Genomic DNA, 144,179 nt, shown 5'->3' with positions numbered 1-144,179 from the left:
GATCCGTCAGAGGCAAAGTTATGCCCTACAGATGCTCGGGGGCCCTGCGGAGTTGTATCCTAATCCTGATACTAATCCTACTTTTCGCCACTATATTTTCGTGAATAGACAACAGCGTATCCAACCTCAACCTGGTCTAATGACTGGGCTGGATCACAATTGTTCTTTTCTTTCATAGACAGTATCTGGGGTCCCCATACAGTCGATAGGTTTGTAGACAATTATAGTGCCAATTTACCCCGTTTTAATTCAAAGTTTTGGTGTCCAAATTCCAGTCAGGTTGACACATTTTCTGTCTTGTAGGAATCTGATAATAATTGGATCGTTCCCCCATTCAAGGTCAAGCCATCAAAAATGTCTAGGCATGAAATACCCTATATAGCCACTCTGGTGGTTCCTCGTTGGCCATCTGCTCCTTTTTTGGCCTGCTCCTTTTTGGCCTTTGCTTTTTTTCAATATCCAGCTCTTTTTCATCTATAGTAATCCAGACAATATTTTGTTCAAGGTAGAAATTATCGTTGATAAATACAACAATCAGAATGTTAAAGATTGAAGAACATGCATGCACTATGTTTTACTTGCTTGTATGCAGGGTTTCATAGATGTGACAAATTGTTGAACATTAAGGTTAATAATTAATATCCATTTTTGTGTTTCTCACATCAAGAAGGATCTTGGGTGGTTGTGTCTGCAACAGGGAAAGCCACCTGCCCAGTAAATATGCTTTATAAATACTTGAATAGTGCAGGTATTGTTGATTTGTTGATGGATGAGTTCATTTTTCAAAGGTTGTCTTTCTGTAATTTCTTGAATTCATTCAAGCTTACAGGCGGTAGGCTATCATATACAAGATGCAGGGAAATTTTCAAGGACTCTCTAGAAGCGATTGGAGTGGATTCGGAGTTGTTTGGTCTTCACAGTCTCAGAGCAGGAGGTGTTAGTGTTACCGCAGCAGCAGCGATTCGTGACCCGGACAGATTATTAAAGAGAGATGGAAGATGGGTTTTTGATTCTTCCAAGAATAGGTATGTGAAATAAAGGAACACTTTTTAATAAGATGCTTGTTTCGCTTAATTTGGGAATTAAATTGTACCTGAATGGAACTAAACATATATGTGACATGTGGTAATTAATCTGGAAAAGATTTATTTACGCTTGAGTTTGGGAATTAGGTAATAATCACATACTGCCGGGCAGAGATATTGAAGTTTTTATTGATGTCTTGCACGACACTAGCAATTAACATAGATTATTCTAATTTTCTTTCCTATTATCAGTCATTACTTGGGTTGCCAATTTGTTACATTTTATTATCCCAACCAACCACTCCAGAGTATGACCGAAACGTTGAGAAGTGTTTAGTTGCTTCGTTGCTGGAAAACTTCCCTTTGTACCTCGTAGCCCATCTATTTCCCCTGATTACATGCCTGAACCGCCTGTTTTGTTTAAGCATCCATCATAACTACTGGAGGCAGCGCATAAAATTGTTTTGTTGAAGACCTCGCCGATGGTTCACATGTTTTTTTTCTTTCGCCATGTAGGCTTTGCTTGTTAACCCGTATAATACAGGTCTAGTAGTTATGTGGCTAGTCAGAATTGTTTAATGTTTAATTTTAATTTGGAGTTAATATTGTTGTTTTTTGTCGTGTTGTGATTTGAGCTAGAATAAATAAATAGGTAGGCATACATGGGGACCGGGTAGTCTTGATTAAGAATTAAGCCTGCAAGTGACAGAAGGAGAGTTAAAAGAATTTTTTGAAGAAGTAGGAAAGGTGGTGGTTACTAAGTTAGGGCGGAATTCAGTAACAGCAGAACTACAAGGTCAGCATACTGTGTCTTTCCCAATCGTGAGCAAACATGAGAGACTTCAAAGAAAAATGGACCCCAGCTAGTTGCTAAATAGTCCAGTAGAGGTGCGAGCAGTCATCTTCGCAGCCCTAAACTTGAAATTAGAAGAGGATGTGGTTGAACGAAAACCCCACCTATTGTCCTTTTTCAGTGGGGACCTAAGGCTAAAAGGGGACAAGGTAGGTTTTGAGGGGTGGAAGTATGAAGTCGACTGTTTGTCAAAAGATTATAGTCCTGCTCCTCGGATGCCCTAGATAGGATGGTACAGAGATCGCTGAGGGGGAGGCTGGGCAGATTGCTTTTAGCATGGGGCCAGAGGCCTCTATGAAGGATATCAGCCGTATAAACTAGAGGGTTCTACAAAACTGTGGAAAGCCGGGCCACACTATTACAGCAATTGCATTGCACCCAGCAGACAGTGGGGGAACCAATAGCAATGTACAGTACCCGGCTACAATTGCTGGTAGAATGGGTAGAGCGCAGTGGTGGACTTCCAGGGGGACGCAAAAGATGAGACATTTGATGGACAATAACGGTGAAGGGGCAATTAGGCATCGATACAAGAGTGTGCATGATTTTGATGGGGTGGTGCGGATTGCTAGAGCCCTGGAACAGGCGATAGAACATAAGATTTCCGTTGCCAACATCCAACATCCAAAGGCGCAAAATCTTACCACCACGACCGAACCAAATACTGCTGCCCCTTCCAAAACTACCCAGATACAAGTAGATGGCAAAGAACAGCAGGAATAAGAGTTGACCTACGTCAAAGGGGGGCCTTTGTTTGCCAAATAAAAATGTCAGAGTTAAAAATGTCAAAGGTTAAAATGTCAGAGGTAAAAATGTCAAAGGTAAAAATGCCAGAGGTTAAAATGCCAGAGGTAAAAATGTCAGAGGTAAAAATGTAATTTTAGGCCGTTTAAGGTGTGAGGGCGAGGGACATTTTGTGTGGAGTGTGCATTACTACCTCAACCATGCAGGCCCCCCTACCCAGAATCTACCCCCACATACACCCCCAGCCGATCCCGATCCTGCAAATTATGGCAAATCAGGGAGAGTAATGCCTCTAAAAGGGCAGGGGCCACCACACTTGGGCAAGCAGTAGGTTCCAACTCGGGTGTTCCTCCCCCCCAAAAACAAAAACCCCGGAGCTCCCCCAAAAGAGATTTTAAACCGGTTGGTAGGGAGAGCCAATGAAAGCAAAGCTATAACACAAGGTCGAAGGTGCCATATGCTTGTTAGATACCAGGTCCCGGGTGTCTACACTGTCAAAAAGCTTTTATATCCGTAGCTTATTCCCTGTCCCCCTATTGGAAATCTTTGTTTCCTTACTCCCCAATAAACTATAACGTAGTCGTAGTACCGAAGAACTTGATATTGAACCCAAAATTGTGACAGTAGATATAAGGCCCGACTAGATGGCCAGACCATACCTATTTTGATACAAAACCCCACGAAATCACCCTGTAGGTGTCTCACCATGCCAAATTTGGGGAAGTGTATTTATGCCAACCGTTAAAATCCGTCCAGATGCAAGAGACCACCACCACCATAAGGCCAACCAGGCAGAACAAGAAGATGCATGATGATTGAATGGCCGATCAACTAGATTTTTCAGGCTCTCCTGCCCCGGAAGGATTCATTGATAAGAGTTAAGTCGGTAGTCTCAGAATATCCACATGTATTCAGCGCTTTCTCTATTGAGAACATAATGAAATCATAGAGCACGTACCGCATTCCTGTCACAATCCCTAGCCAGTTAGGGAGCGATTTAGGCGTATCACCCCTTCCCAGTACGAAGAGGTACGCAACCATATACTGGAGATGTAAAAAGGTTAGGGAAGGTCATTAGTCGTCTAGCCATCCATGGTTTCAAGTTAAAGCCATCAACATGTTACAAGTGCCAAAAGTGCACTATCTAGGACATATCCTTTTGATAGCAACTGACCCCAGTAAGACTGCAGCTATTGCGAATTGACCCACACCGCAAACAAAGAAGTACGTGCATTTTTGGGGTTAACTAATTATTACAGGACGTAATTGTCCCCAATTTTGCCCGGTCGCTGTGCCCCTGCACGAGTTATTTGGAGGACCTCATGAGGGTAAAAGAAGGAAAGACCATCTATCCCTCTGCTCATTATCATGCCTGCTTGGTGCCAAATCTAAATATTTCCTTTCTAGGATCAACTGTACAGACTTCCAACAGCTACCACTGGTAATCAATGTTGTTTAACCCTGTCAGCTACTGACATCTACATATTTCCTTTCCGGCATCAACTGTACAGACTTCCAACAGCTACCACTGGTAATCAATGTTGTTTAACCCTGTCAGCTACTGACATCTACTATATCCTTTCCGGCAGCAACTGTACAGACTTCCAACAGCTACCACTGGTAACCAATGTTGTTTAACCCTGTCAGCTACTGACATCTACGTATATCCTTTCCGGCAGCAACTGTACAGACTTCAAACAGCTACAACTGCAAACCAATGTTGTTTAACCCTGTCAGCTACTGACATCTACATATTTACTTTCCGGCAGCAAGTGTACAGACTTCCAACAGCTACCACTGGTAACCAATGTTGTTTAACCCTGTCAGCTACTGACATCTACATATTTCCTTTCCGGCAGCAACTGTACAGAATTCCAACAGCTACCACTGGTAACCAATGATGTTTAACCCTGTCAGCTACTGACATCTACATATATCCTTTCCGGCAGCAACTGTACAGACTTCCAACAGCTACCACTGGTAACCAATGTTGTTTAACCCTGTCAGCTACTGACATCTACATATATCCTTTCCGGCATCAACTGTACAGACTTCCAACAGCTACCAACAGCTACCACTGCTAACCAATGTTGTTTAACCCTGTCAGCTACTGACATCTCAATATTTCCTTTCCGGCATCAACTGTACAGTCTTCCAACAGCTACCACTGCTAACCAATGTTGTTTAACCCTGTCAGCTACTGACATCTAGATATTTCCTTTCCGGCATCAACTGTACAGACTTCCAACAGCTACCACTGCTAACCAATGTTGTTTAACCCTGTCAGCTACTGACATCTCAATATTTCCTTTCCGGCATCAACTGTACAGTCTTCCAACAGCTACCACTGCTAACCAATGTTGTTTAACCCTGTCAGCTACTGACATCTCAATATTTCCTCTGTACACCATAGCCCATCTATTTCCCTCGATAACGTGCCTGAACCGCCTTTTTTGTTTAAGCATTCATCATATCTACTTGAGGCAGCGCATAAAATTGTTTTGTTAAAGACCTCGCCGACGGTTCACATGTTTTTTTTCTTTCGCCATGTAGGCTGTGCTAGTTAACCGTTATAATACGGGTCTAGTAGTTATGTGGCTAGTCAGAATTGGTTGATGTTTAATTTTGACTTGGAGTTAATATTGTTATTTTTTGTCGTGTTGTGATTTCAGCTAGAATAAATAAATAGGCAGGCATACATGGGGACCGGGTAGTCTTGATTAGGAATTAAGCATGCAAGTGACAGAAGGAGAGTTAGAAGAATTTGTTGAAGAAGTAGGAAAGCTGGTGGTTAATAAGTTTGGGCGGGATTCAGTAACAGCAGAACTACAAGGTAAGCATACTGTGTCTTTCCCAATCGAGAGCAAACTTGGGAAACTTCAAAGAAAAATGGACCCCAGCTAGTTGCTAGATAGTCCAGTAGAGGTGCAAGGAGTCCTCTTCGCAGCCCTAAACTTGAAATTAGAAGAGGATGTGGTTGAACGAAAACCCCACCTATTGTCCTTTTTCAGTGGGGACCTAAGGCTAAAAGGGGGCAAGGTAGGTTTTGAGGGGTGGAAGTATGAAGTCGACTGTTTGTCAAAAGATTATAGTCCTGCTCCTCGGATGCCCTAGATAGGATGGTACAGAGATCGCTGAGGGGGAGGCTGGGCAGATTGCTTTTAGCATGGGGCCAGAGGCCTCTACGAAGGATATCGGCCATATAAACTAGAGGGTTCTACGGAACTGTGGAAAGCCGGGCCGTACTATTACAGCAATTGCATTGCACCCGGCAGACAGCGGGGGAGCCAATAGCAATGTACAGTACCCGGCTACAATTGCTGGTAGAACGGGTAGAGCGCAGTGGTGGACTTCCAGGGGGATGCAAAAGATGAGACATTTGATGGACAATAACGGTGAAGGGGGCAATTAGGCATCGATACAAGAGTGTGCATGATTTTGATGGGGTGGTGTCGATTGCCCGGGCCATGGAACAGGCGATAGAACATAAGATTTCCGTGGCCAACATCCAACACGCACAAAGGCGCAAAATCTTACCACCACGACCGAACCAAATACTGCTGCCCCTTCCAAAACTACCCAGATACAAGTAGATGGCAAAGAACAGCAGGAATAAGAGTTGACCTACGTCAAAGGGGGGCCTTTGTTTGCCAAATAAAAATGTCAGAGTTAAAAATGTCAAAGGTTAAAATGTCAGAGGTAAAAATGTCAAAGGTAAAAATGCCAGAGGTAAAAATGCCAGAGGTTAAAATGCCAGAGGTAAAAATGTCAGAGGTAAAAATGTAATTTTAGGCCGTTTAAGGTGTGAGGGCGAGGGACATTTTGTGTGGAGTGTGCATTACTGCCTCAACCATGCAGGCCCCCCTACCCAGAATCTACCCCCACATACACCCCCAGCCGATCCCGATCCTGCAAATTATGGCAAATCAGGGAGAGTAATGCCTCTAAAAGGGCAGGGGCCACCACACTTGGGCAAGCAGTAGGTTCCAACTCGGGTGTTCCTCCCCCCCAAAAACAAAAACCCCGGAGCTCCCCCAAAAGAGATTTTAAACCGGTTGGTAGGGAGAGCCAATGAAAGCAAAGCTATAACACAAGGTCGAAGGTGCCATATGCTTGTTAGATACCAGGTCCCGGGTGTCTACACTGTCAAAAAGCTTTTATATCCGTAGCTTATTCCCTGTCCCCCTATTGGAAATCTTTGTTTCCTTACTCCCCAATAAACTATAACGTAGTCGTAGTACCGAAGAACTTGATATTGAACCCAAAATTGTGACAGTAGATATAAGGCCCGACTAGATGGCCAGACCATACCTATTTTGATACAAAACCCCACAAAATCACCCTGTAGGTGTCTCACCATGCCAAATTTGGGGAAGTGTATTTATGCCAACCGTTAAAATCTGTCCAGATGCAAGAGACCACCACCACCATAAGGCCAACCAGGCAGAACAAGAAGATGCATGGTGATTGAATGGCCGATCAACTAGATTTTTCAGGCTCTCCTGCCCCGGAAGGATTCATTGATAAGAGTTAAGTCGGTAGTCTCAGAATATCCACATGTATTCAGCGCCTTCTCTATTGAGAACATAATGAAATCATAGAGCACGTACCGCATTCCTGTCACAATCCCTAGCCAGTTAGGGAGCGATTTAGGCGTATCACCCCTTCCCAGTACAAAGAGGTATGCAACCATATACTGGCGATGTAAAAAGGTTAGGGAAGGTCATTAGTCGTCTAGCCATCCATGGTTTCAAGTTAAAGCCATCAACATGTTACAAGTGCCAAAAGTGCACTATCTAGGACATATCCTTTCGATAGCAACTGACCCCAGTAAGACTGCAGCTATTGCGAATTGACCCACACCGCAAACAAAGAAGTACGTGCATTTTTGGGGTTAACTAATTATTACAGGACGTTTGTCCCCAATTTTGCCCGGTCGCTGTGCCCCTGCACGAGTTATTTGGAGGACCTCATGAGGGTAAAAGAAGGAAAGACCATCTATCCCTCTGCTCATTATCATGCCTGCTTGGTGCCAAATCTAAATATTTCCTTTCTAGGATCAACTGTACAGACTTCCAACAGCTACCACTGGTAATCAATGTTGTTTAACCCTGTCAGCTACTGACATCTACATATATCCTTTCCGGCAGCAACTGTACAGACTTCCAACAGCTACCACTGGTAACCAATGTTGTTTAACCCTGTCAGCTACTGACATCTACGTATATCCTTTCCGGCAGCAACTGTACAGACTTCAAACAGCTACAACTGCAAACCAATGTTGTTTAACCCTGTCAGCTACTGACATCTACATATTTACTTTCCGGCAGCAAGTGTACAGACTTCCAACAGCTACCACTGGTAACCAATGTTGTTTAACCCTGTCAGCTACTGACATCTACATATTTCCTTTCCGGCAGCAACTGTACAGAATTCCAACAGCTACCACTGGTAACCAATGATGTTTAACCCTGTCAGCTACTGACATCTACATATATCCTTTCCGGCAGCAACTGTACAGACTTCCAACAGCTACCACTGGTAACCAATGTTGTTTAACCCTGTCAGCTACTGACATCTACATATATCCTTTCCGGCATCAACTGTACAGACTTCCAACAGCTACCACTGCTAACCAATGTTGTTTAACCCTGTCAGCTACTGACATCTCAATATTTCCTTTCCGGCATCAACTGTACAGTCTTCCAACAGCTACCACTGCTAACCAATGTTGTTTAACCCTGTCAGCTACTGACATCTAGATATTTCCTTTCCGGCATCAACTGTACAGACTTCCAACAGCTACCACTGCTAACCAATGTTGTTTAACCCTGTCAGCTACTGACATCTCAATATTTCCTTTCCGGCATCAACTGTACAGTCTTCCAACAGCTACCACTGCTAACCAATGTTGTTTAACCCTGTCAGCTACTGACATCTCAATATTTCCTCTGTACACCATAGCCCATCTATTTCCCTCGATAACGTGCCTGAACCGCCTTTTTTGTTTAAGCATTCATCATATCTACTTGAGGCAGCGCATAAAATTGTTTTGTTAAAGACCTCGCCGACGGTTCACATGTTTTTTTTCTTTCGCCATGTAGGCTGTGCTAGTTAACCGTTATAATACGGGTCTAGTAGTTATGTGGCTAGTCAGAATTGGTTGATGTTTAATTTTGACTTGGAGTTAATATTGTTATTTTTTGTCGTGTTGTGATTTCAGCTAGAATAAATAAATAGGCAGGCATACATGGGGACCGGGTAGTCTTGATTAGGAATTAAGCATGCAAGTGACAGAAGGAGAGTTAGAAGAATTTGTTGAAGAAGTAGGAAAGCTGGTGGTTAATAAGTTTGGGCGGGATTCAGTAACAGCAGAACTACAAGGTAAGCATACTGTGTCTTTCCCAATCGAGAGCAAACTTGGGAAACTTCAAAGAAAAATGGACCCCAGCTAGTTGCTAGATAGTCCAGTAGAGGTGCAAGGAGTCCTCTTCGCAGCCCTAAACTTGAAATTAGAAGAGGATGTGGTTGAACGAAAACCCCACCTATTGTCCTTTTTCAGTGGGGACCTAAGGCTAAAAGGGGGCAAGGTAGGTTTTGAGGGGTGGAAGTATGAAGTCGACTGTTTGTCAAAAGATTATAGTCCTGCTCCTCGGATGCCCTAGATAGGATGGTACAGAGATCGCTGAGGGGGAGGCTGGGCAGATTGCTTTTAGCATGGGGCCAGAGGCCTCTACGAAGGATATCGGCCATATAAACTAGAGGGTTCTACGGAACTGTGGAAAGCCGGGCCGTACTATTACAGCAATTGCATTGCACCCGGCAGACAGCGGGGGAGCCAATAGCAATGTACAGTACCCGGCTACAATTGCTGGTAGAACGGGTAGAGCGCAGTGGTGGACTTCCAGGGGGATGCAAAAGATGAGACATTTGATGGACAATAACGGTGAAGGGGGCAATTAGGCATCGATACAAGAGTGTGCATGATTTTGATGGGGTGGTGTCGATTGCCCGGGCCATGGAACAGGCGATAGAACTTAAGATTCCCGTGGCCAACATCCAACACGCACAAAGGCGCAAAATCTTACCACCACGACCGAACCAAATACTGCTGCCCCTTCCAAAACTACCCAGATACAAGTAGATGGCAAAGAACAGCAGGAATAAGAGTTGACCTACGTCAAAGGGGGGCCTTTGTTTGCCAAATAAAAATGTCAGAGTTAAAAATGTCAAAGGTTAAAATGTCAGAGGTAAAAATGTCAAAGGTAAAAATGCCAGAGGTTAAAATGCCAGAGGTAAAAATGTCAGAGGTAAAAATGTAATTTTAGGCCGTTTAAGGTGTGAGGGCGAGGGACATTTTGTGTGGAGTGTGCATTACTACCTCAACCATGCAGGCCCCCCTACCCAGAATCTACCCCCACATACACCCCCAGCCGATCCCGATCCTGCAAATTATGGCAAATCAGGGAGAGTAATGCCTCTAAAAGGGCAGGGGCCACCACACTTGGGCAAGCAGTAGGTTCCAACTCGGGTGTTCCTCCCCCCCAAAAACAAAAACCCCGGAGCTCCCCCAAAAGAGATTTTAAACCGGTTGGTAGGGAGAGCCAATGAAAGCAAAGCTATAACACAAGGTCGAAGGTGCCATATGCTTGTTAGATACCAGGTCCCGGGTGTCTACACTGTCAAAAAGCTTTTATATCCGTAGCTTATTCCCTGTCCCCCTATTGGAAATCTTTGTTTCCTTACTCCCCAATAAACTATAACGTAGTCGTAGTACCGAAGAACTTGATATTGAACCCAAAATTGTGACAGTAGATATAAGGCCCGACTAGATGGCCAGACCATACCTATTTTGATACAAAACCCCACGAAATCACCCTGTAGGTGTCTCACCATGCCAAATTTGGGGAAGTGTATTTATGCCAACTGTTAAAATCCGTCCAGATGCAAGAGACCACCACCACCATAAGGCCAACCAGGCAGAACAAGAAGATGCATGGTGATTGAATGGCCGATCAACTAGATTTTTCAGGCTCTCCTGCCCCGGAAGGATTCATTGATAAGAGTTAAGTCGGTAGTCTCAGAATATCCACATGTATTCAGCGCTTTCTCTATTGAGAACATAATGAAATCATAGAGCATGTACCGCATTCCTGTCACAATCCCTAGCCAGTTAGGGAGCGATTTAGGCGTATCACCCCTTCCCAGTACAAAGAGGTACGCAACCATATACTGGAGATGTAAAAAGGTTAGGGAAGGTCATTAGTCGTCTAGCCATCCATGGTTTCAAGTTAAAGCCATCAACATGTTACAAGTGCCAAAAGTGCACTATCTAGGACATATCCTTTTGATAGCAACTGACCCCAGTAAGACTGCAGCTATTGCGAATTGACCCACACCGCAAACAAAGAAGTACGTGCATTTTTGGGGTTAACTAATTATTACAGGACGTTTGTCCCCAATTTTGCCCGGTCGCTGTGCCCCTGCACGAGTTATTTGGAGGACCTCATGAGGGTAAAAGAAGGAAAGACCATCTATCCCTCTGCTCATTATCATGCCTGCTTGGTGCCAAATCTAAATATTTCCTTTTTAGGATCAACTGTACAGACTTCCAACAGCTACCACTGGTAATCAATGTTGTTTAACCCTGTCAGCTACTGACATCTACATATTTCCTTTCCGGCATCAACTGTACAGACTTCCAACAGCTACCACTGGTAATCAATGTTGTTTAACCCTGTCAGCTACTGACATCTACATATATCCTTTCCGGCAGCAACTGTACAGACTTCCAACAGCTACCACTGCTAACCAATGTTGTTTAACCCTGTCAGCTACTGACATCTACGTATATCCTTTCCGGCAGCAACTGTACAGACTTCAAACAGCTACCACTGCAAACCAATGTTGTTTAACCCTGTCAGCTACTGACATCTACATATTTACTTTCCGGCAGCAAGTGTACAGACTTCCAACAGCTACCACTGGTAACCAATGTTGTTTAACCCTGTCAGCTACTGACATCTACATATTTCCTTTCCGGCAGCAACTGTACAGAATTCCAACAGCTACCACTGGTAACCAATGATGTTTAACCCTGTCAGCTACTGACATCTACATATATCCTTTCCGGCAGCAACTGTACAGACTTCCAACAGCTACCACTGGTAACCAATGTTGTTTAACCCTGTCAGCTACTGACATCTACATATATCCTTTCCGGCATCAACTGTACAGACTTCCAACAGCTACCACTGCTAACCAATGTTGTTTAACCCTGTCAGCTACTGACATCTCAATATTTCCTTTCCGGCATCAACTGTACAGTCTTCCAACAGCTACCACTGCTAACCAATGTTGTTTAACCCTGTCAGCTACTGACATCTAGATATTTCCTTTCCGGCATCAACTGTACAGACTTCCAACAGCTACCACTGCTAACCAATGTTGTTTAACCCTGTCAGCTACTGACATCTCAATATTTCCTTTCCGGCATCAACTGTACAGTCTTCCAACAGCTACCACTGCTAACCAATGTTGTTTAACCCTGTCAGCTACTGACATCTAGATATTTCCTTTCCGGCATCAACTGTACAGACTTCCAACAGCTACCACTGCTAACCAATGTTGTTTAACCCTGTCAGCTACTGACATCTCAATATTTCCTCTGTACACCATAGCCCATCTATTTCCCTCGATAACGTGCCTGAACCGCCTTTTTTGTTTAAGCATTCATCATATCTACTTGAGGCAGCGCATAAAATTGTTTTGTTAAAGACCTCGCCGACGGTTCACATGTTTTTTTTCTTTCGCCATGTAGGCTGTGCTAGTTAACCATTATAATACGGGTCTAGTAGTTATGTGGCTAGTCAGAATTGGTTGATGTTTAATTTTGACTTGGAGTTAATATTGTTATTTTTTGTCGTGTTGTGATTTCAGCTAGAATAAATAAATAGGCAGGCATACATGGGGACCGGGTAGTCTTGATTAGGAATTAAGCATGCAAGTGACAGAAGGAGAGTTAGAAGAATTTGTTGAAGAAGTAGGAAAGCTGGTGGTTAATAAGTTTGGGCGGGATTCAGTAACAGCAGAACTACAAGGTAAGCATACTGTGTCTTTCCCAATCGAGAGCAAACTTGGGAAACTTCAAAGAAAAATGGACCCCAGCTAGTTGCTAGATAGTCCAGTAGAGGTGCAAGGAGTCCTCTTCGCAGCCCTAAACTTGAAATTAGAAGAGGATGTGGTTGAACGAAAACCCCACCTATTGTCCTTTTTCAGTGGGGACCTAAGGCTAAAAGGGGGCAAGGTAGGTTTTGAGGGGTGGAAGTATGAAGTCGACTGTTTGTCAAAAGATTATAGTCCTGCTCCTCGGATGCCCTAGATAGGATGGTACAGAGATCGCTGAGGGGGAGGCTGGGCAGATTGCTTTTAGCATGGGGCCAGAGGCCTCTACGAAGGATATCGGCCATATAAACTAGAGGGTTCTACGGAACTGTGGAAAGCCGGGCCGTACTATTACAGCAATTGCATTGCACCCGGCAGACAGCGGGGGAGCCAATAGCAATGTACAGTACCCGGCTACAATTGCTGGTAGAACGGGTAGAGCGCAGTGGTGGACTTCCAGGGGGATGCAAAAGATGAGACATTTGATGGACAATAACGGTGAAGGGGGCAATTAGGCATCGATACAAGAGTGTGCATGATTTTGATGGGGTGGTGTCGATTGCCCGGGCCATGGAACAGGCGATAGAACATAAGATTTTTCGTGGCCAACATCCAACACGCACAAAGGCGCAAAATCTTACCACCACGACCGAACCAAATACTGCTGCCCCTTCCAAAACTACCCAGATACAAGTAGATGGCAAAGAACAGCAGGAATAAGAGTTGACCTACGTCAAAGGGGGGCCTTTGTTTGCCAAATAAAAATGTCAGAGTTAAAAATGTCAAAGGTTAAAATGTCAGAGGTAAAAATGTCAAAGGTAAAAATGCCAGAGGTAAAAATGCCAGAGGTTAAAATGCCAGAGGTAAAAATGTCAGAGGTAAAAATGTAATTTTAGGCCGTTTAAGGTGTGAGGGCGAGGGACATTTTGTGTGGAGTGTGCATTACTACCTCAACCATGCAGGCCCCCCTACCCAGAATCTACCCCCACATACACCCCCAGCCGATCCCGATCCTGCAAATTATGGCAAATCAGGGAGAGTAATGCCTCTAAAAGGGCAGGGGCCACCACACTTGGGCAAGCAGTAGGTTCCAACTCGGGTGTTCCTCCCCCCCAAAAACAAAAACCCCGGAGCTCCCCCAAAAGAGATTTTAAACCGGTTGGTAGGGAGAGCCAATGAAAGCAAAGCTATAACACAAGGTCGAAGGTGCCATATGCTTGTTAGATACCAGGTCCCGGGTGTCTACACTGTCAAAAAGCTTTTATATCCGTAGCTTATTCCCTGTCCCCCTATTGGAAATCTTTGTTTCCTTACTCCCCAATAAACTATAACATAGTCGTAGTACCGAAGAACTTGATATTGAACCCAAAATTGTGACAGTAGATATAAGGCCCGACTAGATGGCCAGACCATACCTATTTTGATACAAAACCCCACGAAATCACCCTGTAGGTGTCTCACCATGCCAAATTTGGGGAAGTGTATTTATGCCAACCGTTAAAATCCGTCCAGATGCAAGAGACCACCACCACCATAAGGCCAACCAGGCAGAACAAGAAGATGCATGGTGATTGAATGGCCGATCAACTAGATTTTTCAGGCTCTCCTGCCCCGGAAGGATTCATTGATAAGAGTTAAGTCGGTAGTCTCAGAATATCCACATGTATTCAGCGCTTTCTCTATTGAGAACATAATGAAATCATAGAGCACGTACCGCATTCCTGTCACAATCCCTAGCCAGTTAGGGAGCGATTTAGGCGTATCACCCCTTCCCAGTACAAAGAGGTACGCAACCATATACTGGAGATGTAAAAAGGTTAGGGAAGGTCATTAGTCGTCTAGCCATCCATGGTTTCAAGTTAAAGCCATCAACATGTTACAAGTGCCAAAAGTGCACTATCTAGGACATATCCTTTTGATAGCAACTGACCCCAGTAAGACTGCAGCTATTGCGAATTGACCCACACCGCAAACAAAGAAGTACGTGCATTTTTGGGGTTAACTAATTATTACAGGACGTTTGTCCCCAATTTTGCCCGGTCGCTGTGCCCCTGCACGAGTTATTTGGAGGACCTCATGAGGGTAAAAGAAGGAAAGACCATCTATCCCTCTGCTCATTATCATGCCTGCTTGGTGCCAAATCTAAATATTTCCTTTCTGGCATCAACTGTACAGACTTCCAACAGCTACCACTGCTAACCAATGTTGTTTAACCCTGTCAGCTACTGACATCTCAATATTTCCTTTCTGGCAGCAACTGTACAGACTTCCAACAGCTACCACTACTAACCAATGTTGTTTAACCATGTCAGCTACTGACATCTCAATATTTCCTGTCCAGCATCAACTGTACAGACTTCCAACAGTTACCACTGCTAACCAATGTTGTTTAACCCTGTCAGCTACTGATATTTACATATTTCCTTTCCGGCAGCAACTGTACAGAATTCCAACAGCTACCACTGCTAACCAATGTTGTTTAACCCTGTCAGCTACTGACATCTCAATATTTCCCGTCCAGCATCAACTGTACAGACTTCCAACAGTTACCACTGCTAACCAATGTTGTTTAACCCTGTCAGCTACTGATATTTACATATTTCCTTTCCGGCATCAACTGTACAGTCTTCCAACAGTTACCACTGCTAACCAATGTTGTTTAACCCTGTCAGCTACTGATATCTACATATTTCCTTTCCGACATCAACTGTACAGACTTCCAATAGCTACCACTGCTTATCAATGTTGTTTAACCCTGTCAGCTACTGACATCTAGATGTGAAGGCTTTACGTGGCATTGTGTATTTTGAATTATAAGAAAGGATAGGGACAAAATGTAGAATATACAATAGCACATATCAATAAATTTCTTGCCCAAAGATATTATTGCTTTGTTGGGCCATGAACCAAAACACTTTACAACCCAAGGTCAATTCTTTTAGCTAAAGAATGACATATATATATACTTAGAGAATTAAAAAGGGATATAGTTTGAAGTTAAGTAAATAATGATATAGATTAATGTCTTGACAAAGGTCATGAATGCTTTGCTGGACCTTGAACCCAGACACTTTACAACCCAAGGTCAATTGTTGATACCAAATAATGGCATGTTTATGAGAACAAATTCTTAATCAAAGACTTAGAAAGGGATATAAATGAACATTTTGAAATTGACAATGTGAAATATATAGATAAATGTCTTGCCTAAGGACATAAATGCTTTGCTTGCCATGAACTCAGACACTTCACAACCCCAGGTCCATTCTTTTAGCTATAGAATGGTATGTTTATAAATCAGAGACTTAGGGATATAGATTAAAATTATGAAATTGACGATAGGAAATATATAGATTAATGTCTTGCCCAAGGACATAAATGCTTTGCTGGACCATGAACTCAGACACTTCACAACCCCAGGTCCATTCTTTTAGCTTTATAATGGCATGTTTATAAATCAGAGACTTAGGGATATAGATTAAAATTATGAAATTGACAATAGGAAATATATAGATTAATGTCTTGCCCAAGGACATAAATGCTTTGCTGGACCATGAACCCAGACATTTTACAACCCCGGTAACTTTTTGTAGCTATAGAATGGCATTTTTAATTTATAAATATACGTAATCAGAGACGTAGTAAGGGATATAAGTTTTCCGGGATAAATTAACATTTTAAAATTTGACAATGGGAAGTATATAGATTAATGTCTTGCCCAAGAACATAAATGCTTTGCTGGACCGTGAACCTAGACATTTCACAACCCTAAGTCCATTCTTTTAGCTTTAGAATGGCATGTTTATAAATCAGAGACTCAGAAAGCCATATAATTGACATTGGGAAATATATAGATTAATGTCTTGCCCAAGAACATAAATGCTTTGCTTGACCATGAACTCAGATACTTCACAACTCCAGGACAATTCTTTTAGCCATAGAATGGCATTTTTATATGAAAAAATATGTAATTATTCAGAGTCTTAAAAAGGGATATAATTGACAATAATGAAATTGACAATTGGAAATATATAGCTTAATGTCTTGCCCAAGGACATGAATGCTTTGCTGGACCATGAACCCTAACACTAAACCTGGGTCAATTGTTTATACCAAAGAATGGCATGTTTATACCTAATCAGAGACGTAAAAAGGGATATAAATTAACATTATGAAATTGACATTATGAAATTGACAATGGGAAATATAGAGCTTAATGTCTTGCGCAAGGACATAAATGCATTGCTGGACCATGAACCCAGATATATCACAACCCCGGGTCAATTCTTTTACCTATTGAATGGCATGTTTATTAATCAGAGACTTAGAAAGGGACTTAAAAAGGGATATAATTGACATTATGAAAATGACAATGGGAAATGTATAGATTAATGTCTTGCCTAGGGACATAAATGCTGTGCTGGACCATGAACTAGGACATTTCACAGCCCCAGGTTAATTTTTGAAACCAAAAAATGGAAAGTTTTTAAGAAAAAATCTATGCTTAATTAGAGACTTAGAAAGGGATATAAATTAACATTTTGAAATTGACAATGGGAAATATACAGATTAATGTCTTGCCCAAGGACATAACTGCTTTATTTGTACCATTTTCCCAGACACTTCACAACCCCAGGTCAATTGTTTATACCAAAGAATGGCATGTTTATGACAACAAATACTTAGAAAGGGATATACAGTGCGTCCCAGAAAAAACGAAACCGAGATTTATTGATGTTTTATTATAACTTAATCACAATTGTAATTGATAAATGACACATTTCTGGAAAGCTTAGATCCTCCTCTTTCATTTGATGCAACTCATATAATGCATATTTCATGGATAAGTGATTAAAATCAATTTGAAGAGAGGAAACCAAAAAGTCATTTGGCTGACGATATCTGAATTTCAAAGAGAAAATCAAATTTCTAGAAATTTGAGTTTCTGCCCTTTCATATGACACCTTAGTTAGGAAAAATGAGCTAGGAATAACAAAGTTCTCTTTGTTTAAAGTAGTGCTTGCATTTCCATAATTTCATTAAACAAATTCGTTTTCACTTGCTGCCTGCCGTAGCAACCAACAGAATTAACAACAGACTTAACTCAGTTTAGTTGACAATCAGCCATGTAGTGAAAACGAATTCGTTTGATAAAATTATGGAGATGCAAGCACTACTTTAAACACACAGAACTATGTCATTCCTTGCTCATTTTTCCAGGTTGAGGTGTCATATGAAAGGGCAAAAACTCAACTTTCTAGAAATGTGATTTTCTCTTTGAAATTCAGAAACCGTCCGCCAAATGACTTTATGGTTTCCTCTCTTCAAATTCATTTTAATCATTCATGCGTGAAATATGCATCATATGAGTTGCATTGAATGAAAGAGGAGGATCTAAGCTTTCCAAAAATGTTCATTTTTAATTATAAATATGACTAAGTTATGATAAAACATTGATAATTCTCAGTTTCGTTTTTTCTGGGACGCACTGTACATTAACATTTTGAAATTGACAATGGGAAATATATAGATTAATGTCTTGCACAAGGACATAAATGCTTTGCTGGACCATGAATCCAGACACTTCACAACCCCAGGTCAATTGTTTATACCAAAGAATGGAGTGTTTATTAGAACAAATTCTTATTCAGAGACTTAGAAAGGGATGTGAATTAACATTATGAAATTGAAAATGGGAAATATATAGCTTAATGTCTTGCACAAGGACATAACTGCTTTGCTGTACTATATACCCAGACATTTCTCAACTGAAGGTCCATTCTTGTAGCTATAGAATGGCATTTTTATAATATATGTATTTAGAGACTTAGAAAGGGATATAATTGACAATAATGAAATTGACAATGGGAAATGTATAGATTAATGTCTTGCCCAAGGACATAAATGCTTTGCTGGACCATGAACCCAGACATTTCACAACCCCAGTAACTTTTTGTAGCTATAGAATGGCATGTTTAATTAAAAAAATATACGTAATCAGAGACGTAGTAAGGGATATAAATTTTCCGGGATAAATTAACATTTTAAAATTGACAATGGGAAATAAATAGATTAATATCTTGCCCAAGGACATGAATGCTTTGCTGGACCATGAACTCAGACACCTCACAACCCCAGGTCAATTGTTTATACCAAAGAATGGAGTGTTTTAAAGAAAAAATATATATTTAACCAGAGACGTAGAAAGGGATAAAAAAAAAAAGGGAAATTGACAATGGGAAATACATAGATTAATGTCTTTCCCAAGGACATAAATGCTTTGCTGGACCATGAACCCAGACATTTCACAACCCAAGGTCCATTCTTTTAGGTATAAAATGGAATGAGTTAAAAATCAGAGACTTGGAAAGCCATATTATTGAAACAATGAAATTGACAATGGGAAATATAGAGCTTAATGTCTTGCGCAAGGACATAAATGCATTGCTGGACCATGAACCCAGATATATCACAACCCCGGGTCAATTCTTTTACCTATTGAATGGCATGTTTATTAATCAAAGACTTAGAAAGGGACTTAAAAAGGGATATAATTGACTTTATGAAAATGACAATGGAAAATGTATAGATTAATGTCTTGCCCAAGGACATAAATGCTTTGCTGGACCATGAACTAGGACATTTCACAACCCCAGGTTAATTTTTTATACCAAAAAATGAAAAGTATTAAAGAAAAAATCTATGCTTAATCAGAGACTTAGAAAGGGATATAAATTAACATTTTGAAATTGACAATGGGAAATATACAGATTAATGTCTTGCCCAAGGACATGAATGTTTTGCAGGACCATGAATCCAGACACTTCACAACCCCAGGTCAATTTTTTTGTAACACAGAATGGCATGTTTATTAGAACAAATTCTTATTCAGAGACTTAGAAAGGGATATGAATTAACATTATGAAATTGACAATGGGAAATATATAGATTAATGTCTTGCCCAAGGACATAACTGCTTTGCTGTACCATATACCCAGACATTTCTCAACTGAAGGTCCATTCTTGTAGCTATAGAATGGCATTTTTATTTGAAGAAATATATGTATTTGGAGACTTAGAATGGGAAATAATTGACAATAATGAAATTGACAATGGGAAATATATAGCTTAATGTATTGCCCAAGGACATAAATGCTTTGCTGGACCATGAACCCAGACACTTCACAACCCCAGGTCAATTGTTTATACCAAAGAATGGCATGTTTATGCCTAATCAGAGACGTAAAAAGGGATATAATTTGAAATAAAGTAACTGACGATGGGAAATATACAGATTAATGTCTTTCCCAAGGACATAAATGCTTTGCTGGACCATGAACCAAGACACTTCACAGCCCCAGGTCAATTGTTTATACCAAAGAATGGCATGGTTATGAGAACAAATTCTTATTCAGAGACTTAGAAAGGGATATGAATTAACATTATGAAATTGAAAATGGAAAATATATATACGTAAACTCAGACATTTCACAGCCCAAGGTCCATTCTTTTAGCTATAGAATGGCATGATTCTAAATCAGAGATGTAGAAAGGGATATAATTAACAATAATGAAATTGACAATGGAAAATATATAGATTAATGTCTTGCCCAAGAACATAAATGCTTTGCTGGACCATGAACCTAGACACTTCACAACCCCAGGTCAATTTTTTTAGCAATAGAATGGCATTCTTATATGAAAAAAATATATATATGTAAACTGAATTGAATACAAGGGAAGTGACATTCCGCGGCATTGTGGAACTAGGAAACCACATCATGTAAAACATTGGAATATGGACGTAATGTGATATGGAAGTAGGTAATGGGAAAGAGGCAAGAATGTGAATATAGGTCATAAGGACCATTTTAGGAAGACAAATGGAACATTTCTTGTTCAATGTTAACCATCCATACATAAAATTTTGTCAACAATGAACCTCTTGCCATGGGAAGCAACACTATAGAATCCACGTAAAATAAGAGCTATACAAGGACATCAAATAATAATGGTACAAATGATGGAAACTGATAAGTGAATAGACTGTCAAGAAACGGTACCTGTTGGGAAGGCAGACGAAGTGGTGAATCTGGTGTGAATGGGTCAGGAATGCTGGTGGTGAATCTGGTGTGAATGCGGCGGGAAAAGCAGGAAGGCAGGAATGCTGGTGGTGAATCTGGTGGTGGTTCTGGTGGTGTACCTGGTGTGAATGCAGCGGGAAAGGCAGGAAGGCAGGAATGCTGGCGGTGAATCTGGTGGTGAATCTGGTGTGAATGCGGCGGGAAAGGCAGGAATGCTGGTGGTGAATCTGGTGGTGAATCTGGTGTGAATGCGGCGGGAAAGGCAGGAATGCTGGTGGTGAATCTGGTGGTGTACCTGGTGTGAATGCGGCGGGAAAGGCAGGAAGGCAGGAATGCTGGCGGTGAATCTGGTGGTGAATCTGGTGTGAATGCGGCGGGAAAGGCAGGAATGCTGGTGGTGAATCTGGTGGTGAATCTGGTGTGAATGCGGCGGGAAAGGCAGGAATGCTGGTGGTGAATCTGGTGGTGAATCTGGTGTGAATGCGGCGGGAAAGGCAGGAAGGCAGGAATGCTGGTGGTGAATCTGGTGGTGAATCTGGTGGTGAATCTGGTGTGAATGCGGCGGGAAAGGCAGGAATGCTGGTGGTGAATCTGGTGGTGAATCTGGTGTGAATGCGGCGGGAAAGGCAGGAATGCTGGTGGTGAATCTGGTGGTGAATCTGGTGTGAATGCGGCGGGAAAGGCAGGAAGGCAGGAATGCTGGCGGTGAATATGGTGTGAATTAGGCAGGAAGGCAGGAATGCTGGTTTTACAGATGAATTTAGAATATGTTGTATACTGGGAGTCCTTGTATGATGGTAGCTCTTATTTCACGTCTGCCTGCTGGAGAATACCCAAAAATATATTGTATTCACAATTGTATTCTCTACGTTGCAGTTATGAACTTTTTAAACAAGTCATAGATTTTGTTTCTCCACTTCATATATTATTTAAAGGTAATACAAAGTTTTGGTATGGGGTTATGGTTATGGTGACTTCGGTTCAAATGAACATATTGGAATTAAGCATATGCGATCCTACAATATTCAGTGGTCATTGTCGTGGTTGAAATCAAGTCTAAAGTTATACAATTGTAAATAGTAAACTCTTTATGTTGTAAAGCTCCCTCTCAAGGTCAAGATATTATTTAAGCTATGAAACAATATTTCTGGACTAAAATCGACCGATTAGCTATTCCTGTTTGGAAATTATACATCACAACTACATATTCTAAGATTTTCATGGTCGCAGCTACCATTGTACGGCAATAGGCGCCATTTGAAACTTATCAAAATTTACCGGGAGCACCGGTAAATTTTTATATTCAATTTTTCTTGAAAGCAGAAGTGTTTTAGGGGCTTAATTTTCTAGTGCTTATAATACATCCACAGGGGCATCCAAATATATCAAAATTGTAAAGAATCACTAGCCACCCAATTTTCAAAATCTCCCAAAACTTTGTATTACCTTTAACATTCACCCATGATTATTGAAGGAAAGAAACTGTTTAGCAATAGGTCTAAAATGACTGAAAGTTTCTAGAATACTATCATTAATGTTTAGTATTCAAAATGTCAACATCAAAGTTCATCGATCTCATTATTATTTTTTAATTACATGAGATTAATTTAGGATCATGGTAAAATATCATGAAAGACTTCAATGGTGAACCAACCTATACCACTTGGTAAGGCAATTCCTTTTACAATTCAAAAGCTGCGATATACCTATCACACATATTGTTATTTTAGTTGTATAGCTTTCTTCATTAGATATGAACCAATACCCTTGGCAATCCATGATATTACCATCAGTATTGCAAATGCAGATATCTCATGAATCTATTTTCAGAATATTGATTGAGTTACTTACTGGGCCTCAGTCCGATTGAACGTCTGGCTCAGCAAAGATGAAAAGCTCACGATTCAGACGCTGTGAAAGATAAGACATAATTGGAATCAAATTTCAATTCAATACTTTTGACATACTGTACATTTTCTGTTTATACAGTGCGTCCCAGAAAAAACGAAACCGAGAAGTATCGATGTTCTATCATAAGTTAATCACAACTATAATTAATGAATGATACATATTTGGAAAGCTTAGGGTCTCCTCTCTCATGTAATGCTACTCAGATGATGCATATTTCACGCATGAGTGATTAAAAGCAATTTGAAGGAAGGAAACCAAAAAGACATTTGGCGGGCAGTATCTGAATTTCGAAGAAAAAAATCACATTTCTAGAAAGTTGAGCTTCTGCCCTTTCATATGACACCTCAATCAGGAAAAATGAGCCAGAAATGACAAAGTTCTGTTTGTTTAAAGTAGTGCTTGCATTTTCATAATTTTATTAAACGAATTCGTTTTCACTGGCTGCCTGCCGTATCAATAAACGAAATTAACAAAAAGTTAACAAATTAACAAACTCCGTTTCGTTGACAATCAGCCGTAGACGAGAGTCTTCATGCATGGATGATTGTCATCAAAACGGAGTTAAGTCTTTTGTCAAATCTGCTTTTTGCTACGGCAGGCAACCAGTGAAAACGAATTCGTTTGTTAAAATTATGAAAATGTAAGGGCTACTTTAAACAAACAGAACTTTGTTATTTTTCGCTAATTTTTCCTGATTGAGGTGTCATATGAAAGGGCAGAAACTCAACTTTCTAGAAATGTGAATTTTTCTTCGAAATTCAGATACCGCCCGCCAAATGTCTTTTTGGTTTCCTTCCTTCCTTCAAATTGCTTTTAATCACTCATGCGTGAAATATGCATCATCTGAGTAGCATCAACTGAAAGAGGAGACTCTAAGCTTTCCAAATATGTATCATTCATTAATTATGGTTGTGATTAAGTTATGATAAAACATCGATACTTCTCGGTTTCGTTTTTTCTGGGACGCACTGTATAAACAGAAAAAAGTCATAGTAAAGTTATACCAGTAGGTAGATTATATGATTATTAAATGAAATTTCATGAATCACAACCTTTCTATTACATGTACATGTAGTTTTTATAGAATATTGTACAAGCTTTGACCCCAAAACACCCACATTCTCTCAATATCTACATTAAAGATAAAGACTAGTTATGGTCATGCGATTGCATTGTGAAAGAAACGTTGTGGAATCGATCAGAAAAGGTTGATCATCTAGCATATATGTGTACTGCAAGGTTCTGGAATCATCAAACTGATAAGAAATTTGGCCCAGTCTTCGTAAAGTTACAAGCACTGTACACAGAAAGATGTATATGGGACTACGCACACGTGCACGACACGTGCGTTTATCTCTCACAGTCCAATAGATAAACTAATTTACCAAATATATCAATTAGTAGGCGGTTTCCCGGCAATTTTTTTATTATCATGTATTAGTCAAAACATATTCTTTCACATGATTGGTAATAAAGAGCTTCCATTTCATTTTTTGAAATTGGGGCATTTCCAATACTGGTCTTTACCTTTAACAGAATCCCTGACCCTGTCTAAAAGCTGCATTACAATGATTTCAAGTTAACAGTTGTTAATCAAGCCTTGTAAAATCAAGGATATTGAGCTATTTTAAGAGAAATTGTTCCACATTGGAATTAAAAGAATGAGAGAGCTCGTAAAACTTTTTTCACTTCTACCCCAATTCAGTCTTCTCTCATGTTCCTGAAGCTATCAATAAATTAAATTCAATCATCTTCAGACTATTATCCCTTTTACAATAAAATGACAAGTTGATTGTTTTAGTTGAAGCATGATGGAGAGATTTACTCACGTGACCACCGGATCATATGGCAGCCTGTTGTATGAGATCTGTATAAATAAAAAGAGATATAAGTAACATGTGATATTTGAATCTATATCAAACATATTTATGAAAAGTTAGTGTGCAATCAGTAGCATATGTAGCTAAGGCATCTTGGCATGAACCCCAAAATTGTATGTTGCCCCAGGTGCCCCCCCCCCATTTGAAATTTTGAAATTTTGTAAGATCGCAATATAACATAATTATCATAATGCGAAGGGAAACTTCAATTCAATTTGATAAATTTTAATTGAAAAAAAAACACATTTAATTAAGACATTAAACAGAAAGTAAATATAAAATGGACCGATCATATACAAAGTAGCTAGCATTTGATTAGATAACAAATAAAGTTTCAAGGTGTTTATTGTAATTATTATTCCATTGTTCTCCGAGTCAATGATGTTGTGTACCATACCATAACAAAAATCAAAGAGCATTGTACCGCTAGAAATCATGCACATGCAAGGAAGGACGGTATTAAATAAAACCAACATTTTTCATAAAATTTTGCAAAATGTAAATATTTATAATTTTCTTAATAAATATTTATCAGTTGTTCCTCAAAATTGTCAATTTCACTTGTCACTTTATAAATTCTCCTTTTATTTCTACTCATCAAAAATATCAGGGTGGATTTTCCCATTTTATTTCCGTAAGCTTCAATTAGTTTCTGATATTGATGACTGTTCCAAAGAGACTATGTCAGGCTCCACTGACTGCCTCTACACAGAGACTGAAGTCTTGATTGTACTGGTTAGTGAGGGGAGGTTACGCAATGCAGTTTCTGTGTGATTGCCGATATCATTGTGCGCAGTAGCTTCAAGAGAATTACATAATGTACTTGTAGGTTACCTGAAATTAAGTCCTTATATTTTGATGTTTTACAAATATTTTGGATGTAATTTTATAGAACAGTATTTGAAAATCAGATCTACTTTCTTTCCAATCATTATTTTTTTTCTAAATCAAGCTACATTTAAGTCTAGAAAAACATAAAGCAAACTTGTCACCGGATTCTGGCAAAAAGTGCGGCAAGGTTACCCTTTATGTATGGGGATCAGTTTTATTACACACTTCCGGATCGATCCCCATACCAGACAATCATTTCTGTCCACTTATATTTAGACTATAAATTTTTGTCTCTTTTTGTTCGTTAGCCTCTTATTCGGGTAAGGTCGGCTCCTCTCTTTAATTTTCGGTCTACTTTACATTGATCGAGTTCAGAATTTTCAGATCAAAACAAAATCAACACAGCTATTAATCACACATAGGTGCATTACTATCCTGGCTGTGTAGTAAAAGCTGTGCTTTTGATTCTCAACATTTTAAACACCACTGTACAAAACTCAACTGATTTCACTCAAAATTGGTACTTTAGTGACAATTGATGACATGACTGTGTAGAGTCTATGCAATAATGTGTGGTGTGTATATTTGTGTATAGGTATAATAATACCCGCCTCACAGCAAGCATGCAGTGCTAGAGGTCAATACACATTAGCATCGACTCTCTTAGACTGAAGTACGGCCTATGCCGTACTAGTGGAACAAATGGTTCGGTTCGGCAGGACCGCGATGAATGACATATGCAACGAGATTTTCACTCTTTACATCCTCATAAATGCACTTTTGCTGCAATATTACAATAGGCTAATAAAACTATAAAAAATAACAAACAAATATGGCTTTGACTTACGATAGCTTGCTCATTTATATCCTAAATTAAAGGTAATACAAAGTTTTGGTATGGGGTCATGAATTTGGTTCAAATGAACATATTAGAAGCATATGCAATCCTACAATATACAGTGATCATTGTCGCGGTCGAAATCAAGTCTAAAATAATAAAATTGTAAATAATAAACTCTTTATGTTGTATAGCTCCCTCTCAAGGTCAAGATATTAATAAAACTATAAAACGATGTTTCTTGACCAAAATCGACCGATTAGCTACTCCCGTTTGGAAATTATATATCACAACTACATATTCTGAGATTTTCATAGTCGCAGCTACCATTGTACGGCCGTAGGCGCTATTTGAAATTTATCACAATTTACCGGGAGCATCAGTAAATTTTTATATTTGATTTTTCTCGAAAGCAGAAGTGTTTTAGGGGCTAAATTTCTAGTGCTTATAATACATCCACATAGGCATCCAAATACATCAAAATTGTAAAGAATCACTATCCACCCAATTTTAAAAAATTCCCAAAACTTTGTATTACCTTTAATGATTAATCCGAGAAAGTCTCATAGTCGACATAATTCGTTGTCATCCATCTTTAACGGTTTTAATTAATGAATATTATTTTTTTCTTTTCGAACGTCCAATAGCTACGTACTAGTCAACCTAGTGATATATGAATATTCATAAACCCAATACGAAACGAGTGCTCTGATTGGCCATTCGCTTTGTTTTGGTAGGTACGACCAAAAAAAAAGTGTCCCCCCCCCCCCCCCCCCCAACCCCCACTGAGCGACTTTTTGGTCGGCGCGATTTTGTAATTTTCCTGAGCCGTTGCGAAATTTTGGACTCGATTTTAAAATCCCCCCCCCCCCCCCCTTGAAAAAACATTTCCATGTGTTGGTGCACTCCGCATTCAGTGCGCTTATTACTTTTGTTGTTATTGAATAATATTCAAAATACCCAGTGCATATTTTCTAGTTTGGTGTCTTCTGTATTAAATAATGCCATTATATTAAAAGTGTCTTATAAACGGCCTCCCGGCTAGCTGTTGGGAGAATTTTCGGCAAGGGGGTGGGATCGGACTACATATTTTCCAATCAACATTGCCGTTAAATACACTTCGAGCAAATTAAGCAAACACGAATAGTAGCTATATTATATAGGCCTAATTTTGTTATTATAAATTGAAAAATTTGGGGTCGTTTGCAGTTGGTTACATCTATTTACATAAAAGGTTGTTGATAAACAAGATAAACGGTGAAGAAGAAACAAAAATTGGTCATAAATCCCCGAGTTAACATCCAGGTTATTTGAAGAAAACTGATTTGCGTTCATCCCGCACTCCCCCCCCCCAAAAAAAAAACCCACCATAAACACAACTGTAATGAAATCGATGACATGTCCACCATTTAGATTAATGATTATACTTACAATGTTGCATGCAGTAATCATGCAATGCGTTGCCGAAAACGAAAATTCCATTACGTTTACATTGGGCGGCTCTTAAAGTCATCGCCAAACATCGACGGGGTCGGATATTGATGAAAGCTTCCATTCTGTTTAGAGAATAAATCAAACATTATAATTCGTATGTCATCATCATTTATAAAGTCGCTCTGAGAGAAAACATAATTAGCAAGAGATCAATGTAGGCCTTTATATACTCAGTGACATAATTATATTGTAAACATATCAAAATGAACAACAAAACATTTTCTTTAAAAGTTGAGCTGAATATATATAACGTATAATTTAGTAATTGACTAAAATAAATAATCTATCTAATTAATTTTTACTTATACACGGTACACTGCAAATTTGTTTTGTAACGACTTTACACAACATTGGGTGGTAACCCAGGGGTTGTCTTAAGTTGTGTATAAAAAAATACACAACTTTACACTGCAAATTCGTTATGTAAAGAAGTGTATTTTTTTTACACAACTTAACACTGAACCACGCAATAAAGTGGTTACACAACGAATTTGTAGTGTGGTCTTCCATGATGCCTCGTTTGGTAACAGCAAAATGCAATGACAATCATGAATATAAATCCATAATATCATAACAAAATAAAACACAGAATAAATAATAATGCATGAATACAATTTGTTGGTATCCTTGTAATAAATGTGGACTTTTTAAACAAAAAATACTGTTGCATATATTTGTAATATCGTATTACATGTATATATGGTAATCTGTTCTTAAATCAAGTGAAATATAATCTTAACTTTTTATACATTTTTTGAATAGCCTCATAAAGTTGTTTCTGAAGCTCATAATTTTTTATAAGCAAAGTAAAAAGACAATCTTGGCTCAACATATAGACTCACATGCACTTGAGATACCAAAACAGGGGTAACAGGACACTTTTTTTTTTGGGCCTCGAAATTTGAAAATTTGACATTTGGCTCCGTTGGGGGGGGGGGGGGGGGGTAAGGTCACCTTTTTAGGTCAGCCATGGGAATAATTTTTTTTTATAATTAAAAAAAAAAATCAAAGGGGGGGGGGTTTAGGGGGAGTGATGGGGGGGGGGGGGTTTACACACATAAAAATACCAAAGGGGGGGGGGTTAACCCCCCCCCCCCATGTGTACGCGCCTGGGTGTGATTAACACAAGATAAATGCTTTGAAATATAATGAGAAATAAAAGTAAGAGTTCAAGGAATAGAATCCTCTCGGCATTCAATTTCCCCCCGGTCCCCAACAGAAAAAATCTTCTGTGTGCCCATGTCTTGAGCCATAATGCATGCATGGTCGTACAGAGAATTTTGTTATGTTGGGGACCGGGGTAAAATTCAATGAATTATTGAAAATTGATTGCATTTTTCTTTGAGGTTTTTTATTTGTGGGAACTGCCCCCTACCCTAGCCCCCGCTGCGTACAGTCGTGGTTCAGTGGCAAAGCAATGGCATTGTAACTGTGAGGCCCCAGGATCAAATCCGTGTCGATGTGCCATATTAGTGCCCTTTTGTGGGGCATTAATCCTCATTACTGTCATTTATGACTTAAGGGCGTAGGTCCCCTAGTTGATAAGCATAGTAGCATACACATGCTTTAGCATTCACGCAAAATAAACACAAATTATTAGTCAATAAAATCTGAGAATGTGTACTATTATCTAGATCTATTAGGAATGATTCATTGTCAAAATAATTCCATAAATTGAGGTAAAAAAAAATATTCCAACTAGATGAGCGACAGTGTAGTATTCCCATTACAAAACAAATGTAGAGCTGCACTCCTATCATCGGTTTTCTTCCTTTAAAAATATGATACCTGATCTGCTCAAGAAAGTCAGCAGAGTCTCACATTTTGGCGGGACCTTCAACAGAACGGGATAATTGTTTTCATGTTTAAAGGGCATTTCAATGCTTGCAAAATCTATAATTATGCGTGTTTAGTAAAAACAATAAGAAAATCAGTGTTCTGATTAAAACAAAAGGATGGGACAAACAATAAGAAGATGTCTCTCGAAAACGCTTTTGAGAACAATTGGGGGTATAACTTTCCCAACCTAATGATGCTCTTGGTCTATTCAAATGTTTATAAACATTTCCAATCCTTTGATTAAAACTTTCACTACTGTACTTTAAAAAAAGATAGATAAAAACTGTTCTAAAACTTACGCGGCATCGTCGGCGAAGTTTCTCCGATGTTGGTGGCATATTCTTGTTGGGTGCCTTGTCTTCCTTTTGCATCGGTGCCCCTTCTGCGTGTTACAGAGACATCGAAATGCGGCTGGCATCACTCGTGGCATGATGATCTGGAGAAGGGGATGAAGAAACATTAACAACACATTATTAATACATAAATAAAGTATAGACCTCAAATAAGGTTGATGATTATGTTCGATGTGGTCTCTCATTCTATTATTCTAAAGAAACTAATTTGTTCATGTTGGTTTTGATGATTCAAGTTTACGCTTTTTTCATGTGTATCTAACTCCGTCTGAGGATATCATATTTTTTCAGTCAACGGTAATAGTTTGTTAGATTACAGTCACTTGCAGGAGAAGTACAATGGGTCCCTTGCTATTTACTATTTATCATTTTGTATAAATGATATCTCAAATGCTATACAGTTTAGTACCATTCCACTGTAATACTGATTTTAATTATTGAGTATGTTTACGTCTCTATGGAGATTTTAAACGGATTTCTAAGCGGATGACGCGCAATGAATTCTTGTCGAATCCTAAGAAATGTGAATTAATTTTCGCTGCAAGGCTTTATAATATAAAGCCTTCACTTTTCCAACCTCATCTTGATTACGGTTCTGTTGTGTGGTTAATGCATGAGCAAATTTAGTTCATGTGATGTGTGTTCCACAAAATCGAGCACTTTGCAATTTATTACGAGTTGAACGTAGGTATATTACTGTTTTATTTATTTTTTATGTTGCATGGATGCCTCCCATTACTAATTTGTTCTAAATTTTCTACTAAGACAAGTAAATATTCTCTTCGCAATTATGACTGTAAACATTTATCTTGAATAAAAAATAATGTGACCTTTTTAAGTATAAGAGTAGTTTTAGACATTTCAATCCATTACATTGTGATATTAACCGATGAATAGACAACCTTGTTCACGTCTTTGTTAACTTAATCAGCTCTATCTATTTTTTGTTCACTGGGGGGGGGGGGGGGGGGGCTGGGTTCAAATGGTAAGTCTCATAGTTTTCTCGATAATTTTCATTTGTTTTGTCAATTATATGTCATTAGTTGTTTGTTCAATAATGCACATGGGCTCCCTGAAAAGTGGTCTATTTTGCCGGGCTGATTGTGAGCCTGATTTTACAGTGTTTATATACATACATGACAAAATAATAGTTAACCGATTCTTTAAAGATATTACTCCTTGCTTCGACTGTGGGAGAATACAATGTTACTCACGAACTATAATTTTTGTTATTTTCAACTGATTTCACAGATTTTCAAATTCATAGCCTCACTCAGAATTTAAAAGGAATACTGGAATACAACAAAACAGTTGTCAGAGGGCCTTAGGTAGCATGTTTATATCCAACATTCAAGGGTTCTAAAAAGTATTCCCATTCTGAATCGTACGTAAACATTGTCTAAAAAGAAATACTATACAAATTGAAGATACATACCGAAGTAATGTGTACGAAAAAAGTCTGATATGGCGATGGCTGAAACAAATGAAAGAGAGAGTAATAAATGATCAAATAAAAAATTCATTCATAGGCCTATCACTTACATTATAGACGCTCTATAGTGCAAATGATGAAACCACATAAACGCGCTAACTCAAAGGTACAACATGATTAAGGATAGGGCATAACAAAGGGAAGATTACAGTTGATTGTAGTCCTAATTGAACAGATAGGTTTTAATATTCTTTGAGAATGCTTCTACGTATTACGGCAGAACCATTTATTTGACAATATTCCTGTTAGTTCACTAACCAGGTTTTCAAAAAAACTTCGGTATCGGATAGTCAATGTATTATAGCACAATGATGGAAAAGCTGATGGGGTCGATAAATAGAATTCCTTTCCTTCTAAATTTTAACCTACTACGGTATCTCCTAAACGGTTTGCTTTAGAAACCATATATACATGTTGTTTAGAATTTAATTGTATATATATATCCTTAACGAATCATTACAGTTGTTTTTTTCCTTAATTAACCTTGAAACTTGAAACAAATTAAGAGAACTTTCATAAAAAAAGAAAAGAAAAGGAACATTATCGTGGTTATATTCAAAGGGAAAACAAATTTGAATATACAAATAAATAACTATATTCTTTCATAACTTTCAAAACAACTTAAGAAAATGAAAACTTGATTTGCCCATAAATACACCATGATTGGCTAAAAAAATAAAAGTTACAATATTGTTTTTTACAATATTATTGATATCATGCCCCTCATCTTTGTAGAACTAAAATATCCATGAAAATTGGTTCAAGTAGTGTTTATTGAGCAATTGGGAAGTAAAAGTTCACTATCTAAGAATCAGGTTATCCATTATGAGTATTTGTATACATCGAAATTATAAAAAGTACAAAAGCAAGTCTGTAATATAATATGATAGACCATTACAATCATAGCATTATTTTACAACTTCTATTCCACTTTGGACCGATATCCACGTATTTGACGATTTAACTGCACATGACCGGTTTACGTTACTATTACGTTTTAGTTGTGAAGAAGAATAGTCTAGGTGTGGTCAACAGGCGCGTACGCAGGGGGGGGGGGGGGGTGGGTTGAACCCCACCCCCCCTTTGGTATTTGTTATGTGTGTATTTTGGAGGAAAACCCTTTGCATTTTTTTTTTTATTTAATTAAAAAAAAAAAATTATACCAATTGCTGACCTAAAAAAGTATCCTCTTACCCCCCCCCCCCCGCTTATTCAGCGGCTGGCTGAGTCGTTGCGAAATTTTCGGCCCGATTAAAAATGTTAAATCCCCCCCCCCCTTGAAAAAATCCCGCGCCTGGTGGTCAATATGTAATATGTTTACTGTAAAGAAAACGAAAATCTTCATCCTATTTATCAGTCAAGTTATAATAATTACATATATTCACTATTTTTTGCATGGAGATCCTTTTTTCTTATGGATAATAATAATTGAATTCATATACATATATTTACACGAATTAAATTAACATAATATGTCGGTGATTTGTTTGAATAAATAATGCGACCAAATAATGTATCTAGTTCTCTGTTTCCAAGTTACTTCCATGAAAGAGATATGCATTCAATTACAAAAGGACCTCGTATAAAATTAAATGTTTACATTGTCCGCTGAATCAATCGTAATTATCACAATGATAGAAACAAGAGCATGATAAAGCTTTTAGTCGTCTTGCTTCTATCAGAGCTTTAAAAATAATCAATAAGGAGTTACACATTCACATTCCGAAGATTACGTGACAAATCATTACGTATCGTTGCATGCACACGGACATCTCCAATCACGCATAATCATTCATTGAGAGACAGATAAACAACTTGATCATTATTTCTATTCATTACGATAAAACAACTGAATGAGGATATGTCTCATTATCTCGTAACGACATTCTTAAGAGTCTTGGTTGAAATAATATAAATCAAAGTTCATACACAAGCATATTGGCAATATGGCGATAAGCAGTTTTGTTAACATAATATATCACAATAGAGAACATCATTACAAGATCATATTTTGATCAAATACAAACATACATGCATAATGTTAAAATAAAAGTTCGTCTTTATACCAGCAATCTAGCAACAACCTGACAGTATTTTATGATAAAATAAGTTCTCGATTAATAATATATCTCTCCTACATAACACCAGTACTGTGATAGCATACACACGTGCATAATATTATGCTACTAGAAAAAGTAGAGAAGATAATAATATATGTACTTACCAAATACGAAGTGAAAAGGGAACTGAAGAAAACGCGCGAATTCGGGGGTCCAGCAGTATCTTGATCGCTCCATTGTCCCTATTCATACAATTAAATCTATTATCATGATTTCAAAGACTTTCACATACTTGGCGTTTAAACATGTTAATCGTTTCTAAGCTGTGAGACTGAACTCGTATATATCAATTAACGACACTCTTCTCATAATGTGCATCGTCACCAGTCTCGTCCATAGTTTGGAAGAACTATTCTATGGTTGTTAACCATCGGAGCATGTAGCCATGGTAATACAATTCGCTAACCATGTGACGACGAGAAGAGAAGATGGGTGAATTCCCTGTTCATAACTAAGCCAAAGTCAGAGCATCTATTGATAGACAACCAGCTATTGTGTATTGTGCAAGGTTGAAAAAGTAGAACGGGTGAATGTCGTTCATAAGTATGAACATTGCATAATGAAAGAATGGAAGCGCTTTAATACGTTCCTTAATAAAAATAAACTTTAAATTCGAGCGAGCGTAGAGAGCGAGTTTTAGATGAAATTTGAGAAAAAATTGCTTTCAGCCGCTTTAAATTGGGGGCTCTGAGGCTCTGAGGAATCCATTGTTTTGGGGATGATGATGAATTATAAAAACATCTTTTCATAGCATTAACGGTTATTGTGTCTCTTAATGTTTTAATGTGAATGAGATTTGGCAATGTTAATGCTGTTGCCGTCGAACACACCTTCATGGGTTACCTTGCCATTCTGTGAAGTTCAAAGGTCATGGGGTTTAAGGTATAATAGGTTCAAATATGCTTCTTTTATAGCAGATGAGTAGATTAGCCTACCCAGGCGCGCTGGAAGCACTTTGGGATTGGGAGGTGGGGGGGGGGGGGGCAAACATTACATTGGGCTCGCCTTTCAGAGGCAGTGGCGTAATGAGCAAAAGAGTTTGGGGGCAGAAAAATCTGTACCACCACTCTTACATATTAAATGCAGGCCCCGTGGCAGTGGAACGTTTTTAAAAGTAACGATCAGGAAGAGCATATATATTCGATGTTAGTGTCGTCAATCCCTGGCTGGGAGACGGTCACCTGTGAATGATGAACCTACCGGGCCCTGTCCCTTAAATTGTAGGTGAACGGAACGCCCAGTCAGATTTCTATTTTTTTAAAAATTTGTATTGAATTGTAATTTAAATTTGTTTTTATTTGTATTGCTTAGTCGATGTTAGTGTTGTTAATTCCTGGCTGGAAGATGGTGATCAGTGAATGATGAACCTACCGGGCCCTGCCCCTTAAATTGTAGGTGAACGGCACGCCCAGTCAGATTTCTAATTTGTTTTAAATTTGTATTGCTTAGTCGATGTTAGTGTTGTTAATTCCTGGCTATTTTTAGGCTAGGAGATGGTGACCTGTGAATGATTAACCTACCGGGCCCTAGTGAAAGGCACGCCCACTCAGATTTATATATTTTTTAATTATTTGTATAGCTTAGTCGATGATAGTGTTGTTAATCACTGGCTGTAAATAAAGAACTTACCGGGCCCTGCCCCTTGAACTGTAGGTGAACGGCATGCCCAGTCAGATTTTTTAAAAATAATTATTTGTATTGCTTAGTCGATGTAGCCTTTATGTTGTTAATTCCTGGCTGAGAAAATCTGTATTCCGTTAGATCACAGTGATACCAACGGAAAACAGATTTCCTACAATATTTACTTGTACATTTAGGAAGATATTATGCGAGGGAGCGTAGCAACCGAGCAAAAAGTTTTTTCGCATTTGTATTAGTCTAAACGCTGCACTCTTAGGCCCTCCAGAGCCTAAAAGTGTGTTAAAGTCTTTAGTCAGTATTTGCTATACATTTTTAGGGCACTTTTCAAATTTTCCGGTGGGGCGACGATCCCCCCTAAATCCCGCCCATACCCCCTAGGGAATAATTTGTTGGACATCAAATCTCTTTCACGTACACTCTCTCTCAAGGATAATTTTATGGAACAAAGGGTTGTCTTGGGAATTACTAAATCTATCTTAACGGATGTGGTCTAGGGGCCCGCATTAGGAGCCCTGATGGGTTGCCAGGGCAGAGCTTCCCATTTTTTTTTATTTTTTTTTTTTTTTTTGGGGGGGGGTCCATGGGTGGAACCCCCTCACGTTCTAGAGTTAAAAAAAAAATGAAAATCAAGATGGCCGTCACGAACGATAGAAATGGTAATTTCTCCTTGAAATTCACACGACCTCTATCATTTCATGTTGTTGAAATAAAATTTATTTCAAATTCATAGTACAAACTCAGTTGGCGGATCCAGGAATTTCTAACGGGGGGGGGGGGGGGGGGCACAAAATCGCATGGGGTGAAATATATGTAAAACGGCGGAGCGACCAAGCAGGGGTGGGTCTGGGAAAACCACATTAGGCGCATTTCAGGCACTTCCTGGAGTAATATGACGTTAAATTCCGCGCAAAGCGCAGAAGCTATGACGTTCATTTAATTATAAGAGAAAGAAGATGATTTCTTGTACCGTTCTCTACTCTTAATCCTTGTCTGAATTCAGTTTCACCCTTCCGTGCGATGCGCAAAAGCTTTGACGTTTCATTAAATTATTGCTCTCAATCCTTGTCTAAAATCAGTTTCTCCCCTCCCGCGCGAAGCAGCTTTTACGTTTCATTAAAGTATTAGAGAGAAAAGAGACGATTCGTTGCACCGTTCTCTACTCTTAATCTTCGTCTGAATTTAGTTTTTCCCCTCCCGCGCGAAGCGCGGAAGCAGTGACGTTTCATTAAATTATTAGAGGAAGAAGACGATTTGTTGTACTGTTTTCGTTTCTTAATCCTTGTCTGTATTCAGTTTACCCCCTCCCGCCCGAAGCGTGGAAGCTTTGACGTTTCATTGTCTGAATTCTCAAAAATGTTTCTTTGTCCGATAAAAAGTCACAGTTCGTAAGAAAAGATCGAGAGCGGACGATCGGTGCGGATTTCATCCGCGCAGAATGTCCGTGTCGGACATTCCGTGCGCGCCTCAAATGTCCGACGGACAATCTGTGCGGAAGAGGTCTCGCACCAATAGTCCGCCTGCCGCACCGAATGTCCGTACTCTAGTCCACACGTATACATATTCAATACAAGTATAAATATATGAAACGACTGGATAACCCATATTCAGCTTTGCCAGCTAGCTAGGGATGACACTACAGGTCTTCCCGGCGCGGATCAAGGGGGGGGGGGGGGGGGGGGAGGGCCTTGACCCCCAACCGCCAACAAAAAATGAAGAGAGAGAGAGGGAGAAGGTAAAGCGGAGAGTAAGGGAAAGGAAGAAGAGGAAGAAGAAAAGAAAAGGGGGGAACAAAGGAGATCGGGGGCGAAAGGCCTTCGCCACCCCCCCCCCTCAGCAAAAGAGAGAGAGAGAGAAGTAAGGAAAATAAGGGAAAGGGAAAGAAGAGACAAAGGGAAAGGAAAAAGAAGAAGAAAAAGGGGAAAGAAGAAGATCGGGGGAGGGGGCCTCCCAGGCTGTTGCCCCCCCCCCCCCCCAGCAAAAAGAAAGAGAGAAGGAAGAGAAGGGAAAGAAAAAAGGGAAAAGACGAGATAAAGGGAAGAAAAGAAAAGAAGGAAGATATCAGTTGCAGTTTACCCGCCAACAAGTTGGGGATTGGGGGGGGGGGGGCAAATGGCCCTTGTCCCCCCCTTCTACAGCAAACTTAAAAGAGAGAGAAAAGAAGAGAAGGGGAAGGGTAAAAAAAGAAAGGTACGGAGATCAATTGTGATTTTTCCCACCAACGCGGTGTGGATCGGGGGCGAAAGGCCTTCGCCTGCCCTCCCCTGGCCCCTCAGCAAACAAAAAGAGAGAGAGAGAGAGAAAGAAGGAAAAGAAGGGAAAGGGAAAGAAGAGAGAAGAGGAAAGGAAGAAGAAAAGAAAAAGGGGTCCGACAGGGCCTTGCCGCCCATGCTGTTGCCTCCCCCCGCAAAACAAGAGAGAAGGAAGGAAAGGGAAAGAAACAAAAGAAGAAAAGAAAAGAAGGGATATCAGTTGCAATTTTCCTGCAAACAAGATGTGGATCGCGGAGAAAGGCCTTTCCCTCTGCCCCCTACCCTCCCCGACCACCCCCACCCCCACCCCCTCCCCGCCAAAAAAAAAAAAGAGAGAAAGAATGGAAAGGGAAAGAGGAGAGCCAAAATGGAAAACAAAAGAGGAAGAAGAAAAGAAAAGGGTGAAAAGAGGCAGAGATCAGTTGCGATTAATCCCACTAACATCGTGTGGATCGGGGGGAGGGGGCGAAAGGCCCCTGCCTCCCTCAGCAAACTTAAATGAGAGAGAGAGAGAGAGAGAGAGAGCGAAGTAAGGGAAGGGAAAGGGGGGGGGGGGGAGAGGAAGAAGAAAGGTAGGGGAGATCAGTTGCAATTTGTCCCAATTTGTACCCCTACCCCCCCCCCCTCAGCAAAGAGAGAGAGAGAGAGAGAGAGAGAGAGAGAGAGAGAAGGAGAAGGGAGGTGAAAGGGAAAGAGGAGAGAAAGGGACAGGAAACAAAGAGGAAAAAAAAAAGGAATTAAGGAAGATCAGTTGCGATTTTCATTGGTTCTTCTATCATCATTGTACAACTATCATTGTACAAATGTATTTATAACATTTATTTATTCCTGTTTGATAACAAAAATATGAATATAAACTCACAACAGCAACAAAATTAAATGTAGAAGGAAACTATCTTGCTGGGAGCAAGAAGCGCAAAAATGATCATGCATTTGCATGTACATGTAAGTGTATCATTAATATCATTCATATTGTTTAATTACATCTTGTGAAATAGTATGCATTCAAGCTTTTGGGATTTTTTGTTGGTGTATTTGTATGAAATAAAGCATTTTGAGCTTGTAATGCACATGTTGCAATTTCAGGTGCAACTTAGCGTTCAAATATGGGTTACGCACGGCCAGGCATTAGTGTAGGAAATCTTCAAATGTTAATCAGGTATATGACTAAATTACTTGTCTGTTGCCTAACGAAAAAAATTATATCTAGTCAGGCCTGAATTGAGTCGCAAAACAATCATTTGGTTAAAAGGAAAAAAACATATTTGATGACATTCGAAATTCCCAAATAACCAATACGATTGGAGAGCGAGTACTCGTTTTGTTTTTCTTCAAAAATTACTCAACTATAAATAGCTGGCCCGGATACTTGAGCCTCTCACAAAACGCAAGTATAGGCCTGATGTGTCGTCAGGGGCGTCGCTAGACCTTTTTCAGTGGGGGGGGGGGGGGGGGTATAGAGGCCAACGATTACCGACAAAACAAGCCACCAATTACCGACAAAATTAAATGTCCCAATATCTACAAATGTAACCCTATAAACCCGAGGCCAAAGGCTAAATTGTTATGCGCAAATGGTCATTTTCGTCGACGACATAAATATACAAATTATTTCGTCAACTTAGTAAGCATCATAGCTATATATTTTAATGCAGGCGCGTAGGTAGGATCTTATTTAAGGGAGGGGCGGTATTGGGCAAGCGAATCACTTAAAGAGCACGCAAAGCGCTCCCTAGGTGGGGTAGGGGTGGGTGAAAGGCCTCCCGCGCGAAGCGCGGTAGCTTAGACGTTTCATTAAATTATTATGAAAAGAAGACGATTTGTTGTACCGTTCTCGACTCTTAATCCTTGTCTGAATTCAGTTTCCCCGTCCCACGCGAAGCGCGGAAGCATGGGTGTCGATCCCGGGGGGGGGGGGGGGGAGGGGGGGGGGATGGGGGGGGGATATATCCCCCCCAATATTCCAGGTGGGGGGGATGGCCTGTACAATCATCCCCCCCCCCCAATAATTCACCATCAAAAAAAAAAAATGAAGAGAAAAATTAAGGATGAGAGCCCGATGAGAGTAGTTAATGGTTATTACTCGCAAGATGATCATCAATATACACATTTTGCTATCTCATTTTCATAATACATACATATATACGAAGTAAATAAGACAACCGTATATGAGACAAGAATAAATTGAATTCTCGCTCATACGGCTTCATCAGGAATTGATGAATTTATTCAATTGTTCAATCAACAGCATCATAGAAATGCAGTGCGCCAAATGCAAAGACGCAGCGTGAAGGCAACGAGCTAAATGTTAAGCGCGAAGCGCAAAAGTAGCAATCTGCAATGCACATCAGACAATCCTGGACAGTGTTAACATAGATGAACTCTGTGACGATTTCGTGATGAGATCGGAGACAAGGAGAAAGATTTTCGGACATTAGTATGACTTATAAAATAGTTCTCTAGTTGTTGTGTTGTTTCCGTTCACCCTTTTTAAAATTCACGTCATTGTATCTTTATTTTTGTTTTTTTCACTCATTTTATTTCCTGATATTTCCTAAAACATTTTTCATTTTTGGAGAAAGATTATTATGTCACAACTTATTTGTAACACAAATTATTTTCAGTGGGGAAACTGAATTCAGACAAGGATTAATATAGAGAACAGTACAACGAAGCGTCTTCTTTTACAAATAATTTAATGAAACGTGAAAGCTTCCGCGCTAAGCGCGGAATGGGCGAAAATGAATACAGACAAGGATTAAGAGTAATAATTTATTGAAACGTTAAAGGTTCCGCGCTTCGCGCGGTAGGGGGGAAACTGCATTCATGAAGGACACGATACAACAAATCGTCTTCTTTCACTAATGTGAAAGCTTCCGCGCTTCGCGCAGGAATGGGCGAAAATGAATTCAGACAAGGATTAAGAGTCGAGAATGGTACATAGGATCTTCTTCTTTCTTTAATCATCTAATGAAACATCAGAGCTTCCGCGCTATGCGCGGGGAAGGGGGAATTTGATTCAAACATTAAGGATTAAGAGTCGAGAATGGTACATCGAATCGTCTTCTTTCTTTAATAATCTGATGAAACGTCAGAGCTTCCGCGCTACGCGCGGAGGAAGGGGAACTTGAATCAAACAAGGATTAAGAGTCGAGAACGGTCCAACGAATCGTCTTCTGTCTCTAATAATTTAGTGAAACGTCAAAGCTTCCGCGCTTCGCGCGGTAGGGGAGAAACTGAATTCATGAAGGACACGATACAACAAATCGTCTTCTTTCTCTAATGTGAAAGCTTCCGCGCTTCGCGCAGGAATGGTCGAAAATGAATTCAGACAAGGATTAAGAGTCGAAAATGGTACATAGGATCGTCTTCTTTCTTTAATAATCTAATGTAACGTCAGAGCTTCCGCGCTATGTGCGGAGGAAGGGGGAATTGATTCAAGCAAGGATTAAGAGTTGAGAATGGTACGTCGAATCGTCTTCTGTCTTTAATAATCTAATGAAACGTCAGAGCTTCCGCGCTACGCGCGGAGGAAGGGGAACTTGATTCAAACAAGGATTAAGAGTCGAGAACGGTCCAACGAATCGTCTTCTTTCTCTAATAATTTAGTGAAACGTCAAAGCTTCCGCGCTTCGGGGGGGGGGGGGACTCCCCCTCCCTGCACGCAACCCCCTAGGGACCGCGCTTCGCGTGCTCACTACCGCCCCCTAAAATGAAATCCTGGCTACGCGCTTGGGAGGGGTGCAACTTGCCACACGCTTCTACCTCTTGATTGCTTTGATCCATTGCCAAAAATATTTTGGCACCTATCATCCCCCCCAACCACGGATACAAATCGACACCCTTGCGCGGAAGCTTAGACGTTTCATTAAATTATTATAGAAAGAAGACGATTTGTTGTATACCGTTCTCTATACTCTTAACCCTAAGTGTCTGAATTCAGTTTTCCCCCTCTCGCGCGAAGCGCGGGAGCTTCGACGTTTCATTAAATTATTAGAAAAAGAAGACGATTCATTGTACCGACTCTAAATCATTGTGTGAATTTTCAAAAATGTTTCTTTGTCCGATAAAAAGTCACAGTTCGAAGGGGAAAAAATTGCTGGCCGACCGACATAAAAAAAATCCCACCGGCTTCAACCTCACACCCCCCCCCTTTTGCGACGCCCCTGAATGTAGGGTGGCCTGAGCGGGTAGGCGTGGTTCTAAACTTACAGAGACACTTCGATAAAGACACCCTTATTTCATGATTGCGTGTGTTGAATTGCCCTGGGCTTTACAACTTTAAACCTCCAGGGTTTATTTTGCATAAATAGGTATTTACATGTTCATTTATATAATAAAAGGAAATAATGAATATTCAAATATCATAGGTAGCAAATAAAGGATGACTAACAGAGGAATGACAACAAACAGATAGGAGAGGATGATCAAGCATAATGATGTGCACCAATCTATAAATGTGAATTACTAAGTAGCCTGTTCACACTACAGCTCTACAGTAACAAAGCATTTGTAGCCTTAATTTTAAGCAGTTGAAGAAATTAATAAAAGTAGGCCTACTTGAAGAAATCGTTAAATTGTAAGATATTCAGTTCATTTTTATTAAGTAAGACAAAGTACTAGGTGTTAAAATAACACACATTTAACACCTTTGGAAAAAATAATACCCCAGGAACGTGAAAAACAAAACTTTTATTGTAATGCCTATAAACGGACATATTTAAAAACTGAAATGTGGCACCACCCAAAAAATATACTTCTGAGATCCTCCTTTGTCTTTAATTTGCACCTGTAAATAAATTCTTTGTTCCTCGTCTATGTCATCGCGCCGAAAAATTTCAGACTTCTCTTCTTTTGAGGTGCACATGCAGCCTCAGACAAATGTGCCAAAGAAGTTTTGTCTTCTTGTGTTCCTGGAAACAAAGTTTTGGGCAATATTTTTCAAGTCCAGTTTATCTGTACGAGATTTATATATGAGTAATATTAAGCTTTGGTTGAGCTTTCTTTGGGTCATTGTACTTATCAGATAAGTTTTGATCCCTTTCAAGACAGAGAATGTTCTCTCGCAAGTTGCCGTTGTAACCGGGATGGTAAGGTAAATGAGAAGAAGAATGTGTACCTCTGAGAATGATCTCTTATAGATTGGACTGTTGTTGAAAATCTCACAGATTGTTTTAATGTATTTGATACGTTTCCTCTCATCGTTGTTGTTGTTGTTGGTAAATGTTTTGTGGCGTTCATTCATATTGAATATATACGCCATAAATATCTTCAATTTTATAAGAAAATCAGTTATAGTCTTTATTAGAAAAATGAGAATAAAGATTTGTAATGAAATAATTAATTAATAAGTAACGCAATTTATTGGGAGTCTCTGGATGGTTTTCAACTTCGTGTTTCTGCTTTTTTTAAAAGTTTAATCTGGTCAGCCCGGTTTCGGTTGCATGGAACCTAGCTTTGCTCGATTTGAAACAGGCTCTCATCGTCATACACGTCTTGGAGGTTTGTTAGCTGCCGAGTTAATGCTACAAAGTCAATATCTCCGGCATACACTTCCCTCAACTCATCAGCACGAACAAAATATTGGGGAGGGGGGGGGGGGGGGGAGGGCTCATGATAACCGAGCCCGGCCGAAATATTGGGGGGGGGGGGGGGCTCAATGATATCTGAGCCCCCCAATATATATATATTTTTTTTTTGGGGGGGGGGGGGCTGTGCCCCCAAGCACCCCCCGGTTCCTAAGCCTATGTACAGGTCAATGAAGTCTACTTTTTGAAACTTAAAGGGATTGGGTGACTTTGTCTCAGGTTCTGAAACAAAATCCTGGAATGATAGTTAGGGCTAGTTCTGATCGGAAAACGACCCAAATATCGGAGTATGGCTAGCTGCCCCAGGGCCTTGTCCTATATACGGATCAGGGAAAAAATACTTTAAAAATTTCGGGGGCTACTTGTATGACTTTCGGGGGCTCTTTTTGGCATTTCGGGGGCTGATTCACCCCAAACTCCGTGTATTTTCCCCTGATACGGATAAGTGAGCGCCTTGATCGGTCCATTTCTAACTCGTGTTTTTAGCCCTTCTTTCTTTTCTTTTTCCTTTCCTTTCTTTTTCTTTCCTTTCCTTTTTTTTCAAAGAGGGGGGGGGGGGGGGGTCCGTCGCCCCCCGTATGTCCGCGCCTGAGTGACACCCACATAAACTAACCTTATTTATTACCGAACAAAAATAAAGAAAGAGCCCCTCGACACCATAGGTCTAAGTAATCAGCCAGTTGCTACCCCCCCCCACCAAAATAAACTTTAAAAGTGATTTTTTTTGTTCTAATTTGATGCCAGTGATTTACAGATGCTGCTGAAACGGTCTAATTTTCCGGGATTTTTCCACACTTTTTAGTAAATTATACTTTTTATGCGTTTGTGGGAGAATGACAAATTTCAAAATTTACAGTCAGGCAAGAAATGTGCTTATTTACTATTTAGAGGCCTACTACGGCGGGCTTGGGGGCTCAAGCCCCCCCCCCCCACACACACTTTTGAAAAAGTATATTAAAGAGAATTAAATAAAAAGAAATAGAAAAGAAAGTATGCTCATGTGACCGTAATTAAATGCCCATACCCCTGTGCTTCCGGGGGCTCTGCCCCTGGACCCCACCTTGGGACCTAAGGCTGGCCCCTGGATGCTAATCTGACCTTAATTTTAAAGCCTAAAACCCCTGCGCTTCCGGGGACTCCGCCCCTTGGACTCACCACTAGTATATACTCGTGATACAGGCCCAGCTCCAATAGTCCGTGGGCCAGAGGGGGCTACCGTGCACCCCCCCTATGATCCTACTTTTTGGGTGTCATTTTGTTCATTGTGATCCATAATATCAGAAAAAAGACGTTCCCAAGAAAAAAAAATCATTTGGACACTGTTTTTTTGCTCCTTATTTGAAGATATGTAAAAATGTCAGTTTTTCGTGTTTTGCACACTTTCTTAGGGTTTGTGAATTATGTGCTATACATTTTACCCTGTTTCTCAGCAGATATAACTCTAATCTCCGCCAAATGTATAAACAATCTTCATAAACTATACAACAATAGGTAGACGAAATTATTTTATTTTATTTTATTGTCTTCGATTATTAATGACGTCATAAATTTGTATATATTTTGATATGCAAATTTCTGTCTCAAAACCTGTCAAAATCACCTGAAAGTTGTATTTTGTCTGCTATTATCATGAAATAAGTTTTCAAACCCCTAATTTGGTGTAAAATTATTCATTGATATGTTATCTGATGTTTCCTGCAAAAAAACTTAGTCAACTCATGTAGATAAATGTTTTTTCCCATTATTTTGTATGTCATCATATCAGTTTTCCGTGTATTGTACATTTTCTTAGGGTTTGTGAATTATGTGCTTACACTTTACCCTGTTTCTCAGCAGATATAAGTCTAACATCCATCAAATTAATAAACAATCTTTGTAAATTATACAACAACAGGTAGACAAAATAATTTTAATCTATTTTATTGTCTTCAATTATTAATGACGTCATCAATTTGCATATATTTAATATGCAAATTTCTGTCTCAAAACCTGTCAAAATCACCTAACAATAGTATTTTGTCTGCTTTTATCATGAAATAAGTTTTCTAGCCACCTAATTTGGTGTAATATTATTCATTGATATGTTATCTGATGTTTCCCGCAAAAAAATCAGTATCAGTCAACTCGTATGCGCATCCCCCCCCCCCCGCTTATTACAACTAGTACATTCTGTATATACAGTGCGTCCCAGAAAAAACGAAACCGAGAGTATCGATGTTTTATCATAACTTAATCACAACCATAATTAATGAATGATACATATTTGGAAAGCTTAGAGTCTCCTCTTTCAGTTGATGCTACTCATATTTCACGCATGAGTGATTAAAAGCAATTTGAAGGAAGGAAACCAAAAAGTAATTTGGCGGGCGGTATCTGAATTTCAAAGAAAAATTCAAATTTCTAGATAGTTGAGTTTCTGCCCTTTCATATGACACCTCAATCAGGAAAAATGAGCGAGGAATGACAAAGTTCTGTTTGTTTAAAGTAGTGCTTGCATTTCCATAATTTTAACAAACGAATTCGTTTTCACTGGGTCCCTGCCGTAGCAAAAAGCAGATTTGACAAAAGACTTAACTCCGTTTCGTTGACAATCAGCCATGCATGAAGACTCTCGTCTACGGCTGATTGTCAACGAAACGGAGTTAAGTCTTTTTTTAATTTCGTTTATTGATACGGCAGGCAGCCAGTGAAAACGAATTCGTTTAATAAAATTATGGAAATGCAAGCACTACTTTAAACAAACAGAACTTTGTCATTCCTGGCTCATTTTTCCTGATTGAGGTGTCATATGAAAGGGCAGAAACTCAACCTTCTAGAAATGTGAATTTTTCTTCGAAATTCAGATACCGCCCGCCAAATGTCTTTTTGGTTTCCTTCCTTCAAATTGCTTTTAATCACTCATGCGTGAAATATGCACCACGTGAGTACCATCAACTGAAAGAAGGGACTTTAAGCTTTCCAAATATGTATCATTCATTAATTATGGTTGTGATTAAGTTATGATAAAACATCGATACTTCTCGGTTTCGTTTTTTCTGGGACGCACTGTATATGGGACTACGTGATATCTATCCAGGCCGGATAGATATGGTAATTTACCAAATAGTAAGCGGTTTCCCGGCAAAATTTGTATCATCACGTATTAGTCAAAACATATTCTTTCACATGATTGGTAATAAGAGCTTCCATTCCATTTGTTGAGAGGGGTGCGTTTCTGAACTGGTCGATACCTTTAAATGTATGTTATGAATCGTGAAAGTCTTTAAGTTTTTAAAGAAATGTTCATATCAACCTTGCATGCTATCAGATGCATGCATCTAAACTTAGTTTAGTTTTTCCTTGAAAAGCACGTGAAATGCAGTATAATCTTTTACAAAACGAATCGTGTTTTTTTTAATTTGCAACTATGTTAGTCTTATTAAAGGGGATGTATGATCGAAATACAAAGAGAAAGAGAGAGATATATATATAGAGAGAGAGAGAGAGAGAGAGGGGGGGGGGGGGGGGGGAGAGAGAGAGGGGGGCCAGATCAGAGAAGGGAAGTTTTGGAATATTTTTTTTCTTCATTAATCTACCCTAAAATAGACTCGAAGCCAAAGCACACTCACACCCAGGCGCGGATCCAGGGGGGAGGCCGAGCGGGCCTTGCCCCCCCCCCCGCAAAAAAAAAAAAAAAAAAAAAAAAAAAGAGAGAGAGAGAGAAGGAAAAGAAGAGAAAGGGAAAGAGGAGAGGAAGGGAAAAAAAGAAGAGGAAGACGAAAAGAAAAGAGGGAAGAAGGAGATCGGGGGGGGGGGGGGAAAGGACTTGCCTCCCAGGCTGTTGCCTCCCCCTCCCCCCCCCCTAATCAAAAAATAAAAGAGAAGGAAGGAAAGGGAAAGAAAAAAGAAAAAAAAGGAGATAAAGGGAAAGACAAAAGAGGAAGAAGAAAAGAAGGGGGATATCAGTTGCAATTTTCCCGCCAACAAGTTGTGGATCGGGGGGGGGGGCAAAAGGCCCTAGCTCCCCCCCCCCCCCCCGTCCCCGCTAAAAAAAAGAGAGAAGGAAGGAAAAGGGAAAGAAGAGAGCTAAAAGGGAACAAAAAAGAGGAAGAAAAAAAGAAAAGGGAAAAGAAGCGGAGATCAGTTGCGGTTAATCCCGCCAACAATGTGTGGAGCGGGGTGGGGACCAAAATGACCTTGCCCCTCCCCCCCTCCCCCCAGCAAACCTAAAAGAGAGATAAGGAAGGGAAGGGAAAGGGAAAGAGGAGATAAAGGGAAAGAAAGAAAAAGAGAATGAAGAAAGGTAAGGGATATCAGTTGCAATTTTCCCGCCAACAAGGTGTAGATCGGAGGGGGGGGGGGGGGGGGGGGGGCACTGGCGTACTGATAGGGGGGGGGGGGCTTTGGAGAAATATAATTCAAACGTGGTTTATTTCTAATTCCAAAACGGTGGTTTACAAATAATGCTGAAATGAGATAATTTTCCGAGATATTTCCTCACTTCTTGCGTTTGTTGGAAAATGACAAATTCCTAAATTTACAGCCAGGCAAGAAAATGCTTCTTGAGATGCCTACATATCAGGGCCCGCGGAACGGCGGGGATCGGGATCCTCGAGCCCCCCCCCCCTCACACTTTCTCTGAAAAAGTATATTAAAGAGAAATAGAAAGAAAGAGAGCGAGAAAGAAAAAATAGTTAACTGCCAGTGTCACATTATAATGGGGTATCAAAATATGCTCATCTAACCATGATTAAATGCCTAAAACCCCAAGGGCTCTGCCCCCTGGATTCCACCTAGGGCCTTAAGGCGGGCCCTTAGATGCTCATCTGACGGTCATTTAATGCATAAAACCCCTGATTTCTGGGGGCTCTGCCCCCTGGACCCCACGCCAAATAGTGTCCTGCCAGTGTCACAAATAATAAGGTATCAAAAATGCTCATCTGACCGTAATTAAACGCCTAAAACCCCTGAGCTTCCGGGGGCTCTACCCCTGGACCCAACCAAGAGCCCTTGATACTCATCTGACCGTAATTGAGTGCCTAAAACCCTTGAGTTTTCGGGGCTCCGCCCCCTAAACCCCAAGCCAATTAGTGACCTGCCACTGTAACAATTAGGTATCAAAATAATGCTCATCTGACCGTAATTAAATGCCTAAAACTCCTGAACTTCCGGGGCTCTGCCCCTTGGACCCCGCCTAGGGCCCTAAGGCGGACCCCTTAATGCTAATCTGACCGTAAATTAAAACCTTAAACCCCTGAGCTTCCGGGCGGACAGGGTATCAACATATGTTCATCTGACCGCAGGCGCGTAGACAGGGGGCGGTAGGGGGGGGGGGGTCCCCCATAAACGCCGGCCTTAAAAAGAGAGGAGTGAAAAGGAAGAGGACGTAGGAAAGAAAAGGGAATAGACAAAGAACATTTTGAAATTTAGACAAGGATTAAGAGTCGAGAACGGTACGACGAATCGTCTTCTTTCTCTAATGATTTAATGAAACGTAAAAGCTTCCGCGCTTCGCGCGGGTGGGGGAAACTAAATTATTTTCGAGAGCGGAACAACGAATCGTCTTCGTTCTCTAAAAATTTAATGAAACTTCGAAGCGGGGGGGGGGGGGGGAACTGAATTTAGACAAGGATTAAGTCGAGAACGGTACAACGAATCGTCTTCTTTCTCTAATGATTTAATGAAACGTAAAAGCTTCCGCGCTTCGCGCGGGAGGGGGGGGGGGGGAAACTGAAATTAGACGAGGATTAAAAGTCATAACGGTACAACGAATCGTCTTCTTTCTCTAATATTTAAATGAAACGTCGAAGCTTCCGCGCTTTGCGCGGGAGTCAGGGGGTGGGGGGGGGGGGACTGAATTTAGACAAGGATTAAGAGTCGAGAGGAAGAAAAGGGAATAGACAAAGAACATTTTTGAAATTTAGACAAGGATTAAGAGTCGAGAACGGTACGACGAATCGTCTTCTTTCTCTAATGATTTAATGAAACGTAAAAGCTTCCGCGCTTCGCGCGGGTGGGGGAAACTAAATTATTTTCGAGAGCGGAACAACGAATCGTCTTCGTTCTCTAAAAATTTAATGAAACTTCGAAGCGGGGGGGGGGGGGAACTGAATTTAGACAAGGATTAAGAGTCGAGAACGGTACAACGAATCGTCTTCTTTCTCTAATGATTTAATGAAACGTAAAAGCTTCCGCGCTTCGCGCGGGAGGGGGGGGGGGAAACTGAAATTAGACGAGGATTAAAAGTCATAATGGTACAACGAATCGTCTTCTTTCTCTAATATTTAAATGAAACGTCGAAGCTTCCGCGCTTTGCGCGGGAGTCAGGGGGTGGGGGGGGGTGAGGGGTGGGGGGGGGGGGGGGGACTGAATTTAGACAAGGATTAAGAGTCGAGAACGGTACAACGAATCGTCTTCTTTCTCTAATGATTAAATGAAACGTAAAAGCTTGGGGGAAAACTGAATTTAGACGAAGATTAAGAGTCGATAACGACACAACGAATCGTCTTCTTTCTCTAATAATTTAATGAAACGTCGAAGCTTCCGCGCTTCGCGCGGTAGGGGGTGGGGAGGGGGAAACTGAATTTAGACAAGGATTAAGAGTCGAGAACGGTACAACGAATCGTCTTCTTTCTATAATGATTTAATGAAACGTAAAAGCATTCGCGCTTCTCGCGGGATAGGGAGAAACATAATTCAGACGAGGATTATTTTTGGGAATGGTACAACGAATCGTCTTCTTTCTCTAATAATTTATTGAAATGTCAAAGCCTCCGCGCTTCGCGGAGGAGGGAGGGGGAAAACTCGCCCCTCCCTGCACCCACCCACCCCTAATTACGTCACTGCTGGTCACCATTACGTACCAGTATTTGGCTCGCATAATTTCAAATTTGGGCCTCCCCCCCTAAGAAATCCTGGATTCGCGCCTGTATAGATCTGTCGACAAACCTCCTTTGTGAATTCGGGCCTATACATTCACATAGAAAGGTTGTAGGCGGTTGTAGGAGAAAGCGGTTGCGTACGAAAAAATTAGACGCAAGCGGCCTACCAGTGGATAATCGAATTTTCGCGCTGATGTTGTGTTGTTGTTGTTGTTGCAAGTTCTACTGCTGTTGTCGTTGTTGATGTTGAAATTGGTAGTAGAGGTAGGCAGCAGAGGACGGGTATATGTATAAGTAGGGTGGTAATAGATGTATAGGGTAAGCCTCGGAAAAGCTTTCAGGTTGTCAAAAACAACCTTTGTTTAAAAAATATGCATAAAGTTTGGTAAACCGGTCCATTGAGGCCCCCAACCCTCATGAAATTTTAGGAAGTATGCCCTCTAGTGTTCTAATATATGATATCCATTGAAATCCCAACCTACATGTATCTTCAGGATATTGTGATTTTTAATTAATCTATACTCAGTAGTTAAAATGTACCGACGAGATGACGAGATAATTCATGAAAAGAAGACGAGAAGCAAGTCAAGTCGACTTGGTTTGGACGAGAAGATGAGATGACGAATCATTGGAACTCGAAAAGTCAGCTTGTTGGGACGGGAAGTCGAGAGGACCAGTTAGGACGATGCCTCCCGGTCCACTGTCCTCCATCAATCACCTATGATTTGGCATGAAACTTCTCCGTTTTGTTGTCGTGTGTTTGTTTTTTTGTTTTTGTTTTGTTTTTTGTTTATTTATTTATTTATTTATGTATTATTTTATTTATTTATTTATTATTATTATTATTATTATTATTATTATTATTATTATTTTTTTTTTTTGGGGGGGGGGGGGGGGGAGAAGTTACCCCTGTATAATTTGGCTCAATCCCCCCCCCCCTTTCATAGCTTGTCAGCCGAAAGTTTAGTCATGTATGAGGTGACCCCTACCCCCAAATTTTGAGGCAACTTTGGCCGGGGAAAATAAATGACGTCAGAGTACCCATAGCCCCTACCCTTTTAACAATCTTTTTTAAGGGCTGTCGCCATCGCGGCATTTCGTTATCTAAATAAGCTGACTTCCCGAGTTCCAACAGCTCATATTCTCGTCTTTTAACTCATCAGCTTCTTGCCCCATATTATCTCGTCATCTCGTCGGCACTTTTCAGAGTCCGTATCTCTACCACAGTTTGTGATTTATGTGATGTCTGTTGCTCTGTATTTGCATCAACAACAGCGCCATCTACGACGAGGATGAAGCTTGCAAAACATCCGCAAGGGAAATTATACAATGTACAAATATAGGTGTTTTTGTTTCTTTTTATTATTTGTTATATTTTTTTAATTGTGTTTATTACATTATGTTTTAACAAATTCTCTCGAAATTACTTGTAGAACACAAATTCAACTAACCTAGTCAGTGACAGGCGAATTATTACAACACACTAGCATAATAATTGAAGCGGACACACATATTTTCTTTTCAAAAGCTTTTTTTAATAAGTTTCTTTTACATATTTACATGTTCATTATGTAATATGTACAAAATGTTACAAGAAAGAAAAAACATCAACAACCATACTTCCCCTTTTCTTGTTGAACGCATGGTGGAATGGAATGTTAAATGACAAAAGCGAAGGCAGAACAAATTTCGATTGTCATGTCATCAGATGTGGTTCAAAATTGAAAGATAATGCTGTTACTTGATTACTGTCAAATAAGACAAAGTTACTTGGAAAACCAACTGAACACAATATAAGACAATGATTAGGAAGTTGAAACATGTTTGTTGAATTAATCGCGCATTTTTATCTAAAGTTGTAGATCCCTTTCTGAGAGAAACAAAATGATGTATGAAACGTATGGAAAGGGTTTCTTCGAAACAGAAACAATCTGAAAATTTCGAATTTCCTTCAGTTGGAACGTTGATCTTTATCAATTTATAATATTCATTATTGACTAATCATAATTTTAAGTACAGATGCACAAAATCAACTCGTGCTTAGACATTGAAACATTTTTAAAGCATGTTTCTAACAGATGGCATTGTTATGCTTAGTCCGAGGACTTTACTTTAATTGTTTCAACTTTAAACTTCTGAAAAGTAATCACTGTTAGGCAAAGTTGCAACAAAGATCATGATCATGAAGAAATATTGATTTATTTCATTACAAAAATCCTGATAAATTCCAACAAACATGATCATCAAAACTGCTGTTTGAATACTTCTGTTCAAACGTGATACTTCTAAGTACTAAACAATAATACTGAGAAAAACAAGAGAAATGTGAATTAAAACGAATTCAGTGATGGATGAAGTGAAGACCATACTCACTCCATGTTACAATGTTGGTATCCACACAAACAAAAACGAGGAAAATTATTATTTCAAAACGAGTTTTATCAAACGGCCTATCAAGAATCAATGACAAAGTAGAAGCGATATCCCAGAACAGTCCGATAACAATGACATTCTAATATCCATATTCAATAATTACACTGCGCCATCTATCGCCGCTACAGACCCCGATATTTTGCTTTCAAATTTTACTTCAACCGAAAATAAAAAATGATGATTACAAATTGAAATATCGTACTTTGACATCTATGTTCTTTTTAGAAGGAGAAAAGGGTAGTTGTCAATCCATCCTACCTCATCTTCAAAAATGTGAGCTGTACTTTTAATGCTTTCGTTAATCCAACCAGTTTGAGGATACTCGGGAAGATAATTTTCCAAGAAATCGATGGGCATGGATCGTTTTTAAACCAATGTCGTTAGTGACGGAATAGGGTTACTCTCATGGCAATGCGACATGTATAATACACAGTTTGCGACAGATAGTTTGAGAAGTACAAATCAAAGTATCGCATCTTCGTCATACAAATATGAAATTTTCGAGTATAGTGGTTCGAATAAGCTTCCTCTTGACACCCAACCATTCTGAGCTAATGACAAGAGTTTCTCACTAACAGGACCCACTTCATTCAGCAGGGATAACAAAGGATAATGGAGAAAAATCACCAAACTTGATTAATGTTTAGTTGCAACAGGATTACGCAACATTGTTGAAACAAAAGATTTAGTAAAAACGGTCAAAAATTAAGTAAACAAAATAATTTTCAAGGTGAAAAGAGATTTGAAACATTTGAAAGAAAAGAATAACAGGAACATGTGCAAGGTTAACAACAATGAAAAGCAGCAACATTGGTAACATTTACATATTATAGAACAGTCCCACTCATTTCTATTGGTGTCCTGTTATTCCGGTACAGGTCTCACCCATGCAACAACATAGGGAGCAACATAGTTCAGATTGAAACCATACGGTCTCTGGTTGGAGGTGGACGCCGAGACACACGGGATCAAACACCCATTGGCTGATATGACCGACTGGTACTGCTGCGGTTGAACCTGGTGTTGGGATGTAACCGTGGTGTGCCTGGAATACACCGCGGGCGCGGTGGCGGTTAAAGGATGACCGCTGACCGAAGAGATAGCCGCAGCGGTCATTGCTGGAACGGTGTGGGTTGGTCGGGTTGAAGCAACGGCTAGGAGCGGTTCCGATGGCTTCATGGCGCAAGCCAACGCGGTACGATTCAGAGGGGATGGCAAGGCATAGTACTGGTTCGTATCAACAGTCAAGGGTGTCATTAAGTGTGCAGGGGGCAATCCACGAGTTACAGACCCACCCGGTAATGTTCTACTAGTAGTTGGCAAAGATGGCAGATTGGAGGAATCTGCAGACAGGGCAAGGGACAATGTATTGGTTTCTTGAGGCGATGTTTGCGTGCTCATCGTTGCTTCGCATTCCGTTGGTCCGTCTCCGTCAGACGAACGTCCTGATGACCAGGGCGTGGCCGCTGTCGTGTCGTTATTAATGTCCAGTTTGGCACGAATCTGTAGGAGATGGGCAGTGAGTCCGACAACCACCTCGTCTTCAGGAGAGAAACCTTCGACATCAACCAGGTAACGGATTGTCTCCTCCATGCAGTCCTGGAAACCGGCCAGGATAGCATCAGTAGGAGACACATCTTGAATTTGATCCGATTCACCAGTCGATGGTTCTAAAGCAAGATTTACATCTGAAGGAAAAGATAAGAGAGGGAGAAAGTGAGATGAGAATATATTAATGACCACGTTGAATTATTGGAGGCATAATTACCCCTCTGTATTTGCATTCATTATCATTCACATTTACTTATAAATGTTTAAAACTTATATGTACGCATCTGCAACTTAACTAGAATCGGGTGGTGATGATGAAAGGTGACGAAAAACATCAAAGGCAAGTCATGACCCATAGTCACATCATTAAATGAGTTCATTTCATCCCTACCCGCTACTGTTACTCCCACACCATACCAGGTACCAAGTAAAACATATAACAACGTTGAGGAATGGTTGATGGATCTGGGAGTTATACACTTATCTAAAAAAGAAATTCCCCCCCCCCCCAAAAAAAAAAAAAATATCACTACTAAAAAAACAAATCATCATTAAAGCTATGCATGGTCTGGAAGATTGTCAAGAAAGGGGGACAACATCTGGGTGGATGGGCATGCACAAAACGTATCGGCTGTTTTGGTATCATTATGTCCAATGATATGAGTAGAGTAAGGTATATGATGGTTCTCTGTTGAAAAGCTTTTCTCCTTGTTTAATAAAGATCGGGAGCTTTAGTCGCCAGTGACATCATCGGCATCGGGTGCCTGAGGGTACAGTTGATCGATCAATGCATGTCTCTTACGGCTCCACTTAACCATGTTGTCAAACAAGTCTCGCTCAAAGACCACTACATCGAGAGAAAGGGCTGTACAAACACTGTACCACACATCCACTATGAGGTGGTGTTTACCTAGACCGGGGAATCGTCGTGCATGCTCACAGCACACAGAGCTAAGACGGGGGTCGATGGGGGAGATGAAGGGTGTGCCCATTTTGTTGATTAAAATTTAGACATAAAGAGGGGGCACATATTGAACAAACATTTCTTTTCCTGGGGATTGGATGGGGCTGGATCATGTTCCGCTGACGGGTTTTATTATAACAATCACGCATCTAGATAATCAATATTCAAAATCATGCTCATAATGTTAGTGAGCGGTGAGGGACAAAAATAAATCACCTCTGAATCCTAAAGTGAAACTAAAAAGTCCACTACGAAATTTTTGAAAAAAAATCTTCTGAATAACAGATAAATAACGAAATATCTCAGAATGGTCGCCACAATGGTGGAAGGGGAGACAGACGAAACACTGACAGACCATGGACAGACCAAGTCAACAGTTAAAGTTAAAAGTTAAAAATAAAGATTTCTTGATAATTTATTTGAAGAAAAAAAGGTTTTGCTTATGAATTCAAGTTCAAATGACAAAATAAAAAAGGATGTTATAATACAAATACAAATGGCATTATCGTCATTTTGCATGAGCTGATGGCTGTTGCCTTTACATACCTGTATGTCGCCCTCCACGGCGATGTGTGTCGGGTGTTGTCGACGAGCTGGAAAACGATCTGCAAAACGCCACCGTGGTCTCGAGCAGACTGGCCTCATCAACGCCAACCGTCTATAGTATAGAAATAGAGAGAGAGAGAGAGAGAGAGAAAGAGAGAAAGAGAGAGAAAGAGAGCGAGAGAGAGAGAGAGAGAGTGAGAGAGAGAGAGAGAGAGAGAGAGAGATGCGAATTGATTAGTATTGAGCCGTATTTATATCATATTTAGATTCTGATTCATTAATCGAGATTTAATCATTATCTCATGCATGTTTACGTAGCATCTCCATTATCCCGTAAAAATCGAAATAAATTATTCCCGAATATTCGAAACTTAAATCATAATCTCAACCGAAAGACTGAAAATGTGCGATCAATAATTGTTAAACCGTGTGATTCTTCATTTGGTTTCGAGCGTGCTCATGTTTATACGTATAACAGTGTCTAATACGAATATATAAAATGCATGCATGACTTTATTTGCATGTATTTCGCTTGTATGCGGATTCTAATCACGGGATTGGAGATCAATTAAGAGAACGTTTGCACGCCATTTTATTGGTGGTACTACTCGTACTAGACATATAGTGCTCTTCTGGAATCTAACCTGCCCACCAAACTCCATCACGATAGAGTACTTCAGATGTATGCATAACATGAGCAAGACATTTCGTTACATCCTTCATTTTATTATTAAAGACTATCATTTTATGCAACAGTAGTTATCGATCTTTATATAAACAAGTGAAATAATTTGATATTTCACCTTTCCCCGACGACTGCATACGCAATCCTTTCTCGACGAAGTGTCGTGAAGGGCACTTAATATACGCCGTCTACGTCATAATGACGTCGAAACTCTTCTTTCTAGCATACACTCAATGACTTGGATTACTGAACATTTCAAACCGCAGGGTGTTTAGATATATATATATATATATATATATATTTAGAGTATAGAAAAACATAACTCATCATATTATAAAAACGAATATTCTCTAAGGTATTGAACGTATAACGTATAAGCTTCCACAAGAAAGTGAATTTGAAAGAGATTTATTCTTCGGATTATCGAGAAAAACTGTTATACATTAAGATGTTGTTTCCGCCTCTTCCATGGTTCGCTTACATGGGCTATATACATATTCATCTCTCTCTCTCCCTCTCTCTCTCTCTCTCTCTCTATCTCTCTCTCTCTTCACCTTCTCTTCCCTTCTCTTTCCCTTCTCTACCCCTATATTTTCTTCCAGATTTATATCTCATTCTTTTAATTTAGTACTACTACTAATCATAACATGAAACAGATTAGAGGAAACAGCTCAAGGAATTAACATGATCGCAAAGGCTTTCAAGAAATCCACCTGAGGTAATTTTAATTTTCTTGGGAGCCATCGATTGAAATGCGCGAACATATAACGTAATTCTAACGTGATTAATGTAGGCTAAATCATCGTGTATATAAATTGCTCTAAATCGATTTTGTTGTTGTCAAAAGTCTTTAAAGCTTATCTGCCATAGTTTACAGGAGGGATTAGACCGCCCTGCAAGGTCACTGGACAGGTGGTTATCTCATCAACTCAGCTCTCAGTTAACATAAGAAAAAGAGGATCATGGGGGACCAATGGTCACCGATTAGGCATTGTTTGTTATATAGAGGGCGCAAGTAGCTACAAGTAGTGCAGTGGGCCTTAAGATCGAGTTTGAAATGACATGACAGCAGTTATTGGAGGGGTTATGAATGAATTTGAAATGCAATTCATGAATTCCACACAATATTAATACAAGCCACCGGGGAAGGCACGCGAAGGCATAGTGGAGCGTTTCATCTGATTAGCTATTCACAATGGCGTTCCGGAAGCCTTGAACGAGAAAATAGCAAATGAAAATAATACGCCGTTCCGCTCTCATTCGAAGTCCATGTTTCTATAGTTGTACGAAAAGAAAGACGTTAAAGGTTATTTCTTCTTCTTTTCAATACCTCTTTCACAAATCGATTTGATTATTCAGGAGTGGGTGTGTGGACTGAACTTGAATGCGTTGGTTCTCTAATGATAACACAGGTCTATGGATCACTAACAATACATCATGGCGCTTTGCTTCACTCATTGTATCCACCTTACGGAGCGTAGCCTCAAGAATAACATAAGAATCGCTCGCCCATGCCCTCTCTAATTCTCTTCCAGTTTCAGCTAGCTCTCTGTATCTTTCCCTCTTTTCATCTACCCTCCATTTCTGTCTTTTAATATAGTATTCCGTCCGCCCTTCTCTTTTTCATTTTTGTGCACTTTGATTTCATCATACTCCTTTCTCATCCGTTCATCTTGTTATACTTAAAAATCAATCCTCATTTCGTTATATTATCCATTCTCTCTGACCTGCCTACTCTTCTTCTATATCGATTTTCCATCTTCCTATCATACTAAAATGTAGTATCTATATATCTCATCCATATAACTCTTCTAACTGGGTACTGTATGCACATCAAGCTCCGGATTTGCGCTGCAACCCTTCTGAATCTATTCAATGTTTACAATTATAATGATGGACATATTCATATGCTTTGTATCAAATGAATGGTCATGGAAATGTATGATCGAAATAAATATAACCAATGTCAACAAATCTAATCGAATCACATCCAATTTGTCCACTATGTCACTGTACAATATTACTATTTTAAAACAGTTTTGTTAATCTCTGGATCGAAGAAAAAAATATTGCACGCTTCAAAAGCACCAGGTTCCTTTGTCTGCATCGCCAGCAAGGTTGGAGCATGGATGGTTTGAGTAATCACTGGCCGTTTCTTGTGTGTGAAGTTCGCCATGTTCAGGGCGCTGATGCTCGCTAACAAATTGATCTGAGTCATACAATACGCGTCGGAATGGTAATATGAAGACTTCACATCTAGACCTGTTCATATGTGAAAGTTAATCACACAGTAGGTGAATGGGTCCATGTTTTTACACAGGCTATTCCGAATAGCAAGACCCGTTAATACATATGTTCACACGGGTCCAACTGCAAGCCAAGCAAATAATCTTTAGTTATAACTACAGGTTGGTGAAACATCGAAGTTAGTGCGTCTGCACGGCTCATAACTTTGAGGGAGGACCAAGCCTGTAGCTGGAAGTTTACCCGTTGATCCTATCACATAGCTCGTGGTTTTAAAAACTGCGAATAACTAAAACAATCGAAACCACGAGTGCGTCCGCACAGTTTTTCCCTACAAGAAAATCTTAGTTTTAAACCAGGAGCTAAACGTTAAGTTTATAGACCCTCGTATGAACCTAGCTGATGTAATGCCCCAGATAAGCACACTGTGACCGTTTCACATCGAAATGGTAATTAGAGTCTTGTAAGAGGATTGCACATGCATGACACGTTAGGAATGACAGATGCTATACGCAGTCTGAGAGACAGATCGCTAGATGTGAAAACGATCTGAATTATACACGAGATGAGTAACATGGTACGAACGGCAGCGGAGTGAAACAGAACCCGTTTCCGAGCGAGGCTGATGATCATGATAATGGCCTTGAACGTGTAATCATCGAGTAACTCTCGGTGAAGTTGAAGACATCTTCTTTGCTTTCTCTCATCTCATCATTCCAACCTTGAGGGTGAAGTTTCTCTGATGTATCTTTAAATCAATTTCTTGATACGTAAGATGATAATTATACATTCACATATTTTTCAGTACAACAATACACAATGAGATTTGCAGACAGCTAGCGCATCTCCTTCTTACCACGCCCACATTCATCAAACATCTCCAGACACCATGTAATCCCGATATGGACATTTAGATTTTACACAGGAATTCTGATGACTATCAAATTATCATGGTCAACTTACCAGACCTAATATAATAATTGGCCATTTGGGAATTGCAAAATAACTATAAGATATTATTTCGGATGTAAATGATAACTATTGGAAATAATTGAATAAAATCCAATAACACAAAATGTTTTGTTCATAGATTAATGAGAACATGTTGCATCTTCTAAAGTTGGCTATGGCGATATGATCATGCAATGAGATACAATTAAGATTAGTTTTTCCCATTTATAAGGTAATCATATATCACTAGGGATAGTAGGAGAAACATAATGTGTCAGTCTTCCATAGACTGAAATCCAGTTAGTCAATGCAACGTTCATTTCACAAGGTACCATAGTCGAAACTGTATTTGAATGGAATCAATACCTACGTGCAAGCACCAAGTAACATTGTGGGAATAGCAAAAGTAGATTTTAAAGTCCTATTTAAAATATCCTTTGATACAAGCCCAGGATTTTCCCTCTTGTTTTTGAGAAAGAGTAATAGTCATAAAGGTAGATGTGCATGAGAGAATGATATTACAGATGTAAAGATAAAACCAAAAACCAACAAATAATTTGGATAAAAACACACAATGACTAAATAAAGGCATGAACCAAATGAAGTGTTCATGAAAGAAGAAAAAAAAGGAAAATATCAATCAAGTCTATGGACTTTCAAAAGTCAATATGTTCAACGCAATCACAACGCAAACAAATCTTTAATAGGATTTCTATCTAAACATCTGTTATCAAGTGTGTCTTTCTCTCCATTTCGATATCACATATTCTCAGTCTCGTGGGGCTGGCTAATAATCTCATATATCATGCGAGACGTGCTTGTAACAATAGAGTATGGCCGTCTTCTTGTCACAATTTTCGCGCCTCCATTCCAATTGCGACGCCATTCGGTGAAGTTGGTCTTCACTGTTTGCCGAAAAAAACAAAGACAGGTTTGAATCTTCGCTTTTATTATTATACAGGTCAGACAATATTGATGGCGTTCAACGAGATTGTCATTTGTTAATACATCTCTTTATCTCAGGCCACGATTGAAATCCTCCATTATCTGTGATATCACATAGTATAAAAGAGCTTCCTATCCTATTCACGTATGTACAAAAAAATAGTCATAAATCGTTGAAGAGCCGTCATAATGGGATGAGCCCGGGGAAATCCCTTGGAGTTCTTTTCAAGAGAAACTAACATTATTACCTTTGTCACACCGCCAAACCGACTACAGACCGACTTTAAAGCCCCTCTGAAGTGTTGGGATCGAGCCCCACTTGATGGTAAACTTTCTCTTAAATTGTATCATAATGTAAAAGAGGATGTCATTTAAAACACACTTCTGCAAAGATTTCCCCCAGAAATATCTATTTGAAGACAGATATTGATAACAGAATACATAATTTGGGTTTTCTGTCGCCGCAGAAAACCTAGATTTTGTATTCTTTAATAAATATTCGACTTCAAACACATTTGTTTTGAATATCTTTGCAGAAATGTGTCTCGAGACATCCTCTTTCACAATATGATACAATTAAGTGAAATTTTGTCATCAAATTGTTGGCGAATGTGGGGCTCCCAACACTTATAGAGGGGCTTTAAACCCGACAGATTCTTTTTCACTGACGAAAGTGTACTGTTTTGTTCGTTCCGTTGGTCTGGTATCGGTGTCGTGTGGATGATATTGGATGGTGTAATGTTAGTAAGAACATAATTACCCCCATCATCTTTGTTCCATTTGTTGGCATATTCGCTTGAGCTCTTTCATCATTTTGGCTAAATGTGCAATATTAATTGTTTAAATTTGTAGGCATAATTCAGAAGATACGTTGTAGAGTTTCGAGGTCTGCAGTTATAACAAATAACAAACCAGTCACTTCTCTCAGCTGATTGGAAAGGACTTTTTCTTCATTTGTCAAATCAAGTCGGCTATAAAATCAATATCTGTCAAAATCAGAGTTCCAATCACAAAGTCTGAATGCTTGCATGATTGATGAAGCCAAGCAACAAAAAATACATCTTTTGTAGGAAACTTTAACAAAACGTTTGGCAAACAGCAGCATCGCGCTATTTCAAACACTTCGCGTGCTTATCTACCACAATCTTGCATTATTCACAAAGTATTGATTTTCATTTAAAGCACAGTGCTTCGACGAAGCGGGAATATGAACTCATAAATAAATGTTGAAAGTACAATGTATACTCAATAAAATTCCCACCTTTTTGTGAAACTTTATCAGTGATATAAATCTAGTCTGGTTACCTAGTGGTGAATTTCCTTCCTTTTCATGAAAAATCAGTTTTTAGTGTTGCATGGATGGAAAGATCGTTGATTCCCTTCATCGTTCAAGCAATGAATCGTTACCACAAACCCGCAATGTAACAGACTCTACCACAGCCTCTGTCGGGGTATACGTAGGTAATGGGATGCATGGTAATGACCGCAAGTAACCTCCTAGATATTATTCTGCTCCAGAAGTTTTGCCGGAGACAGAATGAGACGTATTCGTTGCTATGGACATGATGAGTGTGATGAGAAATTATGTGGAATTGTATCATGTTATGAAGATTGCCTCATCTAGCGATTTTTCTTGAGTAGAAATGTACACGTCTTTGCAGCTCCTCATTCGTTTCTACAGCTCCCTCCCTCTCTCTCTATTTCTCCTCTTCAACAAACAATGCATGTCAAGACTAGTGTGTAATCTCATAATAATCTGATATATATATAATTATGCAGGTGATTATTTTTTTTTACTGATCTTGAACTGTTGCGTAAACCATTGTTGTATCTTCATTTGGCAGGAATACCATACTTTCTGATTTATGCAATCTCCATGACGACGACCCTGCAACACCCAGAGGTACTATATGAAACCTGAGGAAGCTTCCATCCTCTGCAACAGGTGCCATCCGGTCAAATCAATAATCTTGGGACAATATTCAGATACCTCAGGAAAAGACGAAATTTCGATTATCATTTTGTCCCACTATTTTCCTCTTCACTTCTCTTCCGAAGCTGGCCTTTCTCCCACACATTTTATGAACTGTATAAGGAGAGAGAATTCACAGTGGCACTTTGTTTAAAAGCCCTTTCAGAGCAGAGCAAATAAAGTTGGCCTGGTAGTCACGAATCGAGAGAAAGATGAATGGCAAAGAAGCCACACCATCCTGATCACGTATGCTGGAATATGGAGCGTGACTATATAAACTTGGGAGGCCACCTTGCTAACAGGAATATACTTTTTTATTTGATAAACGAGTCAAAACGACAATACTAATTTTACAATGTATTCAGGCTATTGTGATAAATCCTATTTGGTTTTGTCTCAAATGAGAAATACTGCAATTTTCACTCGTGACATCTTTATACATTTCAAGCAGTTATGCATTATTTACGACAATTACTAGCAAGATTATGGGAGGGTATATCGCCTTCTCTATACATAAATGATATTCCCGTGTCATGACAAAGCGTATGATTGTTGCTAGGTCAATTCAACTACACACAAGCTTTGTCAATCGATGTGAATGATACAAGACTAAAGCATTTGCATGTTTTACAATTCGTGGACGAAATTGAAGCAAGAATATAATGGAATGGAAAACGTAATTGTAAAAATGAAGTGGAATACCTATTATCAAATAATAGAGAGTTGCGTTTCGGTTGGCCGGTTGCGGGAGAGGGTGGGGTTAGAACTTAGAAGACCTAAATACTTCTAAATCGATAAGGGAATCCTTCCTAAGTATGTTAACATGGATCAGCTTGAGATTGAAATCAATACATGCCGTGTAGTTGTGTTAGGCAAAACGTGTAAAGCAACAATCAATTTCCCTGTACTCATTGAGCTAGCACATCGATTTACAAGAACGTTTAAAAAGTACGAGGTATTATAATGATTATTGGTCTCGAGTTTGGAAACAAGTTGCTTTCACTTTCAACTTAAGCTGCTTTCAGTTTGACAACAAACTTTCAAGGACATACTTATCTCCGATACTTTTGAACACTCCGATCAATAGGGATTATTATGTATAATTTCATGTCCTGTTGGTTATCAATTCACAAGTTCCATGCACTGTGTTAATGATTACCTCTCTGTCTCTGTCTCTCTCTCTCTCTCTTTACTTTCGCTCTCTCTCTCTCTCTCTCTCCTTCTTCTTCTTCTTCTCTTCTTCTTCCCTTTCTTCTTTTTCTTCTTCTTCTTTTTCTTCTTCTTCTTTTTCCTTCTTCTTCTTCTTCTTCTCCTCCTCCTTCCTCATCTTCTTCTTTTCTTCTTCTTCTCCTCCTCCTCCTTCTGCTTCATCTTCTTCCCCTTTTCCTCTCATTTGATGTCCTTTTTTCCTGTCTTGTGAATTCTCTCTCCCTCATCATGCTCACACGTCAACTCAAAGCAAACATGAGAGAAGTGCGTAAAAGGACGTTCTAAACCATCTTCCCTTTTCTCCTCTTCTTCTCCAAATGTCAACAGCGTGGTCATGTTAAATATTTGCTCGCTTTGAGGGCGGTTTATAAGCACTTATTGCCTAACGTATGCTGTACATAATACATGCAGATAAATTGCACTTACAATATTACATGTATAATTATGTACATGCCCTTATGTAATATGACAGAGTTAACAACTAATTTTCAAAATGTTGATTCGTGCGCGAAGATAACATATGTAAAATGCCATGTGTCATTAAAGTTGACAGCCTGTAATGAATATCCAGATATGCACTTATCTAATGTCCCTCGCTAAATTTCATAATCCAACCATTTGCAAGTTATGCTACCGAAACCGTTATGATAGCGGACGGATATGCGTGGGTTGAGCAAGTAAACCCTGAGTACATTGGTCAACAGGTTGGAATTACATGTAGTTAGAATTGGACTTTAGGATCTATCTCGATCAATACACGCGTGCATAATTATGATGGCATTGTATTGCTGAACATACACAGACATAATGCACTACACGTTTCTTAAGAGGCGGGATCAATAGGCACGATCTACTATCTTTGTCAGTTCAGTTGCAGTTTCGAAGTCATTTTATTATTAAAGCGGGAAGTTACAGAAAGCGTAACACGACAAAACAACAAAGTCCGGTATTTAATGTGAAATAAAATGCTAAAAGGTCTGCATGAATCATGTGTCCGCCCTCAGGATTTCGCTTTCTCAGCTCGACTCATAATTTTGCATTTTCTAATCCCATTATGTGTTTCTCATTCCATTCAATTTTGTAATGTTTTCTCAAACTTGCTCTTGTCTCCCTTCTATACTCACTTTGAATAAAGATAAGCAAAATTAATATTACCATGAGTCACTCGTGCATGATTTGATTGAATTGGATTGGATTAGATTCAATGCAACGGTGTCAATATAAATGTTAACAAACCTTGTCTCTATATGTTAAAGGAAATGAAACGGAAATGAAACGAAACTAAAATAAGAGCTGAAAATAGGACCAGAAACATAATTGATCGGGTTATTTTGCCATCTATTCCCCAGAAGAGGACCAATAAGATACACTTCATTTCGCTACTCATACAGGCTTATGAATTATTCATGTTGCTTGTGATTCTTCCGTCCTCTTGGGGCCTAACATTGATTTGTGATACATAATGTTGCAGGTGAGGCCCTTGCGAAGAGGAAATCGCAAAGCAACATGCCATTTTCTTCCCCAAACTACATGTATCCTCATTTCACCCTCTCTCTCTCTCTCTGTCAGACTTTCTCTCCCATTCCCCCTCGCTCCCCGTTTCTACTATCAATCCCACTTTTTGCAACGCTTTTCTACCATCATGTACTCCTACTAGTAGAATGCTATTTCTCTCTTTCTGAACTCATAAATCGACACATAAAAATAGCTAAGGACATGTTACGTGCAAAGTCGCATTACTATGCGAAGTGTGCATTTTGGGTCTCAAAAATTCATAGAAATTGAGAGGACCGGTTGCCAAGTCTGCTGCCAGCTCATTGAGGTGTAGGCACACAGGGCGCGGGTCACACGTGCCTCCCTCGCGCTCCATACACACGCCAGCCTTCAAACACAATCAAGAAGCATTCCAACATAAGGCAGATATCATCCATGAATAATCTACCCCCCTTCTTTACCCTCTCTCTCTCTCTCTCTCTCTCTTTGTTTCCCCCTTTCTCCGTCTGTCTCCCCTCTCCCATCCTGTACCCCTGTTTCATCTCTCTCGCCCCACTCCTCCGTTGAACCACATCTTTCTGCCTTTCTAGGTATATTTTCTATCTCCCTCTTTCTATTTTGATATTTTATCTCTTCCTCCCTTCTCACTATTTGTCGGGCTCTGTTTTCCAACTTTCATTCCCCCTTCACACTGTCCTTCTTCACATCACCCTCCTCTCATGAATTTCCTCTTCTCTACTATACCTGTCTGTCTGTGTGCCCCATCTCCCCTATACCTCTCTTTCTCCCCACCCCTCCCTCCCTCTTCTCTCTCCATCGGAATCAATCTTCCAATATCTCTCCCTCCGACACACTTCACCCTCTTTCAGCTTATCTCTTTATCCTGTTATCAAGACAGTCACGTTCACTCACGTTCACTTATCTCCTCATTATCTATTTTGTCATCTCTAAGCATAAAGATGTCCGTATTCACATCAGGTACTGAGTGAAATAATGATGAGATATCATGCAGGATCGCAATGCCTTCAAGGTGAAAGTTTGAATAATCACGAACATCTTGTCTTTTCAACCTTCTTTAATTCAGCGAAAAGATGAATCTAATTTTTCATTACAGGTACAGGTAGGCCTAGTTTATTTGAATTTATGTTTTTTTTCGTCGAAATGTTGCTTTGCATTATTGTGTCGTTTCATCAGTCCATAATAAGATACCAAATCCCAACACAAAAAGTATGACAATGTGACTCAGATATTAAATTAATGCGAATCGAGAGTTATATTGTGTTTAGGTGTATGTGTAAAATTCCTTTCCAACAATGGGCTTACAAAAACTTAGAGCATTGCTAATGATCATTGCATAAGACATCGGTGTGTCTTTGGTGCTTCTAATGACCCTAACGCCATTTACCATTGCAAGAAGTGCTGTTCCGCGAATAGCTCAATGAATCACATTTCTTTCTTCTTGCCCTCTAGCCAGTCAGTACCCTGGCTCCTAGCTAATCCATCATTATATTAGCATAGTGATCTGTCATTTCTAATACAGGGATTCAACTTTCTCTTCACGTTTACACCTGATCAAACGTCATCTTGGCCAAGAAATAAACCAAGCGGAGGAGAATGTCTGCTCTCTGCGCGGACCACTGGTTGGGAGTAGAGGGAGCAGGTGTGTGGTGGGATGGATAGGTTCGGGGATGAATGGACGACCATCAACACAGTGTCATGCAGGCAAGCGACAATAGCCTGTTAGCTTGCCTGACGGAGCTCCCGAGCTACTTGTATGCAGCACCCCCGATGAGCTCAGGCGATGGACCCTTAGATATAGGATGGTGTATCTTGTCACAAAGACAATTTAGTCCCGGGAATTACCTCCCATTGTCTTCTCCTCCCTACCTCGCAACAATGATGCATCCATTAGCTCGCACTGATCTGATGATAACGGTAATTAGTTTGGGGTTCATCTGCCTTTCAGAAATGAGGGATGATTACATTGTACATTTGCCAGAGCTGCGATGATTTGGATGATTTATTCATGCATTGCTGCTCTTGATGATGATGATAACGAATGTGATGGTGATGATGGTGGTGGTTGTTTAGGTGGTGGTAGGAGTAAAGATGTTGTTGGTGGTGGCGGTGACAAATTGATGGCATGGTGGTGGTGGTATTTGTTGTGGTGGTGGAGATGATGTTTGGGGCGATAGTGGTGGTGGTGGTGGTGGTAGTAGTAGGGACTTTTATATTTGCGTGGACTGATACGTGTGACATCCATACAAGGCAGTGCATTAAAAGGACGTCGATCGTAGCAATCCACGTTGTCGTTGGGCAAATCTAAAAATTCCTAGTATTGGTCGTGGTGTTGATGTGGGTAGTGGTGATAGTGGTGTTGGTTGATGGTTTGACTGGTGTTGGTGATGACGGTAATGGTAATCATGATAATGGTGATGGTAATTTCGTTTATAGTTCACCTATACGACACAAGAATATATCATCATCAATCAATTATTACAACTACGTAGATATCAAGAAGGGTTACTAGATGAGACCACTTAGCAAGCAAAAATAAACCACAATACCAAATACTATCAGGCAGACGGACACTGGTCAGACTTCCCTTCCATGAACAAAAACACACCCGATCCTCTGCAAGCTGGCGAAGGAATTAATCCGGTAGATCAAGGGTTAAAGGACGTGACGTCAAGAGCTACTTGGTTTTATTTCTTCCCCTAATCAGTAGACAAACATCCTCTGAAGCATTATTGATATTCTTGAGGTGATCCGAAACAATGATATCAAATACAATACGTTTACCCATACAGCAGGAGATAAAGAAACCTCCCTCACTTTATGTAACGATTACGACAGGTTTATCGAGTTTTATCAGGTTGATGTCCAAAAGCCGAGCATATTATCGAGTAGTGATTAGTAAGCTTGGATGATCAGCTGGTAGGCTGTCTAGTGGCAGAGGCTGGGCTAATGCTATTAACTGTGTGTAATTTTACATTAATTAGATTGCTTTATTCCATGGCTTTGTACGGGTAAAGGGTAGAACTACTGGGAGGAGGAGAGCAACATGGAGGGCATAAGAGGATTGGAGGGTCGGATGATGAGGAAGAGGAGGGATTGGAACAATATTAAGATCAGCACTGGGCCTATACTGACACTGATGAGAATAATCATTAAAATTTAAACAGCAACTGAAAAATGGGTCTAACACTGGACTGTGCAAGGAATTTAATACACCGGCTAGCCACTCCTAGTTTGCTCTACGCTTGGTCATCCCATTTACCCATTCTGTGTTCCGTGGGATATCCTGGGTCATGTTGCACAATATTAACATGACAAAATTATCATGATTTCTATTCCAAACATCCTTATCCCATTCATCCCTCTCATCATTGATCGCCTGTACCTCAAGGCACTGCATCAGTCATAATTTACATGTACATCATTAGTGTCAGTTTTGTATGTAGACATCGTTAGTGGTATGTACAATAGAGGTCTAATGAATGACTTGGTGCTTGAGCCTTGAGGCGATTATCAAATTCGTGAATGCGGTGTTTTTTCAGAAATGTTGCTCCTTACAATGTGATCATGTTGATCAAGGACATTCACTTGATATTACTAAGACCCCCTTCTCTCTCAACACACGCACACAGAAGCTCACTTCAAGACACCATGGTAACGGGAAACAAAGAATTGAATTGGATGTCCATATTACTCAATCTGGGCAGGCTTTCCCCCTCGGACTACACAAGCTAGGAGAGCAACCGTGAAGCACGACTTGGTAATATGCATGACATATCTCATCTCATCTCCGCTCATATCTATTATTCTTCTCTCAAATCCATTCCTCCTTATCTCTACCGATCACGCGGAAATTTCATGCATGTTGCGGGTATGAAAAACACCACAATCTGACCCGCACTATACAACACTCTAGGCTCTAGCCGAATGGGGGTACAAGTACATGTTCAGCAAATACTGAAGGAGGGTATACCAGGGTTACCCACGAGCCAAACGCGAGCTTTTTAACAGGTTGCGCTCCTTATATGGTCATAGAGCAGTCCCACGGTGCGTGCCTAGCAGACAAAACTCTGCTCCATTATGAATTCTCGTTGCATCGTGAAAAATGACTTGAATTTGTATGCCATAGCTTATCGCTACCCCCCAGCCGCAAGATTTGTTCAAAGATTGAATTGCAAACAAATGAAATGCGCATAAGAATGATCGAATAACAAATAACTTCGTTGAACCATAGCATCTCAGAGATTTAGGAATTGCTGTAACATGACTTGTCAAAATCATTAATGTTTAAGGAAAGAGTGAACACCATCAAATCAGTGATTTATTGCAAATCTTATGCCGTGATTTCCTTCAATTATATCTGCGAAGTGTATATTACATATTATAATGATACGCTAAAATAGTTAATGGAATTAGTGGCAAAATAATGAAAAACATACCGGCAGAATTACGGTTTTCAAAGCGGAAATGCGCTGAACTATCACAAGCCTTATCAAACCACTCCTACACATTTTCAGCACAATTTCAATTTGCACAATTTCAGGCTTTTGTAATTCTTCTCCTGACTTTCACTCACAACCACTTCATACACATACAGAGCGCTTCAGGTACACTAGAAACATGCAGTAAATGCGTTGTGTTGTTAAATTAACGTAATTATTGATCTGGAAATCTTACCTGTAAGCCAAGAAGTTGAGCTAGCTCCTTGAGGCTCCTATCTACCCTCTCCATCTTACCAGACTGACTGGTATCAGCTCCAATGGGCGTGGCTCCGTGGTGGTGATGCTGATGCGCTCTCAGAGTCTGTCAAGATGGAGAATATGAGTTATCATTAGGTATCAATGAAATTTGATATAATGTTATGAAATGGAAGATGAGGATGATTGAGAGTGGTAAATACCAACTCCACTGGGTGTGGTCGTGTCGTGGTGATGCGATCTCAGGAATGTATTTATCATCAGTTATGATTACTAGGAATCAATGAGATTGGTATGAGGTTATGGAATGGAAGATGACAGGTTGTGGTATCAGCTCCGATGGGCGTGGCTGGTTGGTTGTTATCAGCTCTCCAGAATCTGCAGAAATAGGCAGTACTTACGCCTTATGATTTATGGATGTGGTCAGATGTTCGTAAATCAATCGTTGAATGTTTCTTTCAAGATAAATCCGAGGCAGGGTGTAGGAAAATGTCCCTGGTTACTTCAAGATTATGATATGTCATAATATAGTTGTATCGATGGCTTTCAGTGAAAATGAAATAAAACAGTTGGTAAGGTTATCATTAAAACTCATTTCTTTCAAAATGTTAAGAAAACAAGAATAACATCTGTATGATCTGGACCCAATTGAAAATGCAGTTGTAATTTAGAGCATTTTTCTACGCTGACATGGCTGGTGTATGTATGTAAATAAGAAAACAATCATTGGAAAATAATTTTCACAATACCTCGCTACATGCAGGACACGTGTTGAATGTTTCGTTCACAGACTTGTCTAGCTAGCGTGCCTCGAGCAACAAACCTCACTTTTTGGTACGACTGGTTATCACTCCACAGGCGGACACGCGCCTGCGGTTAACGCCACATAATATAGTTTTGAGGAGGAAGAAACTTATAAAAGTAATTATAATAAAAAGGTGTATCACTTTCAATCTGTCTTCATCATTTAATGGGGTTCTTAACTGTAATAAAAAAAATATGGAAAACTGTGAATAATGCTCAATCTGAAATCATTTAATCAACTATATGCCGCTCCCCTTTTTCTCTCTCTCGATCTTTCTGTCTACGTGTTCAAACTGATATAAATAGGTTGTTTTTTCCTACTTGCTAATCGTAAGAGCCTGTGTGCAGTTCAAGATTGCGTCAATGATCTGAAGCTCCATTACCATGAAGATGCTTGAAAAATACTTCGCAGGCAGGCAGGTTCACAACCAAGACTAAAGATTTGTCTGACCTTCTATATGTATTTTTAGATGACCATGAGGTCAAGAGGTCATTGTCTGGTGACCCGAGATGACCAAGGGACCACTCGCTAGTCTGCTATCTCATGATAGTCTCCATGAATCTCAGAAATGCATCCGATCGGCAAGTTTGGCAAAGTAATTTGGTAAAGGTTGGAGAAGATCAACATTAACAAGACTGCTGAACTGTGATGAACCATGGACATTGGGCCTACATCAATATAGGATTGGATATACATGTAATAATGATAATATTCGGTTCCTGTATAGCTCATATTAAGCGCTTCCAAAGAGCTTCGGAAATTATTACCCTAGCTTTAGCTCCGGCAGCCGTCATCAACGCACAATGCATTTCAAAGAATAATACTACCAAGTACCCATTTACCTCACCTGGGACTGGGTCGAGTGTGGCAAATGTAGATTAATATCTTGCCAAAGGACATAAGTGCCTCGGCGAGACTCAGAACCGCGGACCTCGTGATCCACAGTCCGATGTAGCTCAACTTCAACTGTCTTTCAAGTTTCAATAAAATCTTCACTTAGTAAACTTTGAACATATTTTGTATCGGATGACAGATTTTTATCCCATACAATATGACTATTATACCACGCGCAGGGTAACGTAGAAATGAAAATGGAGAAGTCTTTGCACCTTACAATCATTACAGTTACAATCAATGCTGAATGCTCATGAATGAAACCAAGAAGGATTGGGTTCGTATAGTCTGCAAGGTTCAAAGATTACAGATCTCAAGTCGAACCAAATTTTAAAAATGAAGTTCTGGATAGCATAATCCTACAGAGTACAGAGTGCAGGTGCAATGAAATCAAGGAGTTGCTTGATGAGACCTACCTTTTCTTTTCTCAGCAGATGCCTGGTATTTCCTATGTAGTATTTACTAAGAAATACAGAAACCGACTACAGAGTATCTTCGACATGGAATCCTTGCTCCATCCAAACCAAACCACATCCTTGCTGTCTCAAGCTCTCACTAAAACTGAAACTCGTCCTCACAAACATACTTGGATCACGTGACAAACAACCACGTGTTCTTGGACGTTGAATTTCCCAAACAAAATAACAAACATTCCATGTCCACAAACTTGCCAGGACTTGTCGACCCAGGCCACCACCCCTCCCAAACTTTAAACCCCCTTTTCTGACCCTCTCGCGACCCCCGCTAACGATTTCTTCTCACTCTTAAGCTCCCTTCACATACAGCTCGAAAATTCTCACAATGCACACCTGTGCTGTTGACATTGTAAGCTTGTATGTTAGTTCAAAGAGTGTGAACGCTCCGAGTTCCTTGCAGTATCGGAATGGATGTGTTGTGGAAGAGAGGTGCGCGTGTGTGAGCGCACCCCAAGACGGCGCATGTATTTACTGTGTAATGAAGTTCACACCTGTTACGTGAATGGAACCCTTGTATGCTCCCAGGGGACCTCCATGAACTTGCTTTATCATCCACGCCAAAACATTCTCACTCTCTCTTACCGTCAACCTCCCAGTTCCCAACCCATCATCCTGTATTCTCCATGGATAACGATCATCTCCATCCGCCTCTTCCCATCTGCATTCTCTTTCCTTTATTTCCTGCCTAATTTTCAGACATGTACAAAAGTTATACTGCCATTTTCATGTTCAAGTCGAATGATTTTTGTCCCACACCTACCTGACTAATTATAATGATGTTACATTACCCCAATACAGGAGAGTGATTTGAATGAAGTAAAATATTCCATGTGCAACTTGTAATATGGTTGCACAACTAAATGTCAGCGGCATTCATATCAGCAAATGGAAATGAATCCTTAAACATACAATGTAAAATGTACTTTAAAAGCTCAACAGGGATAATGTTACACAAATAAAGATCAAATCAAGCACTGTTCATCAACTCCATGAACTAAACTAATAATAATGACATACATAATAACGTTCAATATAACTACGATGCAAAGTTACACGCACCTCCTGCTTCACAAATCAAGCTTGTTTGGTTGGAACTTGTAATTGTGCTATTTTTAATCATTTCACCAATTTCATAACTGGTTAAGGGGTGAGGGTAATGATATAATTAATTAATAAAGCGTTTGACGTCGGTATTACGTGCATGCACGATGGAGGTATTGAACTGTTTCTTGACAGAATTCTAGTACAAGAGCTGTATGACGGCATGTACTTGTTGCGCCCGCACCTGTAATAATTTGCACAGTATCACCCGTAAGCTTGAGTTACACTGGGAACAGAAGCTCTAGATTTCACTAATAACACGACCATTACTCAGCTGCAAATGTTCAAGGTGTATTATATATGAAGCCTTACAAAATGAACTAATTTGCTCAAGACCTTAGGAGTAAAATCTCCAGTTACCACGAGAGGAGAGGCGGCCATTTCGTTCACAGTCAAATTTCAAAACTTGCATGTACATGTGCTAAAAATATAGATAATGAGCGACTGAAATCTTTCTCTTTCTATATAATCGGCGTCCTTTTCAAAATATATTTCAAAAGCTAGATATCGGCCCAGAGAATATCTCATTGTGCTTCAGACTGTTTCATTTTGAGTACTTATTAGAATATGGTTTATTCTTGATAACAAATCTCAGAATTGTACTGATCAATCTCAAGAGTTACAGAGATTGATCAATAGAGTTCTAAAAAGATTTGTAAAGAAACCATATTGCCACAATCAATATCACGAAAAGAGGTAAGGAAAAATGATTCCAACTTCAAGGGCATGTGATGGACAACAGTGTATTTATTTGTATAGCGAAATATCTTGTAATTCAAAGCAGGTTAGTCTCATTCTGATTCTACTTTACAAGCATAAATATACATAATGATATACGATACTATATTCACATTTATTTCCTACATAATTATGAGATCTTGTGAGGGGATGGTTATAAAATATACCGATAATGCTCCCTTCCAGGAAAGCGTCTCATTAATGTTTTCGTACCTTTGCTTTCCTGGTGCTCCGTCCTGAGGTTCGTCTTGGTTCAGACTTGGTCTGCATCTCCTTAGTTACGTTACCATGGTTACTGGTAGAGGTGAAAGGATTCCTGCAAAAGATGACGACCGTAAAAAATATTTGTAATACTTTGATCAAACATCCTCTATAATAAATAAATGTTTGTGATTTAATTGCATCTACAAAACCATGGAATATACGGACATGCTGATAGGAGGGTGATCATCGATGTATGCACGATGCAAGAGGGGGGGGGGGGATTGATGAAAGAAGAAAAGAGAGAAATAAATATGAGAAATCAGAATAAATAAGACGACTTCGATGAAGAAGAAGAAGAAGTATAACAAGAATTGGTACCACAAATATTGTACTAAAGGTTAGAATTATGATAGGGATAAGAGAAGAAACAATTAATGCCTTCTTATTTATCGCTAATCATCCGTCTACCATGACGATTACGATAATTACCGTACAGTAAATTAAATGTTAAGTAGGCGTTTTTGACCCTTTTCCTCCCATCTTCTCACTTTATCTCTTTAATCTTTTCCCTCGGAAACCCATTTTGTATTTTTGCTATATAAGATCTCCAAGTACAACGAAACTGTCCTAGCTCAGAACCATGTAATGTTTTCACATGACACCATAATAACGTGGGTACCAGACAACCATGACTATACAAGAAGCAGTAGCATCATTAACACTCCCCCACAGTAATTCATGGTAAGTATATTGACATAATTATTAGCAACCCCCTTTCCGGTAAATTAATTTCTTTCCCGTCATACACGATGCGTTTCTTGTTAGCACCGCGGTATCAGAGCTAGTTTGAATTATCATGCAGGGTGAAAATCTAATTAATCACTAATCAAATTTGACAGTGAAAGGGTAAGATGTCTATAAGGTAAGTGCTAGAGGAGGCACCGTGCCCCTTGCCATGGGATATGTGTGTGTGTGTTGGGGGGGGGGGGGGGACGTGCCTCCAACCCAATCGAATAGTCCGCTAAACATGAAACAGTGATAAGAGAGAGGGAGAAACGTTATTCATGCCGACATGACCCCCTCCATCCAACACGCTCCACCGACTGATAAATAATAAATAGATGAGTCAGAGTCTCAGAGAACTAATGCATAAGCTTTAAACCAACAAGGCCAGCCTGGTGAATTTGTGGGCCCAATATACATATTTATTTCATCCAGTAAATAGTTTGAATACAAAAAATGCTGTGCCGTAAACCATGCACCAAACCCACTTCAGACCGACTCCATAGATGTAATGTAATATTTTCGTCTGGTCTGTTGTCGGTCCGGTGTCGGTCTGTTGTCGGTATGACTTGGGTATAAAATCCGGCTGAATTATTTCACATGCGTTCAAGCCACGGTCACCTGCACAAGACAGTACATATATTGTTGACATCTTAATGCTATACACGGTTCGTGGCCGTGTATGGAACTTGATTACAACACCACTTGCGGTATGTAATTATAGGTGGAAGAACCCAATTAATATGCTGAAATAACCGGACGTCGTGCCATGAATAAAACTACCAGACAGCTAATAAGAGGTTAACACGATAACCTACACAGCTTCCTATCCTTTAACCCTGCACCCCTCCTTTCATCTGATAATCTTGCTTCTGCTTGTAATGTTTCCTCGTTTTTTCCCCCATAGAATATTCTTCCTCCGATGCGAATCCTGATTATGGCACTTTGTTGTCATTGGTCTGCTTATAGATTCTTCGTTTCCGTTATTTGACATTATTGCATATTATGCGGTGTATTGATATTAACTCTTCTTTCAGAAATGCCAGTTCTGAATGCATTCCTCTTTGACAGTTCATCTTCTTGTAAGACAAGTTTGCATAGGAGAACTGAATCAACTCAATCAAGTAACATTCGACGTCACATGTGATTAATAAAGAAGATATTTTCGAAAATATTAATGTATCATATTTTATTAAATTATAAATCATTATGTCGATCGCTTGCGGCACAGATTGAATTACGCCAAATTGTTCACCCGTAGTGTCCATTTCGATTTTTACGTCTGTACGTTCACCGTTCACTGTAGTCATGGCAACCATCGTAAGAAGTAACCTAACCCAGAAAATACTTCTACAAATGGGAAATACACGCACGTACCAGTCATCTTATCGCAGTAAACACTAGAGCAACTGTATTTATTTTATAACGTTGCGTATCACTTGTACTTGATGAATGCATGCATTTGTCATTAGCACCTCCCTAATCCTTAGTGGGATAATGATTTCAGTTCTCACTTCATATAAAGGTTAGTACGTGGGTGGAACTTAAGGGTAGTTCAGTAGTTAGGTCGTCTACGAATATTTACACTAGTTCTGATTTTACCTTCCTGCTTACCATACAATAATCCTCAACTTCTCTGCTGCCCGCATTTTAGGCTAGAGGTGTTTAAAAATCTATAAATAAACACGTAGATGTGCGAGACAGAGAGGAAGGGGGTATAGGTCAACTAATACCTTGAGAAAAATAGAATTAACTGGTAATTATTGCATCGATGCTGTAACGGCAGGTGATGTAGTTCCATTTCCTTTAACCCGTCTTTGTCGCCCCCATTGCCGTATATCCTCGATAAACTCATGTCCAGTGTACCATACAATGTGGTAAGCCTCAAAGCATGGCGATTACACATGAATGAGAGCGCTTTCACGCATGAAGCAAAGCACTTGCCACATAAGACCCTCGACTATAACACACCTGAGTACGGGTGTCAATGGGTATTCCAACAGAAACGGAGTTCATGGACGCTTAGGAGTTATATCTTGCAAGTTCGAAGGATATTTCCATCACAATCACATCATTATATGAAATGAAAGACGTAATTTCTGAAAGGATGTCACTTCTACAGCGTGCTGTGATTAGCTTGACGATATGAGACTATCATAATTATTGAGAAGGGGGGGGGGGGTTTCTATACCTTGAATCACATCGAGAAATCTGCCTACTTCAAACTATTATACTCTCCTAATAATTTTATCAAGAAGCAAATGAGTTAATATTCCACCCTGTAGTCTATATAGGAATGGGAGGAATGACAGTGTAGCATATACTGCCTCATAATCATATTTAATCATAATCATAATTAATCCACAAAGTATAGTTAATATTAATAATATAGCCAGCAACATGTTGCATGTGTCAACAGAATTTGATTATCAATGTGCCGAAAAAATATTTTAAAAACCTTGGAGGTTGCCCCCCCCCCCAACCCAACCCAAATCCACCCCATCCCTTTGGCAACTATTAATTAGAACATCACCATGTTGTTACTTCATGTGAGCCAATTACAGTCGAAACAAATACTATAGGATAGTATGTGTGTAAAGGATTGACTGGATTCATTCAATTTTATTAATCGAAATCGCAAGCGGAAACCAAAGTAAGCGTTATAAAATGTAATTATATTTGATATTAATCATCGAGACAGCGTGAAAGAAAGGGGACTTACACAAATAATGTGCATTCCCGAAGTACATGTATAGCATCACAAGAAGTGAGTAATGAGCCTAACAAAAGAGAGAACCAACATCAAACTTACACGACTAGATAAGATCAGCATGTGAAATAAAAAAATGATAGGCTATACCATTGATAACGAAAGCCAAAGCAAGAACCGGGTTGAACAAAAGATCTGAAATTTGTATGGAGTTCGATCATCACTTTGTTAGCATTGTTGGATATCTTTGTTTGATAAACTGGGAGATAGAAAGCGGAAGGGGTCCGTGGGTAAGTGGAGTTGCTGGTGGGTTGGTTGGAGCACAAGTCTGGGAACCATATTGAACAGATTTTCGTTTTGTTCAGCCTACAGTCTTTGTTCTTTCGACATGAGCTTCTGAAAGGAACATAATGTTTAATGACGAGAAGGAGATTGAGGAAGATTAAAAAAACATTAAAAAACATGCATATATTATATGTGAATCCAAAACAGGAAAATAGGCTCGAGAATCAAACTAAATGTAAGGAAAAGGGGGGGGGGATTATGAAATGGTAGCCATTATTATTTAATAGAGAGGGCCAGAAAAGAAACAATATTTCGAATATTTCATTCATCACAAAGTGCATGTCAGGCACAAATAATATCTGGGAAGCATCAGAAAAATAAACGAGATATGAGCCAAATGCAATAGTATAGATTTAAACTATAATAAAAAATTATAACCGACCGACGGTAGTAGGATCAAAAGGAACCATGCACGAAAATATATATATTTAATGTTTTTTTAAAACGATCATCAAAATTTAGCTTATTTAAAATATGACATGTGATTATGGACATTCTTATGTCCATGCTTTAATAAAGCGAGCGCAAGGCAGAGGGCAGTGAGTTGTCGGGAGGGACATGAGAAAGAGAATAAAAGCGCCAAGAATAATTCATAGTAACGGAGGTAATCAACCTAAAATGGTTTGAAGGACAAAAGATTGAAAGCTCTGTCATGCGTGTATACCATCCATCCATACATAGTCGATGACTTTCATCATCAAGATAATATACGTCATATTCGTACGTACTGGAAAGCAGGTGGTTTCGATAACGCATTTACAATTACTCTTTGTCAGTCTCTTACACAAAAACGCAAGCAATACAGCTCTTGAAATGCTAATTTCATCATCACTGAAGCGGATAGCATTCGTAATTTTGCTCGTACATAATATTAGAGTAGGTACTTTATCATTTATTAAATTAATCATTAATTCACTCCCTCCATCGCTAGATTAATGGCAAATGTTGTATCATGGCATTGCCTTAAAAATGTATATCCTTGTCTTTGTATGTAATGCAAATAGCGATACTTGATGATAGTTATACCAGACACACACCTACAGGCACAACATTTAATTTGTTATCTTTGAAATGAACAAATTAAATGGAGGCATGTAGTATTAGACCAGTATTCTATGACTAATGTACCCAATCATGAAATTTGACAAATCGATTACTATGTAATCATGATAATATGCACATTACAAGATGAAGGTCAGAACATTTTAACGATAATCACGAGACGTGATCTAGAACTGATTGACAGGTCTATATTCTTACCTGAGTCTCCTGCTGCTCAGATGTCTTTCGTAGGTTGCCATGGTAATATGACAATCCAGAGGTTTACAACAAACCACAAATGGTAAAACAATCAATGAACAATCGATGATAAGCTGAAAATCCCCGCGAATGAAAGAAAAATGGAAAAGGTCCTCGAAAACAAAAGCCGCAGCAGTGTAAAATATAAGATGAAAAGTCTTTAAGTTTTATCGCAAGATTTTCAAAGACTCCTTAAAATATTTCTCCCTTCATGTGGATGGGGTGTGATGAACAAAGTATGAGGTTAAGCGTCTTCCTAAACTAATGATGCTCGGCAGTACTCAGAGTCAGTGGTCTAAAATAATCCAAGAATTCCAGAGTTGATCAGATGGATATATTTCTATCCATACAACCTGCTTGTCCCTGTAACTTGTAAAACGCTGCCCCCACAAAGACCTGTAAGACCGTAGAGTGATTGCTCGGTAGGCTGACAGTAAACCAAGTAGGCTCTCGATCCAAGCGGAAATTATGCGCTGTCTGCTTGCTGCCTGCTCTGATCTTCGCCTTTTGCTCGACCGCTGAAGTGCTACCGATTGAAGCGAGTAGTAGCGAGCTTAGCTTAGCCACCCCCTCTTCAAAACCGCCTTTGTGTCGTACAGACGGCGTGTGCCTCTGCTCTGTGCAGAATAATGAAAAGAACCACCTTTTTCGCTTTTCTTTCTTTATCTTCTCTCGGCCTTTCAATATTTTTTCCTCTTTCTCCAAGCATCACTCGACAGCCGCTCAGTGTGTGCTCTGCTCAGCTCTTTTTTTCTTCCCCCTCTGTCGCTTAATTCCCAAGCGATCGATACTCGTCATAATGCCTGACGCTGTAGTACACACAATGATACAGTAGTCTCTGTTTGCGAACTAAATTATAGTTTCTCGAAAGTTTAGGCACCCATTAAAGAAAAGAATATAACCGTGAATAGAGAAAGTTAAAAGAATGACTCAAATAGGTATTTTCACCGATGTACATATGATAAATGATGACATATCTTCACACACTTGTTCATTTCCTTTTCCCATGTGTTTGTAGGTTTTTTCTCATACATTCCCCCTTTCTTAGTTTTGGACGATGATGATGATGCTACAAAAACTACTACATGTACAACAAGAACAAAAACAATAACAATAACAATAGCTTCTAGTACAACAGCTACTACTACTACTCCTACAGCTACTACTACTACTACTACTACTACTACTACTTCTACTACTACTACTACTACTATTACTACTACTACTACTTCTACTACTACTACTACTACTACTACTACTACTACTACCCTACTACTTATTTTACTACTACTACTACTACTACTTCGACTACCCTACTACTTCTACTACTACTACTACTACTACTACTACAACTACTACCCTACTACTTATTTTACTACTACTACTACTACTACTACTACTTCGACTACCCTACTACTTCTACTACTACTACTACTACTACTACTACTACTACTGATCCAGTAATCATTGCCATCAATCCATCATCTAAATCATAAACATCATCATCATACATTTACCACTTTCATTTTAACGTGAATAATTTGCAATGGTTTATGATGATTTTAAAAGGAGCGATCTCAAACTCAGGCATGTTACTTGTTAGGAAGTTTTGCCATTTGTGCCTCCACCGTGCACCATATGATGCTGCGTGTAGTAGACATGCTCAAGTGTCTAACGGAGAATACTTCATTGTCTACCACGGTCTGAAGTAAGCGACTAGTCTCAGGCGAGTGCTCAAGCATACGCGTGCCTGGCTCGCTTTCTCAATAGGCGAGTTTACACTACAGAGATGATAAATGATGGCTTTTACGATATCTACTTCCAAACCGTTTACATTAGGGATTATGAGGTAACTCAAATGATGTAATTATCTTCTCTTTATCAAGTCTTTTCGTCCCTTAAAAAAATATGTTTAATTTTTGGTATCGTCCTGTAGTGTTGCTGCCCCTAACTAAACTGCCCTGCCCTCTTCCTCTTACCGCTCTTAAAAATACTTCCACACAACTCCCTCTCTCCTCCTCCTCCTCCTCCTCCTCTACTCCCCTCCCCTCCCAGGGCCTCCCATCCCATACCCCCACCTCTTCCATATTCTACTTACAGCACACATTGTCATCCAAATGTCTACGAGGGTCATTCCAAACATCAAGTTAGACAATCAATCCTCATTTTATGGCTTTAATTGATTGACAAAGACTAACTTCGTCTTCGGTGATGCAAACACAATCACGAGTATCGGTGGATTTAGAAGGGGCGCACACCACTTCGTTAGTAGTAGGATCAATCCGGGATCCGCGACAGGAGAAGCCGCAATTATCAGGGACATTTAATCATATATAACATCACTTTCATTTCAGTTCATGTACAGCTGATTAAGGTTGATAAAAGTCAAAGACAAGGTAACTGTAGTTTGCATCTAAGCAGCAACAATTTGAATTATTCCTCCAATAAGATGTACCCCTACATCGCCATAAGTATGGGCTTCTAGACAGAATGCATTGGAAGGGTCTGGGGCATGGGGTTCAGCTAAGTAAAGAACATAAATTCGTCCCGGACACTAGGCAAATATTTACCACGAGTCCTGTTTACATGAGCATGGTGAGAGAGAGAGAGAGAGAGAGAGAGAGAGAGAGAAGGGGACGTGAGATGAGTAGCAGCATACATGGTAAGGCGTCAAGGTGGTTTTACAAGAACTTTATACAGCGGCGTATCCAGACATTGATGAACGGGAGGGGCGGGGGGGGGGGGGGGGGGGGGATCCACCCCACCTAAGAGGGAGTATATTGGCTAATAATTGATCACTAATAAATTATGAAAGTTCTACTGATTTTTCAAACAGAGGCCTTAAAACAGAGGGGGTGGGGTAGAATTTTTTTTTTTTTTTTTTTTTTTTTGGGGGGGGGGGGGGGGGAGGGTGCTACACCGGTTTTACCCCATGCTGGGGGGGGGGGGGTAGGCCATTGTTTTCTCAATATAGAGTTAACTATTGAGAGGATGATTGCATGTATGGAGAGTGGAATCGAAGAGCAGAGTGAGGTAGTGAACATATTAATATAGTATTATAAGCAAGAAGACAAGGAGAATACCGAGAAAAAGAAATTCGAAAGATGGCCATGCAGTCGCAGCTCCTTCTATATTTATTCAGGGATACGATCCAAAAATGCCAGTGGGGTGTATTTCCAACAAATTTGCAATATTATCTTGCACCTGTTGAAAGGGTGCCTAATAATGGGTTTCTATTTTGCACCCTAAAGTGTACTGTTATTGAAACATTTAAATGGTTCGTAGGTTAAATAAACTTGAATTACCTTATGATATGATTTGATTTAAAGTAAGAATTGGAAAGGAGGGTAAATACATTTTAAAGAGAGGGAAAATGCAGTCTATAAGAATTATGCTGCTTCTATTCAATGCCTGCCATTGAGCATGAAAGAATAACGAAATCATGTAATGTTTTTCGACATAGATGGCGCTAGTGTATATGCTCGAATCTCTCTGATTGTGAAAAGGAAATCTCTCTCAAGGATAGATGTGATCGTACAAAAAACAATAACTGTAAACTTATACTGCACTATACTGACATGGACGTACTAAGAATTCCATGCTTTAATTCATTATAGAAAAAAGTAGAATCAGTTTTGATTTCGACTCTTCGCGTAATGTATAAATACGTCCACCTTCTCCTTCTCCTTATCTTCTTGCTACTCGCTTAGTTACGAATATCAAATGTCTTATTTCAATGTTCTTATGTAATGGAATATGAATTTTTCAAGTAAGAAAATAATTTTAATAGGCACTTTCCTAGCCATGCTAGCCGGGTCTCAAATTTACCTGCAAAAAGGAGTTTATTCATAGGAAAAGAAATGTCCCGTCGGGGGAATTATTTAATATCCCCAATCATTTCAGAATATCAAACTCATCTTTTGGGTTATGACAATCGATTAGGACCCAAATGCAGGCCTACCCAAATGCACCAGCCTTTCATTGGTACACCAAAATAAATTTTATAAAACATGAAAAGAGACACACAAAAAAACATGTCAAATTATCGATGATCTTCTTCATCATATAATTATACGGAACCTATTCTTTACAAGCTTTTGATTAGGTTTCTTTATATTTCACCATCAAATAAAAATGTTCGTCTTCTTATGAAAGCTGTTAAATAACTTGATCAATATCTAAATTTGTAACATGAATCGTATTTCCTTTTGTGTGATATATAATTTACAAATAATTGTTTTATATTTTGTTATATTTGTATCATGTCTAATATTGAAAACAATAAACTGAAACTGAAACTGAAACTTGTTTCCCACTAAGAAAAAGGAAACAATTGTTTTTCATGCAATTGGTACTAAAAGTCGTATAGCATGAATTTCTTGTTGGAATTTTTTTCCCTCTCTTTCAGGAATCGCAAAAAAAAGGCATTCTCCTTCCCAACATTACCAATCACGCAATGTGATTTTACTAATTTGTTTTGTGAGAAATCATAGAAAGAAATGCGAAGAAAGTTATGTGTAATATTATACAAATAATGAATGGTTATGAGTTCCATAGTGCGAATGTTTTCATGAGTTGAAAGATTAACATTCTATTCAACGAGGCTGACGCCTCGTTGAATAGAATTAACGTTAATCTTTCAACGAATGAAAATATTCGCACCATTAAACGAATGAAAAACATTCAGTATTTGTTTTATACAACATCGAAGAAGATCTAATAGAACGTTAATCAACAAATTATGCTTTACTCCTTATATTAAAGATAAATTAAAGTTGGAGTCAAGCCTTCTCGATTACATTCAGATTGCCTTCGCGTCAGATACACGCAGGGATACGCGCGCACACGACAAAGAGGTACGCAGTCTGCATATAACCAAAAATGCACGGCGCATATAACCAAAAATGCACGACCGTGCAATATAACATCTATTGAATATCATGTGACCAACAATCCTCCAATCAAATGACAAGGATCCACGTAGGTGTTGTATAAATCATTCTATATAGGCATGGTCACACGATGTGACCCCTTTCAATATAGGCCCATGGATTTCTTATAGTAACTATTTATGTTATTCAACTTCAGTAGTAGCAATGTTTAAACGTAAAGTTGAGCTCTGGACATGCCATTGCATTTTGAAAGAAACGGTTTGGAATCGATCAGAAAAGGTTGATCATGTATATTGCATAAAAATATTGGTGTCTACTGGAGCCATCAAAATGATACGAAATTTGGCCCAGTCTTGGTAAAGTAACATTAATAGGTATATGGGACTACACAAACATGTGGCATGAAAATCGGGCCTCATTTTTAAGCTGTTACTTGTCATATTTGTATGAAGGCATTTGAAGAGCCATGCTTTGCAGGGAACATATTTTCTCTGATGTTCTTCCACACTTGCATAACACCAATGATAACGCTCACAATCTTTTTTCTCCCCTCTCCCCAGAACTCAACCTTCTCTTTAAAGGTACTATGTCCCATTTGCAGGCCAAAAAAAATGAAAAGGTTAAATTCCAATGGCATTTGAAAGAAAATCCTAATTTAGAACTTCCCTAAAAAAAAAAAAAAAAAAAAGGGGGGGGGGGGGGCTTACAAATGTTTTTAAGTGGGAAAATAACGACTATTAGTTGTCGAATCAACCTAGGAGCTATAGAGCCAATAAGTAATAGTCTGATTTTTCAGACCATTGTACCGAATTTTCTCAGACCTGCTAAGCTCCACCCTAAAACAATTGCTAAAAACTATGTGCCTGACCCCAGTGAGAATGGGATTTAAAGGCACACTGCCATACTTGTAGCTACTTGCTCCCTCTATAGAAAACTTCCCCAATCGGTGCCTGTTGGTCCCCCATGATCCTCTTTTTCTTATGTTAAATGAGAGCTGAGTTAATGAGATAGCCACCTGTCACAGTGACCTCGATGGCTCGCTGTGTGGTCTAATCCCTTCTTGCCCAGTAGTGGTGACAGTCTTTAAGTTGGAAATTACCTATGCCTTGCTACATGAAAAGGTCGGCTCTAGAAGAGTCAGATAACAAATGAGGGCGAACACTACACGCTCTCCCGTATGCTTCCCATTAAAGGCCCACTGCACTACTGGTAGCTACTTGCGCCCTCTATATAACAAACAATTCCTAATCGGTGACCAGTGGTCCCCCATGATCCTCTTTTTCTTATGTTAACTGAGAGCTGAGTTAATGAGATAACCACCTGCCCAGTGACCTTGTAGAGCGGTTTAATCCCTCCTGTAAACTACGGCAGATAAGCTTTAAGAGCCCGATGACCTTTGGGTGTTCATTGTTCGGTAGGAACTATACCTGCACCTAGTCTGCAAGCACAAACCCTGGTCAGTCGTAAAAGTGAGTCTGCACTATAAGACTACCACAGGCCATGTACTGTAGCTGCTCCTGACACATATATTGACACAACCAGTAGGTAGCTGGGCTAGACTTCTCTCAAGGCACAATGATTTTTGATTAAGTGTCAAATTAGGGTCTGTGCCTGCAGACTAACCTGCACCTAACACTGTAAGGTCAGAATTAGTGTGGGTAAAGTGGTTTAGTTTCCGTGTGGCCTCGCATGACCGTGACCGGAAATTCCTCGCTTAAAAAGACATATGGACATGTGTGTATATTATAACTGGGAGTATACACATTCCCTATTTGCCGTTGACATTGTTAGCTTCATAATTCACAAACTGACCACTATAAAGTTGCTGATAAAAAACCTGTTCCGATCAAAGGGCGCGCTTGCGTCTGTAACAATTAACTCGTCTACACGTATGCTAGCTTGCCCGTACGACTACAGTTGAAAAATGTCTGCTGCTATTTCTAATATAAAACCTTTGACAAAAGACCATGGACGCTACGAAGATGCTTTTAACAATGCTTTCTATAAGGTGGTGAAGAAAGATGTCGCTCTCGAAAAGGTGATTCAATATTTTGATGCCACAGTGATGAAGAGGCTTACTGATGTCTTTGGGTGTGGTGAAGAGTTCAGTCTACTTGGTGTAGGAGTCGGAGAAGGTAAAGAGCTATTTCTTTTTATAAAATCAGTTATATTGATTGTAGTCATGACTTAAAGGGATAGTTGAGTCCTTTTTTCAGACCGCAAATGCCTTCAAAGTGCATGGTTATTACTCTTATTCTTATCTATTTATAGTGCCCTTTTAGAATCTTAAATTGCTATGAAAGTAATTTTAGACCCCTTAAATGTGTGAAATTTAGCCAATACGATCGTACTTCTACTTCTACGTCGGTACTTGACAGGATCCATCAGTCAGGATATAACGTCAAGGTTGAAATTCAGCTCCACTTTTAAAAAAACACGGTGACCGTTAATTATTGATTTAATTAAAAATAACCAATAACAATACATGAGCCGGCTAATCGTGGGTAACACGAAAATGCCAACAATAAAGTATTAAAAATCGTTATATTTCAGCCGTCTCTGAACCGATTTTGATTAAACAAAGATGATTTTGTCATTTAAATATTATGTTCTTTCAAATTTGACACTCAGTTTTTCATTATCTCACAAAAAAAATTATTTTGTGAAGCGCCCTCTGCAACAGAATTCGACTATCCCTTTAATATTTTTCGCGACTGTTGCGTACTATACTGTCTGTGCTTGAGGGCGTTTCCGACATGGCGTGGACAGTGCACTGGGAGTGGGTTTGGTCGGCAGATGCCCCAACACAAGTGTGTTTTTTATCCCCCAAAAGTGTGTATAATATATATATATGTATATATAACTCTTTTGAAAGCAGTAGGCCTTCAGAGATAAGTTTTATGTACATCTTTTAGCTCAATATAAACAATGTAAGTATATTTATATTAAATGTTTATATAAAGTTAGATATATAGATAAACGTTTTAGAAACAGAATATAATTATAGGTCTTCTGTGGTATATGCGCAATCTCCGTCTGTCTAGATCCGTGTATACCACTTTATAAAGTACGTCAATAGGTGGTCGATGATTGTTTAATTTTAGTGTCTCAACCTCCATCTTAGTATAGGCCTATACATGTTACTCTATTTGTTACCCTATATAATTTGTGCTTATGTATATTGACTTTTATACATTGGCCCCAACATGGCATAATTAAAAACAATTGTTTGTTCCACAGGCCCGCAGGAATTTCACTTTCTGAAGAGTCTTCAATCTCACTACTCATCCATATGTAATGTTGCAGTAGACCCTAATGAAGGCATGCTACAAACATTCAAGGGTAGAGTTGCTACATTGAATTTTGATGACAAATCGTCTTGTCATTGGTTCACTGGTCCGTTGTCACAATTCGTTGCTGAAAGCCCCTTGGCGGGAAACAAGTACAACCTCATCAGCTCTATTCATTCGCTCTACTACACGGGTGACTTTGAGACGACCTTCACCCAACTAGCATCCATGATGAAAGATAAGGGTCTCATGATCATCATTTGTAAAAACGGTAGGTAGCGTATAGACATTATCATTCGCTCCATTGGCTCTTGCAAGTGTCTCAACTAAAATATTTAAAAATGTCGTAATAAAACACTTTGAACGAGTGTAAAATCAAGTCGAAAATATCTTCAAAAATACTTTTCAACATAATTATAGGGGGAGGATGGAGTGAAATCGGACACGAATCGGGATACGATTGTTTAAACTTATGACTTTGTAAATATTCATTGTAGCCTCTAAACTTTTATGATGCTAAATAATCTTAATCCTGGGAGTAGGCTACATATATACACCGTCCTTATTTTTTGTTTTTTAGGTTATATACATTTTTTTAATAAGAAGTCTTGAACGGGATGAAGTAGGCTACTTGGGGTGAACTCGGACTGTCAAGGAGATACAACGGATAAAACTTTATAAACAATCTTTAAATCATTTTTTTAAAAGGTGATTTCGCCAAAACTAAAGCAATTGCTGGAGATATTAAGACTAATATATAATTTTAGAATGAGACTTAGTGGTCGCTCGTTATATTGAACGATAAACATCCGTTGTACAATGTAGATAATGAGATGCAAGTTTTAAAGGTACTATGCAGCCAACCTCAAATGCTGTAGAACTTTGCAGGAATTATGAATATGTCATGTATGTCCTATCTGTGAAATTTAAACGTTAGCAGTGTCCTCATATTCAAATTATGCAAGGAAACCCGTTAACTTGCTAGACTTCACTGTCAGACACTATTGAGTGACTGACTGGCTTTTCTTCTTCTTTGGTAATAAAATACATGAAAAGGGTTGTAAAGGGTACAAGAGCATTTGTCTACATCAATAACCCACTTCTTGTGATGGCCAAGATTAAACTGATTGAATCTTTGTGCAGCATAAAACGTATGACCATTCGGTACAATTGTCTGAAAATCAAGACTATTACTTTTAGGCTCTATAGCCCTAAAGTCGATTTGACAAATACTAGTCGTTATTTTCCCACTTGAAGACATTTTCAAGCCCCACCTTTTTTAGGGAAGTTCTAAATTAGTATTATCTTTCAAATGCAGTTGGAATTTAACTTTTTCATTTTCTTTGGCCTGCAAATGGGACATAGTACCTTTAAGCAAAATTTCAGGATTTTTAAAATCATATGATATGTATTGTTTTTACTCAAGTTTGTCCGAATTAACTTTTTATTACAGTTTATTTCAGTCTCGATTGTTTGTTCATTCGTTGTTGCTTTATACAGATATTAACCTGATCTCACAAACATTCCACAAGTTACCCTGGCTGGCAGAAAGCACTCTATCAAATGAACGACTTTCCTCGAAGAATGTTCGAGAATTTGCACAAAGCCAAGGATATGATGTCACCACTGTCGACATACCTGTACATTGGGACATCACCGAAGTGTTTGATGACCAGTCAGACTTTGGAAATAAACTCCTTGACTTCTTCACCCAGGCGGCGTACTTTCGGGAGACGGCACCGTCTGAGGTGGTCGATGATTTGATGAGCTTTTGGCGTTCCATTTCGACCGAAGATGAGAATGGACGTATTTTAGCACCAGCCCATGACGAAATACTTCTCATCTCCAAATAATTCACTGTAATCGTTCTTCAGAGCACTTAAAAGTATGTTGTTTACAATATCAATAGAGTTTATCACAATTGCCCTTTTTCATGCGCTTACTATATAGTTATCTATCTACCACGTATTGGTGCTCAAGCAGCTCTAATAGTGCCTTGGATACGATACAGGATGCGACATATATATAGTTCCATTTCAAATATTTTATGAACGATTTAGATGAGCGAGTTTAAGGTAAAGGGAGACCAAATATGAGGGGGGAGGGTATTTTGAAGAAAAAACTCCGATACTATTGTTATCATTATTATTGAATTGAATTGATTTGAATTGAATTCAATTCGATCATTCTATTTTTCCATTACTGCAATAGTTTTACGCACAAAATGTGATATTTAAGGAGCAAAATCTTGTAACATTTGAAACATTGAAACACAATTTTTGTAGTTAAAAAAGGTGAACTCTGGCCCGTGAAGGTACTGCGTCCCATTTGCAGGCCAATAAATGAAAAGGTTAACTTCCAATGGCATTTGAAAGACAATAATAATTTAGAACTTCCCTCAAAATGTAAGGGCTTGAAAATGGCTATATGGGAAAATAACGACCATTAGTTGTCGAGTCGACTTAAGTGATTGCAATTAACCAAGTAATAGTCTGATTTTCAGACCCTTTTACCCAATAACCGTACGTTTTCGTGCTGCACAAAGACTCAATCAGTTTAATTTTGGCCAAAGAAGTGGGTTATTGATGTAAACAAAAGCTTATGAACCTGTTACAGTTCATTTTTTGTATATTACGGGTTTCCTTGCATAATTTGAATAATTTGAATTTTAATTTGGTTCGACTGGAAATATGCCCACGGAACAGTTTTCAACTGTTGAAACTCGACATATGCCAACAGTCAGTTATCAACTGGCCAACTGGAAATATGCAAATATACCAGTTATCAACCGGTGCAACTGAATATATGCCCACAGACCAGTTATGAACTGCTTCAAATGGAAATATGCCCACAGACCAGTTCTCAACTGGTGTAACTGGTCTTGAAGGACTGGTTCCAGTTAAATGAAATGCAGTCGCACCAAGTATCCCATTGATGTGCATCATATGGACCAGTTAGAATCATTTCACTGGAACCATTTGCCGTCAACTGGGATCCAGTTTAATTTAACTGGTTCCAGTTGAGGTTAACTGGAACCAATTGTAAATTCCAACTGGTGGTAACTGGTTTGTCCTTCTTTGGCCATATGAAGACATGTACAGGTATAGCTGTATGAGATTCTGTGGCAATTGTGTGATTAAGTAATTTAGGAATATCACTCTGTGGAAATTTCCATGTGAACACACAATTTTTTTTACATATTCTAAAATGTTAAGGGGAACCGAACTATGACAAAGATATAAGCACACAGTTTACTTTTATGACACACACTGTTATAAACATGTGGCACTTTGTGAATAATATATACGCCTGTGGTAAACCACAATCTGAAACATCACACTGCGACAATACTCTGAACACAGAGTTTGCACATAGTGCAATACATATACCACTGTGGTAAATAATATGTGGTGCTCTGTGTTAAATATGTCAGTTTACGTGCATATTATGTAGTAAACCACATGGTTTGAAACTCCACACTGTTACAATAATGTGAACACATAATGTCCACACATTTTATACATAGTTGACTTTGTGAACATAAGGGTTAGGAACATAGTGTAAACGTAGCATTAGTTATTTAGCATAGAAACTAAAATGACAGACCGCGTCTGAATGTGGCCCTGTTCACACGCATATGTATGCTTGTGTGTACTGTTTAATAGTTTACTGCATAGTTTTAAAGCAGGGTGTGTTCACATAGAGATGTAAACCAGTTTAACTTTAATCTTGTGTCCTATCATAAATAATCTATATCAACGTGTAGTACTGCTTTAGCGAAAGGGTTTGTACATGCTTACATGCTGAAGCATTTGTTTGTTTGTTTATTATCATTAACTGTTGAGGATCTGAAAGTTGTGTATTGTTCGTACGTGCGCCCGAAAGTCGAATACTGCGCACCTGTTTGGCATTCAGGTTTGACTAGGGCAGACAAGAAACTGATAGAGAGAATTCAGAAACGAGCGTGTCGCGTCATGCTTGGCCAAAGATACACGAGTTATGATGATGCCCTCAATGTTCTTGACCTTCCCACACTGGAGGAGAGGAGGGAAAGGTTAACAAAGAAATTTGCGAGTAACCTCACAAAGGAAACGTCCCCCTCCTATCACTGGCTCCCCCCTACGCGAGCTTCCCGTACTTCCCGCAACCTGCGCAACGCTAATGACTATTCCGAAATCAAATGCAAAAATGAGCGCCACAGAAAGAGCGCACTCCCCTTCATTGTGAGGTTACTCAATTCAAAACTGGATTAATGTAAAGACTGATCGTTTGTTCATAAATGCTGAGCGTATACGTAAATCAAATTGTTATCTTATAGATGTGCTTGAATGAAAAATTATATTGTTTACTGAAGATTTACTGTTTTGTTTATACGGATTATATTAATTTCAATATTGCATTACCAAACATATTCTCTATTAGCCAATAATAGGAAGTGAAACTATAATTTCACTCTCCTTTTGTCTTAGGTGAATTATACGTCCATTTTGTTCTCCATATACATGTACCTTGCACCCACATGACAATAGGCTTACTTTGAAGCATGCAAAACAGATAATTTTTCTTAGCACTGATCATAATTTATTCAACTGTTATATTCCTCCTATGAATTTGCTTAAGACATATCATAAAGCACTTATTTTTCCACATCCATTACCCACTTCCGTTATCCCACCATCAATATTCTTTGATCTAAGGTGTACCTATAATTGTTTGTTATGAATGTACTATTTTTAATGACTTTGTAATACTATTGTATTTTGTGCAGTATCCTTGTGTTATTACATATGTAAATTGCACTCAATTCAGCCGAAAGGCAGCCATGTACAATTTTTTTTTTTATACCACAATAAATAAGTAAATAAATAAATTACAGATTGTTATCTGAAGATTTTACCGAAGATATTAAGGTGAAGTTTACACCATTGTTGATATTGCTGAATAAAACGGAAGTTTGTTGAACTTTAGCAAACTGTTTCCAATTGTTGATTTTCATCGGTGTGCCATTTTGAATAACAACAGTCGGACATTTGTTGTTAGACGAAAGTCCTTCATATAAAGATTTATGAAAGCTGCCTAATTACTCTATAAATGACATCAAACTATAATAAACAATTGCTAAAAACTATGTGCCTGACCCCAGTGAGAATGGGATTTAAGTTTGAAATTACCTATGCCTTGCTACATGAAAAGGTCGGCTCTAGAAGAGTCAGATAACAAATGAGGGCGAACACTACACGCTCTCCCGTATGCTTCCCATTATGAGCCCGATGACCTTTGGGTGTTCATTGTTCGGTAGGAACTATGCACCTAACACTGTAAGGTCAGAATTATTGTGGGTAAAATGGTTTAGTTTCCGTGTGCCCTTGCATGACCGTGACCGGAAATTCCTCGCTTAAAAAGACATATGGACATGTGTGTATATTATAACTGGGAGTATACACACTCCCTATTTGCCGTTGACATTGTTATCTTCATAATTCATAAACTGACCACTATATTGCTGATAAAAATCCTGTTACGATCGAAGAGCGCACTTGCATCTGTAACAACTCGTCTACACGTATGCTTGCCCGTACGACTACAGTTGAAAAAATGTCTGCTGCTAATTCTAATATAAAGCCTTTGACAGAAGATCATGAACGCTACGAAGATGTTTATTACAATGCTTTCTACAAGGTGGCTCAGAAAGATGTCGTTCTCGAAAAGGTGATTCAGTATTTTGATGCCACAGTGATGAAGAGGCTTACTGATGTCTTTGGGGGTGGTGAAGAGCTCAGTCTACTGGGTGTAGGAGTCGGAGAAGGTGAGTTATTTCTTTTATAAAATCAGTATATTTTGAATAAGGAGTCATGACAGAATATAGATTGTTTGCGACTTTTGCGTACTCTGTCTGTGCTTATATAGTTGTCAAGGAGGGCATATCAGACATTGAGTGGATCGAGTCGGCAGATGCCCCAACATCAGCGGTTTTTATCCCAATAAAAAGTATATATACAAACTCTTTCGAAAGCAGTAGGCCTTCATGGATGCATTTTACTTGTTTTATGTCAATATATTAACAATTTAAGTATATATTTATAAAGATATATATATATATATATATTTAATATTAAGGCATGAAGAAAATGGTCTAGGAACGTTAGACGTAGCTGTACTTTACAAGTTTATTACGAGCTTTCGGCTTGTGAGGCCTTCTTTAGGTTCTGAAGTACAAACATATACAAAAACAATATTAATACTAGAATTTAAATCGTCACGAGGACGATTAAGGTGGTCTGTCTTCAAGTCTTATGATAGATTATAATATTTACTTTATTGAGAAAGGGAGAAGTTATATAGACATGTAAACAATGATGATCATGATGATGATGATGATGATGATCTTGATAGTAATGGTGATGACGATGATGATGATGATGATGATCATGATGATGTTGATGATTATCATCAACAGACCATGATGACATCAGACTGACAAAAATGAGAGAACATTTAGATAGTATATAGTCACAGCTACAACATACTCAAAAATCAACAAAAATCAAGCCGAAATAACGGCGATATTGCTCGCAAAAGACAAGATTTTGTAGAATCCAGATTTGAGAAAAAGTCATCTCCCATAAGGATTGCACGCAAAAAATATTGGATCAAGTGATAATAGGGTAATAATAAAGTAAATATGGTTGTATATTACATTATTTACGATTGTACGTGTTTTAATATTGAAAGGAGATGGTACAGTGAAGGGTGAAAGAGAAAAAAAAGTGAAGAAAACAAATTGTTGGAGACGCCCGGACTCGAACCAGGGACCTCGAGGTCGGAAGTCAAGTGCGTTACGGATATACCAAAACATTTCCCATAGAGATTACAGGTAAACGGGAAATGGAATTCTCAAATCCCACTTTGGAAGTGAAATATGAGCATGATCCCGGCATCTGAATGAAAAATAAAGGGCACACTTATGATAGCTTATTGTCTCAGCTACAACATACTCAAAGCTCAGCGTAAATAAAGATAAAACGACGGAGATATTGCTCGCGAAAGACGAGAATGTAGAATCCAGTTTTGAGAAAAAGTCATGTCCCATAGAGAATACACGCAAAATGTGAAAAATTGACATGCCACCTTTAATCGCAAAAATACGCCATGATACCTTTGTCAAAATGAAATATTGTGTTGACTGCATTTGTAGAGAATTGTCTAAGCTAGATCATATTAAAATTTGGAAGAAAATTGATCATTGTTTACAGAGATACAGTCAATTTTCCAGAAATATGCTGACGTCATAATATGCAAATTGAAATTTTGAGTTTGGAGGCCATTATGATGACGTCGTGAGTTAATTGAGGGTCAAATGAGACATGAAATCATACCTCCAACTCATAATCTATTTAAATATGAAAGAAATTGGGGGTTATCTATCAATTCTGAAGAGTTAAAATGAATTTTGTATAGGCATGTTTTTGCCCATGTATTGTGGATACAGATAGCGCAGGTCGGCGCGTGCGTTCAACTTTGACAGCCGCTAATTGCGTTATTACTGGTCGGAAAAAGGTAAACAAGGTATCAAAATGCTTGGAAAAATGTAATAAATATGATAACAGAGAAAATTTGGCGATTCTATGTTGCAAAATGCCAGGACGCGCGGGTACGCATGGAAACGCGCGCGCATAATTACGCGCGCGCAAATTTTAAAAATGCTTACAATGGCCTGAAACGTGTGCAAAAAAAATTTGAAACGAATTAGAGCATTTTAAAAATTTGATGCGTGCGTACGTGCGCGTCGAGGTGCGCGCGCGGAAATTGTTGGCATTTTTAGTTGACCTTTGACCTGAAATTGATGTATACCAAATATGGTTCATTTTTGATGACTCATGATTGTGATACGATAATGACCTGATTTTTACAAAATGGCGCCTGGATGACGTCACGATGACCTAATGACCTTGAAAAAGTAAATTAGACTTGAAATCATAGGGCTTGATGACTGACAAAAATTTGAAGGAAATTGACTATGTCGATTTCGAGTAAACGTGTGCACAAAAAAGTGTACGGAAGAAATAAAAATAAAGAAAGAAAGAAAGAAAGAAAGAAATAAAGAAAGAAAATTCTAGCGAAATCAATAGGTGATCTGTCGTTGACAGACCACCTAATTACACCTTACAGCGTCATTAGAAGGACATTATGTAATGAAAAACTGAGTCATTAAGTAAACATGTTCACGAGCAGGTCATTTTCGTGTCCTGTAAACGATTGAACCTAGTGTAAAGTATGGTGGCCCTGAAGGGACATCGCGAATAGACTAAATCGTGAAAAATATGCGATAAAATTCACGATATCGTCAATTTTATCGCATATTTTTCACGAAGAAATTCACGAAATTGACGATATCGTGAACTTTATCGTGAACTTTTCACGATGAAATTGACGATATCGTGAATTTTATCGTGAAAAGTTCACGATATAAAGTTCACGATATCGTCAATTTTATCGTGTACTCTATCGTGTACTCTCCTGACGGGCGCTTCGTAAACAAAACCAGCCCTAGCTGGGGGAGACAGAGAGAAGGAAAAAAGGGAAAGGGAAAGAGAAGATAAAAGGAAAGAAAGAATGATAAGAAGAAAAGAGAGAAACGGGGGGGGGGGCGAAGGGCTCTTGCCTCCTCCTCACTCCCCCCCCCCCTCCCCGCCAAAAAATAAATCAGAGAGAGAGAGAGAAGGGAAAGGGAAAGGGAAAGAGAAGATAAAAGGAAAGAAAGAAGAGGAAGAAGAAGAAAAGAGGAAAACGGTGGAAGGGCGAAGGACTCTTGCCCCCCCCCTCCCCCCCCCGCCAAAAAATAAATCAGAGAGAGAGAGAGAAGGGAAAGGGAAAGGGAAAGAGAAGATAAAAGGAAAGAAAGAAGAGGAAGAAGAAGAAAAGAGGGAAACGGGGGCAAAGGGCTTTTGCCTCGTCCCCCCGCCCCCCGCCAAAAAATAAATAAGAGAGAGAGAAGGAAAGGGAAAGAGAAGAAAGAAAGAGAAAAACGAAAAAGAGGGAGAATAGGAAAGAAAGGAAAAGAAAGAAAAGAAAGGAGGCAAGAGCCCTTCGCCCCTGTTTCCCTCTTTTCTTATTCTTTTTCCTCTTCCTTTCTTTCCTTTTATATTTTCTTTCCCTCTCCCTTCTCTTTCCCTTTATGGCGGGAGGGGGGAGGGGGAGGTAAGAGCCTTTCGCCCTTCCCCCGTTTCCCTCTTATTCCTCTTCTTTCTTTCCATTTCCCTTCTCTCTCTCTCTCTCTCTCTCTTATTTATTTTTTTGGCGGGGGGGGGGGGGGGAGGTAAGAGCCTTTCGCCCTTCCCCCGTTTCCCTCTTTCCTTCTTCTTCCTCTTCTTTCTTTCCTTTTATATTTTCTTTCCCTTTCCCTTTCCCTTCTCTCTCTCCTTATTTATTTTTTGGCGGGGGGGGGGGGGGAGTGAGGAGGAGGCAAGAGCCCTTCGCCCCCCCCCCCCGTTTCCCTCTTTTCTTCTTATTATTCTTTCTTTCCTTTTATCTTCTCTTTCCCTTTCCCCTTTTTCCTTCTCTCTGTCTCCCCCAGCTAGGGCTGGTTTTGTTTACGAAGCGCCCGTCAGGAGAGTACACGATAGAGTACACGATAAAATTGACGATATCGTGAACTTTATATCGTGAACTTTTCACGATAAAATTCACGATATCGTCAATTTCATCGTGAAAAGTTCACGATAAAGTTCACGATATCGTCAATTTCGTGAATTTCTTCGTGAAAAATATGCGATAAAATTGACGATATCGTGAATTTTATCGCATATTTTTCACGATTTAGTCTATTCGCGATGTCCCTTCAGGGCCACCATAGTAAAGGGAGGGACACTATAGGTTAGTACTGTCCCTTTACAATGGGACACTAATTGAACCAAATGAGTAAATACCATCTGTGTACCTTTGTAGGCAGAGGAAACGTAAAGGGCTCCCGAGAAACAATAGGTTTAATCATTAGTCAATAGTCATTGTAGTTTAATTAGTCTAATTAGTTATATTATTTTGAATTTAGGGTTAGGGTTAGCGTAATATACCAGTTTTTATCCTGTTAATGTATCTATCTATCTATCTATCTATCAGGCTATAGTTCATCCAGACGTTGGACAAAGCCCTCCTCATGAAATTTCCATTCTCTTCTGTCTCTAGCTGTCCTGGTCCAAGCGGCCGTTCCTATGTATGATGTTAGGTCGTCTCTCCATCTTCTCTTCTGCCTTCCTCTTCTTCTCTTTCCCACCCTTGGTTGCCATTCTGTTAAACGATTTGTCCATCTATTGTCCTGCAGTCTTGCTACATGCCCAGCCCATCTCCACTTTGATTCTCTTACTTTCTCCATGATGTCTTTAACCTTTGTTTTCTGGCGTATGACTTTGTGGTTGATTTTGTCTCGCAGAGATAAATGCGACATCTTTCTCTCCATAGCTCTTTGAGTAGTCACAAGCTTCTGTTCTAGATCCTTTGTCAATGACCATGTTTCTGATCCATATGTCATAGTTGTTAGAATGCATTGGTTGAACATTCTTCTTCTTAGTGACATGGGTATGTTTTTATCGGTCAACATGTCTTTGTATCTTCCAAAGTTCATCCATCCTGCTTTTACTCTCATCATAACTTCTTCTTTTGTGGTGTCCTCCATTTTCAAAGTTTGTCCCAGATACTTGTAACTGCTCACTCTCTCTAACGTTCGACCTTCTATCTCGATGTTTTCATCTGTGTCATAATTAGTCATATATTTAGTTTTCTCTTTGTGCATAGTTAGGCCAATACGTTTGCTCTCCCTATTGAGACCTGTCAGCTGGTCTTCCAAGTCTTTGGTTGATGTTGAGATCAAGGCCACATCATCAGCAAATCTTAGATCAGTAAGCGTTTCCCCATCAATGTTTATTCCTCCATTTAAATGCGACTTTTTAAATACTTCCTCTATAGTGGCTGTGAATATCTTTGGAGATAATGTGTCTCCCTGTCGGACTCCCCTCTGGATCTTGACCTCCTTTGATACATCATTATCAATGTGAATTCTGGCTACTGCGTTGGTGTAAATATCTTCCAGGATGCGCACATACCCTTCTTCAATGTTAATCTTTCGTAGGGCATCAAACATGTCTGTGTGTTCGATGGAATCAAACGCCTTCTGGTAGTCTACGAATCCGAGGCATAGTTGAAGTTGGTACTCATTTGCTTTCTCAATTAGTTGATTTATAGCTTGTAGGTGGTCTGTTGTTGAGAATCCAGCTCTAAACCCTGCTTGTTCTCTGGGTTGATTTGAGTCCAATCTATCTTTGATTCTATTTTGGATTACTTTGGTGAAGATCTTGTACAGATGAGATAGAAGGCTGATAGGGCGATAGTTTTTGACATCAGCTTTGTCACCTTTCTTGTATAAAAGAATTATTTTTGCCTCTTTCCAAGTGGTTGGAATCTGTTGCTTTTCCAATATCTGGTTGAATAGTTTCATTAACTGTGTGATTGTCTCCTCCCCTCCTTGTTTGATAATATCACTTGTTATTTCGTCATTTCCCGGTGCCTTGTTGTCCTTCATACTGTTTACAGCTTCCTCAACTTCTCTCTGTAGTATTGGCGGTATGTCTGATTTTCTGGATGAGATATCTATATGATCCTTCGGTTGTTTTTTCGTTGAACCATAAAGTTCCTGGTAGAAATCGGCGCATATTTCTAGCAGTTCCGATCTGTCAGAAGTTATATTTCCATCTTTTTTCTTCAGTTTGCTCATTCTGGACTTTTTGCTTGCCATCTTTTGTATTGTTTTTGGTCCCCTTCCGCTTTCTAGAGTTTCCAAAATGAGTTTAGAAGTTTTTCGTCTGTTTCTTTGACGTCGTTTCTTTTTCACCAATTTGACTATTTCTGCATACTCCACTTTTTCTGTTGTTGTCTTGGATTCTTTCATTCGTATTTCCTTTCTTCTTTGATCTAGTTCCTCTATTTCTTTGTCTTCTTCCGATCTTACTATCTTTCTTTTCTCAGTTGGGGCTACAGATTTGGCTTCTTCTAGCATTGCTGATGTCATCATATCGCATCGCTCATCAATGTCCATATCCTCTAACTCTAATCCATCAAAGCGGTTGTGAAGCTTTAGTTGGAATTCTTCTTTCTTTCCCTTCAGCTTCATGATGTTAATCCGTGTTTTCCTCTTATTTTGAATGAATCTAAGCCTAGCTAGTTTCTTGTTGATGCTTATATTGACTCTTACCATTCTATGATCACTTGCAATATCTACATTGGTGATGACTTCACAGTTTTTGATTATCCCTCGCTGGTTACTAAGTATGAAATCTATCTGGTTTTTAGTAACTCCATTTGGACTCTCCCAGGTCCAGTAACGACTCTTGTGTTTCTTAAAGTATGTATTGGTCACTTTAAGTTTATGTTCCATTGCAAATTCTATCATCCTTTCACCTCTCCTGTTTCTTTCTCCGTAGCTGAATGATCCCATGATATTTTCTTCCCCTTTTTCACGTTGTCCGATTTTCGCGTTGAAGTCACCCATAAGTACTGTGTAGGTACCCGAATTGTCTGTAATGGCCTTATTGATATCTTCATAGAATTCCTCCACTGTTATATCATCATAATCACTTGTGGGTGCATAAACTTGTATGATGCACATTTCATCCTTTCCCGTCAATTGTATTTTCATGGCTGCTACCCTGTTTGAATAGCTTTTAACTTCTTTCACATAGTCCTTAAATTTGTTATGGATTAAAAATCCAATTCCTTTTGCATTTTTGTCATCCTCTGTTTTTCCCCTGTTGTAGAGCCATGTGCCTCCTTTCAGATCTGTCAATCCTTCTCCTCGTCTCTTCGTTTCAGCAAGCCCGATGACGTCCCATTTGAATCCCTCTAGTTCATCCAACAAACTTTCTAAACTTTCCTCGGTTCTCAAGGTTCTAACATTGTATGTACAAATATTTAGTTCAGATTTTTGGCCAGTTTTATTGCATCCCTCCATCTTACAGCTTCCATTTGGCTTTGACTGCAAAACTTCATCAAAAGAATCCTCTTCGATGCGTTTACTGGTCAATTTGCAACTCTGAGTGTTGCGCCCGTTACGGCCATGGGCTTTACGGCCTCCTTTAAGTTGTCTTTCCATAATTGTCATGAGGGTTTTTTGCCATATACTGACGCGCTGGCAAGGCGTGTTGTCAGTAGGGGAAGCAACTGTTGAATGTAGTGAACATATCTGCAGTCCTCCCACCCATGCACGTCGCTGGCTGTACTCGTCTACGGCACTACGGTAGCAGTTTGTTAGATCTTCAACAAACCGGCCAGACACAATGTATCATTTGGGATTATATATAGATGTCGTGCTAATGTACCATGTAATATTATATATATACTGTATAAACATGTAATGTATATACAAACGTTTTAGAAACGATATATATAGGGACGGAACTTCTGTGGTATATGCGCGATATACCACTTTATACCGTACGTCGATAGGTGGTCGATGACTGTTTGATTTTATTGTCTCAACCTGAATCTCAGTACATGCTTATATATGTGTTACCCTATATATTTTGTGATTATGTATGTTGACTTTTATACAGGGCCCCTAGAATGAACGAAATTTGTATACTGATGGAGCCACCCTATTAAACATGATCAAATAATTAATCCTTTTTGTTTGCTCCACAGGCCCGCACGAATTCCAGTTTCTGAAGAGTCTTCAATCTCACTACTCATCCATATGCAATGTTGCAGTAGACCCTAATGAAGGCATGCTACAAACATTCAAGGGTAGAGTTGCTACATTGAATTTTGATGACAAATCGTCTTGTCATTGGTTCACTGGTCCGTTGTCACAATTCGTTGCTGAAAGCCCCTTGGCGGGAAACAAGTACAACCTCATCAGCTCTATTCATTCGCTCTACTACACGGGTGACTTTGAGACGACCTTCACCCAACTAGCATCCATGATGAAAGATAAGGGTCTCATGATCATCGTTTGTAAAAACGGTAGGTAGCGAATTGACATCATCATTTGCTCGATCAGCTCTGCAAGTTTCTCAAATAAAATATTATAAATGCCGTAATAAAACTCTTTGAATGAGTGTAAAATCAACTCGGAAATACTCTTTAACATACTATTCTTAGAAGAACGTAGTTAAAACAGACATAAATCGGGATGCAATTTTGTTTAACCTCATAACTTTGTAAACATTTGTTGTATCCTCTCAATTATTATGATGAAAAATAATCTTAATCCTAATAGTAGATTACATATAAACCCTTCCTATCTGTTTAGTTATTTGTACAATTATTTAATAAGAAATCTTGAACGGGAAGGCGGCTACTCCCGAGTGAACTGGGACAGTCATGGAGAAAAAGAGGACAAAACTTTCGAAAATCTTCAAATAAAAACTGTAACAGGTTATTGTCCCAAAACTGAACTAAGTGCTAGAGATATTAAGGATCATTTTAAAAGGAGACCTAGCAGAAAGATGCTTTTTATCACTGTTTATTTCAGTCTCGTTTTGTTCGTTGAATCGTTGTTGCTTACAGATAGCCTGAACACAAAAACATTCCACAAGTTAACATGGCTGACAGAAAGCACTCAGTCAAATGAACGACTTTCTTCAAAGAATGTTCGAGAGTTTGCACAAAGTCAAGGATATGATGTCACCACTGTCGACATACCTGTACATTGGGACATTACCGACGTGTTTGATGACCAGTCAGACTTTGGAAATAAACTCCTCGACTTCTTCACCCAGGCGGCGTACTTTCGGCAGACGGCACCGGCTGAGTTGGTCGATGATTTGATGAGCTTTTGGCGTTCTATTTCGACCGAAGATAAAAATGGACGTATCGTAGCACCAGCCCACGACGAAATACTTCTCATCTCAAAATAATTCCCTGTCATCGTCTTTCTGAGCCTTATGTTGTTTCAAATATCAAGTAGGGTCTAGCTTTATTCATGCGCTTGCTAGCTACAAACAGATCCAATAGCACTTCTGGATAAGGGCCAGGGCTGCATACAACTCATATTTTTTTTGCTAAATATATTACATATTGCGGATAAAGTATCGAAAATAATATCGCTAGTGACATTCGTTTGTCTCGCAATGTATGGTAAACAAGGGGATCAAAAGATCACGACGTTTCGTGCGCCGCTGCAACACTTCGTCAGGTGATGAAATATATTGTGAGCAAGCGTCTTTTATACTCTACGGGTGGACCGTCAGTCAAATAATTCGATCAATTGATCCTCACTGGCAACAAACTGTAAAACGAACTTAAAATTCAAAGATTATCCAGGACAATTTGTTTTTAAAGTAAACAGTTCCTTAAATTTTGTTCTTGTTACCAGTGAAGAAGTTATAAAATGCATTAAAGAAGCTCTTCACAATACGGCTACTCATGGTTTTGATACTATACCATCGAGTATTATGAAAGATTCGTCACTTATTATTGTAGAATCTATGAAGGCGTTGTGCCAAATGAATGGAAGTGTGTCGGAATAACATCCTTTATAAAGGAGGCGATGGCACAAACCCTTCGCATCAAAGACCTATATCTCATAATATTTGTGTTGTCAGTACTTTCCAACATTTTAGAAAAACTTGTTTTTCGGCCATCTTATTCGAGTGATAACAATATAATGGTACAAAATCATTTTGGTTTTTCAACCACGCTTTTCAACAGAGTTGAATTGATTGAATTCAACAGGAAATGTGAGTAAAGCGATAAATACTTGCCATGTTATTGGATTGGTAACGTTGGATCAGGGAGATGTGAGTTTTAATACTCACACCTCCCTAGTTGGATCTCGGAAAAGCGTTTTATCATAAGGTGCTTGTGATTTGACTTAATATTTTTTTCTTCATAATTTCTGATGTTTAGAATACTAAGTGTGATGTTTATTAAGAGTTATTTACATATTTTTATTCTTATTATTTCAATTTGTATAATGAGCTACCTTTTTGTTGTTAAATGTATCTTGTGTTAATATTTGTAATGGATTTGCTGAAAAACAGCCATATGGCTGATGGCATGTGTTCTAACCGTGGTTAAATAAATGAAACAAACACACAGATAAACCATGGAACTGTATCTATAAAGATTCATTTAAACACATTGTGTTTTTGTACTAAAATCTGTCAGCCCTCACCTCGTCCTTGAACTATCAGAAACTCAGAGTAACCTATTTATTGCTACAAAACCTTTTTTTTTTTTTTTAATATTTTCTTATTTTTTTAAATATATTTTCCTAATATACACTACTTTGATAAACTCAATTAACTCTCAAACTCACTTCTGAGCTTTTTTAAACTGACTTGACTTTCCTTTAAACAGATTACTGCCAATTTCCATAAACCAAAATAACTGTAAATATCTCTATCTTGCATCCATACACAAGCTTGATTATTCACATCTATCTGCAAAGTATAAATTCGTTCCAAAACCTCAATATTGGATTGTCACTCTCACTGTTTCGAATGACCTTCCACTGACTTTGACAGGCGCTTAAAGTACTTATTTCTCGTTCGTTCGTTCGTACAAAGAATACCAAGGAGCAAGGGTGTCGATTTGTATCCGTGGTTGGAGGGGGGGGGGGGGGTGATAGGTGCCAAAATATTTTCGGCAATGGATCAAAGCAATCAAGAGGTAGAAGCTTGTGGCAGGTTGCACCCCTCCCCTAGGGCGTAGTCAGGAGAGTTACGGAGCGCGCGTAGCGCGCTCCCTTGGGTGTTGGGTCCAGGGAGGGCCCTCACCCATTAACGTATTAGAGAAAGAAGACGATTCGTTGGACCGTTCTCGACTCTTAATCCTTGTTTGAATCAAGTTCCCCTTCCTCCGCCCGTAGCGCGGAAGCTCTGACGGTTCATTAGATTATTAAAGAAAGAAGGTGATTCGATGTACCATCAAATGTTTGAATCAAATTCCCCTTCCCCCGCGCGTAGCGCGGAAGCTCCGACGTTTCATTTGATTATTAAAGAAAGAAGACGATTCGATGTACCATTCTCGACTGTTAATCCTTGTCTGAATTCAATTTCCCCCCCTCCGCGCGAAAGCTTTGACGTTTCATTAAATGATTAGAGAAAGAAGACGATTCGTTGTACCGTGTCCTTGTCTTAGTCCAGTTTTTCCCCTCCCGCGGACGATTAGTTGTATCGTGTCCTTGTCTGATTTCAGTTTTTCCCCTCCCGCGCAAAGCGCGGAAGCTTTGACGTTTCATTTGTTTATTACTCTTACCCCAGGTCTGAAATCACTTTCGCCCATCCCGCGCGTAGCGCGGAAGCTTTCACGTTTCATTAAATTATTAGAAAAAGAAAATGATTCGTTGTATCGTGTTCTTTGACGTTTCATTTAATTATAACTTTTATTCATAGTCTGAATTCAGTTGCCCCCCTCCCGCGCGAAGCGCGGAAGCTTTGCCGTTTCACTAAATTATTAGAGAAAGAAGACGGTTCATTGTACTGTTCTCTATATTAATCCTTGTCTGATTTCAGTTTCCCCACATGATGTACGTATGGAACATTCGTTCGCAAATCTTTGCATGCACAGCCCGAGTGGTGGGTAGCATGTTATCTCCCGGTAGTGCTTGTCGCAATATCTTCTGGAAAGGAATTGTATACTACTGTTAGGGTTAACGGCCACTATTTAGGCCCATTAGTGACTATACAAAATATATGCTCTTCCTGGCTATTTGGTAATGTGTCAGTTTGCAACAGAAATGGAGAAACGCGAATTTGTTGAAAATCATGTGATATCACGAACATTTATAAATCACTTGTATGAAATATGCCAGTGACATAGGCCTACATCAGCTTTTCAATAAAACAAAAATAAGTTGTGACATCATAATATTTCTCCAAAAATGAATTTTTTAAAGGAAATATCAGGAAATAAAATGAGTGAAAAAAATAAAAATAAAGATACAATGACGTGAATTTTAAAAAGGGTGAACGGAAACAACATAACAACTAGTGAACTATCTTATAAGTCATACTAATTTCCGAAAATCTTTCTCCTTGTCTCCGATCTCATCACAAATTTGTCACAGAGTTCATTTATGTTTACATTGTCCAGGATTGTCTGATGTTGCAGATTGCTACTTTTGCGCTTCGCGCTTAACATTTAGCTTGTTGCTTTTTAACGCTGCGTCTTTGCATCTGGTACACTGCATTTCTATGATGCTGTTGATTGAACAAAGTGAATAAATTCATCAATTCCTGATGAAGCCGTATGAACGAGAATTCAATTTATTCTTGTCTCATATACGGTTGTCTCATTTACTTCGTATATATGTATGTATTATGAAAATGAGATAACAAAATGTGTATATTGACGGTCATCTTGCGAGTAATAACCATTAACTACTCTCATCGGGCTCTCATCATTAATTTATCTCTTTTTTTTTTTTTTTTTGAGGGTGAATTATTGGGGGGGGGGGGGGGATGATTGTACAGGCCATCCCCCCACCTGAAATATTGGGGGGGATATATCTCCCCCCCCCCGGGATCGACACCCATGCCAAGGAGTACATCATCTAAATAGGAAGGTCCTCATTTAGCCAACTGATTGTCTCATCATGGAGCTCTCGAAGTCCAGAAGCATCGCGAGGGGATTTGTAGATAGGACATGCATCGATGACGTGATCCATAGTTTGGATCTCTCCACAGGCACAGTTTGGCGATGGATCAGCTCCAATTTTATGCCGGAAATATTGTGTACGGCCAACTCCAGTTTTGATACAGTTGAGGTTGACCCAGGCTTTTCTTGAGAGGTCGCTGTCACTTGGTTTTGCACAGGGCTCTAGGATGAACTCCTTCAGGTTGGTATTAGATGAATACCACTGGTCTGACCAGCGTTGTGCTATCCAAGTGGGTAAGGTGGAGGGGGCTTCTCAAGCGGCAGCTCAGCAGCCTGTGTTGCAAAGTGTCTTCTATAGGGAAACGCTGTCCTTCAAAAGCAGAGGGGGCAGGAACAAGGCATTTATCTTTGTTATGATCTCGTCTGAGCTGAGGTGGTATGCCAGACAGTATAGGCAGGTTGCTGACAGGTGTTGCAGTGAGTTTTTCCTTTGAATAGTCTCTTGTGTATATGGGTGTGTTGGGACGAAGCTGACTTTTCTAAATTATGGGAGTGAAAGTATTTATATTTTTTTAAAAGGCCCACTGCACTACTTGTAGCTAGTTGCGCCCTCTATATAACAAACAATGCCTAATCGGTGACCATTGGTCCCCCATGATCCTCTTTTTCTTATGTTAACTGAGAGCTGAGTTGATGAGATAACCACCTGTCCAGTGACCTTGCAGGGCAGTCAAATCCCTCCTGCAAACTACGGCAGATAAGCTTTAAGCAATAACAAATTCAAACACACCAATCAATCTAACACGGCGACCCATCAGCCCAACCTTTTAACTTCGTGATCTCTCAAAATAAATAAGCACTTGGAAACAAAGTAATTACAGTACAGTGAGTTCAATTTATCATGAACTGGTTACACATTTGACTAAGTAAAGATGTCTGTAATTCAGGGGCGGCAATCCCGGGGGGATGGGGGAAGGGTGGAAAATTTGAAGAAGTGCACACAAAAAATATGTAGCAAATAATACTGACTAAAGACTGCAACACACTTTTAGGTTCTGGAGGGTCCAAGAGTGCGCGTTCAGACAAATACATATGCACAAATATTCTCCCTTGGTAGCTACGCTCCCTCGCATAATATCCCTCAAAAAGTACAAGTGAATATTGTAGAAAAATGAAGTGTGAAAAAAGTATATCGCTTATTTTTATATTATAGTTTTGCTAAGGAATGTATTTTTTTAATAAAACAAAACTTTAAAAACCTGAGACGGGGTAGGCACTTCCGTCACCTTCACCCCTTTCATTCACTATGCTCCCTCACACTAGCGTACTGATGGGGAGGGGATGGAGGGCAGTTGCCCCTCCCATGAAATTCGAACGTGGTTTATTTCTAATTCGATACCAGGGATTTACAAATGTTGCTGAAATGACATGATTTTTCCCTAAGCATCCAAGGGCTCTGCCTCCAGGACCCTAACAAGGGCCCTAAGGTGGCCCCTGGATGCTCATCTAATCGTAATTTAATGCCTAACAACCCCTGAGCTTCTGGGGGCTGTGGCCCTGGACCCCACGCCAATTTACGCTCCACTTGCTTCGCTCTACCTGATCGTAAATACTTTAGCCCCTCCTCCTCCCCCCCCCCCCCCACTTAAAAAAAAAACGTTCCGCGGAGCCAGCAAGTAACATGTTGTAAGAGTGGTGGTAACGCGGATTTGTTTTCGGTTGCTCGCTGTCAAACGTTTTTTTGCTATGCTCCCTCGTTTATCGCATATCGTCCCCCCCCCCCGGTCATGAAAAGAAATCGCCGCCCCTGCTGTAATTATAAACGAAGAAGAACATGGTCAACAAATTGACCCAGTACCAAAGTACCAAAGTATATATTCCTTACACTTATTAGTTCAAACAAACAAATATATTCCATTTTGCTAGAATACAAATAGAATAAAATTTGAATTTTAGAATGTATGAGATATAAATAGTAAGTTATCAAACTTCGATGTTTTTCAAAAATGCTGCGAAGACTTGTCGACGGAAGACACGTGGCGACGTTGATTTGGACTACCTTCGATGTTCTGCTAAGCTGAAATGTTCGGCGTCCTGAACTACCAGTATTGCTAGATTTAGAGATGAGTTATTAGCAAGTGATTGGAGAGAAGTATTACGTGATTGTGATGTTGATAGCTCATATGATAAATTCTTAAATACATTCTTTTTGCTGTATGATAAAAATTTACCTTTACGTAAATGTAATAGTAGAAATCGTAGAACAACCCATCGATTGCCATGGATTACTAATTCTATATTGAGGTCAATAAACAGGAAAAATAAGTTGTACTATAAGTATAAGATTAGTAAATCTCAGTCTTCTCATAGGAAATATACTATTTATCGGAATACTCTTACTTCAATCCTACGTGCTGCTAAGAAGCAGTATTACTGTGCTCAATTTCAGGCGACTCATAATGATATAAAAGGGACATGGAAAGTGATTAGGAATGTTTTTAAGCCAAAGCAGAAAGCGTCTGATGTAAGTAAATTAAACATTAATGGGAATGTAGTTGATGATCCAGAAGTTATTGTAGATAAATTCAATGAATATTTTTGTAATATTGGCCATAATTTGTCGCGTGTCATTCCAGAGTCTCAAAAAACATTTCAATCTTTTTTTGAAAACCCTAATCATAATAGTTTATTTTTATTGCCAACGACTGTAGAAGAATTATTTGATATTGTACATTCTTTAAAGAATAAGAAAAGTCCAGGTTGTGACTATATAACAAATGAGTTGATAAAAAGTGTAATTATTGGTATTGTAGAACCCCTCGTACATATTTTTAATCTATCAATGACCACTGGTGTTGTACCCATGAAAATGAAGATTGCAAAAGTTGTACCCATTTTTAAAAAGGGTGATGCCCTTATCTTGAATAATTATCGTCCTATTTCTTTGTTGAATTCCTTTTCTAAAATTCTTGAGAAGCTAATGTATACTCGGACGATAAATTTTTTGATGAATGCTAACATTTTGTCAAATTTTCAGTTTGGTTTCCGTGAAAAACACACTACAACTCATGCTATTCTACATTTGGTGGATAAGATATCCAGTGCCTTAGAAGCACGCATGCATACAGTTGGTGTCTTCTTAGACTACTCTAAAGCGTTTGATACTGTAAATCATTATATTTTAATAGATAAACTGTGTCATTATGGCGTAAGGGGAATAGCATTAGATTGGTTTAGAAGCTACTTAACAAATAGGAAACAGTTTGTTTCTTTAAATGGAATTGAATCAGATATGCGGGACGTCACTTGTGGGGTCCCACAGGGATCACTTCTAGGCCCGCTTTTGTTTATTGTGTATATTAACGATTTTCAACTTTCCGCAAAGATGTTATCATTCATTTTATTTGCAGATGACTCGAGTGTATTTTTCTCTCACAGAAATCCACAAACTCTTTTGCAGACTGTAAACTCCGAGTTGACTAATGCGACTTTGTGGATTCAAGCAAACAAGTTGTCTTTAAATCTTAAAAAAACTAATTATATGCTCTTTAGTAATTCCCTGAGTATATTGCCTGGCAATGTAATGTTTAATGGTGTTGAGATTGAAAGGGTATCTACATTTAAATTTCTTGGCTTGCATATTGATGAACATTTAAATTGGAAGTACCATATTAGTAAACTTTGTAAATTATTGTCAAGAAATACTGGTGTAATTTATAAATTGAAATCTGTGTTCCCACTGAATATTTTACATATGTTGTACGCAACTTTGATTTTGCCATATTTGCACTATGGTGTGCTAGCTTGGGGCAACTCATTCAAATCTCAAATGGATAAATTACTACTGGTACAGAAAAGAGTAATACGAATTGTTTGTAATACTCACTATCTTGCGCATACAGATGTTCTTTTTTTTAATAGTGGTGTTTTGAAAGTTGAAGATATTTATCATGTACAACTAGGAGCTCTAATGTATGAATTGAATGCAGGTCTACTGCCAGTAGCCTTGGCTGGAATATTTAAGAAAAATAACCAAGTTCATAGTTATTCCACACGACAGGCGCAAGCATATCACTTACCTCTTGTTAGAACGCAATTTGCCCTTACTACTTTGGGGTCCACTGGACCTAGGTTTTGGAATTCCCTTGAACCAAGAATAGCGCAATCGGTCAGTATTTATGTATTTAAGCGCAAACTGAAGTTTCTGTATTTGAGTCGATATCGTCTAGATTTATAGTTGTGATCAATATTTAAGAAAACTATTTGCTATATAGGTCAGCATTATTCTACTCCCGTTTCTCACATCTATTCATCTGTCTGTTTTGTTTAGTTTTTGTCTGTGTTTCAGTCCTGTTGCTCGTAGTATATTTCTGTTCCTGTTGTTTATAGCCATTATTTAGTAGTCAGTAGATTTTATTGTACTTATTTATGTTTAATATTTTCTCAGTTGTTTAGTTAGTTTAGTTTTGTAAGCATTTAAATGTACGCAATTTTTTTTTATTTGACGAGTTTGTTCTTTTAGGACATACCCTTAAACTACTCATGAGGGACCTTAAATCCACAAGCCTTGCTTTCAACCAAGGTCACCTCATCTTTCTATTGTAACGCCATATTCTGTTCACTCCTTTATATTCATGTCATATTTATAATGTGTGTTATGAAAGAAAGATAAATAAACTTGAAACTTGAAACTTGAACTAAGATGAACCACATGTAGTCTAGGAGCGAAGACCCATGGTAGAAATTGACGAAACCGATAAAAGAAATTCGGCGCGATGAAAATCTCGGCCAGTTGAACCCGATAAGTACCAGGAAAAAAAACTTAGGGATGGGTTACAAAGCAGCTTTCAGAAAACAAGGTACAGGGGGGGGGGGGGCGACGGGCCCTTTTTCACTAATTAAGCACACAAAAAAGAAGAACGAAGCTCTTCCCCCCCCCCCGCTTATACACGGAGGGGGGGGGGGCTGAGTCTTTCCATTCACTCCACATCGATTGATTGCTCAACAATGTTGCACATTGCTTCCCATTATTAGGCATATGTTTGCTCATCTATTCTGAAGCTCCATGACTTTAAAAAAAAACAACAATTGTTCCGTTGGTACTATACCTGCAACTTCTGTGGCAATTGTGTGATTAAGTAATTTAGGAATATCACTCTGTGGAAATTTCCATGTGAACACACAATTTTTTTTACATATTCTAAAATGTTAAGGGAAACCGAACTATGACAAAAATATGAGCACACAGTTTACTTTTATGACACACACTGTTATAAACATGTGGCACTTTGTGAATAATATATACGCCTGTGGTAAACCACATGATCTGAAACATCACACTGCGACAATACTCTGAACACAGAGTTTGCACATAGTGCAATACATATACCACTGTGGTAAATAATATGTGGTGCTCTGTGTTAAATATGTCAGTTTACGTGCATATTATGTAGTAAACCACATGGTTTGAAACTCCACACTGTTACAACAATGTGAACACATAATGTCCACACATTTTATACATAGTTGACTTTGTGAACATAAGGGTTAGGAACATAGTGTAAACGTAGCATTAGTTATTTAGCATAGAAACTAAAATGACAGACCGCGTCTGAATGTGGCCCTGTTCACACGCATATGTATGCTTGTGTGTACTGTTTAATAGTTTACTGCATAGTTTTAAAGCAGGGTGTGTTCACATAGAGATGTAAACCAGTTTAACTTTAATCTTGTGTCCTATCATAAATAATCTATATCAACGTGTAGTACTGCTTTAGCGAAAGGGTTTGTACATGCTTACATGCTGAAGCATTTGTTTGTTTGTTTATTATCATTAACTGTTGAGGATCTGAAAGTTGTGTATTGTTCGTACGTGCGCCCGAAAGTCGAATACTGCGCACCTGTTTGGCATTCAGGTTTGACTAGGGCAGACAAGAAACTGATAGAGAGAATTCAGAAACGAGCGTGTCGCCTCATGCTTGGCCAAAGATACACGAGTTATGATGATGCCCTCAATGTTCTTGACCTTCCCACACTGGAGGAGAGGAGGGAAAGGTTAACAAAGAAATTTGCGAGTAACCTCACAAAGGAAACGTCCCCCTTCTATTACTGGCTCCCCCCTACGCGAGCTTCCCGTACTTCCCGCAACCTGCGCGACGCTAATGACTATTCCGAAATCAAATGCAAAAATGAGCGCCCTAGAAAGAGCGCACTCCCCTTCATTGTGAGGTTACTCAATTCAAAACTGGATTAATGTAAAGACTGATCGTTTGTTCATAAATGCCGAGCATATACGTAAATCAAATTGTTATCTTATAGATGTGCTTGAATGAAAAATTATATTGTTTACTGAAGATTTACTGTTTTGTTTATACGGATTATATTAATTTCAATATTGCATTACCAAACATATTCTCTATTAGCCAATAATAGGAAGTGAAACTATAATTTCACTCTCCTTTTGTCTTAGGTGAATTATACGTCCATTTTGTTCTCCATATACATGTACCTTGCACCCACATGACAATAGGCTTACTTTGAAGCATGCAAAACAGATAATTTTTCTTAGCACTGATCATAATTTATTCAACTGTTATATTCCTCCTATGAATTTGCTTAAGACATATCATAAAACACTTATTTTTCCACATCCATTGCCCACTTCCGTTATCCCACCATCAATATTCTTTGATCTAAGGTGTACCTATAATTGTTTGTTATGAATGTACTATTTTTAATGACTTTGTAATACTATTGTATTTTGTGCAGTATCCTTGTGTTAATACTTATGTAAATTGCACTCAATTCAGCCGATAGGCTGCCATGTACAATGTTTTTTTTAATACCACAATAAATAAATAAATAAATAAATTACAGATTGTTATCTGAAGATTTTACCGAAGATATTAAGGTGAAGTTTACACCATTGTTGATATTGCTGAATAAAACGGAAGTTTGTTGGATTTGAGTGAGCAAGTGCTTTCCAGTGTTGATTTCAATCGGTGTGCCATTTTGAATAACAACAGTCGGACATTTATTGTTAGACGAAACTCCTTCATATAAAGATTTATGAAAGCTGCCTAATTAATCTATAAATGACATCAAACTATAATAAACAATTGCTAAAAACTATGTGCCTGACCCCAGTGAGAATGGGATTTAAGTTGGAAATTACCTATGCCTTGCTACATGAAAAGGTCGGCTCTAGAAGAGTCAGGGCGCGTTCATGCTTGATTTTGAAGGCAGAATGAGCGATTTGTAACGCTCATCGTAAACGCTCATCGTAATCGCAGTTCCACGGTGCACTGTTCATGCTCACTTCTCCAGGCAATTCTCCTTGGGTGGCCTTCAGCTGGATTCGCAAACCTGAGTGCGCATGCTACGTAGACCCACGAGAGGTCAGTGCATTGACCCCATTTAAACGCGTTTACAAATTGTAAACGCATCTTTTTGTGACTTTACGATCGGCGATCGTGATCGCCGTTTTTCGGTGATTCTACAAAAGTGAGCATGAACGCAATCGTGTTTTAAACTAAACGCGTAACAGATGCCTGATTCTGGCCGTCAAAATCAAGCATGAACGCGCCCTCAGATAACAAATGAGGGCGAACACTACACGCTCTCCCGTATGCTTCCCATTATGAGCCCGATGACCTTTGGGTGTTCATTGTTCGGTAGGAACTATGCACCTTACACCGTAAGGTCAGAATTATTGTGGGTAAAATGGTTTAGTTTCCGTGTGCCCTTGCATGACCGTGACCGGAAATTCCTCGGATAAAAAAAGACATATGGACATGTGTGTATGTTATAACTGGGAGTATACACAATCCCTATTTGCCGTTGACATTGTTAGCTTCATAATTCATAAACTGACCACTATATTGCTGATAAAAATCCTGTTACGATCGAAGAGCGCACTTGCATCTGTAACAACTCGTCTACACGTATGCTTGCCCGTACGACTACAGTTGAAAAAAAATGTCTGCTGCTATTTCTAATATAAAGCCTTTGACAGAAGATCATGAACGCTAAGAAGATGTTTATTACAATGCTTTCTACAAGGTGGCTCAGAAAGATGTCGGTGATGAAAAGGTGATTCAATATTTTGATGCCACAGTGATGAAGAGGCTTACTGATGTCTTTGGATGTGGTGAAGAGCTCAGTCTACTGGGTGTAGGAGTCGGAGAAGGTGAGTTATTTCTTTTATAAAATCAGTATATTTTGAATAAGGAGTCATGACAGAATATAGATTGTTTGCGACTTTTGCGTACTCTGTCTGTGTCAAGGAGGGCATATCAGACATTGAGTGGATCGAGTCGGCAGATGCCCCATCATCGGCGGTTTTTATCCCAATACAAAGTATATATACAAACTCTTTCGAAAGCAGTAGGCCTTCATGGATGCATTTTACTTGTTTTATGTCAATATATTAACAATTTAAGTTTATATTTATAAAGATATATATAATATATTTAATATTAAGGCATGAAGAAAATGGTCTAGGAACGTTAGACGTAGCTGTACTTTACAAGTTTATTACGAGCTTTCGGCTTGTGAGGCCTTCTTCAGGTTCTGAAGTACAAACATATACAAAAACACTATTAATATTTAATATACACCTTACAGCGTCATTAGAAGGATATTATGTAGTGAAAAACTGAGTCATTAAGTAAACATGGTCACGAGCAGGTCATTTTCGTGTCCTGTAAACGATTGAACCTAGTGTAAAGGGACACTAATTGAACCAAATGAGTAAATGCCATCTGTGTACCTATAGGCAGAGGAAACGTAAAGGGCTCCCGAGAAACATTAGGTTTAATCATTAGTCAATAGTCATTGTAGTTTAATTAGTCTAATCAGTTATATTGTTTTGAATTTAGGGTTAGGCCTGGTTAGCGTAATATACCAGTTTTTATGATGTCCTGTTAATGTATCATTTAGGATTGTATATAAATGTCGTGCTAATGTACCATATAATATTATATATATATACTGTATAAACATGTAATGTATATACAAACGTTTTAGAAACGGAATATATAGGGACGGAACTTCTGTGGTATATGCCCGATATACCACTTTATACCGTACGTCGATAGGTGGTCGATGACTGTTTGATTTTATTGTCGCAACCTGAATCTCAGTACATGCTTATATATGTGTTACCCTATATATATTGTGATTATGTATGTTGACTTTTATACAGGGCCCCAAGAATGAACAAAATTTGTATACTGATGGAGCCACCCTATTAAACATGATCAAATAATTAATCCTTTTTGTTTGCCCCACAGGCCCGCACGAATTCCAGATTCTGAAGAGTCTTCAATCTCACTACTCATCCATATGTAATGTTGCAGTGGACCCTAATGAAGGCATGCTACAAACATTCAAGGGTAGAGTTGCTACATTGAATTTTGATGACAAATCGTCTTGTCATTGGTTCACTGGTCCGTTGTCACAATTCGTTGCTGAAAGCCCCTTGGCGGGAAACAAGTTCAACCTCATCAGCTCCATACATTCGCTCTACTACACGGGTGACTTTGAGACGACCTTCACCCAACTAGCATCCATGATGAAAGATAAGGGTCTCATGATCATCGTTTGTAAAAACGGTAGGTAGCGAATTGACATCATCATTTGCTCGATCAGCTCTGCAAGTTTCTCAAATAAAATATTATAAATGCCGTAATAAAACTCTTTGAATGAGTGTAAAATCAACTCGGAAATACTCTTTAACATACTATTCTTAGAAGAACGTAGTTAAAACAGACATAAATCGGGATGCAATTTTGTTTAACCTCATAACTTTGCAAACATTTGTTCGTTGTATCCTCTCAATTATTATGATAATAAATAGTCTTAATCCTAATAGTAGATTACATATAAACCCTTCCTATCTGTTTAGTTATGTGTACAATTATTTAATAAGAAATCTTGAACGGGAAGGCGTAGGCTACTCCCGAGTGAACTGGGACAGTCATGGAGAAAAAGAGGACAAAACTTTCGAAAATCTTAAAATAAAAACTGTAACAGGTTATTGTCCCAAAACTGAAGTAAGTGCTAGAGATATTAAGGATCATTTTAAAAGGAGACCTAGCAGAAAGATGATTTTTATCACTGTTTATTTCAGTCTCGTTTTGTTCGTTCATTCGTTGTTGCTTACAGCTAGCCTGAACACAAAAACATTCCACAAGTTAACATGGCTGACAGAAAGCACTCAGTCAAATGAACGACTTTCTTCAAAGAATGTTCGAGAGTTTGCACAAAGTCAAGGGTATGATGTCACCACTGTCGATATACCTGTACATTGGGACATCACCGAAGTGTTTGATGACCAGTCAGACTTTGGAAATAAACTCCTTGACTTCTTCACCCAGGCGGCGTACTTTCGGGAGACGGCACCGTCTGAGGTGGTCGATGGTTTGATGAGCTTTTGGCGTTCTATTTCGACAGAAGATAAAAATGGACGTATCGTAGCACCAGCCCACGACGAAATACTTCTCATCTCAAAATAATTCCCTGTCATCGTCTTTCAGAGCCGTATGTTGTTTCAAATATCAAGTAGGGTCTAGCTTTATTCATGCGCTTGCTAGTTACCTATCTACCACGCATTCGTGATCAAACAGCTCCAATAGCACTTCTGGATAAGGGCCAGGGCTGCATACAACTCATATTTTTTTGGCTAAATATATTACTCATTGCGGATAAAGGATCGAAAATAATATCGCTAGTGACATTCGTTTGTCTCGCAATGTATGGTAAACAAGGGCATCAAAAGATCACGACGTTTCGTGCGCCGCTGCAAACGCAAGGTTGCGTTTATCTAGCAAATTTTTGGCTAGAATCAGGTTTCTCAAACGTCTTTCAGGCAAATTTAGAAGTAGATAAACGCAAATCCTTTTTCAAACGTCTTTAGATATGGGCATATCTAAATACGCAAAAAGGTGCGTTTTGAATGTGACATACAGCCAGAATCACGTTTCTGAGAGATCGATAAACGCAAAGCTGTTTTGAACCTCACATACAAATAGGACCCCCCAGGTGTTGTGTACAAGCATGTGTGTGAAGATGACCTCCGAGAAACTGTCTGCTTCCCGGGTCAAAACAGCTGGGCAGACACAAGGCCTTTATTTTGAATCGTGAAGGGACGATAAACGCGACATCCCGCAAATCACGATCGTATAGTGAGGTTCGATAGTGGGGTTTGATAGTGGGGTACGATATGTACATATCTACTGTAGTGGCAAGCCTTGATAAACGCGCATTCGTCAGGTGATAAAATATATTGTGAGCAAGCGTCTTTTATACTCTACGGGTGGACCGTCAGTCAAATAATTCGATCAATTGATCCTCACTGGCAACAAACTGTAAAACGAACTTAAAATTCAAAGATTATCCAGGACAATTTGTTTCTAAAGTAAACAGTTCCTTAAATTTTGTTCTTGTTACCAGTGAAGAAGTTATAAAATGCATTAAAGAAGCTCTTCACAATACGGCTACTCATGGTTTTGATACTATACCATCGAGTATTTCGAAAGATTCGTCACTTATTATTGTTGAATCTCTGAAGCGTTGTGCCAAATGAATGGAAGTGTGTCAGAATAACACCCTTTATAAAGGAGGCGATGGCACCAACCTGTCGCTTCATAGACCTATATCTCATAATATTTGTGTTGTCAGTACTTCCCAACATTTTAGAAAAACTTGTTTTTTCGGCAAACTTATAAATATTTGAGTGATAACAATATATTGGTACAAAATCAGTTTGGTTTTCCAACCACGCTTTTCAACAGAGTAAAGCGATAAATACTTGCCATGTTATTGGATTGGTAACGTTGGATCAGGGAGATGTGAGTTTTAATACTCACACCTCCCTGGTTTGATCTCGAAAAAGCGTTTGATCATAAGGTGCTTGTGATTTGACTTAATTTTTTTTTCTTCATAATTTCTGATGTTTAGAATGATGGTTATTAAGAGTTATTTACATATTTTTGTTCTTATTATTTCAATTTGTATAATGAACTATCTTTTTGTTGTTAAATGTATCTTGTATTAATATTTGTAATGGATTTGCTGAAAAACAGCCATATGGCTGATGGCATGAGTTCTAACCGTGGTTAAATAAATGAAACAAACACACAGACAAACCATAGAACTGTATCTATAAAGATTCATTTAAACACATTGTGTTTTTGTACTAAAATCTGTCAGCCCTCACCTCGTCCTTGAACTATCAGAAACTCAGAGTAACCTATTTATTGCTACAAAACCTTTTTCTTCTTTTTTTTTCTTCATTTTTTTATTTTTTAAAATACATTTTCCTAATATACACTACTTTGATAAACTCAATTAACTCTCAAACTCACTTCTGAGCTTTCTTAAACTGACTTGACTTTCCTTTAAACAGATTACTGCCAATTTCCATAAACCAAAATAACTGTAAATATCTCTATCTTGCATCCACACACAAGCTTGATTATTCACATCTATCTGCAAAGTATAAATTCGTTCCAAAACCTCAATATTGGATTGTCACTCTCACTGTTTCGAATGACCTTCCACTGACTTTGACAGGCGCTTAAAGTACTTATTTCTCGTTCGTTCGTTCGTACAAAGAATACCAAGGAGTACATCATCTAAATAGGAAGGTCCTCATTTAGCCAACTGATTGTCTCATCATCGAGCTCTCGAAGTCCAGAAGCACCGCGAGTGGATTTGTAGATAGGACATGCATCGATGACGTGATCCATAGTGTGGATCTCTCCACAGGCACAGTTTGGCGATGGATCAGCTCCAATTTTATGCCGGAAATATTGTGTACGGCCAACTCCAGTTTTGATACGGTTGAGGTTGACCCAGGCTTTTCTTGAGAGGTCGCTGCCACTTGGTTTTGCACAGGGCTCTAGGATGAACTCCTTCAGGTTGGTATTAGATGAATACCACTGGTCTGACAAGCGTTGTGCTATCCAATTGGGTAAGGTGGAGGGGGCTTCTCAAGCGGCAGCTCAGCAGCCTGTGTTGCAAAGTGTCTTCCAAATGGAGACGCTGTCCTTCAAAAGCAGAGGGGGCAGAAACAAGGCATTTATCTTATGATCTCGTCTGAGCTGAGGTGGTATGCCAGACAGTATAGGCAGGTTGCTGACAGGTGTTGCAGTGAGTTTTTCCTTTGAATAGTCTCTTGTGTATATGGGTGTGTTGGGACGAAGCTGACTTTTCTAAATTATGGGAGTGAAAGTATTTATATATTTTTTTAAGCAATAACAAATTCAAACACACCAATCAATCTAACACGGCGACCCATCAGCCCAACCTTTTAACTTCGTGATCTCTCAAAATAAATAAGCACTTGGAAACAAAGTAATTACAGTACAGTGAGTTCAATTTATCATGAACTGGTTACACATTTGACTAAGTAAAGATGTCTGTAATTCAGGGGCGGCAATCCCGGGGGGATGGGGGAAGGGTGGAAAATTTGAAGAAGTGCACACAAAAAATATGTAGCAAATAATACTGACTAAAGACTGCAACACACTTTTAGGTTCTGGAGGGTCCAAGAGTGCGCGTTCAGACAAATACAAATGCACAAATATTCTCCCTCGGTAGCTACGCTCCCTCGCATAATATCCCTCAAAAAGTACAAGTGAATATTGTAGAAAAATGAAGTGTGAAAAAAGTATATCGCTTATTTTTATATTATAGTTTTGCTAAGGAATGTATTTTGTTAATACAACAAAACTTAAAAAACCTGAGACGGGGTAGGCACTTCCGTCACCTTCACCCCTTTCATTCACTATGCTCCCTCACACTAGCGTACTGATGGGGAGGGGATGGAGGGCAGTTGCCCCTCCCATGAAATTCGAACGTGGTTTATTTCTAATTCGATACCAGAGATTTAGAAATGTTGCTGAAATGACATGATTTTTCCCTTAGCATCCAAGGGCTCTGCCTCCAGGACCCTAACAAGGGCCCTAAGGTGGCCCCTGGATGCTCATCTAATCGTAATTTGATGCCTAACAACCCCTGAGCTTCTGGACCCCACGCCAATTTACGCTCCACTTGCTTCGCTCTACCTGATCGTAAATACTTTAGCCCCTCCTCTCCCCCCCCCCCCCACTTAAAAAAAAAAAACGTTCCGCGGAGCCAGCATGTAACATGTAAGAGTGGTGGTAACGCGGATTTGCTCCCTCGTTTATCGCATATCGTCCCCCCCCCCGATCATGAAAATAAATCGCCGCCCCTGCTGTAATTATAAACGAAGAAGAACAGGTCAACAAATTGACCGAATACCAAAGTACCAATGTATATATTCCTTACACTTATTAGTTCAAACAAACAAATATATTCTATTTTGCTAGATTACAAATAGAATAAAATTTTAATTTTAGAATATATGAGATATGGCGACCCATCCAAAGGTGGAAGCGGCTTGGTCGATTGATGGAAGAGTCAAGACCAACGAAGAGGGGGTTCAAGTCAAAAAACTTTTCTCATCTTTGCAGCAAGCTGCGACTTTGTAACTCTTTATTTTTCTTTTTACTTCCAAGTGCCTCTCCTAGAGGTTTGCATTTTTACCCGTGCGTTATCTAACGTTCTTTACACCTTTTGTTTTCCCTCTTACATTTATATATATATATATATATATATATATATATATATATTCTCTCTGTTTATTACGTCTTGTTTTCTTTATACATCTTTGTTTTTCCCTTTTTATGCCTTATTTCTCTTTCACTTTTTACTATGTGCACTTGCACTTTTTTTTATCAATATACTCTGTACATCTCTATATATTTTTATGTTCATGTCGTTCTGAGTGTGTCTGTATGTGTGTTCTTGTATGTGAATGAATGTGATGGCTATCCGCAAACTGCTTTGTTTTATCTCTCTGTTTTGGTATTTGATATTTTTTATGACCGCTTCAGATCTGTTGTTTTTATATACTGTTTACATCTAATCTTTCCTCATGGATGATGATTTTGAAGATATTAATGATGGTGTTGTTAATGAGTGTAGCTATATCAACTGCAGCGATTTCCAGTTTAATGGCGATAAAAAACTTTCTCTGATGCATATTAACTCCAGAAGTCTTTTTAAAAACTTTGATGATCTGGTAGTATTACTATCCTGTATAGAACATAATTTCTCTGTTATTGGTATTTCAGAAACCTGGTTCAAACCATCTACAGATGTAGCTATGTTTGATATTCCAGGATATTCATTTGTTCAAGTCTGTCGATCAAATAAGAAAGGTGGTGGAGTAGCATGTTATGTCCGAGACGGGCTTGATTACAAGATACGTAATGATCTATCTATGGCTAATGCTTATTATGAATGTGTATTTTTAGAAATTAGTATTGCAAACAAAAAGTCGATTGTCGGATGCATTTATAGAGCACCTGGTAATGACATTAGATCATTTATTGATGGCTTTGATCATGAAATGCAAATACTGAGTAAAGAAAGGAATGACATTTATATTATGGGTGACTTTAATATCAATTTGTTAAATGTTGATGTAGATGAAAAGGTAAAAGATTTTGTTGACTTTATGTTTTCGTTTGGGTTGCTTTCCCTAATCACTAAACCGACTCGTATCACGTCATCTTCAGCAACCTTAATCGATAATATATTTACAAACTGTGTTCAAGACCATTTCTATTCTGGAATATTCTGTTCTGATTTCTCTGATCACATGCCAATTTGTAGCATTAACAAAGGCAATGCAGTCACTACAGGAAAGGTACACAATAAATTATTTAGACGTGTGATTACTGATGAAAGAATGAATAATTTCCAACGCGATCTTCTTCAAGTTGATTGGTCTAGTTTATATAGCTTGTTTGATGCAAATGTTTCTTATGACTATTTTAGTGATATTTTTTCCAACTTATATAATTTACATTTCCCTTTAGTTGAATTGAGTGTGAAGAAGAAATGCAGGAAACCATGGATTACTCCAAGTCTTCTGAAATCTATTAATCAGAAACATAAGCTTTATCATACATATATTAAGAACCAAAATGAGATTAATCGGAAAAGTTATGTTGACTATAAAAACTTGTTGACAAACCTTGTTCGTCAAAGTAAGAAGGATTATTATGATAATGTTTTTCGAACTACTCAGAATGATATTAGAAAGACTTGGTCTCATATTAATGGTTTGCTTGGGAGGGGGAAGAAGACGCCACTTCCAAATGATATGTATCATAATGATTTACTGTTAAAATCAGACTTACAAAAAGCAAAATATTTTAATGAATATTTCATTGATTTGCCCTCTAAAATAAAGCTACAGTCCCATATACGTCCCGGACCGTCCCGGACCATCCCGGACCCCATCCGGGGTGATCCGGGAGTCGGTCCGTGTTGACACCGTGTTGGCACCGGGGTGGTCCTGGATGGTCCTGGATGGTCCTGGGCGGTCCGGGAGTCGACCCCGGATGTTTTTGACGGTCAAAAACTGCCGGGGTGGTCCGGGACGGTCCGGGACAATAGTTTGATCCGGGGTGATCCGTGTAGCCACCGTGCTGGGTCCGGGGTCATCCGTAGTGGCGCCGGGGCGGTCCGTGTTGATCCGTGGCAGTCCGGGAGTGAGTTATTGACCGCCCAGGACCAACCAGGACCATCCAGGACCATCCAGGACCACCCCGGTGCCAACACGGTGTCAACACGGACCGAATCCCGGATCACCCCGGATGGGGTCCGGGATGGTCCGGGATGGTCCGGGACGGTCCGGGACGTATATGGGACTGTAGCTTAAAAGCATCACACTTTTTTGAACAAAACATCCCGGACCATCCCGGATCACCCCAGACCATGGTCCGGGATGGTCCGGAGTGGTCCGTGCTCGTCCGTGCTGGTCCGGCTTTATATGGGACTGGGGCTTTAACAAGGAAATTCCTCCTGTCCATACATCATACAAATATTTTTTGTCAGTGCAGAATCACTCCTCGTCCTTGTACTTTAGACCAACGTCTGTTCATGAAATTTCTAACTTTGTTTTAACTCTAAAACCATCCAAGGCATGCGGTTCTGACGACATTTCCCCAAAAGTCATTAAAACTTGTATTCAATGCATTGTTGAACCCTTGTGTGATATTTTTAATAAGTCCTTGTTTCAGGGTATTGTCCCAAACAAATTGAAAATAGCTAAAGTAATCCCTGTATTCAAGAAGAATGATCGTAAGAACATTGAGAATTATAGACCAATTGCTTTGTTACCCATATTTTCAAAAATTCTAGAGAAAATAGTGTATAAAAGGTTGGATGACTTCCTTCGACTTTATGATATTCTGATCCCACAACAATTTGGCTTTCGAAAGAATTGCTCTACAAGTATGGGTGTCTTGAATTTGGTAAACACTATTATAAATGCAATTGATGCTGGGAAGTTTTGTCTTGGTGTGTTTTTGGATTTATCGAAAGCATTCGACACTATTGATCATGATATATTATTAAACAAGCTTGAGCATTATGGCATTCGTGGGATAGCTTTGAAATGGTTTAAAAATTACTTACATAATCGATTTCAGTATGTAGTGGTTAATGGAGTTAAATCACAATCTAGGAAGGTAAAATATGGCGTACCCCAAGGCTCAGTCCTGGGCCCCTTATTGTTCTTGATTTATATTAATGATATTATAAACTCATCTCAGTTGTTTACTTATTCACTTTTTGCTGATGATACTTGCTTGCTCTCTCACCACAAAGACATGCATAATCTGATTTTGTCTGCAAATAATGAAGTTCACAATATATTTAAGTGGTTTTGTTGCAACAAACTTTTGTTAAATGCTAGTAAGACTCAATATGTTGTTTTTAGATCAAGGGGCAAAAGAATCCCAGATAATACTGACCCCCTGACAATAGGTGGTCATCTGATCAACCGGAGTCAAAATGTAAGGTTTCTTGGAGTTACAGTTGATGATCATTTAACTTGGAAAGATCACCTCAGCAATGTTTGTACCAAGGTCTCGAGGAGTGTTGGTGTGATTTTTAAGTTACGCTTTTTTTTACCAGAGCAAACTTTAGTAACTCTTTATAATGCTATCATTATGCCTCACTTAACTTATTGTAATGTTGCATGGGGAAATACGTATAGGAGCCATATAAACAAGTTAATAGTCCTTCAGAAGAAAGCTATCAGGCTCATTACAAATTCAAATTACAGAAGTCCAAGTAATCCTTTATTTGTGCAACTTCAGATGTTGCCTCTTGATGAATTAGTCTCCATGAATTGTTTGATATTCATGTACAAATCTCAATCTGCTCAAAATAATTCATTTTTAAAAGATGCGTTTATTGTTAATTCGACTGTCCATTCGTACAACACACGTCAGAGAAATCTTATCCATCAGCCGTTTGCGAGAACACAAACTGCTTCGAACTCTTTTGTAATTAATTGTATCAAAGAATGGAATAAAATGCCACAAAACATCAGATCCAGTCCAACACTACCTATGTTTAAACATACATGTCGAGAATATCTTTTTGAGAGATTACAAAATATGTTAAAGTAAATCCTGGAAAGCCATGTGTGTATGTGTGTATGTGGGTGTGTCTGTGTGTGTGTGTGTGGGTGTGTATGTGTATGTGTGTTATCTTTTTTTCTGTTCCCATATTTACTCATTAGTTATCATTGTAAATATGTTTTTGTCATCGGTTATTCTAAATACTGTTATTTTGTTTTTGTTTATGTACCTTTTAAGGGGCCCCTTATCACAAGCTCTGCTTCTCCGGGGTCCCAAACCTATCATGTTTTTTATTTCTTTTGTGTCAATTGATTGTAAAATGTTGTGTTTGATTGGTTTGAATAAACTTGAACTTGAACTTGATATAAATAGTAAGTTATCAAACTTCGATGTTTTTCAAAAATGCTGCGAAGACTTGTCGACGGAAGACACGTGGCGACGTTGATGTGGACTACCTTCGATGATCTGCTAAGCTGAAATGTTCGGCGTCCTGAACTAAGATGAACCACATGTAGTCTAGGAGCGAAGACCCATGGTAGAAATTGACGAAACCGATAAAAGAAACTCGGCGCGATGAAAATCTCGGCCAGTTGAACCCGATAAGTACCAGGAAAAAAAACTTAGGGATGGGTTACAAAGCAGCTTTCAGAAAACAAGGTACAGGGGGGGGGGGGGGAGGACGGGCCTTTTTTCACTTATTAAGCACACAAAAAAGAAGAACGAAGCTCTTACCCCCCCCCCCCCGCTTATACACGGTGGGGGGGGGGGGGCTGAGTCTTTCCATTCACTCCACATCGATTGATTGCTCAACAATGTTGCACATTGCTTCCCATTATTAGGCATATGTTTGCTCATCTATTCTGAAGCTCCATGACTTTTAAAAAAAAAAATCATTGTTCCGTTGGTACTATACCTGCACCTAACACAATAGCGTCATAATGATTGTGGGTAAACTGAATAAGTTTCCGTGTGCCCAGCTTGCCATGACCATGACTGTGGTGTACGATTTTGCGAATCAACCCAGTTGCCCAAGACCCATAGTAAAGACACCATGCACTGTAATTTGGTTATACACTGTAGCAGGCAAGGTTCAATCTGCAATTTAATAAAAGTATAAACAATAATAAGTCAACTTGCATAAACTGACATAAAAATATCATATCATGTATCAAATTAAATATACCTATCTGTTATCATAACAAAGGAAAACAAACAATGCCTTCTGCACTATATATCTGACTACGGTAAAAAATATGCAACAATTAATGACGCACCGACGGTGACTTTGTCATTCTTCAAGGTCATATCATTCATGTTACTACTACGTAACTACATGTAATACGCGCTACCGTGCACGACAATTACGTAACCTACATACACGTGTACAATCTTTTACGTGAACAACTCATTCATGTCATTATTTTATCACCTCAAAATAGTGTCATAAACATCATATTTCATTAAGCTATCTAGCTGTAAAGACAATATAACTCATAAACTTCAAGATAACATATTCATTTCTACTTACATCATTGGGCTTGTATCACAAAATTAAACGAAAACTTAGGCAACTCTGGGCAGTAAACTATCCCATCACAAGGAAAATCAGCAACACACAAAATCCAGTACGCCCTCAAGCGGCCTAATCCATACACTTTCTACAAAGCGACGCCTGTGACATCACAAGCATCGGCTTCAAACAGAAAGTCATCCTGTACTCCACAATGACCGTGAACGGAAATTCCTCACATAAAAGTCTTATTATAACATAATAATAATAATAATAGTGGGTTTTAGCGCTCATGAAGAAAGATGTCGCTCTCGAAAAGGTGATTCAATATTTTGATGCCACAGTGATGAAGAGGCTTACTGATGTCTTTGGGTGTGGTGAAGAGTTCAGTCTACTGGGTGTAGGAGTCGGAGAAGATATATATAGGTATATATAGTTATTTCTTTGATAAAAATCAGCCATAATCAATATATCCTGTATGTATTATATATTATATGCTGCTACCGACTTTCTCAACCTCTTCAACTCGTATTTGTATCTACGTGTACATTCACTCTTTTAGCCATGTGCTTTGTGTTTGTAAACACCGATCTTTCCCACGGTTAATTATGCAAATCTCACTTATGGAGTTCCTTTATCTCTGACACAATGGATCGTATACAGCGACAGATCATCAGGAACGTTGGTAACTATGCGCCTCGCACACCATTTGACACCACATGCCTTTTACTATACACCTGTAGTAAACACTGATCCCTTTTCTACGGCTGTTATATTTACATCGGCTTTAAAAGATCCGTCTCCTGTTTTTAAACTCTAATGACGTATCCATAAATTATTTTATGAATTTAAGTATTTTTTCACTGAGTGTGGTTTTTGGAAAAATAGCTTACGTGATCTCATATCTTTCAGGCCATAAGATTTTATCGCTCTCTTAAACCTCGAATACATACGTGTTTGTTTGGACATCTTATCATTAGTCTTTATATTACCTTGTCTTTCTTTCTTTTCTTTTTGGTACACTTTTTACAGCATTCTTTTGTTTGTGTGTGTGTTTTTAAAACTTTTATGAGGGGTATACTTTTATCGCTCTCTTAGACTTCAAATATTTTAGTGTTTGTTTGGGCAACCTATTGTTGGCCTTCGTATTTTGTTTATAGTTTCTCCTTTTTTTTGGTACACTTTTTGCAGCACTTCCTTTTTTCTTTTTTCTCGTGAGGGGTAATAAACTACTCTGTCAGAACTGTTCTAAATCACTCAAAGACGATGCTTTTGTATTACTTGCAACTCTGAATTTTTTTCCTTTCAATCATCACCTAGACAACGATGTGTTTTTGCTATCTATTTTTACTTTCTTTCACTTAGACAAATGTATCGATGAGGACAAATACCACTCTCTGTCCGTTAATCCTCTTAGTCTAAATGAACTTAATAATGAGCTGAGTTCTACAAAAATATTACAACCTAACAATGTAACCAATGATTCCTGCAAGTATATGTTTTCTGATGATTTTGTACAAAAATATAAATCTACTCCAGATAATTTTTCTATATTACATGTTAATTCAAGGAGTCATGTCCGTAATTACGACGATCTACAACTTCTTCTTAGTTCATTAGATTACAAATTCACAGTTATTGGAATTTCTGAAACATGGTTTCGAAACAACATTTTAGTTAATATGTTTAATATCGACGGATATTCACTTGTTCATATTGATAGACTTAACAAACATGGGGGAGGAGTAGCTTTATATATAAGAGATGATATTGATTATAACCTGTGTCCTAATTTATCAGTTAGTCGTAATCATTGTGATACTGTCTTTATTGAAATACATCAAGAGAAAAAGAAACCTATAATAGTTGGCTGTGTTTACAGAGTACCTAATACTGATGTTAACGATTTCAACGAAACACTCACGAGTCTGTTGGTCGACATAAATCCCTTAAATAAAGATGCTCACATATTAGGTGATTTCAATATAAATTTACTTAATCAAGATACTGATCACAGAACTAATGAATTTCTAGATATAATGTTTTCATATGGGCTATTCCCTACTATAAGTAAACCAACTCGTGTAACTAGACATTCTGCTACCGTGATTGATAACATATTTACCAATTGTATTCACATGCATTTAAACTGTGGTATCATTTATTCAGATCTTTCGGATCATTTTCCAATATTTTGTAAAAGTGACAATACATCTGTTCCTATTCATTCATTATGTGGCAAATCAAGAGTAATCACCAAAGAAAAGATTTTGTTATTTAAGAATAAGCTACGATTGATTGACTGGTCTGTAATTTATGGTAGAACAGATGTCACTGTGTCATATAATCTATTTATTCATAAGCTTAGCTCCCTTTATTTTGATTGTTTTCCCCTTACAAAGGTAAAACGGAAAAAACACGATAAACCTTGGATCACCCGTGGTATTTTAAAATCTATTCAGAGAAAGCAAAAGTTATATTGTCGTTATATGAAGAAGAGTGACGACGTACGCGAAAAAATACGTTGAATATAAGAACATATTCACAAGTATCATTCGCCGAAGCAAAAAGATTTATTATGAAAACCTATTTAAAAAATTGAGAGGTGATATGAAAAAAACCTGGTCTCAAATAAACAATTTATTAGGTAAAAAAAACAAAACATTACCTTCTCACATGTATTACAATCAGGATAAGATACTAAGTAAAGCATCTATTGTTGAAGAATTTAATAGGTATTTTGTTAATATTGGAAAGATTACACAAGAAAAGATACCAACTTCTTCCTCTCACTTTCTGGATTATTTATCAAACCGTGTACCAAGTTCACTGTTCTTTAATCCGACTTCCAATACTGAAATAATCAATGTTCTCTCATCCATGAAAACATCTGCTGCACCAGGTTCGGACTCTATTGCTGCACGTGGCATTAAGGAATGCATTCATACAATTGTTGATCCACTTTGTTATATCTTCAATGAAGCAATGTCACAAGGTATTGTCCATGATAATCTCAAGACCGCTAAGGTAATTCCAATTTACAAAAAAGGTGACAAACATGACTTTGTTAATTACAGACCAATTGCTCTATTACCTTTTTTTTCAAAAATGTTAGAAAGGATAATCTACGACAGACTGTATACATTTTTTGCACTAAACAATATTTTGATACCCCAACAATTTGGAGTTCGAAAGAATTTTTCTACTGATCTTGGCGTACTGAACTTGGTTAATACTATATCACATGAAATAGATGTTGGTAATTATTGCCTTAGTGTATTTATGGACCTGTCAAAAGCATTTGACACCATTGATCACCACATCTTGTTAAAAAAATTAGAATTTTATGGATGTGGAGGGGTTCCACTTCAGTGGTTCTTCAGTTACTTGTTACATAGAAATCAATATGTGGTGATCGATGGTGTCATTCTCTACAAATGGGCCTCTCCTTTTTCTCGTCTACATAAATGATGTAGTTAAATGTTCTTCAATTCTAAACTTCTCTTTGTTTGCTGATGATACCACTGTTTCATTATCACATAAAAAAATTTGACAATCTTATATCATCAGCAAACAATGAACTAGACAAATTAAATAAATGGTATGCTTGCAATAAATTGTTTTTAAATTTTGACAAAACTAGGTATATTATTTTTCGTGCGAGAGGAAGGAGGGTTCCGTCAAATCTGTCTAACCTCATTATTGGTGAAAATGTCATAGAAAAGGTCGATAATATGCAGTTTTTAGGTGTAATTTTGAATGAATGTCTTTCTTGGAAGCCACATCTTAGCTCAATTTGTACAAAAATATCAAGATCTATTGGTGTTCTCTCTAAATTAAGACTTGTTGTGCCCCAGTCTATTCTGACGACTCTTTACAATAGCATTATACTTCCTCATTTCAATTACTGTAATACTGTCTGGGGTCACACCTTTAAAACCCATTTACTATAGATAAATTATGCATTTTACAAAAGAAAGCAATACGAATTATCTTTAATGCTCCCTTCAATAGTCATACAAAACCTTTATTTTCACAATCAAATATATTACCGTTAAAGGACTTGATAACCTTGAATTCCCTTGTGTTTATGTATAAATTTCATTCGAAAATCTTGCCTCCTCTCCTTAGCGATATCTTTGTTCTGAATTCCTCAATTCATTCTTACCAAACTCGCCAAAGTAATTTAATACACTTACCTCAGGTTCGTTCTTCCGTCGCCTCAAATTCATTTCTAATTCTTTTTCCTAAGTTATGGAACAAACTCCCCAACAATATCAAAAACAGCTCAACTCTTTCCAGATTTAAAAAGCTAAGGAAGGAACCTTCTTTATAATATATTCTTGATATTCTTGTTCGCTTTCATTTGTACTGCCCTCTTATATACATATAGATACAGTTTTTTGCTGCTGCTGCAGAAGTGTACTTCTCTTTTTTTTTCTTTTTTATATTAATACTGATCTCACAAACATTCCACAAGTTACCCTGGCTGACAGAAAGCACTCTATCAAATGAACGACTTTCCTCGAAGAATGTTCGAGAGTTTGCACAAAGCCAAGGATATGATGTCACCACTGTCGACATACCTGTACATTGGGACATCACCGAAGTGTTTGATGACCAGTCAGACTTTGGAAATAAACTCCTCGACTTCTTCACCCAGGCGGCGTACTTTCGGGAGACGGCACCGTCTGAGGTGGTCGATGATTTGATGAGCTTTTGGTGTTCCATTTCGACCGAAGATGAGAATGGACGTATTTTAGCACCAGCCCATGACGAAATACTTCTCATCTCAAAATAATTCACTGCAATCGTTCTTCAGAGCACTTAAAAGTATGTTGTTTACAATATCAATAGAGTTTATCACAATTGCCCTTTTTCATGCGCTTACTATATAGTTACCTATCTACCACGTATTGGTGCTCAAGCAGCTCTAAGAGTGCCTTGGATACGATACAGGATGCGACATATATATATTTCCATTTCAAATATTTTATGAACGATTTAGATGAGGTTTAAGGTAAAGGGAGACCAAATATGAGGGGGGGGGGGGGAGGGTATTTTGAAAAAAAACTCCGATACTATTGTTATCATTATTATTGAATTGAATTGATTTGAATTGAATTCAATTCGATCATTCTATTTTTTCATTACTGCAATAGTTTTACGCACAAAATGTGATATTTAAGGAGCAAAATCTTGCAACATTTGAAACATTAAAACACAATTTTTGTAGTTAAAAAAGGTGAACTCTGGCCCGTGAAGGTACTGCGTCCCATTTGCAGGCCAATAAATGAAAAGGTCAACTTCCAACGGCATTTGAAAGACAATAATAATTTAGATCTTCCCTCAAAATGTAAGGGCTTGAAAATGGCTATATGGGAAAATAACGACCATTAGTTGTCGAGTCGACTTAAGTGATTGCAATTAACCAAGTAATAGTCTGATTTTCAGACCCTTTTACCCAATAATCGTACGTTTTCGTGCTGCACAAAGATTCAATCAGTTTAATTTTGGCCAAAGAAGTGGGTTATTGATGTAGACAAATGCTTATGAACCTGTTACAGCTCATTTTATGTATATTACTACCAAAGAAAATAGTAAGATTAAACGAGAACTTACCGTTTGAAGTTTGATCTTTATTTTATGAATATTTAGGAGGAAGTTATTACATGAGATCCCGCCAAGCGCATGCGCAGTCAATATTCAAAGCTACAAATGTGGCTACTCTCAATAGTATTAAGGAACAGGGAACTTACACTTAGGTTTGAAGTTTGGGTGGGTGAGGAGGGCATGTAATAACTTCCTCCTAAATATTCATAAAATAAAGATCAAACTTCAAACGGTAAGTTCTCGTTTAATCTTACTATTTTATATCATATTTCGACGTTCGAAATTACATGAGATTTTGAAGCATAGTAGCCACATTTGGAACAACCAACATGTACGGAAAAGTGAACACTGATTATGCAGATTGAATTGAATGCTTCTAATCAATGACTCACCATATTTGACAGTTATTGTAGTCTGTTCATACATGTGGCAAAACATTTCACATACAAGACGTCCAAATATAAGACGTCATAATGTTGCAAAAACATTGTTCGTTTCTGTATCTAGTTGATTCTAGCCATCTGGTTTCTTAATCCCAGTTCTATTAATTAGACAGCTGGTCTCTTAATGCCAGTTCTATTGAAAAGCCTTCTGATGCAGTTCTTAAAGCAGTGTGCTATCTTGTAAGACTGCCTGGGTAAAGTTTCTCTTGTTTTCAAAAGGTTTCCTGTAGAACTTCCTGAACGTTTTCTCTGAAGACCATCCTGCTCGGGCTAGGATCTGGTCCATTGGAAGTGCTGCCTTGGCAGCTGCTGAAGTTGATGCTGCCCGTGTTGAATGAGCCTTATAAACGTTTGTATCCACACCTGCTCTTAGCAAGCAGGTCTTGATCCAGCGAGATAAGGTTTGAGTTGTTACTCTATTATGAGGTCTGGTGTAACTTACAAAGAACGAGTTCTCATTCCCACGAAGTGGCCCTGTGCGCTGGACATGATGTTTCACATATTTTACAATACACAATCTTCTATCAGGAGGATATGCTTCCAATTTAAAATTAAAATTGGTATTTCCTGGTTTGCTTTGCTTCAAGTGTTCATCCAAATGAAAAGCCACAAAGCCCCCTTTGAGGGTCATCTTGTTAGTCTTCAATATATGCAAGGTTTGCACTCTCTGTGCCGATACAAGAGCCATTAGCATACATACTTTGAGTGTTAAATCTCTGAGGTTTAAGGAGTTTACTGGAGACAATTTTCTTAGAAAATTGAGGACTGGACTAATATTCCATATTTCTGTATATCTAGGTAAGACAGGTCTGAGTTGAAAAACACCTCTCATCAGTCTGGTTATAAGTGGGTGAGTACTTATTGTCTGATTACTGTCAACGAGAATCAGAAAAGTGGATAAAGCGCTACGAGCTGTATTGATCGCACTGTAGCTAAGGTTCCTGTCATGAAATAAACTACTAAGGAATTCTAGTACCGTTTCCACCTCGGCTTGGAGGTAACTCGTATTCCTGCTGTGGCAAAATCTTCGCCACTGTGTGATGTACACTTGGTACTGCTTGCAGGTTGATGCTCTCCATGAAGTTGTTATGATATCCACTGTTCGTCTGCTTAGTCCCCGATTCTCAAAATGTTGCCGCATAACCTGCAACATAAGAGGTCAATATTAGCATTAAGAGGGTGGGTGGTGTTTAACACAGGAAGGAGTAGCAAATCTTCTTGCCTCTGGATAAACAATGGCTCTCCTTCCATCATGCTAACCAACTGAGGGAACCACGCCTGAGTAGGCCAATTAGGGACCAGAAGTAACCCTCTAGCTTTATCCTCTCTGATTTTTTGCAAGCATTTGGGGATCATACAGAACGGTGGGAATGCATAGAATGCAAAAGGTTTCCAATCTAGCGTAAATGCGTCAACTGCAAAAGCCCCAGGGTCTGGGTGCCAAGTGACATATTTCTCTACTTGAGCATTTAGTCTTGAGGCGAACAGGTCTATTTCTGGTACACCAAAGTTGGAAACTATTCTATCGAACACTTGTCTGTTTAGTCTCCATTCTGTTCGATCATTAAATTTCCTGGATCTTTCATCTGCTATAGTATTGAGCCGACCAGGTACATGGGGTGCGGAGACCCAAATATTTCGAAAAATGCACCACTGCCAAATTTTTCTCGACATCTTGTCACACATTGCGGACTTGCAACCTCCCATGTGATTTAAATAAGCCACTGCAGTGGTATTATCTATTCTTACCATCACATGAACGTTACGCTTATTCATGCAAAAGGATTTTATCCCTAACCCAGCGGCTAGGGTTTCCAGAAAATTTATTTCATTGTTTCTTGCCCTTTCTGCCTCAAATTCATTCCAACGACCCCCTGTTTGATTCTGGAGGTCAGTGGCTCCCCATCCAAGGCCACTGGCATCTGTGTGCAATTCTAAGTCAGGTTTTTTTCCTAACAATTGGGGAGGAGGCCATAGAAACATTGTTCATCCACCACTTTAACTCCTCTTTTGCCTCAAGGGACAACTTCATCTTTCTGTCAAAATGACCCCTGTTTTGTCTGAGGGCTGCAATTTTGTCCCTTTCCATTGATCGATAGTATAAGGGGCCATACTCAACCGAAGGGAAAGTTGCTATGACCTTCCCAATCACTCGTGCTACCATTCGTATTGATGGGATGTACGTGCCCATTAATTCACGGCATAAATCTTTCACTTCTTGTGCCTTTGTTTGAGGCAATTTAACAATCATACTCTCAGTGTTAAGAATGAAGCCAAGAAAGGCTAGTTCACGTGTTGGGATGAGCACTGATTTTTTAGTGTGAATGAGGAATCCTAATTCTGTGAGGATCTTAGTCGTTGCACTCACACTCGCTTTAAGCTTTTCTTTTGTCTCACCAATAATTATGGTGTCGTCCAAATATCCTATGACTGTATGACCTGCTTGTCGCAGTTCGGCGAAGACTGGCTTCAGCAATTTTGTGAACAGTCTGGGAGCTGTGCTGAGCCCATTAGGTAAGGCTGCAAATTGCCAGCGCTCACCCTGCCACATGAACCTCAAGTATTTTCTACTATTTGGGTCTACTGGAATGGAGTAATAAGCATCTTGGAGGTCGATTGATGCAAGATAACAGTACGGAGAAATCAAGTGCTTGGCAGTGTGGATGTTATCCATCTTAAAGTGTTGTACGTTCAGACTTTCATTAAGCTCTGATAAGTCTAAGATCATACGAGTACCCCCATCTTTCTTGGGTCTCGTGAAGATGTTTGAGAGGAATTCTCCCTCTTCAAATGAGCAAGGTTCTATTACGTTTTTTGCTTGTAGAGCCAAGATTTCTTTAGTAATCTGATTTATTTCTAAAGGGCTCTTTTTGTAACCGTAGAGGGGCTTATTTCTTGAGGGAACCCCTTTCGAATAATCAAATTCGATCTCATAGCCTCGCCCTCCTGATAGCAGAAATAGATCTGACGTTAATTCACGCCATCTACGATAGAAATATATCAATCGACCTCCAACAGGCACATTTGAGATGCATTCTTGTTGTAATGTACATGAAGTAGAAGGAGCATTAATCTTAACATTCTCAAAATATTCATATGTGCTACTTACCTCTTTGGGTAATGGTGTAGCTATTTCCTCCTTGCTGCCTGTGGCCGCTGGAAGGATTGGGTCTGTTTTCCCATGCTCATCGTCTGGGTGTGAGGCGGAGCTCTGTAAGGTCTGCCTCGTTGGGTTCGCTGGCCTAAAAAAGGCCTGTTGTAGTTCCCACTTGCGGGCCTGCTACTTGGAAAAGTTTGTGATGTGCCGGTGGCACGGTTCCATCCTTGTCTGCGGTATTGAAAAGTGCTGGACGCTTGCGTCCTGTACGGATGGTACTGGGGGCGGGGTGTACGTTGTCCACGCACCACGCCAGATGCAGCTTTTTGTTGTTCTGTAAGATCTTTGACTCTCTTTGTTAAGTCATCGCCAAATAAGTACTGACTCACTGGTGTGGCAGGTTTGCATAGATGTGAGTACTTGGCATTTAAGTCTGGCTTAATCTGATCTTTGCGTAAGCAGTTGATTTCAAAGTTTGTGTTACACAGCAATGCCAATGCATCCTGTTGTGTGTCAGATAGGCTATCGGGGGACAGAGTTTGAATAAAAGCTGTGAGTCCCCTTGTCAAAGGCTTTTGGATTCTTTGCAGTTTCAAATCACGGCTTCTCGTTTGCGAGGATAGGTTTTCCCATATTGCTGCATTCACTTTGGGGCAACACAGTGGAGTACAATTGCTTGGAGGAGGGTATTTCCCTCCAGCTTCCTCCAACACATTTTCCTCTAGCTGGTGGGACATGAGGTACATGGCAGACTTTGCTAAATCATCGTGGATCACGCCACCTACCCCAGTGGGGATAGCAAATTTCTGAGCCAGGGCAGGAACTTTGTCCTCATTCTCCTGGTCTAAACCTGGTGCAACAGTTTCGTTGACATCACCTTCATCCATGCTGCCAATGTCATATGACGTAGGGCATTGGCCCATGTTTCCAGTGTCAATATGCTCAAAATCATCATCATCATGTTCAACTTCAAGAAATCTCACGTTCGTCGCAGCTGTACATGCTGTCGACGGTGTATCCCCTGTGGGGCGAGTTGCAGATTGACAAGGCAAAAAATCCACCATTCTCTCCATTAAGGATTCCAATTTGTCAAGTCTTCCTCGTAAATCCGTGAAGTCCTCCTTTTCTTCAGGCTTTTTGCCCTTCTTTTTAGGCCCAGAGTTCTTAGACACATTCGGGGCAGGCTTTGCCAAGACACTTTTGCGTTTCGTATCGGAGGATTTCACTGCCGATGAGCGCTTTGGCTCAGGCTTCGTAGAGGGGCCCGCGGCGGTTTCGCCCGGAGAAGTTCCGGCTTTAGCCGTGCTCAGCGTTTCGCTGGTTTTCTGCTTGGTGCTGCCTGACGGAGACGCCATCGTGTACGTGGAAATCGGAACAAAACTTCGATTTTTGATATAAAACAGCACAGATTCTCAAGAGTCTTCCAAAAACATGAAAAAGGAGAGTTTCTCTCCCTAATGAAGTATTTTTTCGAAACCGCTGGTCCGAAAAAACGCCGAAAATTAGGTATTTTGACTGCTGAGGGAAAGTTACTTTCCCGGTAAAATTCAATTGCGCGGCGAATTGACTGCGCATGCGCTTGGCGGGATCTCATGTAATTTCGAACGACGAAATATGATATAAAATAGATGTCAGTCAGTCACTCAAAAGTGTCTGCGGTGAAGTTTAGAAGGTAAACGGGTTTCCTTGCATAATTTGAATAATTTGAATTTGAATCTGGCCAACTGGAAATATGCAAACATATCAGTTATCAACCGATGCAACTGAATATATGCCCACAGACCAGTCTCTTTTTTTTTTCTTCATTTCATTGTTCGGTAGGAACTATACCTGCACCTAACACAATAAGGTCATAATGGTTGTGGGTAAACTGAATAAGTTTCCGTGTGCCCAGCTTGCCATGACTATGAACGGAAATTCCTCTCATAAAAGTCGTATGAACATCTGTGTAGTATAACAGTGGGTATACAAACGCAATTTTGGCGTTGGCATTGTTAACTTTATCAACTGAACTAATCAGTGCTTATACAAATCCCTTTTCGTTCGAAGAGCACACTTGCGTCTGTACAATTCGTCTACACCTCTGCTTGTCTGTACAACTACAGTTGAAAAATGTATGCTGCTATTTATAATATAAAACCTCTGACAGGAGATCATGAACGCTATGAAGATGCTTATTGCAATGCTTTTTTCAAGGTGGCTCAGAAAGATGTGGTTCTCGAAAAGGTGATTCAATATTTTGATGCCACAGTGATGAAGAGGCTTACTGATGTCTTACTGATGAAAAAAACGCTCTTACCCCCCCCCCCCCGCTTATTCAGCGGCTGGCTAAGTCGTTGCGATTTTTTGGGGACCAAAAAAAATAAATATATGTCCTCTTACCCCCCCCCCCCCCCCCGCCTATTCAGCGGCTAGGTGAGTCGCTGCGATTTTTTGGGAACCCCTCCAAAAGTATATTATTTGTCCTCTTCCCCCCTCCCCCGCTTATTCAACGGCCGGCTGAGTCGTTGCGAAATTTTAGGCCAAATTTAAAAATGTTAAACCCCCCCCCTAAAAATCCTGCGTATGCTACTGATTTCACCCCATGCCATTTTGTGCCCCTCCCCCCCCCCCCCCGCCGGTAAGAATTTCCTGGATCCGCCACTGTTACTTCCAAAACTCACTAAAAAAAAAAAAAAAAAAAAAAAAACAGGTTTTCATCTTTATTAAGACAGTCAGCGACATCCCATTATTAGGCATGCAATGTTTGCTCCCTCATTCTGAAGCTCCATGACCTCAGATTTTTCATTGTTCGTAAACACAGAAAGGTCAGAATTATTGTGGGTAAACTGAATTAGATTCCTCTCATAAAAGACGTATTAACATGTGTCTATACCAACAGAGAGTATACATGTACAATAATGTTGCCGTTGACATTGTTAACTTTATAAACTGTCCACTATAGGATAGTAGGGACTTTTAGATTTACACGTCGACATAGTGGACTGCTACGTGATGAAGTTTTTTAAGGCACTGCTCATGCGTCACGTCGTCTCCGGCGTCGACTCTCAGAATCGAGAACGGGTCCACCTTGATTTTCCCGTCGTCTTAAATCTAGAACGCCGTGCAGTTGTTTTCATATATGTGACGTCATCTCAAGCCTCAAGATGAATGACGAAAAGTCAGAGGTATAACTTTGTCTATGAGCAACGACAGTTTTGTGGTACCCTTCTCTCTATTCTCATTAAAACTCTTTTGGCTTGAACTGTGTCTGTGAAAAGTTTGATTGGTATGATAGCATCCGTAGAAAGGTTTATAGTTAGTGGCCGTGGCAGTTTGCATGAGCTTCGCGTTCGCACCGCCCAGCTGGCTGGTGACGTGACGAAATGGGTCCTCGCATTGGGTGGCGCACAAAATCTGCTTTGAAATTTCGCGCGCCGTTCATGACCTCATCACGCTTACTTGTCGAATGAAATCTAAAAGATTTCTGTTTGTATTACAAACAAGGGCAGATGACTACGTTGACACGCATGATCAGTGATTCACGCCGTTCTCGTTCACTCAATCTAAAAGTCCTTGGTGCTATATACAAATCCTGTTCCGATATCGAAGTGCCCACTTGTGTCTGTACAATTCGTCTACACGTCTGCTTGTCCGTACGACTCCAGTTGAAAAATGTCTGCTGCTATTTCTAAAATACAACCTCTGACAGAACATCATGAACGCTACGAAGATGTGTTTTACAATGCTTTCTACAAGGTGGCTCAGAAAGATGTCGGTGATGAAAAGGTGATTCAATATTTTGATGCCACACTGCTGAAGAGGCTTACTGATGTATTTGGGTGTGGTGAAGAGCTCAGTCTATTAGGTGTAGGAGTCGGAGAAGGTATATATATAGTTATTTCTTTCATAAAATCAGTTTATTTTGAATAAGGTGGATTGTAGTAATGACAGAATAAAGATTGTTCGCGACTGTTGCGTACTACTGTCTGTGCTTAGTTAAATTGTCAATGAGAGCGTTTCCGACATGGCATGGGCAGTGCACTGGGAGTGGGTAGGGTCGGCAGATGCCCCAACACAAGAGGGTTTTTATCCCCCAAAAGTATATATAAATATAAAAAACTCTTTTTAAAGAAGTAGGCCTTCAGAGATAAGTTTTATGTACCTCTTTTAGCTCAATATAAATATTGTAAGTATATTCATATTTAATGTTTATATAAAGTTAGATATATAAATAAACGTTTTAGAAACAGAATATAGAGGTCTTCTGTGGTATATGCGCAATCTCCGTCTGTCTAGATCCGTGTATACCACTTTATAAAGTACGTCAATAGGTGGTCGATGATTGTTTAATTTTAGTGTCTCAACCTCCATCTTAGTATAGGCCTATACATGTTACTCTATTTGTTACCCTATATATTTTGTGTTTATGTATATTGACTTTTATACATTGGCCCCCACATGGCGTAATTAAAAACAATTGCTTGTTCCATAGGCCCGCACGAATTTCACTTTCTGAAGAGTCTTCAATCCCACTACTCATCCATATGTAATATTGCAGTAGACCCTAATGAAGGCATGCTACAAACATTCAAGGGTAAAGTTGCTACACTGAATTTTGATGACAAATCGTCTTGTCATTGGTTCACTGGTCCGTTGTCACAATTCGTTGCAGGCGCGGATCCAGGATTTCTTAGGGGGGAGGCCCAAATTTGAAATTATGCGAGCCAAATACTGGTACGTAATGGTGACCAGCAGTGACGTAATTAGGGGTGGGTGGGTGCAGGGAGGGGCGAGTTTTCCCCCTCCCTCCTCCGCGAAGCGCGGAGGCTTTGACATTTCAATAAATTATTAGAGAAAGAAGACGATTCGTTGTACCATTCCCAAAAATAATCCTCGTCTGAATTATGTTTCTCCCTATCCCGCGAGAAGCGCGAATGCTTTTACGTTTCATTAAATCATTATAGAAAGAAGACGATTCGTTGTACCGTTCTCGACTCTTAATCCTTGTCTAAATTCAGTTTCCTCCTCCCCACCCCCTACCGCACGAAGCGCGGAAGCTTCGACGTTTCATTAAATTATTAGAGAAAGAAGACGATTCGTTGTGTCGTTATCGACTCTTAATCTTCGTCTAAATTCAGTTTTCCCCCAAGCTTTTACGTTTCATTTAATCATTAGAGAAAGAAGACGATTCGTTGTACCGTTCTCGACTCTTAATCCTTGTCTAAATTCAGTCCCCCCTCACCCCCCCCCCACCCCCTGACTCCCGCGCAAAGCGCGGAAGCTTCGACGTTTCATTTAAATATTAGAGAAAGAAGACGATTCGTTGTACCGTTATGACTTTTAATCCTCGTCTATTTTCAGTTTCCCCCCCCTCCCGCGCGAAGCGCGGAAGCTTTTACGTTTTATTAAATCATTAGAGAAAGAAGACGATTCGTTGTACCGTTCTCGACTCTTAATCCTTGTCTAAATTCAGTTCCCCCCCCGCTTCGAAGTTTCATTAAATTTTTAGAGAATGAAGACGATTCGTTGTTCCGCTCTTGAAAATAATTTAGTTTCCCCCACCCGCGCGAAGCGCGGAAGCTTTTACGTTTTTCATTAAATCATTAGAGAAAGAAGACGATTCGTCGTACCGTTCTCGACTCTTAATCCTTGTCTAAATTTCAAAAATGTTCTTTGTCTATTCCCTTTTCTTCCTACGTCCTCTTCCTTTTCACTCCTCTCTTTTTTAGGCCGGCGTTTATGGGGGACCCCCCCCTACCGCCCCCCTGTCTACGCGCCTGCGGTCAGATGAACATATGTTGATACCCTGTCCGCCCCGGAAGCTCAGGGGTTTAAGGTTTTAATTTACGGTCAGATTAGCATTAAGGGGTCCGCCTTAGGGCCCTAGGCGGGGTCCAAGGGGCAGAGCCCCGGAAGTTCAGGAGTTTTAGGCATTTAATTACGGTCAGATGAGCATTATTTTGATACCTAATTGTTACAGTGGCAGGTCACTAATTGGCTTGGGGTTTAGGGGGCGGAGCCCCGAAAACTCAAGGGTTTTAGGCACTCAATTACGGTCAGATGAGTATCAAGGGCTCTTGGTTGGGTCCAGGGGCAGAGCCCCCGGAAGCTCAGGGGTTTTAGGCGTTTAATTACGGTCAGATGAGCATTTTTGATACCTTATTATTTGTGACACTGGCAGGACACTATTTGGCGTGGGGTCCAGGGGGCAGAGCCCCCAGAAATCAGGGGTTTTATGCATTAAATGACCGTCAGATGAGCATCTAAGGGCCCGCCTTAAGGCCCTAGGTGGAATCCAGGGGGCAGAGCCCTTGGGGTTTTAGGCATTTAATCATGGTCAGATGAGCATATTTTGATACCCCATTATAATGTGACACTGGCAGTTAACTATTTTTTCTTTCTCGCTCTCTTTCTTTCTATTTCTCTTTAATATACTTTTTCAGAGAAAGTGTGAGGGGGGGGGGGGCTCGAGGATCCCGATCCCCGCCGTTCCGCGGGCCCTGATATGTAGGCATCTCAAGAAGCATTTTCTTGCCTGGCTGTAAATTTAGGAATTTGTCATTTTCCAACAAACGCAAGAAGTGAGGAAATATCTCGGAAAATTATCTCATTTCAGCATTATTTGTAAACCACCGTTATGGAATTAGAAATAAACCACGTTTGAATTATATTTCTCCAAAGCCCCCCCCCCCCTATCAGTACGCCAGTGCCCCCCCCCCCCCCCCCCCCTCCGATCTACACCTTGTTGGCGGGAAAATTGCAACTGATATCCCTTACCTTTCTTCATTCTCTTTTTCTTTCTTTCCCTTTATCTCCTCTTTCCCTTTCCCTTCCCTTCCTTATCTCTCTTTTAGGTTTGCTGGGGGGGGGGGGGGGGGGGGGGGGGCAAGGTCATTTTGGTCCCCACCCCGCTCCACACATTGTTGGCGGGATTAACCGCAACTGATCTCCGCTTATTTTCCCTTTTCTTTTTTTCTTCCTCTTTTTTGTTCCCTTTTAGCTCTCTTCTTTCCCTTTTCCTTCCTTCTCTCTTTTTTTAGCGGGGACGGGGGGGGGGGGGGAGGCTAGGGCCTTTTGCCCCCCCCCGATCCACAACTTGTTGGCGGGAAAATTGCAACTGATATCCCCCTTCTTTTCTTTTCTTCTTCCTCTTTTGTCCTTCCCTTTATCTCCTTTTTTTTCTTTTTTTCTTTCCCTTTCCTTCCTTCTCTTTTATTTTTTGTTTAGGGGGGGGGGGGGGGGAGGGGGAGGCAACAGCCTGGGAGGCAAGTCCTTTCCCCCCCCCCCGATCTCCTTCTTCCCTCTTTTCTTTTCGCGTCTTCCTCTTCTTTTTTTCCCTTCCTCTCCTCTTTCCCTTTCTCTTCTTTTCCTTCTCTCTCTCTCCCTTTTTTTTTTTTTTTTTTTTTTGCGGGGGGGGGGGGGGGGCAAGGCCCGCTCGGCCTCCCCCCTGGATCCGCGCCTGGGTGTGAGTGTGCTTTGGCTTCGAGTCTATTTTAGGGTAGATTAATGAAGAAAAAAAATATTCCAAAACTTCCCTTCTCTGATCTGGCCCCCCTCTCTCTCTCTCCCCCCCTCTCTCTCTCTCTCTCTCTCTCTCTCTATATATATATATCTCTCTTTCTCTTTGTATTTCGATCATACATCCCCTTTAATAAGACTTACATAGTTGCAAATTAAAAAAAACACGATTCGTTTTGTAAAAGATTATACTGCATTTCACGTGCTTTTCAAGGAAAAACTAAACTAAGTTTAGATGCATGCAAGGTTGATATGAACATTTCTTTAAAAACTTAAAGACTTTCACGATTCATAACATACATTTAAAGGTATCGACCAGTTCAGAAACGCACCCCTCTCAACAAATGGAATGGAAGCTCTTATTACCAATCATGTGAAAGAATATGTTTTGACTAATACGTGATGATACAAATTTTGCCGGGAAACCGCTTACTATTTGGTAAATTACCATATCTATCCGGCCTGGATAGATATCACGTAGTCCCATATACAGTGCGTCCCAGAAAAAACGAAACCGAGAAGTATCGATGTTTTATCATAACTTAATCACAACCATAATTAATGAATGATACATATTTGGAAAGCTTAAAGTCCCTTCTTTCAGTTGATGGTACTCACGTGGTGCATATTTCACGCATGAGTGATTAAAAGCAATTTGAAGGAAGGAAACCAAAAAGACATTTGGCGGGCGGTATCTGAATTTCGAAGAAAAATTCACATTTCTAGAAGGTTGAGTTTCTCCGCTTTCATATGACACCTCAATCAGGAAAAATGAGCGAGGAATGACAAAGTTCTGTTTGTTTAAAGTAGTGCTTGCATTTCCATAATTTTATTAAACGAATTCGTTTTCACTGGCTGCCTGCCGTATCAATAAACGAAATTAACAAAAGACTTAACTCCGTTTCGTTGACAATCAGCCGTAGACGAGAGTCTTCATGCATGGCTGATTGTCAACGAAACGGAGTTAAGTCTTTTGTCAAATCTGCTTTTTGCTACGGCAGGGACCCAGTGAAAACGAATTCGTTTGTTAAAATTATGGAAATGCAAGCACTACTTTAAACAAACAGAACTTTGTCATTCCTCGCTCATTTTTCCTGATTGAGGTGTCATATGAAAGGGCAGAAACTCAACTTTCTAGAAATTTGAATTTGTCTTTGAAATTCAGATACCGCCCGCCAAATTACTTTTTGGTTTCCTTCCTTCAAATTGCTTTTAATCACTCATGCGTGAAATATGCATGACGTGAGTAGCATCAACTGAAAGAGGAGACTCTAAGCTTTCCAAATATGTATCATTCATTAATTATGGTTGTGATTAAGTTATGATAAAACATCGATACTTCTCGGTTTCGTTTTTTCTGGGACGCACTGTATATACAGAATGTACTAGTTGTAATAAGCCAAAATAAGACAAAATATCATTGTTAGGTGATTTTGACAGGTTTTGAGACAGAAATTTGCATATTAAATATATGCAAATTGATGACGTCATTAATAATTGAAGACAATAAAATAAAATAAAATAATTTCGTCTACCTATTGTTGTATAGTTTATGAAGATTGTTTATACATTTGGCGGAGATTAGAGTTATATCTGCTGAGAAACAGGGTAAAATGTATAGCACGTAATTCACAAACCCTAAGAAAGTGTGCAAAACACGAAAAACTGACATTTTTACATATCTTCAAATAAGGAGCAAAAAAACAGTGTCCAAATGAGTTTTTTTTCTTGGGAACGTCTTTT

General features: G+C 39.2%; 5 protein-coding genes and 1 long non-coding RNA gene across 7 annotated transcripts; 3 read left to right on the top strand and 3 right to left on the bottom strand.

The window, feature by feature from the left end:
• Window positions 1-27,682: 27,682 nt before the first annotated feature.
• Window positions 27,683-31,585, bottom strand: LOC115928300. The gene is made up of 3 exons (XR_004066004.1): window positions 31,452-31,585; window positions 29,963-30,099; window positions 27,683-27,886 (listed from the first exon to the last, which is right to left on the bottom strand). It is a non-coding gene; the product is annotated as an uncharacterized LOC115928300 (long non-coding RNA).
• A 19,725-nt stretch (window positions 31,586-51,310) lies between these two features.
• Window positions 51,311-79,801, bottom strand: LOC593175 (hairy/enhancer-of-split related with YRPW motif protein). 2 transcript variants are annotated; one of them, XM_795651.5, is made up of 5 exons: window positions 78,992-79,801; window positions 73,903-74,005; window positions 69,656-69,781; window positions 55,461-55,572; window positions 51,311-54,087 (listed from the first exon to the last, which is right to left on the bottom strand). In XM_795651.5, the coding sequence occupies exons 1-5, from the start codon at window positions 79,030-79,032 to the stop codon at window positions 53,264-53,266; spliced, it is 1,206 nt and encodes a 401-aa protein (XP_800744.1). In that variant the 5' UTR covers window positions 79,033-79,801; the 3' UTR covers window positions 51,311-53,263. The 2 variants fall into 2 exon arrangements, with proteins under 2 accessions (XP_800744.1, XP_011662791.1); XM_011664489.2 differs by lacking the exons at window positions 73,903-74,005; window positions 78,992-79,801 and adding an exon at window positions 71,791-72,071.
• Window positions 79,802-85,607: 5,806 nt separating this feature from the next.
• LOC100889342 (histamine N-methyltransferase) lies at window positions 85,608-89,635 on the top strand. The gene is made up of 3 exons (XM_030994907.1): window positions 85,608-86,057; window positions 87,163-87,483; window positions 88,713-89,635. The coding sequence occupies exons 1-3, from the start codon at window positions 85,847-85,849 to the stop codon at window positions 89,063-89,065; spliced, it is 885 nt and encodes a 294-aa protein (XP_030850767.1). The 5' UTR covers window positions 85,608-85,846; the 3' UTR covers window positions 89,066-89,635.
• A 2,869-nt stretch (window positions 89,636-92,504) lies between these two features.
• On the top strand, window positions 92,505-103,306 carry LOC115928132 (histamine N-methyltransferase-like). Its single transcript, XM_030994906.1, has 3 exons — window positions 92,505-93,018; window positions 100,899-101,219; window positions 101,766-103,306. The coding sequence occupies exons 1-3, from the start codon at window positions 92,778-92,780 to the stop codon at window positions 102,113-102,115; spliced, it is 912 nt and encodes a 303-aa protein (XP_030850766.1). The 5' UTR covers window positions 92,505-92,777; the 3' UTR covers window positions 102,116-103,306.
• A 10,460-nt stretch (window positions 103,307-113,766) lies between these two features.
• LOC577146 lies at window positions 113,767-116,529 on the top strand. Its single transcript, XM_030994109.1, has 2 exons — window positions 113,767-113,988; window positions 115,094-116,529. Exons 1-2 carry the CDS (start codon window positions 113,919-113,921, stop codon window positions 115,420-115,422), a joined length of 399 nt encoding a protein of 132 aa, XP_030849969.1. The 5' UTR covers window positions 113,767-113,918; the 3' UTR covers window positions 115,423-116,529.
• Window positions 116,530-132,900: 16,371 nt separating this feature from the next.
• On the bottom strand, window positions 132,901-136,561 carry LOC105439702. The gene is made up of 2 exons (XM_030995178.1): window positions 134,949-136,561; window positions 132,901-132,983 (listed from the first exon to the last, which is right to left on the bottom strand). Exon 1 carries the CDS (start codon window positions 136,289-136,291, stop codon window positions 134,969-134,971), a length of 1,323 nt encoding a protein of 440 aa, XP_030851038.1. The 5' UTR covers window positions 136,292-136,561; the 3' UTR covers window positions 132,901-132,983; window positions 134,949-134,968.
• Between the last annotated feature and the right edge of the window lie 7,618 nt (window positions 136,562-144,179).

Source organism: Strongylocentrotus purpuratus, unplaced genomic scaffold, assembly GCF_000002235.5.
Source record: "Strongylocentrotus purpuratus isolate Spur 01 unplaced genomic scaffold, Spur_5.0 spur5_scaffold_21, whole genome shotgun sequence".
Taxonomy (NCBI): Eukaryota; Metazoa; Echinodermata; class Echinoidea; order Camarodonta; family Strongylocentrotidae; genus Strongylocentrotus; species Strongylocentrotus purpuratus.
Note: the sequence above shows the minus strand (reverse complement) of the source record. Positions and strands in the feature narration are given on the sequence as shown.

Bases quoted from the DNA above. Each gene is read 5' to 3' on its own strand.
- LOC105439702 (XM_030995178.1), bottom strand. From the start codon at position 136,291: ATGGCGTCTCCGTCAGGCAGCACCAAGCAGAAAACCAGCGAAACGCTG.
- LOC577146 (XM_030994109.1), top strand. From the start codon at position 113,919: ATGAAGAGGCTTACTGATGTCTTTGGATGTGGTGAAGAGCTCAGTCTA. The intron at 113,989-115,093 runs GTGAGTTATTTC...TTTGCCCCACAG, and splicing joins GGGTGTAGGAGTCGGAGAAG to GCCCGCACGAATTCCAGATT.
- LOC593175 (XM_795651.5), bottom strand. From the start codon at position 79,032: ATGGCAACCTACGAAAGACATCTGAGCAGCAGGAGACTCAG. The intron at 55,573-69,655 runs GTAAGATTTCCA...TCTATACTATAG, and splicing joins CTCAACTTCTTGGCTTACAG to ACGGTTGGCGTTGATGAGGC. The intron at 54,088-55,460 runs GTATGTAAAGGC...CTTTTCCTTCAG, and splicing joins CCGTGGAGGGCGACATACAG to ATGTAAATCTTGCTTTAGAA.
- LOC115928132 (XM_030994906.1), top strand. From the start codon at position 92,778: ATGCTTGCCCGTACGACTACAGTTGAAAAAATGTCTGCTGCTAATTCT. The intron at 93,019-100,898 runs GTGAGTTATTTC...TTTGCTCCACAG, and splicing joins GGGTGTAGGAGTCGGAGAAG to GCCCGCACGAATTCCAGTTT. The intron at 101,220-101,765 runs GTAGGTAGCGAA...TGTTGCTTACAG, and splicing joins GATCATCGTTTGTAAAAACG to ATAGCCTGAACACAAAAACA.
- LOC100889342 (XM_030994907.1), top strand. From the start codon at position 85,847: ATGTCTGCTGCTATTTCTAATATAAAACCTTTGACAAAAGACCATGGA. The intron at 86,058-87,162 runs GTAAAGAGCTAT...TTTGTTCCACAG, and splicing joins TGGTGTAGGAGTCGGAGAAG to GCCCGCAGGAATTTCACTTT. The intron at 87,484-88,712 runs GTAGGTAGCGTA...TGCTTTATACAG, and splicing joins GATCATCATTTGTAAAAACG to ATATTAACCTGATCTCACAA.